The 143,110-nt window shown below is 45.5% G+C and overlaps 2 protein-coding genes across 2 annotated transcripts; both read right to left on the bottom strand.

Moving 5' to 3' along the window:
- Positions 1-31,163: 31,163 nt before the first annotated feature.
- Positions 31,164-83,214, bottom strand: LOC131815566 (myosin-13). Its single transcript, XM_059147305.1, has 38 exons — positions 83,011-83,214; positions 81,034-81,177; positions 80,792-80,948; positions 73,616-73,643; positions 73,417-73,528; positions 72,147-72,239; positions 70,094-70,157; positions 69,901-69,999; positions 69,692-69,795; positions 67,538-67,676; positions 64,948-65,066; positions 64,110-64,259; positions 63,827-63,997; positions 62,558-62,867; positions 60,615-60,688; positions 60,432-60,519; positions 56,729-56,846; positions 54,990-55,113; positions 53,879-54,015; positions 52,263-52,518; positions 50,226-50,468; positions 48,679-48,855; positions 47,333-47,478; positions 47,125-47,215; positions 45,733-46,122; positions 43,723-43,849; positions 43,522-43,640; positions 41,798-41,994; positions 41,246-41,429; positions 40,705-40,870; positions 39,949-40,073; positions 38,341-38,649; positions 38,055-38,258; positions 35,881-36,006; positions 35,412-35,582; positions 33,078-33,182; positions 32,894-32,989; positions 31,164-31,502 (listed from the first exon to the last, which is right to left on the bottom strand). The coding sequence occupies exons 1-38, from the start codon at positions 83,212-83,214 to the stop codon at positions 31,317-31,319; spliced, it is 5,853 nt and encodes a 1,950-aa protein (XP_059003288.1). The 3' UTR covers positions 31,164-31,316.
- Positions 83,215-104,291: 21,077 nt separating this feature from the next.
- Positions 104,292-131,266, bottom strand: LOC131815568 (myosin-8). The gene is made up of 38 exons (XM_059147308.1): positions 131,045-131,266; positions 130,309-130,452; positions 130,066-130,222; positions 127,868-127,895; positions 127,657-127,771; positions 127,480-127,572; positions 127,288-127,351; positions 126,312-126,410; positions 126,117-126,220; positions 125,794-125,932; positions 124,496-124,614; positions 124,256-124,405; positions 122,977-123,147; positions 121,457-121,766; positions 121,279-121,346; positions 119,592-119,679; positions 119,392-119,509; positions 118,916-119,039; positions 118,683-118,819; positions 116,977-117,232; positions 114,317-114,559; positions 114,047-114,223; positions 113,821-113,966; positions 113,652-113,742; positions 113,174-113,563; positions 112,625-112,751; positions 112,142-112,260; positions 111,821-112,017; positions 110,568-110,751; positions 110,319-110,484; positions 110,097-110,221; positions 108,853-109,161; positions 107,966-108,169; positions 106,845-106,970; positions 106,584-106,754; positions 106,291-106,395; positions 105,622-105,717; positions 104,292-104,559 (listed from the first exon to the last, which is right to left on the bottom strand). The coding sequence occupies exons 1-38, from the start codon at positions 131,252-131,254 to the stop codon at positions 104,410-104,412; spliced, it is 5,820 nt and encodes a 1,939-aa protein (XP_059003291.1). The 5' UTR covers positions 131,255-131,266; the 3' UTR covers positions 104,292-104,409.
- Between the last annotated feature and the right edge of the window lie 11,844 nt (positions 131,267-143,110).

The raw sequence follows: 143,110 nt of genomic DNA, 5'->3' as shown, positions 1-143,110 counted from the left end.
ATATTCCCACACTTGACTAAATCTCAAAACTCTTTGATCTCACACATGACTCTCAAGAGGTAAGACTGAATCTCTCATGTAATAATGATCTCAACAGGTGGGAGAGAGACACTAGAGTCAATTAAATACAATTAAAGGAGAATAAATACAAGTATTTCATTTAGCTTAAAATCAATTACGACTTATAGACACCCAGCTCAACAGGTGGGCTCTCATGTGAAAATTCCAGGAGTCTTTTATTTTTTTTGGAAGATTTTATTTGTTTGACAGATAGAGAGATCACAAGTAGGCAGAAAGGCAGGCGGGGGGGTGGGCGGTGCAGCAGGCTTCCCGCTGAGCAGAGAGCCGGATGCAGGGCTCAATCCCAGGACTGGGAGATCATGACCTGAGCCGAAGGCAGAGGCTTAACCCACTGAGCCACCCAGGTGCCCCAATTCCAGGAGTCTTAAAGCCTTTTATAATCTGTGGATGGGAGTATACATTGGTTTCCGGAGGGTAATTTGGTGATAGATAATTAAAAGCCTTGCAAGAAACACATATCTTTTCAATTAGCAATTTGACCTCTAGAAATTAAAAAAAAATATGTAATTTATTTATTTATTTGAGAGAGAGTGCACATGGGCAGGGGGAGGGGGAGAGGGAGAGAGAGAACCACAAGCAGACTCTAAACCAAATGCGGAACCTGATGTGGGACTCAGTTTGAGGATCTGGAGGTCATGACCTGAGCCAAAATCAAGAGTAGGATGCTTAACTGACTGAGCCACCCACGGTGTCCCCCAACCTCCTAGAATTTTTAAGAAATCCACTGTTATGCTAAGTCAGACAGAGAAACACAAATACTGTATGATTATCACTTATATGCAGAATCTAAAACAGCCAGGCTCAGAGTCGTGGTTCCCAGGTGCTGCGGGGTGGGGGAGGTGGGGAGATATGGGTCAAAAGGTACAGACTTCTGGTTGTAGGACTAACAAGTTCTGGAGCTGTAATGTACAGCCAAGTGATTATAGCTAAAAATATTCTATTGCGTACTTCAAAGTTGCTAAGAGTAGATTTTAAATGTTCCCACTACAAAAAAGACATGGTAATTCTGTGATGGGTTGGCGGTGTTGGCGCATGCTATGGTGGCAATCATTTTGCAATATAGAAACGTATCAAATCAACACCTTGAACTTAGACAATATTAAATGTCAATTATAGCTCAATAACGCTGGGGAAAATAGAGAAGCATACAAAGTTGGAGGTATATGAATGTTAATCCAAGCATTGTTTGCAATTGCCAAATGAAACGCAACTGTCAAGAACCTATCCAGAGGGGACTAGCTAAATATGTAACATATAGTGGAACAGTGCTTGGCCAATAGAAAATACACCATAATAAGCCTAGGGAATAGTCTGGAAGATTTTGCAAGAATGTATTTATAGAGATTATCACGAGGTAGGGGGTTGTGAGAGCTTTTGAGATTTATCTTTTGTGTATTTGTGTTTTATAACTTCTGAAGGTTTTGTGTGGCAAAGGTTTTGTGAGTTTTAAAAAGTAGCTTTAGCTGACAGTACACCTAAGATAATCCAACAGTGTAATGTTGCTACTAAAAAAAAGTGGTCCTTTATGTAATTAGGGAAGAGACCGGGGGAAACAATGATCCTATTATAATTTTCATGTTCTTGTGTCAGGGGTCACGTTTTAAGGGCTCTGAGGAGTGGTACCAGGATGTGGACAACGTTGGAAATTATGTCCTAACTCATTGGTGAGAGATTGGGGCTACTTATCCCAGGAAATAAACAACTGAGGCCAAGTATCTTAGCCTCAAACAGTTGAATGTGCAGCATATAGAGAACATTGGCCCAAAGTTGCTCCAGAAAACAGGAAACAGTTGTTTCAGAAAACAGAAACAGGGTAGAAGTTACAAAGGGCAGAGAGCTGAGCTTGCTAAAGGGAGCAACTTTCTAATGATTAGGGATTGTTACTATTGCCATAATGAGTTGAATCCGCCAGGGTTCCTTGGTTGCAAACAGTAGAAACAGACTCTAGCTAACGATATGCAAGAAACAAATTATTGGAAGATTTGGAGTATCTCATTGCGAAGAGCCTGGGGAAACAGCCCTGGAAAAATGAAAGAATATTCGGAGTCAGATGTAGGGTGTTTTGCAGAAACCATTAGCAATTTTCATCCAAGAATATTAAGGATATACTTAAAACTCCCCAGTGTCCTCCTTGCCATCTGACTCGGTTCCACTACCATGAATTAAAGAAAACGTTTGTTTTCTTACAAAAGTAAGAAATACTTTTGTATTTTGTTACAGATATTTTGTAGATATTTTGTTACACTCTACCTCTTCTGGATTCTTATGAAGTCCATCCGTTTTTGACATCCCAAAGAGCCTTATCACGTAAATGGATATTTCTGTTTCTTAGTTCCCCAGATTTTGTTCCTAAGCATTCACAGATGTCCCCTAGAGTCATGTTTTAGGGGTTTGGTGAACAAGTTCAATTTCATGTTTGCCCTCAAAACTCCTTTCGTTTTAAAAACTGTGGGCAGCTCTCCACCCCAGGTCTGTTAGCCTGTGGAATGATCTCCGCTGGGATAAACGGTTAGGGAAAGGAGAGACTCCGTGTCTACTTCCCATGGGAATGGCTTTCCTGCCACCCGTCAGAGCATCATGGAGCTAGAAGAACACTTGAGTGGAAGGAAAGATGTGGAGAATAAGGAGCCAAAAGGAGAAAGGAATCAGTTCTAAATGCCTACTCCATGCCAGGAATCCTCCTGGGCACTTGTGTAGGCAGAGTCCTTAACATAAGCACAGAAATGGACTGAAGCAGATTAAAGCAGGAAAAAAAAACCCCACAACAACATCATTTTGAGGCTATTGGGTAGTGCACAGAATTCTCAGAAAGATTAGATAACCAGACAGAGCAAATGGGAATAAATGGGGCTTTGCAGTCAGAGAATAACAGAAAGCTTGCCACAGAATGGGTTCAGTTCTTAAAAAAAAGAAGAAGAAGAAGAAAAGAAAAAGGCTGTGCCAGCACCTTTATTTATGTGTTTTTTTAAATATTTTGTTTATTTATTAGGAAAGAGAGTGAGAGAAAGCAGGGGAGTTCCAATATATGTTATATATTTTGTTCTAATATATGTTCCAATGTATGTTATATATTTATATATAACATATAATATATATATAACATATATGTATAATACACATATATGCTATATATAATATATATATAACATATAATATATGTTCCAATATAGGTTATATATTTAGCTAGTCCCCTCTGGACAGGTTCTTGACAGTTGTGTTTCGTTTGGCAAATTCCACACTGAGTGCAGAGCCCAACGCGGGGCTCCATTCCAGGACCCTGAGATCATGACTTGAGCCAAAACCAACAGTCGGAGGCTTAACCGACCGAACCCCTGTGCCTGTACCTTTAAAGTCCAGAGCTTGCAATGCTGACCCCTCTGGGCGGGACACCCGACACTGAGGCTGCGACTATTGTCCCTTGCTCATGGCTGTCACGCCCAGCCCCACGTTGGTACTTTCTCCCAGCTTCAGCTCCTCTCTCTACCCTCGCTTAAAGCCTAGGAGCATGAGCATCTGATTAACTGAGTGTACGTCACCAACCCAAACCCACCAGAGTTCCACATCAGCTCTTGATATATGTTTCTAATCCAATTGTCTTAGCAACCCCATGAGAGGGTATTTCCACCATCTTTAAACAAATCTTTGGGCAAATGGAGGTTCTGAGAGAACAGTTATCGGACTGAGGTCAGGCAGTGAGTGAGCAACCTAACTAGGGTTAGAACCCTGGTCTCCCTCCTTATCTGTTATACCATGATATCTCTTATACACCAGGCATTGCACCGAGCCCCAGACACAACAATTATATGAGCTGGGCACTATTATACCCATTTCACAGATAAGGAGGTGGAGGGTCACTCAAGGTTCTCAATTCGTAAGTGACGGGAGGCTTGGCGTGACATCAGAGTCTGTCCTTGAACCACACTCCACGGTGCTGACTCTTGGAGAACGAGAGAAGCTGGATGCATCCTCTTTCTCAGGCTTTCAAGCCTTTGTCAGGCAGACCTGGGGGCACGCCATGTGAACTCCCCAGACACCCATCTCAGCCAATAGTGTACTAATCCCTCCATCACCTAAGGTTGGAAGCTTGGAGCATTCTCAGATCCTAGCTTCTCATTCCCCATAGGATGAGTTGGTAACTTCTTTTTCACATGCAAAACGTGTCTTCAATTTCTTCTCCTCCTTCCTGCCCACAGCCGCATCTCTGGTCCAGGTCTGATTACTTTATTCCAGTGATTTTTTAAAAAAATGTTTTTAAGAGAGAGTGAGAGTCTGAGCAAGTGTGAGAAGGAGGAGAGAGAGAGAGAGAAAGAGAGAGAGAGAGAGACTCTTAAGCAGGTTCCTTGCCCAATGCAGAGCCCAACATGGGGCTCCATCTTACAGCCCTGAGATCATGACATGAGCCAACATCAAGATTCAGATGCTTAGCCGAGGGACGCCACACAGGCACCCCGATACCAGTAATCTTGCACTGTCTTGTCCATTGGTCTCCCTGTTATCACACTTCCCTGGAGCCCATCTGCTTGCTGGCAGCCAGTGGTGGACATCTCCACTCAGATGCCAGATCCAAACCAGCCATGGCAAATGCTGCTATCTTCTGAAAGGGCTGTGTGACCCACAGCCTGGGGAGCGTATCTGCTGGGTGCTGGGGGGGTGTGCTTCAGGATTTGGCTGTTTCTGAATGTATTTCTGGTCATTTTGCCATTTTGCAAAGCACTTCAAGAATAAAGCAATAACTAGTGTTAGCTCAGTGGAAAGGCAGAAAGACCAGGGGTCTTTCGGGGATTGAGCACTCCATGCCTGCAGCCTGCCTTCCTCTGAATTTCCAGTTAAGTGAGATAATGAATCTCCTTGTTGCTTCCGCTGCTTTTAGTTGGGTCTTTGTTACTTGTAGCCGAAAGCATGCCGTTGACAGTACAATCTACTGATTCCCCTCCTCTGTGGCTTTGTACCTTTGCCATCAAGTCTGCACTCCTTACCTGGATTCCATGATGTGTGAAGCCTCTGCCCCTGGGTCTCAGACTCTCCCAACCTCTTTCCTAGGCCCTCAGCTTGCAATTATACAAACTCACCTCCTCTTTCCCCAAAACATGCTGCACGTCTATGCTGTTTCTTTTCTAGAATGTTCTTTTGTCTCTTTCTCCATCTTCTTTTCATCTTTCAGGATCAGCTCAGGCAGAATTACAGAGTCCATTAAGTGTCTCTGGGCACGTGGAGTCTGTGTTTCTGGTGCTTTCTGCCTCCCCACGCTCAATCACAGGCACTTACATTCCTGCCCCTCTGCTAAAACATGAGCTCCTTAAAGACAAAGGTTATAGTTCACCAAGGGTTATAGTGAACCTATAGTTCATCCACCTTTTTCCTCTGGTATCTTGTGCAGGCAATGATTCTATACGTAGTCATGAAATATTTTGTTTACAAAGTTAATTTATCTGAGAAAGAGAGAGAGGGAGCACACGTGCATGGGGGCGTTAGGAGCAGAGGTGGGGGTCGGTGGAGAGCACACGCAAATGAGGGGAGGGGCGAGGAGCATGGGGCCCAACTCCAGGCTTGATCTCACGACCCTGAGACCATGACCTGAGCCAAAATCAAGAGTCGGAGGCTTAAAAAACTGAGCCCCCCCCACCAGGCGCCCCTGTACTAGCGGAATTTTTACTGCAAAGTCTTTGTTCGTTCAGATTGTAGATAACTTGGCATATGGCTATTAAGGATTATTTATTTTCATTAAAAAGTAGAGCAACATTATCAATAATAATTTCTTCAGGATTTTGCAGTTTAAATGCTCTTAATGTGTGGTATCCCAGCTAATCCACACGTATTGCTAGGACACCGATACTACCTGCGCTTCAGAGATGAGGAAACTGCACGCCCCACTGAAGTGTATTTGTGGAGTGCCTACAATTTGCATAACGTTATATAAAAGTCAGGCTGTGGAGGGAGATTGCCAAGAGGTAAAAACCACAGTCTCTCTCTTCACAGAGCTTGCAATGTACTTGGGGAGGTAAGAAACAATGAAGCATATTTCTGTTGCAAGAGAGGAGAGCAGGGATGCCTGGGTGGCTCAGTGGGTTAAGTCTCTGTCTTTGGCTCAGATCACGGTCTCAGAGTCCTGGGATCGAGCCCCGCATCGGGCTCTCTGCTCGACGGGAAGCCTGCTTCCCCCTCTCTCTCTGCCTGCTTCTCTGCCTACTTGTGATCTCTCTCTCTGTCAAATAAATAAATAAAATCTTAAAAAAAGAGAGACAAGAGCAATGCAGCACAATAGTGAAGGGATGTTGATGGCAGTAATTTATGACATAGAAAAAGAGGAGTACGAAACAGAAGTGTTGTAAGATTAAGATGGAAGATAACACCGTGGGCTGGCAGTGGGTGTCCATGAGTGATCTTCCAAAGAAGAACTGAACCAGGGGCACTTGGCTGGCTCAGTTGGTAGAGCACACGACTCGTGATCTCGGGGTCATGGGTTTGAGCCCCAAATTGGAGGTAGAGATTACTTAAAAAAAAAAAAAAGAATTAAACCCGAATTTTAAGGAACAATGGGATTATTATCAAATGGAAAAAGGGGAAAGACATTCCCTTTGGAAAGTGAAGGCTTAGCACCGTGCAAAGAAGAGAGGATAGAGAAAGTCCCAAGGAAATGAATTAGTGTTTGGATGGATGGATGGATGGATGGAAGATAGATAGATAGACAGACAGATAGTTAAGACAGGTGGGTGAGTGGGTAGTTAAATGAATAGAGAATAGAGAGATAAATCCACGGATATTTGAGGCTGGACTCATTTAACTATCTTCCAACCCAGAAACATGATACGGAGTTAGTTGTATCCTTTTTGCCAAGCAACTTCGCTTTCCTCGTCCAGCTGAAAGAAAGGACTTGCGGATATCCAAAGTCACACCGAATGAAGACATTTGAATGTGGTCAGGACTGCAAGGAGGCATGCCTGCGGTTAGGATGTAATCAGGCCAGTGTGGGTGTGTTTTCTCACAAACACGTGTGCAGAGACACACATAAAACTTTGGGGTTTTCCTTTTCCTTTTCACTGTGTCACGCCAAGCTTTTGTTTTGACTGGATTGTCCCTTTCCGATTTCCCACGTATGGGAGCCCAAAGCCTCACGAATTGGCATAAATGAGATACTGGGACCCACAATGATGATGGTAGTAAGTGTTTACATAACTTGGGCAAAGGATACAATTTAGCTGGTTGGGGAAAAAGGATATTCCTCATGGGGAAGTGGTTTTGGCTCTTCAGTCCCATCCTTATTTTTGGACAGAATCCTGTCCTAGATTCATGGGCTTGAGTGATCGGCAAGAGGTGGGAGTTGTCCCCGCCTCTCGCTTTTTTTTTTTTTTTTTTAAAGATTTTATTTATTTATTTGACAGAGAGAAATTACAAGTACACTGAGAGGCAGGCAGAGAGGGAGAGAGAAGGAAGCAGGCTCCCTGCCGAGCAGAGAGCCCGATGCGGGACTCGATCCCAGGACCCTGAGATCATGACCTGAGCTGAAGGCAGCGGCTTAACCCACTGAGCCACCCAGGCGCCCCCCGCCTCTCGCTTTTAATCCCTAACAATGGATGAAGCCATATTATTGGCAGAAGAGTCTGATTTCTTCCTAGTCCACAATGGAATCCATCATCTAGGTTCCTGGGACTAACTTTCTGGTTGGGCCACAGAAGTGGGGGCCATGTGTCAAACACAGTGCTTTTCCCTCCAGCACAGGGACCTTTGCAGTCTAGGATTTTTCCTGTGGTGGACCTAGCTCTGTCTACCCCACTGTTTGAACTCAGCTTAAAATGTGACATTGCTCTGGGGCGCCTGGGTGGTGCAGTCGGTTGAACAGCTGACTCTTGATTTCGGTTCAGGTCATGATCTCAGGGTCCTGGCATTAAGCCTCATGCTGGGCTCTCTGCTCAGCAGGGAGTCTGCTTCTCCCTCTATCCCTCCCCCCTCCCCTGCTCATGCTCTCTCTCTCTCTCGCAAATAAATGAATAAGATCTTTTTTTTTTTGAGACTCTTTTTTTTTTTTTTTTAATCCGACAGACAGAGATCACAAGTAGGCAGAGAAGCAGGCAGAGAGAGAGAGAGGAGGAAGCAGGCTCCCTGCTCAGCACAGAGCCCGATGTGGGGCTCGATCCCAGGACCCTGAGATCATGACCTGAGCCGAAGGCAGCAGCTTAACCCACTGAGCCACCCAGGCACCCCGAAATAAATAAGATCTTTTAAAAATGTGTCATTTTTCTCTATTTTCAAATATTTCACAGCCTAAAATGCCTTGAGTAACCTTCCGTCCCATATCTTGTGGTTTCTTTGTGAAGGTTTTTCTGGAAGACACTGGAGTTTGCCTATGCAAGCCATTCCTGCCCCCGCCCCTTCCCCTGCTGCCTCCAACTTTGGAAGCTAGAAATCCAAATACCGAATTCCCCCATCTTCCTTCAGTTAGACATGGACGTGTGACCTGGTTTGGGCTGATGATAAGAGGAGGGTGTCCTCCTGGGGCTCCTGGGAGAATTTGTCTTCCTTATAGAAGGGATAAGTCGAGAGCTCACTGTCCTTGTCTTTCCCTCCTTTATCTACCATGGATGCAGAAATGAGGTCTAGAGCTAAGACAGCTATCCTGGGATCATGATGCTACAAGCATGTGGAAGAAAAGCCGACACACTAAGAATAGAATAATTAAAAGGGGCACCAGGTGGCTCAGTTGGTAAAGCTCCTGCCTTCGGCTCAGGTCATGATCCCAGAGTCCTGGGATGGAGTCCCGCATCGGGTTCCTTACTCAGTAGGGAGCCTGCTTCTCCCTCTGCCTGCCATTCCCCCTGCCTGTGCTCTCTCTCTGACAAATAAATAAATAAAATCTTTAATTTAAAAAAGAACAGGCGAATAAAAAGATACAGAGAGCTAGAGTGGCACAGTTGAGCTTTCAGACAGAATTAGACCACTTTCAATCAATGTCCACATCCTTTAGATCTTTGCTGAGTTGTCTGATACCTGCAGCCGGACACAGTCCCAATGAATGGTCTGCCCAAGCTTGGCGAGAGAATGGTGGCGAGGAACAAGAAGGTGGGATTGTGGATCCCAGAGACTGACCTTGGAAAACACTAGGGGGTGGGAAGCCAGAAACATGGGGAATGGTTGATGAATTTCTTTCTTTTTAAGAATATTTTATTTATTTGTTTGAGAGAGTGAGAGAAGAAAAGCAGAGGGAGGGGCAGAAGCAGAGGGAGAAGCAGACTTCCTGCTAAGCAGGGAGCCCAACGTGGGGCTTGATCCCCAGACCCCGGGATCATGACCTGAGCCACCTGAGCACCCTGGTAGAAGGATTCTTCTGACCGTCTTCCTATTTGAGTGTCCCTAATTTCTGCGACTTCAAGTACCTTTTCAATGAAGTTGTAATGCATTAAATCCCTTTATAGGAAATCTAAGATACTCTTGTGGTAAATGCCATCTGTGCCCTCCATCAGAAGCAAGTTAAAATTGATCCTCTCCCTGAATCAAGTTGCACAAGGGTATGGATTTCTGGCTGTTTTCCTCAGCGTTTCATTCTCAAGTTCCTGAGCAGTGCCTTGCACATAGTAGGTGCTCATTAAATAGTTGTCGAATGAACAGATTATTGAGACTTTGCCTTAAGAGGCTGTTGTTAGCTTGAAAGCAGAAGGTTTAGCAAATTAAAGATGATGAGGTTTAGGGGGGCCCCTGGGTGGCTCAGTCGGTTGTGTCTGACTCTTGATTTCAGCTCAGGTTGTTATCTCAGGGTTGTGAGATTGAGCCCTGCATCCCGCTCTATGCTAAGCACAGAGCCTGTTAAAAGTTTCTCTCTCCCAGGGGTGCCTGGGTGGCTCAGTGGGTTAAAACCTCTACTTTCGGCTCAGGTCATGATCCCGGGGTCCTGGGATCGAGCCCTGCATCGGGCTCTCTGCTCAGCAGGGAGTCTGCTTCCTCCTCTCTCTCTGCCTGCCTCTCTGCCTACTTGTGATCTCTGTCGGTGAAATAAACTAGAAAAAAAAAAAGTTTCTCTCTCCCTCCCCACCTCAAGCTCTCTCTCTCTCAAATAAATAAATAAATCTTTAAAAAAAAAAAAAAACCATGAAAGTATGGGGTTTGTGATCTGATCATATGGTTCAATTGTAGATCTCACGTTCCTTCCTTTAAGGCCTTTTAAATTATACTCTTGAAGTCCGTCCTGTCCACAGAGACCCCAAAACTAGTTGAAAAGGCACGGGTTATGGAGAATGGTATCAGAAGAAGTGACCACTCCCTGTGACCTTCCAGGAAAATTCTACTGGACTTTGAGATGAGTCCAAAACAAGGAAAGCCTAGCATAGGGATATTTTTTTAGGACGGAATTCTGCATAGTCGATGTGGGAAGCCTCTTTCATTTTGTTTAATTGTACACTAACTATAATGTGCTCAGTCTTCAACACGCTGGTCCAAAACTACCCTCCCTCCTCACACCTTACTCACATGCGCTGCCTTGTATCTGACCTTCTCCTAGTCAACCCTCAAGACCCAGAGTGGCCTTTCCCAATTCCCCGCCCTACCCCACCACACATAGGGATAGTTGCTCTCATCCCAGGCATCCTACAGCCCCTTGTTCCTGCCTCCCTGGCAGCATCTTGTCCAGCTGTCCCACATGCTGGAATTATGTCCTTCTCATCTTTTTGCCTCTAGTACATAATGACGGTTGTTGCCAACATTTCCCAAAACTCGTTTCATGCCAGATCCAGTTCTAGCTGTTTTATGCATATTGACTCATTTACTTTTCCCAATAACCCCGAGGTAGGTACTACTGATAATCCCATTTTATAGATGGGGAAATTAAGGCACAGGGAGCGTCATGTCTTGCCTGCAGGTCATTGGGCCGGTGGGTAGCAGAGCAGAATTCATAATGCTTCTCTCTTAGCCATTCCGTTATGCTTCCTCTCGTGAAGGCATGCATGTTGGGGTATGACTTGAGTCGTTAAGGATGACTTGGGTAGCTCATTTAGCGAACCGTCGCTACTGGGTGTTGGCTCTGTCCTAGGTACCAGGGATGGAGTCCAGAACATGGCGGGAAGCCTACTGTCCTCTTGGGGTTGACATTCTGGTCCCAGCGAGAGGAAAGCCAACAGAGAGGTGAAAAAAAAAATGGATGGACCCACAGTTACGGAAATTGGGCAGGCCTGCTGCAACTTTCCCGGGCCGAGGATGGGAAGGGGCCCTTCCCCACCACAGGGCGCTACTACCAAAATTCTACAGACAAGGCAGCCTGAAGATGAAGGAATCACTGCAGGAGACTTCACAAAACCCACTGGGCAGAGATCAGTCGGAACCATGAAAGGGAGGACGAAAGAGGGGAGAGCAAAGCGGAAAAGAGCGACGGGGGTCTGAGGAGCACGTGTCCGTGCCGCACGGAGAGAATAGATGGTTAAAGAGCAGCCTGGGAACACTGGCAGGGCGGGAAGCGGAGCCCACGGTAATGAAAGGGATTCTCACGAGTGCCTGGAAATAGGCTGGTGGTGATTGTACGGGGCGAGCTCAAAAAGGCTTTGTTCTTCTGTCGAATAAGGAAAGCCATTGTGGGGCCCGGGAAATAAGGAGCTTGTGTGTGTGTGTGTGTGTGTGTGTGTGTGCGTGTGTGTGTGTGAGAGAGAGAGAGAGAGAGGGAGGGAGAGAAAAGGGGGGGACGTTCCCTACCCCAAATGCAGAACGATCGTCACTAGCAATTCTGTACTGTGTACATAGCCAATGGGTAGGGCTGGAACTGCCCCCATGGGGTGTCCCCGATAAAGCCAGGCTTTGGGAGGTTGGGATGTGGTGTGTCTTACTCACGGAACATGAGTTTCTGTGAACCAGGATGACCCTCTCAGATCACCAGGAGGGCATCGCACCCTGCTTTGGGGTCCCAGCGCCCACCAGCCAGGGGGCCAGGGGACAGGGAGAAGCAGGGACTTAATGCCCCTAGGGACCTCCAGGTGAGGCAGAGAACCAGGGAACGGGGAGCACGGTGGCCCGGAGAGTGCCCTTTGTGACCCCAGATGCAGGGTCCTATTGTCTGGCTCAAGGGAAGACTAGAGAGTGACAGGGGCTGCACAGAACAGCAGCTGGAGTCTTCCACCTTCCTGGCCCTCTCCTGCTGCTGGGGGACAGTGTGAGGCAGCACTGTAGAGTGTGGGTTCGAGAGTCACCCCCATGGCCAAATCCAGGCTCTCTTGCTTTCTACAGGGTGGCTTTGGGCAAACTCTAACTTCTGTTTCTGCCAATACAAAGTGGACACAGGAAGAAGCCCCCTCGTGGTGGTCTAGGGGGAGGAAAAAGCTGAGAAGAACTTTATGGAGAACATAAAAAAGTATGTAGAGTATAGTCAGCTCTCAATAAACATAAGTAATAGTTCTTACTCATATCACCCTTGGGGTTGTCTGGCACCAGGAGGGCACACACTCCTTGGGATACACAATTTCCTTTCTTTCGGTAGTTTCAAGAACAACCAAAGTTTTTCAGGACAAAATGAAGTCTCAGGACAAACCTTACAGTGAAGTCCCAGACCCCTCAGTTGCTGTTTCCTCCCTCCTCAGTTTTGGGAAGTGCTAAGTGGGTCTCCAAGGTGGGGGGGTGTCACCCTGGGCTCATAATTCCCAGGACGGATGGCTGCAAACAAGCAAGCCCAATTTGTCACCTATTCTCCAAAAGTTCCAACCGCCCAGGTGGTAGGTTGTCATGGTGGAGGGGAACATTGGAACAGTCCCTGCCCCCCACACCCCACCCCCATGACTCAGTGCTGCCTAGACTCTGCCCAGCCAGGACATCTGTCCTCTGTCTGCTCACTGCTGAGTTTCTCCCTTGGCTCTAAGAGGAGGTGGGCATTGGGGAGCCGGAGGGGTGATTTGCATCACATTTGGAAACAGAATTTTGGCAGCTCTTGTTAGGTGCCAAGGGTTTTGTGAAGGGCACTCACGCCAAAGAGGAAAAAACAAAATGAAATATTCTGGGAATTCCCAGTTAGTTCTTGGCACTGGTGGGAATCTTAATGCTCTAGGAAGCCTCTCTGTGTATCCCCATCTCCTCTCCCAACAACCCGCCCCCTTCCTCCTCACACTTTCCAGCTTTTGTGAATGGCTGCAGCTAATTTGAGCCTGAAACATGCTCCCAGAGGTTCCAGTGGTTCCCTTGGGTCCCGTCCTCCCAGGAGACTATGTGTGTAGAGTAGGTGAGCTCCGAGGGGGAGCTCATGCCCTGTCTGAACCTCTCTGCAGTGTGCTGGCAGGTAGAGCCCTTGCGGACCAGGGAGCCCACTGTGGACCTTGTTCTTACTAGTATTCCTTGGCTTTGCTGCTGCTTCCTAACAATGCTAAATGGGGCTGGAAGGGCAGCTACCTCTCTGAAGTGTTGGGAGAATAGAATGACTATTATTTACCCCAAACGGCTCAGGGACCATGCCTGGTCCATATAAGCACTCAGTAAATGTCAACTATTTTCTGGAGCACATTATTTGCTCAAAGTAAACGACTTTTGGGCCGGCTGGGTGGCTCAGTGGGTTAAGCACCTGCCTTTGGCTCAGGTCATGATCTCAGGGTCCTGGGATCCATGCATGAGTCAGGCTCCCTGCTTGGTCGGGAGCCTGCTTCCCCTTCTCCCTGGCTCCGCTTGTGCTCTCTCACTATCTTTCTCTCTCTCTTTCAAAACAAATAAATAAAATCTTACGGAAAAAAAAAAAAAAGAGAATTCTTTAGTTATTCTAGATCTTACACATTTCCTTATAAAATTTAGAATCAACTTGTTAATTTCTACCAAGTAGGGCTGGGGTGGAGAGAGAGAGGGAGAGAAAGGAAAATGTATGGAGAGGATTCAGGAAGAAATGTAAAAGGCTGTAGTCATTTTTAGTTTGGATTGTGCCGAATCTTTAAATTAATTTGGGAGGAGCTGATACCTTTATGCTACTGCATCTCCTAAGTCATGAACGTGTTATGTCTCTGTTTTAGGTGTTTTTAATAGCTCCTAATAAAAAAAGTTCCTTATTTTCTCTGTAGAAGAAAACAACATGATTTGTCTTATATGCAGCCAGAACTTGATTTTTTAAAATTGTTCATTAACAAACATATAATTTTTTAAAAAAAGATTTTATTTATTTATTTGATAGACAGTGACCACAGGCAGGAAGAGAGGCAGGCAGAGAGAGAGGAGGAAGCAGGCTCCCCGCCAAGCAGAGAGCCCGACGTGGGGTTCGATCCCAGGACCCTGGGACCATGATTCAAGCTGAAGGCAGAGGCTCAACCCACTGAGCCACCCGGCACCCCCAAACATATAATTTTTTAAAAAATAATTTCGGGGCACCTGGGTGGCTCAGTGGGTAAAAGCCTCTGCCTTCGGCTCGGGTCGTGATCCCGGAGTCCTGGGATCGAGCCCCACATTGGGCTCTGCTCAGTAGGGAGCCTGCTTCCCCTTCTCTCTCTGTCTGCCTCTCTGCCTGCTTGTGATCTCTGTCTGTCAAATAAATAAATTAAAAAACAAGACGAAGCAAGAACAAAGGACAAGTCAGCCCACTGCAACACCACCGAAAAGCAACAAGATCAATACCCTGACTTTAGTCTTTCAGTCTGTCCTCACTCTCTCTTCAGTCTGTCTTCAAAAAAAAAAAAAAAAAAGAAGAAAAAAAAATAATAATTTTTCAACCTGTTGAAATCATTTTCAACCTGTTTCAACCTGGTACACAAAGATAATTTACTTTTGCATTTTGATTTAGAAAGGTTTTTTGGTGGGGGCGCCTGGGTGGCTCAGTGGGTTAAGCCTTTGCCTTCGGCTCAGGTCATGATCCCAGGGTCCTTGGATTGAGCCCCGCATCGGGCTCTCTGCTCAGCGGGGAGCCTGCTTCACCCTCTCTCTCTGCCTGCCTCTCTACCTACTTGTGATCTCTGTCTGTCAAATAAATAAATAAAATCTTTAAAAAGAAAAAAAAAAAGATTAGAAACACTGCCCAAACTCCCATCTGACAGCTCCCTTCTAAAAAAAAAAAAAAGAAAAGAAAAGAAAGGTTTTTTTGGTGAAGAAACTTGGTTTGGGATGAGTTTCGATTTACAGAAAAGTTGCAAAGGATACAGAATATTCCCCTCTCTCAATTTCCTCCACTGCTAACATCCTACATAATCATGGCACAGCTCACAAAGCTAAGAAATCGGGGCACCTGGGTGGCTCAGTTTGTTGAGCATCCAACTCTTGATTTCAGCTCAGGTCATGATCTCAGGGTTGTGAGATTGAGCCCCGCATCGGGCTTCCTGCTCAACGTGGAGTCTGCTTGGGATTCTCTCTCTGTCTCCCTCTGCCCCTCCTGCTCATGATTTTTCTCTCTCTCTCAAATAAACAAATAAATCTTAAAAAAAAAAAAAAGCCCTAAGAAATCAACACTGATACATTACCAAAATATAAACTTGAGATTTTATTTGGATCTCATCATTTTTTCCAGTAGTGTCCTTTTTTTTTTTTTTTTTTTTTTTTTTTTTTTTTTTTTTTTGTGGTTCCAAGATACAAATTTTGGCTATTTCATTGCAATTAGTGTATTTTGACTTTTGAAAACAGCTACCTGCTAAGTCCTCTTATTAATTCTAATACTTACATATGATTCCTTGGGAAATTTCATGTCTACAACCAGCGGAAAATGACAGTTTTGTTCCCCCCTTTCCCATTCTTGTCTCTTTGGCTCTTTTGTTTTCTTTTCCTGTTGTATTATATCACGTAGGACTCTGATCTATAGAAATAATGGTGGTGGGAATCCAGCCTCATTCCTGGTCGTAAAGGAAAAGCTTTCAACCTTTCACCATTAGGGTCTGATGTTTTTCTAAGCCTTTCTGCAAAGACTCCGTATCAGATCATGGAAGTTCCCTTTTATTCCTAGATTAAGGAGCATTTAAAAAAAATGGTGAATGGGTGCTAAGTTTTATCAAACATTTCTTTCTGCACCATTGAAATGACCATGATTCTTCTCCTTTAATCTGTGTATGTGGAGTATTTTTTTTTTTTTTAAAGTAGGCTTCACACCCAACATGGCCAAACATGGGGCTTGAACTCATGACCCTGAGATCAAGACCTGAGCTGAAATCAAGAGTCAGGTGCTTGGGGCACCTGGGTGGCTCAGTGGGTTAAAGCCTCTGCTTTCAGCTCAGGTCATGGTCCCAGGGTCCTGGGATCGAGCCCCACATGGGGCTCTCTGCTCAGCGGGGAGCCTGCTTCCTCCTCTCTCTCTGCCTGCCTCTCTGCCTACTTGTGATCTCTCTCTGTCAAATAAATAAATAAAATCTTAAAAAAAAAAAAAAAGAGCCAGGTGCTTAACCAACTGAGCCACCCAGGTACCCCTAGGTATGTAGAGTATTAACACTAATTGATATTTTTAAAAGATTTTATTTTATTCAAAGATTTTATCTATTGAGGGAGAGAGAGAAGGAGCATGAGCAAGGGGGCAGAGAGAGAGGGAGAAGCAGACTCCTCAGTGAGTGCAGAGCCTGATGCAGGACTCAGTCCCAGGATCCTGGAATCATGACCTGAGCCAGTCAGATACTTAACCAACTGAGCCACCCAGGCGCCCCCAACACTAATTGATTTTCTAATGTTCAATCAAATTTACAATCCTGGAGGATAGTCAGCCTTACCCCAAGATACATCCTTTTCTTTATATATTGCTGGATTCAATTTCCCAACATATTTTTAGAGGGTTTTTGTTTGTTGTTTGTTTTTCTTTTATGTTCATGTTGTCGGTTGAGATTGACCTACAATTTTAGTTTTGGTATCAGAGATCATACTGGATTCATAAAATGAGCTAGGGGCACGGGCTTTCTTTACTTCGCTCTCTGGAAGGGCTTGGGTACGTTTGGAATTCATTCTCCTCTGAACACTTCCCTCCCATCGGTATCTAGAGGCAAGAAACTTGAGGGGTCATGACTTGAGTGTCTCAGGACCATCCGTACTGTCCTGGTTTTTCCCAGAGCCTCAGGGGACTCTCGTGGATTACACTAACCATTTACAGTAACAAGTAGGGCACATACCTGTCTGTCTTGTCCTCTCAAGGGCTCCGTAACTCCAAGGGGCAGGTCATGCATACCAGTCTTCGCTTAAGCTGAGCAGGAAAATTTGTTTGTTTTTTGTGTGTTTTGTTTTTTAAGATTTTATTTATTTGACAGAGAGCTAGAGAAAGCCAGAGAGCACCAGCACGGTGGGGATGGAGAGAATGCTAGAAGGAGAAGCAGGCTTTGCACCAAGCAGGGAGCCCAATGCAGGGCTTGATGCCGGGACCCTGAGACCATGACCTGAGCCGAAGACAGACGCTTACCTGACTGAGCCACCCAGGTGTCCCACGGAAACTTGTTTTTGTAAGCTTGTGGGATATGTGATGGTTGGGGAAGGTGCCCCTGTGGGCTTGCTTTCTGGGCTGGGAAGTTGACAGGGAATTAACGAAAGCCAAGATGTAGAGCCCCAGGAGCCCGGTGTAGCAGCGATATTCACGTCCCCTCCCCAAGCCGTTCCTTGGAGTCCCAGCCAGAAGCTGCAGCATCAGTATCCAAGCGACTGATCCTTGCCCCACAGCCTCCCTGCACCCCTCTCCTCTCCCGCTTGGCCGTGACATTGCCAGCATCTTCTGCGATGGGGACGCCAGCACAGCCCTCTGGGAGGACAAGGGTGTGACACGCACGGGGAGGCTGGTCAGGGCACATTCCAGGAAAAGAAGTGAGAGAAGGTTTCCTTTTCCTTTTTCCTTGAGTGCGCCCTGGGGAGGGCTGCCTTACTGGGGGCAGGTTGAGGGGACGCCGGGGAGAGGAGTCGGTGGGAGGGGGTCTCTGTAATGGCTTTCCAAAGCTCGGGCCACAGAAGGTTCCTTTCAAGCCTTAGCTGAAGTCCTGTGTTAGTGGTTCTCAAAAGTTTTGTTCTCAGGACCCCTTTATCGTTTTAGAGGAACCCTGTGTGGATCGTATCTACTGATATTTACTGTACTAAAAAATAGAACTGGGAAATTTAAGCATATTTAATTTATTTAAAATAACGATAATTATGGGACACCTGGGTGGCTCAGCTGGTTAAGCATCAGACTTCGGTTCAGGTTAGGATTCCAGGGTCCTGAGATCAAGCCCTGCCTTGGGCTCCCTGCTCAGTGGGGAGCCTGCTTCTCCCTCTGCCTGCCATTGCCCCTGCTTGTGCTTCCTCCTGCTCTCTGACAACAAATAAATCTTTAAAAAAATGAAATAAAAATTAACCCATTAAAATGAACACAAAAAATAAACTTTCATAAAAAAAAAAAATCAGCGCAATATCCAAAATAGAGAAAAAAACGAATGAGAAGAGCAGCATTATTTTGTAATTTTCCTAATCTCCTTAATTTCTGGCTTAATAAAAGATAGCTGATTTTCATGTCTGCTTCTAGTATTAGATCTATTACAGTAAGTTTTGTTTTGTTTTGTTTTGCTAAAGTACGTGATGAAAATTTAAGCTCATGTAGATATGTATTGGAAAGGAGGAATTTTTTATTTTATTTATTTATTTTTAAGGTTCTATTCATTTATTTGAGAGAGAGACAGCACAAGCTGGGGGTAGTGGCACAGGAGGAGGGGAGAGCAGCCTCCCCACTGAGCAGAGAGCCTGCCCCAGGGCAAATTTGTGGGGGGGATACTCCATCCCAGGACCCTGGGATCACGACCTGAGCCAAAGGCAGACACTTAATCAACTCCGCCACCCAGGCGCCCCAAGGAGGAATATTTTAATAGCTTTTCAGATAATTAGGAATGTTCCTCTTTGACTGTTCACCAAAATTTGACGACTGGTAGTTTCTTAAAAGTGAGTTGCAGTGTGTCATCTAATACCCTTCAACTTTTATACTCAGTCCCGTTAAAATCCGTTGGCTTATTTTGCACATTGAGTAGATCTTGTACCCATGCATGATTTTGTAGTATCAGGCTCTGGTCCCTGGGAAAATACTGGCTCACTGAGTTCCACAGATATTCCCAATGTTAACACATTTCCTTGTCCAGTATCAAAGCATCACATTTATTTCCATCACCCCTAGTATCACCAGAAACGTCTTTAAGTGTTGGGAAAGTGTAGCACTCAGGGTGGCAGGTACAAGTTTTCAAGAATTCAAACCTTCGGGACGCCTGGGTGGCTTAGTTGGTTAAGTGTTCTCAGGTCATGATCCCAGGGTCCTTGGGTCGAGTCCCACATCAGGCTCCCTACTCAGCAGAGAGCCTGCTTCTTCCTCTCCATATGACCCTGCTCCCTGCTTGTGCTCTCTCTCGCTCTCAAATGCATAAAATACAATAAAAGAACATTTTAAGAATGTATTCAAGGGTTGTGGTTTAATAAAAGTAATACCATGTACTGCTAATTGAGGACATGCAGAAGGAAACCTGAATTTTGTGTTTCCTAAGAGCGCCAGGCAGAGAGAAGACAATGGTGCTAGGACAGTTTGGTGTCACTGCCTTGACTTGGTTTAAGGCACCAATAATTCACCACTGCTCTCGTGCCATCAGACTAACGTTGATACGTTGATAACGTTGATACGTTGAGAAATAGGGACAGGACATGAAATTGCAGTGAAATGCATGAATTGCAATGCATGCAGTCATGACCTAAGACGTAAAGACTTCCAGAGCTTCGTGGACCACACTCCAAGAATGGATGCACTATGACATCGACTCAAACGGATCTAGACGTTTTTATAACTCCCAAGAAGCAATAAGCCTTCAAGATAATGATGACGAAGATGATGGTGATTTCTATCACTTGCTGAGTGAGGAATGTGCGTGTGCTGGGTCTTGTTTATCATTTCTCATGAATTATCTCTTTTAATCCTCCCCCCCCCCTTTTTTTAATTTTGAGAGAGACATAGACAGAGAAAGAGAGAGAGCATGAGCAGGGCAGAGGGAGATGGAGGGAGAAACAGAAGCAGATTCCTCGCCCAACACAGGGCTCGATCTCATGACCTGAGATCATGACTTGAGCTAAAGTCAAGAGTTGGTCATTAACTGACTGGGCCGCCCACAGATGCCCCATCCCCCCATTTTTTAATGCACTGATGCTTTATTGGCTGGTTTCCCCTTGGGCAGCAAGAGTGAGGGGAACAGGGAAGAGAGGGAGGAAGAACAGACACTTGATGGTGCTACCAAGCTGCCCTCGCTGGTTATGGGGTCGTGCAAGATTTCTCTGGAGAGGCCATCTTGAGCCCGTCCAATGCAGGCCAGTGGCCATCCGAGCTACTCTCCTCTGTGCTGTGCTTCAGGGACCCAGGCCACCTCCATCCTGGAAGCCCCCATCTCTGCCATCCTGGCTCCAGTTCTGAGATGGACTCTGTCTTTATTTTCATTTCACTGATGGGACGACAGGTTTGCTATGCCCAAGACCGCCTGGCTAGTGAGTTGGGGAGCCATGAGCCGTCTCTTTGGCTCTCCTGAGCAACCTGGGTGGGGAGGGAATGAAGACAGTAGGACTGGGCATGGAAGATGCTGGATCGTGATGTATCCACAAGAGAGGTCTCAGCTGATCCCACACATGTGGGGTGATGGGGTGGGACTCCGGAGCTGGCTGTTACCTTGCTTTGAGCAAGGGGATCAGACTTTACCCCTTCTCTGCCTGGCCACTGGATTGTAGGCTGCCCTGGGGAAGGGGGCGTGATCCTGGGTGAGTTGTAATTCCTGGTGGTAGTGGGGGGACCTTAGCTGAGAGCTGTCAGCTACCAGCATTCCCAGTAGGGGTAGTGATGGGAGCCCGAGCAATTGAAGGGGGAAATGGGAGGACCATCACAATGCCCACTATAGGGTCTATGGCTCAAGATCGTTGAGTACTTTCCCCTAGAGCCTGACTCCCAATGCAGGGAGAGCTTCACCTCTGGGGGACGAAGACAGCTAGGATAATAGCTCTCTGTGAGCCCCACTGAGGCCAGTGGCTGGAATCATGAACCAGGTTCCAGCATCTTCAGGGTAGGAGGGGTCCTAAAACCATCAGACCTAAACTCACCTCCTCAGACTCCATCCGAACCACCCGGTGAACTGGATTTCTCTTCTGCCACTTAACCGTGGGCAAATCAGTCTCATCTCTGAAACAGAACTGGTAAGCTCACAACGCGCCTCGCGGGATTATGGTCTTAATTGTCTAGGCATTTTGTGAAGAAGAGCGAGCTCACCTGTTTCAGTGCTGGGCAGCGTTCATGCTGAGGACGTCCTTCTTTTTATTAAGCAAGCACTTGGGGTATCTCTCTTACCCGCTGCTCTGGACCCGACCTCTCCCAGTGTCCCAGCACTAGCAGCGTTGGCATCCTGTGGGAACATAGGAGAAATGCAGATTCTCAGCCCCGCCCAAGAATGAATGAACCAGAAGCCCTGGGGCATGGGGCTCGGTGGTCTTCAGTTTCACGAGCTCTTCTGGGGACTCTGAGACCAATGGGTCTCAGATAAGTCTGCAGGTCACACCCGTACACAGCACTCACCACGCGTGTCCTGTTCCGTGGTGGTCATGGGTCCGCCGACCACGAACCTGGATGCCATCCTGGTGTCAGATAAACCCACTACGTCTGGGAGGGACCCCGAATTCTGCACGGTGTACCCAGGCTGCTTCTCTGGGCTTCATAGGACCAGTTTCCTCAACTATTCTCCAGGATGTCACGTTTCTAACACCCCTACCTCTCCTACCCTGCGCCCCCCTGTTTAGGGTTCTAGAGACGTTATCCACTCCCTAGCCCTCAGCCTCCGTGGTCTCTGCTTTCCACCCTCTTTCCTCCCGTTCCTGGCTCTTGGCACAGCTTCTTCCAGCATTTTCTCTGCTGGCTCTGGCCCCAGGGGAATTTTCAGATTGCTCATGCTTCTGGGAAATTCTTTAGGCAAGAGGAAGGAAATTGCTCCCGAGCGGGACAGTGCAGTGAGAATCTGCCCATCCTGGCCTCAAGCCCTGGTGGGCCTCCTGCCCCCACCGCCCCCCCTTTGGGGACTCCCCACATGACCTTTGGAGTCACCCCAAATCTACACAAGTAACCTGGGGCTTTCCTCTCTGACGTCCCTTATAACATCCTGGGGCTGGAGGGTAGCGCAGAGCCAAAGACAGTTCCTTCCCTTGCTGGGAAGAGGGTGCTCCTAATTTGTGGCACTCCTCACAACCATCCCTCATCCCCACCACCTCTGGGTCTCCTCCCCAGTCTCCCAAGACTTCCCAGAACCAATGGAGCTTCCCCCCCAAAAGGCTTTGTTCCAGAAAATCCTATAAACTGTGTTTGCTGGGAAGGAGCAGCACGGGGCCAGTTTCACACCTTAGCATCTCAGCAAGGATCCATCCGTCAGATTAGTAAAGAGTCTGCGCAATCCCAGAGGCATAAAACTCACAGGTAGATAACTGTAAGACATTAGACCGCTCTTCACAGAGAAATGAAGACTCAGAGATTAGAAATTCCTTTTCATTACCCTGATCGGGGGCCTGCCTGACACATCATACGTTTTCACAGGGCTTTGATGGGTACTGATATAGTGGCTTAGGTTTTAATATCTTTTAGTAAATACGTTAATTTATAACCATCGATGTGGCCATGCGTTGTTTGTGCCTTTGCCTTTACGGTGTGCATAATCCTCCAAGTACCCCTAGACTCTCTGGCTGTGTGACATCAGGCCAATTCTTAACCTCTCTGAGCCATGCCTGTAAGGAATAAAGAGCCTGTGGCCGAGAGGAGTTTGGTGAGACCTGAGATGTCGCGTGTAAAACTTGTAAAAAAAAAAAAACACCTAGCAAAAAAAAAAAAAAAAAAAAAAAAAAAAAAAAAAAAAAAAAAACCAAAAAACCAAAACAAAACAAAAAAAAAACCACCTAGCACATAAAAAGATCTCAGTTAATGTTAGTCGCTCTTATAATTGTGCCTATAATACATCCTGACGGTCCTCTATTACTAAGCATTTTTGGTTCTTTGGAATGATTTTCTTATAAAAATGCTGTTAGGAAGAGTCATCCTTTCTGGCAACATCTAAGGAGTGCCTCATCCACACTAGAACATTCTAAGATGACAAAGAGCGGGCCAGCCCTTGACGGAGGTGGCCGTTCCATGGGGGAGAGAAAGCAGCCCTCCCCGGGCCCGATGGGAGATGCTGTGGGTTCACAGACGGCCCGGAGAGAGCATGGGAGGCAGGTAATGATCAGGAGCCGCTCAGGCGAGCCACTGACATTTTAGATAAATTTGGAATGCCTTTGAGAGGAAGGCACTTTTCCCACTTGTTATTTATTTCACAATTATGTTCCCAGTCCTTAGAATAGCTCCTGGCAGGTCTCCGTTCTCTATTGAAGACACGAGCGTCTCTCGTCCCTGTGCGGGCCAATGCCTGCCGTGGGCCGGCCCTGGGTTCGGATCCCAGCCACGTCCTGATTTGGGACCAGATGTTCTGTCTGGCCCCACCCGGACCTCTCCTTCCTGACTCATGGAACAGGAAGCTCCTGGGCTTCTGGGCAGCGCCTCTGAGCCATGGTCTTCCTCCTCTGTCAGCAGTGAGAGGCCCTGCATGGAATTCAAGTCGCTGGCGGGGGAAGGAAATGATGTTATGTTAGGAGAAGTTAGACTCTTACTTAGCAAGAGGGTGGAAGGCCAAGCGGGTGTCTGCTGGGTCTGGAGGGCCAGCTGGTTGGACAGCGAGTGAGAAGAGCTATCCCACACATACCCTAGAGCTCAGAGTCGTAGGTCAGCGGCAGGGGCCCTATCGTGGAGGGGATAAGGGAAGTAAGTCAAAGGCAGAAGGGTTGGGGAATCCCAACTGCCGTTTCTTGGTGGCCCACTTTATGCCAGGGGTTCAGAGCCATCGTGGGGACTGGCCTACACTGTTGGCCATGAGAAGGCACCATCAGGCCACCTCCAGAAGTGACAAGCAGACTCAGTGGTCACCTGCTGGTGAGTTCTCATCGTTGGTCCCTCTGGGAGCAGGAGCCTCCCCTGATAGGAGGAAGAAGGAACACCTCTCCTTACTCTCCATTCATGGGGCTTGGGTGGGGTTGACCCCCCTGATTCTCAGCCAACCAATCCTAAGCTCCCACCCTCTTACCACCTCCTGACTGGGGGCCTGACCATCTGGACAATCAGAGCCTGCGAGACCCAGCTCTGGGGCTCTTGCACAAGTGCCTGGGAAAGAGAATTTCTTTCCTCTCGGCTGCTGGGGTAAGATTTTAAGATAGAACATAGAAGCGTGGCTGTTTTGGAACTGCCAAGGGGCAGGCTTCTTGGGAATAAAATTAATTTAGAGGAAAGCGGAACTGAGGCATGAAAAGAAAGAAAAATCAGAAATCATTGGAAAACCTAGACCTACCCCCATATCGGTGCGGTCCAGGCAGCTGGAAGGTTGACTACCCTTGGGGTTTTCATTGGGGTGAACCCTTAAATCTTCACTTTTGGTTGGTGCTTGAGCTGACTTTCTGTCAAAGTGGAATGAATTCCTTTTTTTTTTTTTTTTTTTTAAGAATTTATTTATTTATTTGACAAACAGAGATCACAAGTAGGCAGAGAGGCAGGCAGAGAGAGAGGAGGAAGCAGGCTCCCTGTCGAGCAGAAAGCCCGACATGGGGCTCGATCCCAGGACCCTGAGACCACGACCTGAGCCGAAGGCAGAGGCTTTAACCCACTGAGCCACCCAGGCGCCCCCAAAGCGGAACGAATTCTTAAGACCAGGGCAGAGCAGGGGAATCGGGGCCGGGCCAGCGAGCGTCCACTTCCCTCTCTGTTTTTCTCTCTGCCCCCACACTCTGAAGGATGTAAATCCTTATCCCTGAGAAGACCTCTCAGTTTGCTTCCTTGAATAAGCGGACCTAGTGGGATCGGTGGGCGGCTGGTGAGGGCGGGGGTCTGGCCCTACATACCCCAGTATCTGTATGTACAGAATTGCAGATTGGTTTTAACTTGGATCCCACTGGTTCCACTTGATGCTGGTGAATGTTGAACAGGCTAACAAATAAAACAGCCCTGCATTGCAGGGTTCACCCATTTCTGCAGTGTTAATATTTCCACCACAGCCATAGCAAGCCATCAGCATGACGTCTCTGAATGCAGGCATTGGAGGAGATTCAGGGACCCCACCATTAAATAGGATTCCCACCACGCAGCCTTAACGTTGTCGATAACCTTGAGGCCATAAGCAATAATAAAATGTGGCAAATAATTAAGAAGTCAAAAGTTTTGATTTTTTTTAGGACCTTGGTTTTTAATATACTTCATCTCCTTGTAAGTTTCTGTAATTTAATTTTTAGTAATATCAGGGTAGAATGAGTGGCTCGGGAAATTTCCCAAAATGTTCACGGTCGACTCTTGTGAGCTGGTACCAGCTGGTTCCAGTACACCTAGGGGGCCAACGATCCCAGAAGAAAGGACAGGGTTCAAGAGTGAGGCGTGCCTGTCTGTTCCAGTTTAAATAAAAGCAAAAGGACCTGGGAGCAATCTTAAAAGCTTGAATTTGGTGAAGGTCTATATCCGGAGGCGTGCAATGAAACTGAAAGTGTAATTACCTAGCTGGATGGAATTTGGGACCTAGAGAGGTCCATACAGTGTGGCTAGGTAGGGCTCTGTTGAAAGGAGACTGCAAAGTTCAGTAAGCACCCTAAGAGAGCCATTCAGGATAGTGCTTGGGGCAGGGGCAGAACGCTGAGGAAGGAGCCTGCCTGCACCTCCTGTTTCAATTTTTGGAACACTGCGGACTTTTGACTTTTGTCAGTTTCAGCTTGTGAATTGCACCTCCCTACCTCCTGGAACACATCCTTCTACTTTCCAGGGGAACTGAGATAATGTAGCATCTGGTTGCTGAATAGCCCATTGGGCAGTAGATAGTTTAATTCTGTCAGTGCCAGTGACAATCCTTTTAAAATAACCCGTGTCTTCTTGTGGTTCTGCCTTTACAAGCCTGTACTCCCTGCCTGTAATTTGGTGCACGCTTTTGATTCTGGTAAACTGGGTGTCTCTCGGATTTCAATCCCGAAGACCCCAAATAAATGCTTTGGTTCCTTTGCCTCCTCTTCTTGGCCAGCACCTCTTAACTTGGCTGGTCCTGTTCCAGAGGAGGGTCATGGGGCCCTGAAATAGATGTGCAGGATGGGGGTGGGGAGGGTCCTGCATCCGGCAGAGATCCCTGCAGGAAATAGATGGCATGCCCAGATTAGCATAATGTGAGGAGTGTTTGTGGGAGACGTACCCCCCCAGAGGTGTGGCCAGGTACTGGGAAACTGCAGGGATGCCCTGGGACTCCAGGTCTGACATTTCAGGGCTCCATGACCCTGGGGCTGAATGTGCAAGCAATAGGCATGAGGACCAGTTACTGGAGATGGAAACCGGGAGGGCTTGGGGAGTTGCACGTCTGCTAGGAAATGGGACCTTTGCTTGGAGGTCTGCAAGGGGGGACCCAGGGAACAAACAGCCTTGGCCTCACTCTCTTCCTTCCTGCCTTTCTCTCTCAGCAACCCATTGGCTCGACCCACTTGCACCAGAGGGCAAGGAAGCTGGCCCTTTCAAACTCTTCCGAGACTTAAGAAAGTAGAGGGGTCTGAAGGGTTGGTCCAGTGGCATAGGTCTTGATCTTGGGTGTCTCGCTGAGGCATGGACACCCTGATCCTTTGTCTTGGGGCTAGGAAAAGGGTCAAGGCACCTACTTTTGGAACTGCCTTGGGCCACCTTCATCTCAGAGCCATGAAGGGTCTGGTCACCTCCCCTGTTAGGAGCAGAGGGCTGTTTCTGAAAGTGTACTTCTTTCTAACCTTGTCAACACTACTCTTCCAGCCTGGGAGAGGTTCCTGGGAGGAGGAGAGGGCGTCTGAGGAGCAGCCCCTTGGCAGTGGTCCCAGCTTCTGCTGCCAGGGCCATTCACTGTCTCTGCCTGGCCATTCACTCTCCTGCCCTCCATCTGGAGATTCTATGGGACCCTCTTCTATGGACACTCAGCTTGGGGAGCCCTGCCCCCCTGGGAGCCAGGAGACTCTGGGTGTCTGTCTCTGACACTGTACTTCTTAGGATTATAAAACCGTATCATGAATAGGAATTTTCTCATCTGCAAAACCAGGGGCCCAGACGGGATGATCATGATTCCCGAGGACACCTCCAATTCTCTGAATATCTGTTTTGGAGACTTTGGTGGAAGTGCACTCTCAAGGTCATTTGTATAATGAAAAGCGTGTCCTTCCACAACCAGGAGGTGGCAGCAAAACCCCTGTTTTGAAGGGGTCCGGGGTAAGTTCGGCGCTCCAAAGTCCAGAGCCCCCCTGTCCCAGTTTGGTGGCTGGGCTTCTCTACTGAACAATAATTTAATGATGGCCGCTGCCATGCCATTCTCTCTGCCATTACTGCTAACAAGACTATAACAATGTTACCTTCAGTTTGGGCCATACTGCACCATTGAGGAAACCTTTTGCACAGTATCACCTAGAAATTTTTCAACAACCCTATTCCACAGGTAGGTAGTGCCCTGACTTCCAGCCCCATGTTGAAGCTCAAAGACATCAACTGACCTTCCCAAGAACTTCTAAAAGGGCTGACGTGCCAAGACGGGAGTGCACGTGTTGGTCCCATGCGCACTCTACCTTGCCATGTGGGAGACCCAGGGCAAGGCTCTTTCTGCCACCCTCTTGGTTTTTCCACAGAGTTAGAGGAGTCAGAAGGGGTCAGCCAAAGAGCCTCAGGGTCCAGCTGTCGGCTGGAATTCAACATGCAGATGCTGGGAAAGAAAACTCAGCATGTTACTCTTTTCTCTTCTTCCGGTCCTCAGAAAAGAAAATTAGAAATGTCTCATCAGGGCGTACTTGGTGTCTAGGTATGGAAGGTTCTCGTTCATACATTCATCCCTTCATTCCACGATCGGGATTCTGATGTAGTAGAAACACTGTGAAGCACTGGGAAGGGTAGAGGAACATTCTTTCTTTCTAATGCAGACATTCTGGGATATAGGGAGCTGAGTAAATAGAAGAGATCTCTGGGTTCATTTTAGGGAGCCCCAGGTGAACCGGGCAGTATTTGAGGGGGAGGAGATCCTGAACTTTTGTTGGGACATCTGAGAGGAGTGGAATTCCATAGTAATTTCTTATTTTTATTTTATTTTATTTATTTGACAGAGAGAGCAATCACAAGTAGGCAGAGCAGCAGGCAGAGAGAGAGGGGGAAGCAGGCTCCCTGTTGAGCAGAGAGTCTGATGCAGGGCTCGATCCCAGGCCCTGAGATCATGACCTGAGCTGAAGGCAGAGGCTTAATGCACTGAGCCACCCAGGGGCCCTGAAATAGTAATTTCTTTTGATGACTGCCAACCCCGTGGCTTGTTATCTTCTCAAACCAGAAGAAGCCTTAAGGGGACAATGCTAAACCCAGCTGTTGTACATCTGGACCCATGTTACCTTCCACCTCTGTCCTGAGGCCGTGTCTCGTCCCTCTCCACCATGACAGGTTCCTGGAGTGCTACTGATGTTTGGGGCTCTAGAGCAAGGGTACTTCTTGAATCATCTTATTTACTTCTCAAAATAACCCTGTAAAGTACCTTGCTACACCCCCATTGTAAGGGAGGCAGCTGAGGCTTATAGTCATGAAGCCACTTGCCTCAAATCACAAAGCTATTTAGTGGTGGGGCAGGTCTGGGACCCAGGGCTCTTATCATTACATCACATGGCTGAGCAGGTGCAAAACCCGCCATTGGAGACTGTGTGCTATAGGGAGGGTCTGAAGAGCTGCTATCTCTTCTTCTGGACCCTGGATAAGCCATAGGCTGTCAGCAACACTGCTAGAAATAAGAGATTGATATCGGCCTGATCTCCTGATGGGCTTGTTGTGTGGCTTAAATGGAAGGGAGAAAAAGGAGCATGTGAACACTCAACACATTCACAATGTTCTTGTATTTGAAATTATTGGGCTGGACTGGGGAGGATATCTGGGGACCTTGAGAATGATCTCAGTTTCCTTGTCTGTAAAACTGAGGAAGTTGAAGAGATTTTTTTTTAAATAGACTCCTCCAGTCTTGTAGTTTAGCACTGATGATGATGGTGGTGGTGACGATGGTGATGGTGATGATGATGGTGATGATCCTGATAACAATGGTGACAATGATGGTAATGATGGTGGGGATGATGTTGATGATGGTGATGGTGATGACGATGATGATGATGGTGATGATGACAATGATGGTAGTGATGACAGTAATGATGGTGATGACAATGGTGATGATCCTGATGACAATGGTGACAATGATGGTGTTGATGGTGGTGATGATCCTGATGACAATGGTGACAACGATGGTGATGATGGTGGTGATGGTGGTGATGGTGATGATGATGGTGGTGATGGTGATGATGGTGATAATGATGGTGGTGATAGTGATGATGATGATGGTGATGGTGATGATGGTGGTGATGATGTTGTTGATGTTGGTGAGCCTGCTGCTGGTGGTGGTGATGTGGTGATGATGATGGTGGTGATGCTGATGATGATGTTGATGATCACGGTGATGATGGTGATAATGGTGATGTTGATGGGGATCATAATGTCAGACATATGAGTTCACCTGATCTCAGAATAATTTCCTGCCACCATCACTGCTGCCAACTGCCTCACCTTCGTACCCCACTGTGTTGAAAGCATGTGGGCTGGGCTGGTGATGAGATGGAAAGGAGGGTCGGATCTAGAAAGCTAGAGAGAAGAGATGACACAAGATGTTAGAGGATAGTGTACTTATCTTGTGCCTGATACAGAGTGAGTCAGTTTTGATTTTATTGAGATATAATCTACATACTATACAATTCAATGGCTTTCAGTATATTCACAGCTGCACATCCATCCCTGAAGAACATTTCATTGCCCCCCGAAGAAGCTCTACACCTCTTGTCACCATCCCAGCCCCTCACCCATTCTAGCAAAGCTATGACTTCTATTATTACAGAATAAGGAAGATGGGGCTCAGAGAGAAGACTGACTTGCCCAAGGCCATGCAGTTAGCATGTGAGAGTCCTGGGATTCCATCCATGTTTGCCAGAACCCAAGCCCATGTACCTGGTCAGTATGACCTTTGAGGAAAGTCAGGTTCAGAGAGTGTGTGGCCAACCCAAGGCCAAGGCCAATCCGAGGCCATGCATTTACAGCTATGAAGTGATTGGGCCTAATCCTGTCTTTATCCCATTCTGCTGCATCTTTACCCTTCCATGTAAGTGAATCAACACAATCTGATCAGGATCCAGGCGTGAGCCCCCAAATTGATAGAGGCTTCTCTCTTGACACTTGGGCCAGGCTTAGTCTGGACTCTGGAAGTTCACAGCCCACCTGCTGCCTTCACGTTTTGGCTCTGTGCACCGTGGGAAGGATCCGTGCAGGTGGGGCAGAGAGAAGACAGCTGGAAGGAGAAGGCAGGCAAGACCCTACCCAGTGTTTCCTAGGAATGAATGAGTTGGGGTGCACCTACTCCCTGCTCAGATGTCATGGGGAGCCGTGGATGTTCAACACAGCCCCTTAGAAGGACAGGATGGAAAAGCAGAATTTCTTAGCGGCAACACTGCCTGGGAGTCTGGGACCCAGGGCATCTCAACTCCACCCTGCCTCGGGTAACCACAGTCAGAGGACTTCATTTAATTGGGCCCAGTGTCCCTGTCTGGAAGTTGAGAGAGACACTGGGGAAGTGAATTGAAACAATTCTGTGTTCTGAGGAGCAAATGTGCTCTGGTTACCTGAAAGGGGCTTTATTTCAGTGCGAAGGAAGCCGGTGGCTTACTTGGCAGTGGTTTTTCTCTTGGCCTTTTCTGCTGGATCCAGGAGGACTTCCTCGTATTTACCACATCCCTTATTTCTGTGTCCGCACAGCAGGTCGGACACGCCTCTCAAAGCACCCCGAGCAAGTGGGATGGGCCGTGATTATGAACACGCAGAGCCAGAGAGACGAGGAACGAGCAGACTTTATTTCTCACAACACCACCCCTCCCCTCTCCCAGGGTGTCGCACGGCAGCGGGCATCGGGAAGGCCTCATTCCTCCAGCTTCTGTGGGAGGAGAACAAGCAGGAAATGAGTCAAACCCAAGGCAAGGCTGAGTACTGCCTTCACGCGGAGCAGCTGGAAAGGCAGGAACTTCCGGAAAAGTATCGAAGAACGGCATTGTTTCCTTTTGCACATCATAAAAACAAAACCATGGGTCCCTGGAGAGGGACGAGTCCCCTGAAAAGCAGGGGCTTCCCGGGCAGCACCTCTTAAGACAGGGAGACATGGGGGTGATAAGACGTCTGTCCCCTGCCCCATGATTCTGGAACCAGCAGGGGCCTGGCTGGAGGGGTGGCCTCTGTACTCTCACTGGGTGTTCTCCGGATCTCGGCATCTGGGGAAGACGTCTGCTCTCACCTGAGCCCCCACATCTCGGCTCTTGGCCCGCAGCTTGTTGACCTGGGACTCGGCAATGTCCGCTCTCTCCTCCGCCTCCTCCAGCTCGTGCTGGACCCTCCGGCACTTGGACAGCTGCGTGTTGGCCTGCTCCTCCTGAATGGGGAGATGGAGGGACAGGAGGCAGTTTCTCACTCTGGCTCTGAGGTTTCTTGTCCCTGCAGGCCTCTCTGGGGCGCTGGGGAACCGGGAGGGCTTGGGCCCTGGATTCCCTGAGGGCAGAGGGGGCTGAGCCCAGCTCTCTTGGTGCCAGGACACCACTCCTAGCCCCTGACCATGTATGCTCTCTGGCCTCCTTGAGGGTAGTGCTGCCACTCCTTGGACCCCTGCCTGTTCCCCTACATTCCTGCTCTGCCAGGACCTAAGCCCTGAGTCCTCCCAAGGCACCTGGAAGGTCAGAGTCTAATGCCCTAAGCCTCCTCGCCCTGGCCTTATCCCAGCACTGTCTGCCCTGTGGCCAGGCCATTGTCCCCACATCTACTGAGGACAATCCAAAGGTTCTCCAAGAAGGTGGTCTCCTGGTACCCTCCCTCCCAGACAGTTTCGCTGTGACCATCCTCATCCAATGGGCACAGACCCCTTCCCCTCCACTTAACTAGCTCAGATCTGCTTCCCTGTGGTCAAGGTGGAACCACGAGCCCCTGGGCAGGGAGGGAAAATGGACATTGAGAGAAGCCATCTGCTCAGTCATTTATCAGCAGCGGGGTCCCCCAAATTTTGTTCCTCAGAACCCTAGTGCTAAGGCTATGGGCTATGGGCTGCTCTGCATACAATAAAAAGGTTCCAAGTTCCACCTGGGTTTGTGGGTGGGGGACAAAGCTGCATTTCACAATGGTGTGTTCACTTTGAAGAGTGCATTACCCATCACAGACAAAATCTGAAAAATCCTTGAAAGCAACCGGTTCAACTTTGCTTAACCTAGGATTTCCCAAAGTATTTATTTTCTGTAACAGGAAAAAGTCCCCATGTCTTCCCTACCCCAAACCGCCCTCCTCCCCCCACCACCGCAGGCCAGCTTTTTGCTAGAATATCTCTGAGGTCTGTTTGATCAACAGGTCAGGAAGGGTGGGTGGGAGGGAGGCAGAGTAGGGAGGGAGGGAGGGAAGAGGAGAAGGTGTGATGTTGTGAACCGGGATCGGGGGCGGATCTAAGGTCAGGTTGCTCAGGGAGGGCTGGTGGGGTAGGCTGAGCTGGCTGGGGCCTCAGTGAGGTAGGGCTGGCAAGGGGAGCTAGAATGTTCTGGGCTGGGGGTGGGGGATAAAGTGAGGGGCAGGGCCACCTGAGATGAGATAGGAAGCATGGGGGAGGTGCAGCTGGGGGGCAGGCAGCCTTATTTAACACAAGCCAGGGGAGAGAAGTGGGCAGGCGTCCCTGACTTTGTAGCCTGCAAATGAAAACTTGGGCCTTAGGCTCCACGACAGGATAGACTCTTGATGAGGACTGGGCGTCCTTAGGTGGGCGTGGGCTTCCAGGACCCCCCTACTCACAGCCTCCTCAGCCTGCCTCTTGTAAGCCTTCACTTTGGCTTGCAGCTTGTTCACCAGATCCTGGAGCCTGAGGATGTTCTTGTGGTCCTCCTCGGCCTGCAAACATAGCATCGTGCCACCGCCACCGCAGCTTATGCCGGGGTCGGAGCAACCTGGAGCTCACGGAGGCTTTGGAGACACCTACCTGGTAGGTTAGCTCCTTGACCTTGCGTTCATATTTATGGGCCCCCTTCAGAGCCTCGGCCCCCCTCTTCTGCTCAGCATCCAGCTCGTTTTCCAACTCACGCACCTGGTTTTTGGGGGGGGGGTGGAGAGAGCCCAGCATTTGGGTCAGAGCAGCCAGACTTCTCCCATGGTCATTTTAGGGTGAACTTGGGATCCCCTAAATATAGTTTGTAAAAATGTCTCCTCCTAGAGCTCAGGAAACACCCTGGGCACAAGGGGCCACCACTGCTGGTGTGGTGGCCTTGTGCAAAGGAGAACGAGACGCAGCCCTTGGTGCCCCCAGCACGGCCACCAGGCTGGGCTTGGCCAAGGACGCCTCTTCCCCTGGGGGAGGCAGCTTGGCGAGGCCTGGGCCTCAGCCCCGACTCATCTCTGCAGGTGAAGCCTGTGTGAGCATTTTGGGGGGCCTGATTCCTGGCCAAGTGAGGCTGCAGGGGGTCAGGGAGAGAGCCTGGGCCAGGAACGGTCCAGGTGTGTTCAAGCCCTGGGGCCAGCTGACTGATTCCAAGAGCCAAAGCAGCTGCCCCTAAGAGTGAGTTTCTATGGGTTTAGGGTAGAGACTGTAATTCCCACTCCACCTGCATCAAAGGTGGGAGTCAAGTTAGACAAAGCACTTAAAAGCATGTTTTAAATGATAAAGCACTCTGCCAGTAGTGGTCACTTCATAACTGTTTCTGGCTTTCCTGAAGTCTTGAGGGAACAGGACAGCCACCGAGGACACAGGTCACTAACTGTGGTCCCAAAGCCACAGTCTAGAAAGAGTCAAGACGTGAGGGTAGTGGTCAGCCACAGGGAATCCCAGTGGCCACAGACACGGGCAGCCCTGGGCTTGTGGACTCACCAGATCAACCTTGGAATCCGCCAGTGGAACGGATTAACTCTGGGCACTGTTCCCAAAACGATCCATAGCCCCCTCTCTAGCCATGCGCCCTGGGAAGCTGTTTACTGTTAGGTTCTGCGAAACATATGGGTTCCTGGCAATGCTCTAGTAGCCTCTGGAAGGTTTGCAGAACTAAAGATAATGGGGCAGCTGGGGCTGGAGGCCAGCTGAGGGGCCATGCAATGAGGGGGATTGGCTGGCCCAGGAACCAAAGAATCAGAGAGGGAGGCATGGGCTCTAATCCCTCCCTCAGTGGAGGGATCCATGAGGACAGGCTAAGCTCATGCAATAGAGGATGACTGGTAAGAATTAGAAGTAAGAATTTAGAGAACTTGGGGGGGAAGAAATTCTGACTTCCGTGGTGTTGACTTTTGTTACTCATGTGCCTATTGCCTTATTGTTTTTTAACAAAAAAAAAAAAAATCATTCACATCCATGGTGTGCATGTGCTGGTAACCACATCCTTGGGAGGCTTGAAGCCCGAGTGCACTTGGGGTGCCTCCCTGCTGAGAGGTCACCTCCTTCTCTTGGCCTGCCCCTCACCCCCTTCTCCTCCCGTGCCACCATTTCCTCCCTCCCAGGACTACAGAGAAGTTAGAAAGAACAAGCTCCCCACCCCCCCAGCCCCACAGAACTGGTAATGGAGCCATGTGCAAAAAACAAATGAAATAAACCGTCCCCAGGTCTCAAGGGAAAAGCAAGGGGTCCCGGCAACAAAGGAAGCCTTTCGCGAAGGGACAAAAACAAATACAGATCAGCTCCCAGATTCAGAAAGAAGCAAGACTGCCTCTGTACTGGGGGTAGAGTTTTTTCTGCGGAAAAACGTGGGAGGAAGTGCCAGTCACCTGCCCTTTAGGACGGAGCGAGGGAGAAGCTTCCCAGCATTGCAGCCTGACTGGGTTCAGAGACTGAGAAGTCTGGGACAAACGGGAGCCGGCGGGTGGGAGGTGAAGAGAGACTCTAGACTTTACGTAGGATGAGCCATTGTTCACCAAAACAGAGGCTGGTCCAAAATGTAACTTACATAAACTACGTAATGTTATGAATGCAAAGTACATTTCCCCTCACTTATAGGGATCTGAATTCCTATAAAAACAGGATGTGACTATTTGCAAGTGTCTTCATTCTGCAGCTCCTGAGGCATGAGTGTTGTAGTGTGTGTGTGTGTTGGGATGGAGGAACCAGTGAAGGAGACCTAGGTGGGCATATCGGCATGTAGTCCTCAGACCAAACTTGCATGCCCTCCATCCACCCCCACTCTCCTGCAACCTAGTGGTCCCAAAGCCACAGTCTAGAAAGAGTCAAGACGTGAGGGTGGTGGTCAGCCAGTCTGACCACCTGGCTCTGTCCAGGATGGCTGAACCGGATATCACTTTGAGAACCAGAATCTTCTAGAACCTTCTAGAACCCTACCCGGTTCTCCAGTTTCTGGATCTGCTTCTTCCCGCCCTTCAGGGCCAGCTGCTCAGCCTCGTCCAGACGGTGCTGCAGGTCCTTCACCGTCTGCTCCAGGTTCTTCTTCATGCGCTCCAGGTGGGCGCTGGTGTCCTGCTCCTTCTTCAGCTCCTCGGCCATCATGGCTGCCTGATGAAGTTCATAGGACGTATGAGTGGGCCACCTGGCATCCCGACCAGGAGTCCACAGAGGATGCTGTCAAGGTCAATACTGTGCATGCTGTTCCTGGCTCCCTCATTCTACCATGACTATTCATGTATCTCCTCCCCAGCTGATTTTGGCTGAGGCTTCATCTAACTCCCTCTCTAGGAAGCCAGCATGACCAACTGTAGGTCATCAGGAGACAAAGCCTCCTTGCCTTGTCCCCACCTCGAAGCCCCTTCCCTGACTCCAAAAACAGGCACTGCAAAGAAGGAACAGAGCTCACATCTGTGATGGCTTTCTTGGCCTTCTCCTCTGCATTTCTGGACTCTTGGATGGAGTTCTCCACCTCTGCCTGGCACTGGGCTATGTCTGCTTCCAATTTTTTCTTGGTATTTATCAGGCTCGTGTTCTATAGGAAAAATTAGATGCCAGAGGTGTAGGTTATCTTTGGGAGCTTGGAACAATTGAGGGGGAGAAATTTGCATGGGGAAGGCAATCAATCATGGTCATATTTCTTATTTTTCCCTGGGGGATTTGCTAGGTACTGTTTCATTCTTGACCAAACAGAAGGTCCTGAAACAGACCCAAGAACTGTATATAAAATGAATGAGTAACTGATAAAGGTAGACTTTCACATGTTTGAGGAAGAAGTTAAAAGGTGTTGGAGCAAGAAAAGGATGGGTAGACCTAAATATATAAAATGAGAAATCTAATGATCAAGACACACGGTAAATAGAATTACAAGCGTGACAAAGGAGAAAATGCTCCCAATGTATATTGCTCAAAAAACACTCTCTTCCTCAATTCATAAAAAAGACAAATTGCACAAGTAAGAAACCAGGGCACAAAGTGTATATAGGTGGAACCTGCCAGAAGAAGCAGTTACTCATTAGTAATCAAAACTTTACTATATATGTATTTTTTTAAGTAGACTCCAGGCCCAACATGGGGCTTGAACTCATGACCCTGAGATCAAGAGTGAAGTTGGATGCTTTACCCAAAGAGCCAGCAAGGTGCCCCAAGAAAATAAAAATTATATAGGTGAGGTGTTTTTCAACCGTGAAGTTGGTCAGGATTAAAAGACGTGTAACTAGGGCCTTTGAGGATTTAGAGGCAAGAGATCTTACATATTCTCTCAATGAGAATAAAAATGGAGACCACCTTGTGAAGGCTGAGTTACAATAAGCTGCAAATGTCTTTATCCTTTGGACCATGAAATTCTGCTTCCAGCAACCTGTTTACATCTAGGAATATTAAGACAAGAAACAATAACGAGAAAACGTGAAAGCTTATTATAAGTTAAGTTCATCATAGAACTCTTTCTAGTGGTAAAGATTTTATTGGGAATAATTAAAAACATCCAGCCATGGAAGATAGATTAAATAAAACTGCCACATCACCCTACTGTAATAAACTACTTTTCTGCCATTAAAAATAGTCACGGCGGGGGCACCTGGGTGGCTCAGTCGGTGAAGCAACTGGCTCTTGGCTTTGGCTTGGGTCATGATCTCAGGGTCATGGGACTGAGTGGGGAGTGGTGGTGGAGGGAAGAGTAGTGTGTGTGGGGGAGGTCCACACTCAGCAGGGAATCTGCTCAAGATTTCTCCCTTTGCCCTTTCCCCTAACAATGCACACGTGCGTTCTCTCTCTCTCTTTCAAATCAATTAATCAATCAATCTTCAAAAAAAAAAAAAAGTCATAGAAGATGATTTAAAGGGATGGAAATGACACTTTGTTAAAATGAAAATAGGAAGCTGCAGAAATGCCGATCGCATTTTTACAAAAGTATAATAATGGCAGAGATTGATGAGAGCTTCCGAGAGCTTGGAAGAAAAGGTTTCCAAAGGGGACACGGTGGCTGGTATGCTTCTTCTACTTGTTTGTTTGTAGGCTCTCTATTTCGCAACAAAGAATTGTTTTTATAAGACTTTTATAAAGGTGGGGGACAGCTCCCTGCTCCCTTCTGGTGTATTCGATAAACTCCTATCTCCTTAAAAACCCAACAAGAACTTTCATAAAGGTAAAAAAAAAATATTTTGAAAGATAATTATTTTGAAAGATAATTCTAATTTTCCAAGATTGCCATTAGAGGTTGCTTCCTCTGTGAAGCCTTCTCCAGCCCCTTGATGCAATAACTCATCCTTCCTTTCTCTGAGATGGAGACGTGCATGACCTTTTATCTTCAGATTAAAGAAAGCTCAGAGCATAGTTAGTCCAAGAACTAAGCTTTTTTTTTTTTTTTGAAGATTTTACTTTTAATTCATCTCTCCACCCAAGTGGGGCTCGAACTCACAACCCCGATATCTACTGACTGCACCAGCCAGCCACCTCCAAAGAACTAAGCTTAAAGCCGCTTGGTCTTGACCACTTGTCTGAGAGGAAGGGCGGTGCTCCCTTCCACTGTGAGGGTCCTGCCTGCCCACCAAGTGGTCCTGGGTAGAGGGAGGAGGGATGCACCTGGGAGTGAAGGAGCTGCACGCGGTCACTGGCGTCCAGCAGCTCCTGCTCTGACAGCCTGCGGGTACGCTCCGTCTGCTCCAAGGCCACCTTCATCTCCTCCAGCTCCTCCAGCAAGAGGCCATTCCTGCGCTCCACGATGGCCAGCTGCTCCTTGAGGTCTTCATTGCTCCTCAGGGTCTCATCCAGGTGCAGCTGGGAGTCCTGCGGGGACAGCCGGACGTGAGTGAGGCTGGAGTCCGGGACAGGGCGAGCACCGGCCAGGTCCACGGGAGCCTGGGCTCACCTTGAGCTGACCCTGCACGGTGCGCAGGTGTTTCTGCGTCTCTGCCACTTGGCGGTTGGAATGGCCCAGCTGGATCTCCATCTCGTTGAGGTCTCCCTCCATCTTCTTCTTCAGCCTCATGGCGTCGTTCCGGCTCCGGATCTCGGCGTCCAGCATGCTCTGCATGGCTTCTGCCGCTCGCTGGCTGTTTCTTTTCAACTGCTCGATCTCTTCGTCCTTCTCAGTGACCCTGCGGTCAAGCTCGGATTTCACCTGGCTCAACTCCAGTTGGACACGCAAGATCTTGCTCTCTTCGTGTTCCAAGGAGCCCTGATCGAAGCAGAGGAGTGGTTGGGGGGAGCGGTGGGGGAGGTCATGGGCAGCCCCCCTTCTTGAATGGGTATTTTCCTAGCCAGTGTGATAGAACGAATATTATTCTACCCATTTTACAGATGAGTAGAGGTCAGACAATGTGGCCCCCAAATGTCCCTCCTAGTAATGAACCTGGGACTAAAGCTTTGTATCTGTTACTAAAAACTTTGTGTCTGGAGAGGGACAGAGCACCTTTCTGAATTAAGTAAAACCTTTATTGGGTGTGTCTTTTTTTTTTTTAAGATTTAAAAAAATTTATTTATTTTTTAATAAAGAGAGAGAGATCACAAGTAGGCAGGGAGAGAGAGAGAGAGAGAGAGGAAAGCAGGCTCCCCACTGAGCAGAGAGCCCGATGCGGGCGGGGCTCTATCCCAGGACCCTGAGATCATGACCTGAGGTCCTCATTGCTCCTCAGGGCCTCATCCAGGTGCAGCTGGGAGTCCTGAGGTGAAGGCAGAGGCTTAACCCACTGAGCCACCCAGGTGCCCGAGTGTTTTTTTTTGTTGTTGTTTTTTTTTTTTTTTTTTTTTAAAGATTTTATTTATTTATTTGACAGACAGAGATCACAAGTAGGCAGAGAGGCAGGCAGAGAGAGGGAAGGGGGAAGCAGGCTCCCTGCTGAGCAGAGAGCCCTATGCGGGGCTCGATCCCAGGACCCTGAGATCATGACCTGAGCCGAAGGCAGAGGCTTTAACCCACTGAGCCACCCAGGCGCCCCATGTTGTTGTTGTTTTTAACAGGGACTCTAACTCAGGAGCCACCCTATTGTCTAAAATGACAGAGTAATTGCTCACCTCTTATCCTGCATCATGCAAATTTCCCTAGAAACAGCTCCACCATCTGCCCCGCACTGGCGACACCGATTAGGGCCTCAGGACACTGGCCCTGTTTTGACTTTCCAGAAATCTCAGTGTCCATACACCACCTAGCGTGTGACCCTGTTAGAGCCGAGGAATTCTGAGCCCGTTCTCGAGATACCTGCTGACTGATTTCTTGCTTCCCGAGAGGAAGACATTGAGGACATCACAAACGTGTTTATTTATTTTCCAAAGGGGAGATGTGCTGAACTAGAGGACACCCAGGAAATGAAACACGGCACAGCTGTTTCCCCAGGGACGGCTGGTTGTTCTTCCCTGTGGAGCCTCGGCCCCTCCTGGCAGGAAGTAGCCCCAGAGGTCTGGTCTAGTCCCCACCCCACCCCCACCTCCTGGCATCCTGCCCTCCTGAGCACCCTCATGTCATGTCCCGGACACTTGCCTCCACCTCTTCTAGGGCGACCTGGAGGTCTGACTTTTCCTGCTCCACTTGCTTCTTGGTCTTTTCCACTTCTTGAAGGTTCCTGCCAATTTCTGCAATCTGCTCGGTTAAGTCGGAAATCTCTTCTACAAAGGACAGGCTCGATTTAGCGTGTTTGATGGGGCTCGCGTTGACAGCAGAGGCATTTTTGCCTGGCAACCTGGGGACTGGTGATTCATTCCCGCTTATGCAGGAGAGAACACGGTGGAACCCTTTGTGTGAGGTCTTGGCACGACCCAGGCGTATTGCCCCACCTGAACCATGCTGAGGGAGGAGTGGCCAGAACGCTAAGTCTTCACCAAGTACGTAAAATGGTCGCGGCAAGGGCCGGGGGAGAAAATGCTGGAGACAATGTATAGAATAGAGAATCATCGTCTTTTGGGACTGAAAGGGGCTTTCGGGGACATCGGGTCTGGTCTGATTTTGCAGACCAGGAGTCTGAAGTCCTAAGGGATTTCGTGGCACGCCCAAGGACACTAAGCCACGTCCAGACAGAATCCGTGCAGGATCTTGTTCTCTAAGAAGAGGTGAACTTAGCAACTCAGTTCGCCCTTCATGTTCCAGGACACTTAGTTATGACTATGTCTGTGGCATTAGCAGGGCTGAGCTCCAGGGTCGACAGAGCAGACGGAAGGGTTCTGCAGGGCAGTGGGAAGCAGGAGGCAAGGGGGGGAGGGTACCGGTGCTCCCCTGGGGTGGGTGGGGGAGGCAGCTCACCTTGCAGGTTTTTATTCTCTCGCCTAAGCGTCTCTAACTGCTCCACCACTTCCTCATAAGCGTTCTGGAGCTTGAAGACTTCAGTACTAAGCGACCTGGATCCTTTCTGAGCAGCTTCCAACTCGGCCTGACTCTCGTCCAGTTTTTGCTTCCACTCTGCAAGGACCTGGGAGATGGCACAGGGACACGTGAACAGCAGGAAGGACCAGGGCAATTGGGAGAGCCCAGGAAAACGAGGGCTGTCTGTGAGCAACATTGAGGTTTTACCCTTCCATCCTGGGGACTCGAGAAACAGGGCGGGGCTCTGTCCTAGATCACGGGCCCCAGACTAGGATGCTCTCATGGGTCTTCCGCGGCATCTCAGAGTAATCTGAATTAGCTTGAACTAAAAATCCACTTTGGAGGGACTGTCAGGAACGCAAAGAGACACTACAAAGCCCAGCCTCCCGCACGCCCTGACCTGATGCTCGGTAGACCTCCCGGGTGGGCGTGTCTCTCACACATGCAAGCATGAGAGGGTGTGGCTCTCTGGGGGCCAGACCTTATCGAAGTCCCTCTGCTTCCTGTCCAGGAGGACGCGGGCCGTGTTGGTGCGTTCCAAGTCAAGCATCAGTTCATCCACTTCCCCCTGGAGCCTCTGCTTGGTTTTCTCCAAGGAGGCACACTTGGAGCTCACTGCCTCTGTGTTTTCCTCTGCTTCCTGGAGCCTCTGGGCCAGTTTTTTCCTAAAAGAACCATTTTTTTTTTTTTTTTTTTTTTTTTGGCAAAGGTGAACTATTTCAGAATTTCAGAACTGTCTGTTGATTCGGGGCTAGAACTGGGGAAGACCAAGACATAGCATGGGACGCATAGACAGGTACCACCTGAAGAAGCCCAAAGAGCTTGGCGGCAAAGCAGGTCACCAAGAAGCCACCAAGGGAACCAAGTGGAAAGGACAGTCCCAGGGGAAGAACAGGGATGCCCTATCTGAATGCTTAACAAAAACTCAAAGTGCTGGGGAGGAAGAGACTGTCTCCCAAGGCAGGAAGCGTTCTCTGTCCCCTCACTCATGTCCTGGGGTCACCGCTTCTGCTGTCGCCGGGGAGCCCCGTACTTGGCCTCCTCCAGCTCCTCCGTGCGCTGGATGGCGTCCGTCTCGTATTTGGTCCTCCACTGGGCCACCTCGCTGTTGGCCTTGGACAGCGCCCTCTGCAGCTCGGCCTTGCCCTCCTGCTCCTCCTCATACTGTTCCCGCAGCAGGTCACAGTCGTGGCGGGAGGACTGCAGGGCGTGGGCCAGGGCGTTCTTGGCCTGCGGGAGGAGGGTGGTGACAGATTGCAAAGGCTTTCGGCCATACTCCAAGCTAAGGTATTTTCCTCTAAACCAGCATCTCCCAACGTGAGCTGTTCCTGAGCTGCCTTCACAAACTTAGCCATATCTGCATATGTCCTGTTTTATTTCATTTTTGTCATGTTGGCTCCCTGATTGTATTTAAATAAAAGTAAACTATTAAACTATAAACAGAAAAGCACTAACATGTGCCACACACAGAAGGGAGCTCTAAGAATAAATGCAACGCGGGTAAAGCAATGTTATTGATCACTTTCCAGCCAGGTACTTGCTGTGTGCCTCCGTACCTGAAGCCTGCTCTCTCTACGTCTTAATAAGGAAAATGAGCACATGCTAGAGAGATGTAACCACACTGAGTTCTTTTCCTTATGCAAGGAGAAGAATTGAAACAGACTTAGGAAGGGGTTCGTTTTCTTGTTACTTGATGCAATGCTATGGAAAGCTGTTGCCTTGAAGAAAACCCAAAAAAGTATTGTTTGGTGTCACCAGAGGCTGTGTCCCCATGCAGGGGGACTCTGATGTGAGCTGTTCTGTTTCTGTGCCTGTTACCTCTTCCGGGCAGGGGAGAACATGCCCAGAGAGGCCTCCTTTGCTCAATCCTGCCTGGTGAAGAGGACAATTTAGCTCTCATCTTGAGGTTCCAAAACAAAACTCTTTCTTTTCCTTTTATTTATTATTATTATTTTTTTAAGATTTTAAGTAATCTCTACACCCAAAGTGCTTGAACTCACAACCCTGAGATCAAGAGTCTCGACCGAGCCAGCCAGGCCCCCCACAAAACACTTTCTGAGGCCACCATCAAGGAATGCCATTTGGGTGGACTCCTGGATTCCCATTCTCATGCTTAAACACCATAGACAGCACTTATTAAGCACCTACTGTGTGCATTGTAGCTACTGTTTGGTGCTATGGAAAAAAATTATTCTTGCCTAGGAGGAGTTTACAGATCTGCGGGGAGAAGGGCGTTGATGAGCATGAAGACCTAGATATGGAAGTCAAGAAAACGAAGAGGAGGTTCATGTTCATGCATATGTCCCAAGTGTGTCCCCAGAGCCGTGCAGTCTTTTGGGAGGGGGGAGAACTTAAACTCAGGTGTTGCAGCAGGTGACGCATGAGTGATGAGGAAGAACTGAGAGGGCATCTCGGCGGGGCTGGGCTGAATGGCTGAGCAGAGTGAGAGAACAGAGGCAGAGATGGGTCGAGCAGGTGCTGTGGGGGAGGGGGGAGGGGAATGTCGGGAAGGGATGCCCTGGCTGGTGAGGGTGTTTATCAGACCACGCTATGAGGGGCAGAAGAGCCCAGAGGTTGGAGCACCTTGGCTCTGAAGGAGATCCAACACCAAAGTCCTGTGCCCTCAAAGAACAGGTTCCTACTCTCCCACACAGCAGAGAAGAGAAGTAGCAGACTTCATGCTGTAGGGCTGCCTCCAACCAGTTTTCATGGCTTCTCAGGTTCTGACTCTGCCATTCCAGAAAGAGGCATTCTTACCTTGGTTTCTTCTTCCACTTGTCTCTTCAGCTCCTCCAGCTGCTGGGTGAGGGCCTGCTTGCCTTTGGTTAGCTGTGAGATCAGAGACTCCTTCTCTTCCAGTTGGTGGCTCAGTTCCCCTACCAAACAGGAGCATGAGTGTTGCTGAACATTGTTGACCCATGGTCTGTAGTTTCTGGAACCCAGCCCCTCAATCCTTACCATTTTGGGTCTGCAGTCTTGCCTTCTGCATGTTCAGATCATGGATTAACTGTGTCTGTTGGTCATCTTTGGCTTTGATCTCATTAAATTGGTCTTCCACAGTCCGGCACATTCTTTCCACGTTACTCTAAAAAAAAAAAAAAGTCAACATGAATGGGAAATATTGGGTTTCTGGTGTCCAGGTCTGAACTGGGAAATTGGGTTAGTTTAGCTTCTTGTCAGGTAAAATAAAAATAAGAATGCAGAACACATACACGTCAGTTTAAAAAATTACCATCACTTCGGGTTTGGCAAGATTTATCTGTGATGACTGCTTAGTCACCAATTAGTTGGAGCAACAGCTTTAGGTAGATAAATATTGATTGGTTTGCAAAAAACAAAAAACAAACAAAAAAAAAACCCAAAGCCAAACAAAAAAACAACCTTTGAGAACATGCTACTCCAAGGAACCCCAGGATCCTCTTGTAACATAAGTAATTCTGTTGCCATGTGAGGGATATTACCTTCTGATTTATTTGTTTGCAAGCAGTATATTCAGGAGACACTGTTGCACATTTCATTTGATTATACAAAAGATTCCTTATGGGGGAGGTGGCACGGAGGGATTCACTCCCCCAGCCTCTAGTTTGGCCCTTGTTTTCGTGGAGTTTATTTCAAAACCTTGCATATATTGTAGACGTCCTCCTCCTACCTCATGTAACATAAAATAAATATGTTGAGCATGTATTTTTCTTCAGAGTAGGAAGTATAAGATGGTAGCAGAAGAGGCAAAGATATTAGATTCAAAGGAAGATCTCTAGGGGCTTTGGATATCTTTGAGAAAATGACATATGAACATACAATAATTTTATCTAGGGCAGTTGACAAAGAGACAGCAAATCACAAGGCAAAAATTCAAAGCATACAACAACTTAAAAAATAAAACAATGTAAGGTACTTCTTCCACTGCATTCTAAAATTGAGAACAGAGAGCATGAAGTGACAGAGGAAGGAGGTGGCAAGTAGATGCTGTCATCTCTTCTAACCCAGACAACCCTGAAACCTGGACTAGGGGTTACGGGGGTGGAGAGAGACAAAGACAGGGACAGAGAATACATATAGACCTAACTCCTTAGAGGGAAGAAAAAGCCAAGAAGGACAGAAAAACGGGGAAGCAGACGAGAGAGAAAAAGGAGTTGCAGTCAGGCACTGAGGAAGAAATCAAGAGGAAAGCGTGGGTGGGGGAGTCCAGATCCTAAACAAGGACAGCAAGAGGCCCCACAAATCTACAAGGATATCATCGCTGAGGAAGCCTTTACCTTGAAGTCATACACAGGGATGGGTTGACCGGTAAACTGGTGTGGTTGAGCATGACCTTTACTTGCATGGGCCCTAGACCATGCAAGTAGCTATAGAAGGTTCCAGGTGGGGAAGGAAAGCTACATGCAAGCAGAATATATTTCTAGGGAGAACTTTCTGGCAAACGGTCTGTGTCTCCAGGGTGCCAATAATTTGTGACTTCTTTCTCTCACTCTGAATGACTACTTTTGTGCCTAACTTTGTATGTATAATTTCGTATACATTTTCTTAAAGAGTTCCTCCCCTCCTGAATTTTACATGCTTCAAGTGTAACAAAACTTGGAGCTAACTCTGTTCTCACGCATAAGTTCTCATTAGTTATGCCTCCCAGGGATGGATACCGTGGGCCAAGGAGGTGGCATATCCAACCATACCCAGCAAGGCCCTTTGGTGCAATCCTTCCATAGGTTTAGTTCTAGAAAATGCCAGATGGTTTGGAAGATTCTGAAAGCTTTCTGAAATTCTGGAAGGATGATGAGACCTCAAGTCATAGTAGGTCACTGAGTCAAGCTCCAAAGACAGGAATGAATTTAGGGGCACTGGGAGCAGGCAGAAGGCAGGAGCGCCTTGCAGTTTGGAACAGACAGTGAGTTTGGGGGCATCAAATTATGTCTGCTTCCTGGGCAGGTGAACGTAGCTGCCTCGCATTTGCTAAGAGTAGGGGTCAGTTACCTTTGACTTGGAGACTGTCTCAATGTTGCCGGCCATGTCATCGATCTCCATCTTGAGCTCACTCTTCTCCTTCTCCAGCTTCTGCTTGACCCTCTGCAGGTTGTCTATCTGCTCCCCGAGCTCGGCCACACTGTCGGCGTGCTTCTTCCGAAGAGTGGCTGTGGTGGCTTCGTGCTGCAGGGTGGCCTCCTCCAGGTCCCGGCGAAGTTTCTGGAACTCGGCCTCACGCTTCTTGTTCATCTCGATCTGGGCGGATGTGGCCCCACTGGCTTCCTCCAGGCGCTCGCTGATCTCCTCCAGTTCCCGGGAGAGGTCAGAGCGCTGTTTCTCTGCTTTGGCTCGGGAGGCCCGCTCTGCCTCGATTTCCTCCTCCAGCTCTTCTGTGCGGGCCTGAAAGGGTCACTGCATCAGGAATGTTGGTGGGGAGAGGGAGCAGCCCACTTTGGGCAAGGCGGGTGGTGACGGACTGGGGGTAGGCACCACAAAAAAAAGACTACATGATAACATTAAGTTAATGAGGAATACGGTTGGAAACATTCTAAAGGTCCTTCAGTAGGGGATGGTCAAATCCACCATGATGGAAGCATGTTCCAGAAGTTCATAAAGTCTTTAGAATTGACCCATGTCTACCGTCTACCATGGACAGCTCTGTAGGATGCATTGCTACATGAAAGTGGCAAGTTGTAGAACCATAGTCTCTGTGTTATCATATTTAAGCTAAAAAAAATCAAGTATATAGAATATAAAATACACGTAGACTTAATGAACATATTTACATGCATAAATAAATATATATGTAGATATATAATACATATTTACACTTATGTTCTTGTTCCTTCATATTTTAATACATATGTGTATATATATAAGGATGTGTGTATCATGTATCTATCTCCCTTAGATAATTTCTTCAAGACTTTCTTTATAAAGATTTCACTTTTAAGTAATCTGTAAACTCAACACGGGGCTCGAACTCACAACCCTAAAACCAAGAGTTGCACGTTCCACCGCCTGAGCCAGCCAGCCACCCCTCTTTGGGTCCTTAATGCATACATAAACCCATAGCAAGGGAGCCAGTAGTATACACAATCCACCAGAAGGTGAGAGTGACTTCTGAGAAGGGAGAGTTATGGATGATGATCCATGCACCCTTGCCAGTCAAATTTGGCCTTATTGGTAACACCAAAATATTCCCCAAGAAATCTGTGTATGTGCTACTGGCAAGATTAAAATGTTAATTTCAGAAAAATCAAGGGAAGGACAAAACATTGCCTCCAGCTCTGAGGATAGGAAGAAAATAAGCAGCTAAAGCAACACAAGCAAGGGCAAAAACAAGGGCAGGAGGGACCCTTGGAAAGGGTTTTCTGGGTCGGGAAGGTTTAAAACTTCTACCTGCAGTTCTTTGATCTTTTTTTGTAATTGTAAGCTGTGGGCTTGCTCCTCTTCAATCTTGGTTTGTAACTGACTGATTTCAAACTCCTTCCTGCAAACAGATACATAGTTATACAGTTAAAAGAACAACAACGTGAAATACAAGGCTTTTAAAGGGGGTAAGTTGGCACTCGGGCTTAAACACAAAGATCAAACACGAGATAGCTACTTCTTCAATTTCTCTTCCACTTGCTGCTTGTCGTTTTCTAGATCCATAATGGATTCCTGGGACATTTTCAGGTCCCCTTCCAGCTTCCTCTTTACTCTTTCCAGGTCTGTCCGCAGTTTCTTCTCCTGTTCCAAGGAGCCTTCAAGCTGGGAGACACAGGCATAAAGGTTGGAGCTCACCCCTTGGCCACCGTGGCCGCACCGGCGCTGATGGCTTCCAAGAGCTCCCGTGGGGTATGACCGCTGGCGTCTGGCCCCAGGATGGAGCAAGATTCCCCATGTCTCAACTCTTCCCTCCTGCACCGAAGGCTACCCTGTATCTCTTGGAAGCATTCTGGTGCCTCTTTTGGCTGATTCTCACTTGGCCTGTTCCTTCCCTGTAGAATCATGGTGACTGTAAGTGCATGCTTGTGCCCAGAAGGGAAGAAGCGGGGCATCCATGGATGGGCTCTGCTGTAACTAAGCTGGGAAAGGTCTAGATTGCACAGCCATACTCCTCCCAGAGGTAGCACGGTGCTTGCCTGGTCTGGCCTCAGGAAAACATGCAATCTGTACAAGTTCTAGACATGGTTGTGAGTAAGCCTGCAAATGTAAGTCTTGGCTCTTGTACCAAGAGCCTATATGCAACTGATGAATCACTACAGTCAACCTCTGAAACTAAAAAAACCAAAAAAAAAAAAAAAAAAAAAAACCAAAAAACAACCATAGTAATATCATGGGGGGGAAATGGTAATTGTTATGGGGCAAAACAGGACTCCTATTTAACAATGTTAAAATCACTCAATTTTAACAATGTTAGAACAAGATTGGAACTTTGCGAACCCAAGGACCTGAGAGGGGATGTTAATTATGATGATGTTAATTACCATGAGGGTAATGAGGGGTATAGCAGTAGCTAATGTTTTACTGAACACACTCTGTGTTATTTCTTCCTTCTTCTTCTTCTTCTTCTTCTTTTTTTTTTAAGATTTATTTATTGAGAGAAAGCAGGAGTGGGGGGGGCGGGGAGAGGGAGAAGCAGGCTCCCTGCTGGTCAGGGAACCCGATGCAGAACTCGATGCCAGCACCCTGGGATCATGACCTGAGCTGAAGGCAGACGCTTAAGGACTGACTGAGCCCCCTGGTGCCCCCATGCTGAGCTTTCCATGAAAACCCTCCGAGGTGAAGAGGGTCATATCCCCATGTCACGAGGTAGACACAGGGACGGCAAGACTTGTGTGGAGGGGGCTGAGGTCCAGACTCAGGGAATCTGCTCCAGAATTAGAAGTCAGACCCTCCCCCCACCCCCATTTAACCCCAGCCTCTGCAAGCAACAGCTGCGGGGACCCGGGAGTAAAACATCCTTACGTCATCGGTTTGCTGCTCTAGCTTGGCATTTATTTTGATGAGACCGTTGACTTTATCTTCCTCCACCTGGAGATCGTCTAGTGTTTGTTGATGGGCTTCCTGCAGGGACTTCTTCTCCTTGGTCAGTTTGGAGATGTTTTCCTCAAGGGCTGTCATTTCTTCGGAAAGATTCTTTACCTGGGAGAACAGACACACCCATGGACTGCTCAGACAACTCAATCAGAAGCTACAGATTTTTATTTTCCCCTTTCCTTTTTTGGCTACCACATCCGTACCTCCCTGGGAGGTGGTCACTGTGTGGGTTACATTATCCTGAAACTGGCAGCCCCCCAGCCCTTTGCTTCTTGGCTGGCTGGCTGCAGAGCCAGATAGCATCATTCCTTCAGACACGAGTTTATGTCCCACAACGGAGGGCTCTGAAATGCACATAGGAGGCTTTGGAAGGTCACCCCATTAGTTTCTCTCTATCATTATATATCCACAGGACTCTGTTTCCCAGGTTGGGGGTTTAGAAAAAGGTGGGAAGAGTAAGGAAAGATACAACATGCTACGCAAGACTGGTCCAGAATGGGAACCTGTGCCCTCAGGAAGCCGGGGCGGGGGGTGCCACACAGAAAGCTTTAAGGCATTAAATTGAACTTTGCTCTACATACGCCTCTCTTCCAGATCAGAGGTTCTTAAACTCCCACCCCACAGGCTGAATCTGGCTGGGGACGTGTTTTCTGTGTAGCTTTTGCATAAATTATCAATATTGAAAAAGACAGTGTAATGTCACACAAAATCTGGACTCCCGGCTGCTCCTGGAAAATCTAAATGCGTTGGAGGTTCGCATTCTCACCCGGAGCCGCTGGTTCAGTGTTGCTGCCTTGGACGGAGCAGGGGCTCAATTCCTGGCAAGTCTCCACGCCTCTCTAATGTCCCTTTCCACACTTCCCGGGTGTGGATCCCACACTCACTCCGGGTCACCTCACACCAGGTCAACCCGATCCCTTGCTCTAACTCATTAGCAACCATTATTATGTGACTCAAGGGCTGTGATTTTCATGCATTTCTGCAAAGTGTGAGGCTCCTTCATGTGACCGAGTATTTCCAGTGCTTTCCCGAAGGCTGCGTCAGTCTATAAGCTGCCAGCAACACATGAGGGTCCCTGTTTGCCCATGTCCCTCGCAGGGCCGGGGGTGGCCCAGCTTCCTGCCCCCTTCACCACCTGCATCCCTCATCATCTGCCTGGCCCCTGGGGGCATTCTTTTGCTCTTCCTGAGCCAAGTGCAAACAAAAATGAATAGGACGCCACTCTCGTTGAGGATCCCTTGCTTTGTGCAGGATGGGCTGCGGGCTGGAAGTTTGGGGTCCAACCAGCCAGGCAGGAGGAGGGTTGAGAAGAGCCTGCGGGGTAGAGAGACCAAGGCGGAGAAGGACGGGACTTGGTGGGACCTCACTGCCCGCCTGCGGGCTCCTGCCTCCGACTTCAGGAAATGTCTGCTCCTAAGAGGAAGTAAGGATGGTTCCAGAAGCTGGGGGAGTGGGGGACTCCCTGGTTTGCCCACCTTGTTCTCAGTGGCGTGCTTCTCCTTTTCCACTTTTGTCAGGGTCAGCTCAAGGTCGTCGATGTCCCTTTTGAGAGACGAGCATTTATCCTCCAGGTTCCTCTTTTTCGCCACGAGGTCGGAGTTCACCTCCTCTTCCTCCTCCAGTCTCTCGTTCAGCTCCTTGACTTTGGCTTCCAGTTGGATCTTGCTTTTGATGAGCCCCTCACAGCGCTCCTCCGCATCGATCAGGTTTTCCGTTTCCTGGAAGAACCAGAGGGTTGTGTTTCGGTCAGACTCTCAGCAAACCCTACGCGGGATGTGCTCTGCCCTCCAGAAGCCCACTATCTGTACCTGAGGTGATGAATGGGTCACACGCACACTCATATACACACACACACACACATCCACACACGCATGTGCACATACACTCATGTACACACGCCCACACACTTGTGCACACACGTGTACAGGTACAGACATGTGTACACAAACACACACATGCACATATGTGCATATTCACACACGCACACACATCACTTGTATATTATCCGTATACCTTTTTTTTAACCACCAAGGACATCCACTTAATAGAAATTCACCTGAAATAATCCCAAACAATGGAGTCCATACAGTTCACGAAGCTTCTGCCCATTGGCCCCAATTCGGCCAGCCTGCTGTTTCACTTCCTCTCACCACCCGTCGAAAAATGACTCCTCTGCCCAATGTTACCACAAGCTAACTAGTATTTTCAAAACATTACCACCTTTTAACTTCCAATGGAAAACGTGGTGTCTCCCCCGGGAATCCTGCCTCCTCGAGCCACAGAACAGGAAGTTCAAAATAGGAAGAAAGGGATTAAGTTCGTAGATGTCCCGGAAGGCTCTGTAAGGAGTCTCTCTAGATGAGCTGATTCTACTCTTTTTTTTTTTTTTTTTTAAGATTTTATTTATTTATTTGACAGAGAGATAGGCAGAGAGGCAGGCAGAGAGGGGGAAGCAGGCTCCCCGCTGAGCAGAGAGCCTGATGGGGGCTCGATCCCAGGACCCTGGGATCATGACCTGAGCTGAAGGCAGAGGCTTTAACCCACTCAGCCACCCAGGCGCCCCGAGCTGATTCTACTCTTAAACCCAATCGGGCTACATCTTCTTGTACAGGAGTGCTGTAAAAACTGGACCCCCACTTTGAGATTATGGATAAGAATAAGCATCAGTGTTAATTGAATATGTACTACGTGCTCAGCATTTCACCCGCATGGGCCCATCTGATTCTCTCGACACTCTCTGTGTGCTGTTACTGGGCCCATTTTACAGATGAGAAAATGGAGGTGCAGAGAGGCTAAGTAACTTGCCGGGGGCCACACAGCTATCAAGTGGAGGGTCTAGGATAGAAACCCAGCTATCTGGTTCCAAACTTATCCCCTTGCCCACTCGCCTTGGAAAAGTGCTCCGAGTGACCGCACTGTCCTGACCGGGTAAGTGAAAAGGGGAGGAGAAAATGCTTTGTATGCATGGCCATTTGGGGGTTTATTAAAAAAAAGCAAATGATAAACACTTTAATTTGTGAATTGATACAATGATGCTGCCAGAGTGTGACATGCTGGAAGCAGCTGCCTTTCCCCTATTTCCTTGATTAAAAACTGCAAAGCATTTTTAGTATAATCATATTACCGATATTCCCGAAACTTTTATATACGTATGTATAAAATGGTCCCTCCTTTGAATTGTTTTAGTGATTTACTTTAATGCTTAATTACATGATTTTTTTTTAAAGACCCAGGGCATGCCTGACAGGTTTTAATCATGAGGACAGACCCAGTCCCCTCATACCCACAACAAAATAGGTCTCACTCCTCTGTGGAATTCAGAAATGAGGGTGCGCAGAAATTCGATTTGCAGACATGCTCCTAAGAACCTCCGCGACGGCGAGGCCGGGCCCTCGCCCTCCTGCAATGCTCCGCACGCCCACGAGGTGGCACCACTGGCCCTTACATCCACGCACCTGTTGGGGCGCCTCCGTGTTGCTCCTGGTTTCTATTCTCACCCGGCAGGTACTTACAGACTGGACCTGCAGCTGGAGGTCATTTTTTTCCTGCAGCAGGGACACCATCTTCTCCTCCAGTTCCTTCCGGCGAGCCTCCGACCTGGCCAGCTCCTCCTTGGCCCTCTCGAAGTCTTCCTTCATGGTGGCCATCTCTCGCTCGGCCTCCGCGCTCTTGAGGAGCGGCTTGATCTTGAAGAACAGGTTCATCCAGGGCCAGTGCTTGACGTTCATGAAGGCGCGGATGTTGTACTGGATGCAGAAGATGGAGTCCCTGCACGCCCCATCGGACCGTGTTAATGAACCCCAGCAAGGACTCCTGTCTGCCCCTCCTGCCCTGGGGCCCAGGCCCTTGGCCCTTCCCCGCTGCAGGGGCAGCCCAGCTCTGCGGCTCCATGGGCCCTAGGGCTCGCTCTGCAGATGAGGGACAGAGGCAGCAGGTTGGGAGGTGACAGAGGGCACGGGACCATTTATGGACCCTGCCCCCCATCAGACTCCCACCCCCAGCACAGTGCTGGAACGCAGTCCCTAAGATCCCGATCACCCATGCTGGGAGCCTCTTCCTCCCTACTTGCCTGAGTCTGTCTCCCGCATTTTATTTACGTATTTGACACAGAGGGAGAACGAGAGAGCACGAGCAGGCGGGGTGGCAGGGGGAGAGGCAGACTCCCCCTGAGCAGAAAGCCTACACGGGACTAAATCCCAGGACCCTGGGATCACGACCGGAGCTGAAGGCGGACGCCAACCGACTGAGCCTCCCAGGCACCCGTCTCCCACATTTGAACGGCTGACTCTCCCCGTTTTGAAAGAACCCCTGGCCTGGGTTTCATGATTCCTGTCTCATGGTGCGCTCTGCCTCGTGGGCTCCCTCTTCCTCCGTCTCCCCGACACTTGCTCTCCTAGAATTCGCCTTTTTTCCTGATTTCGACGGTCGCCAATGTCCTGGAGACAGCTGCCTTATCTCCTGCTCTGTATTCTCCAGAGCTCACGTGTGCCTCAGAACTTGCTTCCCTTTCCCATAAACCGGCTCCTGCCCAGGGCCCTTCTCCCCGTTTCTGTGCTGGCTTCCATTCACCTCAACCAGCTAGATGCCCACAAGCTGTTCTTGACTAATCCATGATGGTGGCCCATGTGGCAATGCCAATGTCAGAGCCATATAGGCATCGAGGAATTGGGGAGAAGGGGCCTCCCCCCCCCCCCCGCAATTCCCCTCTCCCTGAAATTCCTGCATGTTACCAGCCATGAGGGTTGCTGGTGAATTACTGAAGGAGTAAGACTCTTCAGTGTCCCTGGACTCCTATGTTCTAGTTCAGGCCCTTGTCATCTACAAACCCGGTCCTCTCACTGCTCCCCGTAGGCACCTGCCATGGCTTCCCAGCGGACTCCTGGCTCTGGCCTCATGAATGAGGAAGAAAGGAACTTGTGTTGGGTACCTCCCCTGAGCTCCTGGAGGGCAGGGTGTCTCTCTGTATGCCCAGCACCATGCAGGGTCCCCACGCACGGACAGGCTGCTCAGCAGGTGCTGGGGTAAATGAACGAGCAAGGACATCGATGCCCCAAGACTAAAACCAGGAAGCAACCAGCAGCGGTGAAGTAGGGAGGGCAGGGTAAGGCGGGGCGAGGGTCCACCTCACCTCCTCTCCATCATCTTCTTGAACTCCACCCGCATCAGGTATCCCCGGCAGACGGCCTGTGTGCGTGTCATCAGGGTCACAAGCTTCTCGTCCCTCATCTCCTCCAGGAGTCCGAGAAGCCCAGCTTTGAAAAACACCTGCGTCAGAGGAGAGACGAGCCCGGCCGTGTTCCCAGCTGCCCTGCAGCCCGGGGTCCTCCTGGGAGCCGGTTTCCGCCCAGCCCAGCCCTCAGCCTTCAGAGCCAGGGCCTGGAACGGGCCGTCCACTGGGCCCCACAGTCGCCTCTCCTGAGCTTGTTCCATAGGACATTCCCAGCCCCTCCAACCCCCATGGCCCGATTCAGACAGAGCTCCCACATAGGAGGCAGGACGAGCCCAGAAAGTACCCTCCGAGCTCCACTGCGCCCAGATTGGGAGAAACTCGCAGACGGCTCCTCAGGGCCACCTACCCATGGCCCACTCCAGCTGACATGCCAAGGAAGCAAGGACCCTTCGGAGGGCTGCGAGCCCCAGTCTGATCCTTTCTAGGAGGCAGAGCTCTGCGGTCAGGCCAGGATTTGAAGCTGGCCTTTGTCCCTCACTGTCCTGGTGACCTTGAGCACGTGAGCACCCTCACTGTCCTTGTGACCTTGAGCACTCCATGAGGTCAGGACTAGCCTTATGTCCCTCAGGTTAAGGGGAGGACTGAATGCCGGGTGCACAGAGGGCGAGTCACTGGGCCAGATCTCCGTGTGCTCAATAAATGGTGGGCATTTCTATCTGTTATTATCATTCCCTCCAAGTTCTCACTGTTCTGGAATCCTTGCTGTGTTCTCTCTCCTTGGCTTTCTCGTCCCACATAAAAGTGCCTTTGCTCTGCTCTCTTAGGACCCCAGAACTTTCTATTGCTTTCTTCCAGTGCTGGGGCAGGGGTGGGGTCTGGCTTCCAATTAAGCCTCTAGAAACTTAAAAACCAACACGGGGACAGGATTCTCGGTCCCCAGACTCAGGCTCCTTCTGCATGGGCTCCTGCGCAATGGGGCAGTCAGGTTGGCCACCAGCTGACAAGCAGCCCCGGGGCCACGGTGATGCAGGGTGGAGGGGGGAAGTGTCCCAGCTCCGCATGTTCTCACCTTGGTGTGCCCAAACCTATACTGTTCCCGGTCCACGTCGATGGAGCTCAGAAGCTTCTCAGAAGCATTTTTGCTGTCAATAAATTGTCCTTCGGGGATGGCACTGGCATTGAGGATCCGGTACCTGCAGGGCAGTGGGGGGTGGGGAGCGTGGTTGGTCAGTCACCTGCTAGCAGCTGGGTGTTGCAGAGCCGGGGGGGAGGGGTGTCTCAGGGGAGAAGGGGGTCTGGCCCACAGAGCTGGGAGGGTGATCCCTCCATGCAATTTCCTGAGGGCTGCACTCTGCTCCTTTCTGCCCCCGGGGCCTCACCCCTGCTGGGCCCAACCCATTCTGGGATGACCCATGGCCAGAAAGACCATAATCTCCTTGAGGACACGTGGACACTTGAATGCCACCAGGGTTTAAGGGGCAAGAGTCTGCTAGCAGTTGGCCGAGCACACAGGAAGCTGAGAAAACACCTTACCCTCCCTCCAATCTGGCTTCGGAAGCCAGGTCAGGCCTAACAGGCCTAACTTGGGCCCCTCTGCATTGGCTTGGCAGTGCTAGCTTGGAAGGTGGTTTCCATTGAGGACAACATTTTCTGAATGGATTCAATCCCCAAGAAAGGCCCCATAGCTAAGACAAGGCCTGCCTTATACCTAAGACCAGGCCTTCTAGAATCTTCTTCTGCTCTAGCCTTAGGAGGACATGGACTATTGTACAGCTAGTCTGGGAGAAGGGATACACAGCTGGAGTTTTGTTTTCAGAGGAAGCAGTTATCTGCATAAAAGAACCTTGAAATCATCTGTGACACGCAGACCTGTGGTCCCGCTACTCCTGGAGGGTCCTTGCCTCTCCTCTACTCCAGACAAGGCCTGGAGTTGTGGGGCACAGATGGCAGCTGGGAAGAGAAAGCTGGTCTAGAGCAGCGGGACTCAACTGGGGACAACTGAGCCCCCCCCCCCCCCACCTGCACTTTTCCCCCCTGCCCAGGGGACATCTGACAATGTCTGGTGACATTTAAAAAAAAATATTTAATTAATTTATTTGGCAGAGAGAGAGAGATCACAAGTAGGCAGAGAGAGAGAGAGGAGGAAGCAGGCTCCCTGCTTAGCAGAGAGCCCGATGTGAGGCTTGACCCTGGGATCATGACCTGAGCTGAAGGCAGAGGCTTTAACCCACTGAGCCACCCAGGTATCCCTGTCTGGTGACATTTTTGATTGTTCCAGTGTGGATGGGGTGTGGTTAGCTCCTGACACTATAGGTAGAGACTGGGGATCCTGCTAAAATCCTACAACACACATGACAATCTCCCTAAGGAAGGATTATCTAGTCTAGAAGGTGAGAATCTCTGCTTTGAAGGCCCAGTTGAGGTGGAGGGTTGGGGCTGAGGCTAGGACCAGTTTGGGCTGGCCTGGCCCTCACTTTGGGCATAGCTCATCTCCCCCAGCTCGAAAGAAAGCCCATGGAAACCCTGGGAAGCTGTGAACTCACCCACCACTCAGCCCAAGGAGCCCTCAGAAGGAAAGAAACATGGGGATGCCTGAGTGGCTCAGTGGGTTGAGCATCTGGCTTCAGCTCAGGTCATCATCTTGGGGTTCCAGGATCGAGCCCCGTGTGGGGCTCCCTGCTCAGCGGGAGAGTCTGCTTCTCCCTCTCCCTCTGCTACTCCCCCTTCTCATGCTCTCTTTCCCTCTCAAATAAATAAATAAAATCTTAAAAAGAGAGAGAGAGAGAGATGCAAAGCCAGGTGACCTACCTCTGTTTGAAGTCTGCATAGAGGATCCGGCTGGGGAACCCTTTCCTGCAAATCCGGATGCCCTCGAGGACCCCGTTGCAGCGTAGCTGGTGCATGACCAAGTAGTGGTCCATCACGCCTGGGGAGGGAAGTAGTTGCCCATCACTCCCCCACGTATGTCAGGGGCTTTTTCTTTGTCTTTGACAGTCTGGCCACCGTGAGACACGCCAACACACCCAGACTTGAGCGGAAAGGGTTAACGCCACCTCTAGGGTGGACATAGTCTCACAGTAGGAGATACTCTCAGTCCCTGAGGACATGCAAGCATCCCATTCCTATGGGTCAAAAACCAAAATATGGATCTTCACCCTGTTGATGACCCTTGAGTCCAGCTAGGCTAGAATGAGTATGGATTGCCCTCTGACTTCCCATTAGATAACATGCTGTGCCCTTCTCTACTCAAGGTCAAGGCTGTAGCGTCTGCAGGCAGTGCCTTTAGTGGGAGCAGAGAAACAGAGCCAAGGACAGCTGTGCTTCAGAGGATGCAAGGGTTGAATGCGGTGGTGGTGGTGGGGTTCCTCTGCTGAGCGCTGAGCATGAGATCTGGGAAGGAAGAGGGGACACCAACATTGGGAGGAAGAAGAGGACCCATAGAGACAAGCCCTTATTGGGGACGCTCTTGGGTCACACACAAACGAGGACTGAGAAAATCCTGTACTGAGGCTGTGTGCGTGGTTAGGAGCCTTCTTATGGCTGCATAATGGCTTTCCTGGTGCATTCCCTAGGTTGCTGGGGAGAGGGAGGCTGAAGCTGTCTCTGACAGCTTCTGGAAACTTCTAGAAGGCTCACAAGTTTCCTCGGTGTCTAGGAGGAGAGGTGACTACTCACACCATTTTCAAGGCTCTGCTGCTGGACTGTGCCGTCGGGTATAGTACTTTCTGGCCACATGTGGTTATTAAAATTTAAATTCGTTAAGATGAAAAGTTCATATTCTTAGCCGCACCAGGTGTACCATGTACCCAGCGACTGCTGTACTGGATGGCTCGGACGTGGAACATTTCCATCATTCCTGAAGGTTCTACAGGCCTGTGATTCAGTCTCAAGGGAGGAGTATTTAAGACAGGGGAGAGACATCAGACTCTCAGAGGATGTCTCGTGGGAGCGAACCTGATGGATTACCAAGTTCAGTTCCCGGGATTTCTCGGATGAGAATTTTGAGGGGGTTCCGATGCCAGCTGTGGTATTTGCTAGCTGTGTGCCCCCATTTCCTGGAGAGGTGAGGGCCCTGCCTGGTAGTCTCAGAGCTCAGACTGGGCTCCCTCCTTCCCCGGGGCCCCTGCTGTCACTGCAGGCTCAGAACTGAGTTGAATTCTCTCAGGGTGTCCCTCCCAACCCAGGCGGAGACAGTGTCTGGAAGGCCCATCAAGAACGGTCCTCTCTGCCCTCTGACTCACTTGCAAAACTTCTAAAAACTCCCCCGAGCTACTGCCTTGCCTTCCCTTTCTCAAGTTATCCCTCATTCAGCACCTCCAGCGAACTCTTTCCCCCTGCCAGCTCAGCTTTGCGGGCAGTTGTATGAATTGCGTGTCTTAAAATGCAAAAAACTGCAAAAATTGCAAATGCAAAAATTGCATTTTTATGATGTTTGGCACCTTGGGGACTTGCGGACCCTGAGAGACTTCCCCCGACCCCGGCCACCAAGAGCCAGTTCCTAGGATGGCAGACTGCTCCCCCGGGAGCACACATTTCACTTCCAACAAGCTAAGACCCAAAGCCACGGTCCCCCAACCATTGCCTCATCGGGCTGCCAGGCTCAGGCCGGGCACGAGACAACCACGGCAGCCCCCACAGCCTGGGGCCCGCTGAGATGATTCAAACTCGCCCCTCCTGACCTGCTCAGCCTGCTGGCCCATTCCTCCCCACGTTGTCCCCTCGCTCCCCTTGTGCGAGCGACCACCATCCACCATTGCCCAGAGCGTGCCGGCAGTTTGGTTCAGCCCCAGCTCCGGGCGCCCTGGGGCAGGCACTTCAATCTCCTCTGCCTGTACACTCTCTTCTAGAAAAGGAAGAAGCCCCACTACGCCCTTTCCAAAGCCTCGCCCATACTCCTATACTACCGTCAGTCTATTCTCGGAAAGGAGAAAGAAAACGGAGCGGGGCCAGGACGGAGGAGAAGCAAAATGGAGAGGAAGGGATGGTGATGTCACAGTTCTCCTTCCAAGAGAAAAAGGCAGGCGGTGCATTGCCCAAACCCCTGGGGGCCCCTAGAGGCACAGGGTTCCCCAGCGAGGGGCCGTCCATCCCTGTCACCTGACACCTGCAGGGAAGTGCTTCTTGGACCCCACCTTTGATTTGTGCTGACACGGGCTCAAAAACAGTAACGGAAATCCGCTTTTGTGACAAGACAGCTGCACACAAGCCAACAATTTCATCTGAGGCACAGCAACCAGAGAAACAGCTCCGTTCCAACCCTGGCGGAGAAGTGAGCTGTGCTGGGTGCACTGGGAGGGCTGCAGCCTGCAAAGGCAATGTGGGTCCTAACAGCGCGTTTTTGGCTGGTTTTTGCCTTCGACCTGGACTTCCACGGAAGAGTAGCCGTGTTTGGAGAATTAAAGTGCCTGGTTTTCAATAATAATAATAATAAATATAATAGGTATTAATGATGTACTTATACTGTAATGATATAAGCAATTATTAACATAGTAATAAATTAATATTTGTTATTAATAAATATGACAAATAAAAAAGAAATAAGACAAATAATTAAAATAAAATACTATAATAAAAATAAAATATAAATATAATAAAATAAATATGAATAAAAATGAAAGGAAATAAAAATTAATTTTATTTAATTAACAAGTAAACTCGTTTCCCACGATGTCATCATTTCTCATACGCGTTATCATATATAACATTATTATCATAATTCTTCTTCTTGTCATTATACTAATAACAACTGTTGGGATTATCACTGACAGCCAGACACACTGAGTGTCCACCAGGCACGCAGCCCTGCTCGAAGTGCTTGACACACACTCATTCAAGCGATCCTCACGACAACCCCATCTGGCAGGTTGAGTGAATCAATATTTACAGAGTTTACACACACTCATTAAATAAATAAATGAATAGCTAAGTAAGAGAATGCATGCACGAAATGTCACTTTAATCCTCGTTTTATAGCCCAGAAAGCTGAAGTATGCAGCTAAGGGTCCCGTAGACAGTAACAGGTGGAGAGTAATTGCATACCGACTACGCTCGGGAAACAGGTGTTTTAATTGCAGACGACTCAGATGCAGTGGTGTTCTTTGGGGGAAAGGAGTCACAGAGCTCTTGGAAAACCCCAGGAAAGTCACGGATCTGATATGCCTCTCTACATACTTGACTATGAGGGATATGGACTTCAGAGTAAGGGTGCCGGATAAAACACAGGATGCCAAGGTGAACTTGAATTTCAGATACAGGAAATCATTGTTCAGTGTAAGTATATCCCAGTCACTGCATGGGTCATACCTACACGAAGACATGTTTCACTGTTTATCTGAAATTCAAACTTAACGGAGCATCTGTATTCGTATTTGCTAAGTCTGGCCGTGTCACTTCACAGATGATGTTGAGAGGAGGTAAATCCCACAACCCTCGGCTCCGGGAAACCTGCACAAAAGCACGCAGAAGTTTGCACGCATTTTGGGGAGCCCCGTTCTGATGGATTCTCACTCACCGGGAGTCTTGGTCTCATTGGGAATCAGGCATCGCACAAAGTGAGGGTGAGTGCTTCTTAAGTTGGTCATCAGTTTGTTCAGATTTTCCTGGGATGCAAATCAGAACGAGCACATTAACGTCAGCAAATGCGGTTTCATGGAGCACAGGAACAACCAAATGCAGAAGTTGCCGAAACACAAACCCTGAACACCGCCGACACGGTCTGGAAAGAGGAGCCTTTCTTCTTCCCGCCCTTCTTGCTTCCCCCGGAGTCACCTGGAGACAGACACGGAGGGTGGGTCAGATTCAACCCTGAGCCCTTCCCCTGCTCCCCAGGGTTACTGAGATATCATTGACATAGAAATAACATTGCATGTCTTTCATGTTTGACACATGTCTATATTTTGAAATAGTCACATTGTTGTCCATACCTGGTTAGGATTACTTTCCTTGTGATGAGAACTTTTAAGATCTACTCTCTTGGCAACTTTTAAATATGCAACTGCCGTACATTACATCCCAGAACTTACTTATCTTATAATTGGAAGTTGGTATCTTTTGACACTTTCATCCAATTCCCCCACCCCTTGCTTCCGGCAACCACAAAGTCTGACCTCTGTTTCCATGAGAGATAGGGTTTTTTTAAGATTCCGCATATAAGTGAGATGGTACAGGATTTGTCTTTCTCTGTCTGGCTCATTTCCCATAGCATCATGTTTTCAAGGTCTATCCATGTTGTCACAAACCCAAGATTTTTTCTCTCTCTCTCTCTCTTTCTTTTTTTAATGGCTGAAAAGTACACCATGTTTTCTTTATCCATTCATCTGTTGATGGACACTTAGGTTGTTTCCATGTCTTGGCTATTGTAAATAATGCTCCAATGAACGTGGGGGTGTAAATAATCTCTTAAGGATAGTGATTTTGCTTCCTTCAGATATGGATTGCTAGATCATGTGGTAATTTTGTTTTTAATTGTTTGAGGACCCTCCATATTGTTTTCCACAGTTGGCTGCACCAACTTACATTCCCACCAATAGTGCACTAGGATTCTTTTTTTTTTTTAGGGGTGGCCACACCCTTCAAACCCCGAAATGGGATTTTTGGTTTTCTTTTGATGTCACGGAACTGAAGAGTTTTTGTTCTCTTTTGTTTTTTAAGATTTATTTATTTATTTGAGAGAGAGATCTGGGGAAGGGACAAAGGGAGAAGAAGAGAGAATCCCAAGGACACTCTGCACTGATCACAAAGTCTGACATGAGGCTCGACCCCAGGACCCCAAGGTCATGACCTGCGCACAAACCCACTGACGCTTAACCCACTGCTCCACCCAGGTCACCGCTTCTAGTTTGTTTTTAAAATAATCTAGTTATAGGACAAATGATACATTATCTATATTTTTACACTGAGAACATTAATTTTTTAAATTGATGCATTTAAGACAGTCCATCATCTTAAAACTGTTCTTTGGTGATTATTTTTAAAAAATACAATGTGAATAAACCTAGCAAGTGATACTGGCTTGTGCAACCATTTTGGAAAACAGTCTGGAGGTCCCTGGAGAAAGTGGATACAGAGTTACCGTAAGACTGAGCAGTTCTAGGCCTGTGGATATGTACAAGAGAATTGACCCATGGGTATATACAAGAGAATTGACACCATAAGCCAGCTCAGAAACTTGTATACAACTGTTCATAGCAGCACCATCATCAATAGCCAGATATCCATCAACTCCCCAGGAGATAGACAAAATGTGTGTTTCCCGTGCCCTGGAATATTACACATCTATAAAAGAAGTGTGTCCCAACAAATCCAGGGAACATTCTGCTACACAAAAGAAGCCAGGTGCACAGTGGTTCCATTTACCTGAAATGACCAGAATCGGCCAGCCAGCCACCCCATGTCAATCTTTAAAAGCTTTTTAAAAACGTGATACTGGCTCTTTTGTCCCCTGGGAGTCCAGGGACTTCTTCTTAAGGGAGAGGAAGCGTAAGAGAAAGAAAATTGGGTAATTGGAAACAGACAAATCCAGCTCTGTCTGACGATCACAACGGAATACTCGAATACTCGTTCTTCAAGGAGCAGCTCTGGGTCATAAGTAATGACACAGAGCTTTGCACACAGTGGGGGTGGGGTGGGGAATTTCACCTGTTTCTGCAGCAGCATAGTTGGAAAAAAGGAAGGACAGCAGCTTTAGGGAAGACTTCTGGTACAGCCCGACCACGGTCTCGTTCAGGGGGTCCTTGTTCTTGTCCAGCCAGCCGGCGATGTTGTAGTCCACGGTGCCGGCATAGTGGACCAGAGAGAAGTGGGCCTCAACCTTGCCTTTGGCAGGCTTGGGCTTCTGGAAGTTGTTGGACTTCCCCAGGTGCTGGTCATAGAGCTTGTTCTTGAAGGACGTATCTGTGGCCTTGGGGAACATGCACTCCTCTTCCAGGATGGAGAAGATGCCCATGGGCTGAAAGAAGGATCAGACCATGACTCAGCAGTTAATAGTGCGTCTCAATGACTGCATTGTCTGCAGGAGTCAAATACAACCTTTCTGGTGTTACCACTCGCTTAGGAGCACCGTGGGGCGCGGAGCTAGGCACGGAGTAAGCGCTTAATGGATGCTTGTTGACAAAAGAACATGGAAAGAACCTGTATGCATACAAATGTAGCTCATTTTTAGCAACAGGTTACCACCACTGCACCCTCCAAAAAAGGAAAGTTACATACATAGACATAAAATGATATGAGTGATATTGAAACAATCATGTATGGATTTCTCAGCAGCCACCTTAGGAAGACAAACTCATTCCAATATCACCAGTGCTCCAAACGGTATGGGAATTTCTTTCTTTCTTTTCTTTCTTTTTTTTTTTTTTTTTAAGATTTAATTAATTAATTTATTTGAGAGAGAGTGAGAAAGAGCAAGAGCACTAGCAGGGGGAGCAGCAGGCAGAGGGAGAAGCAGACTCCCTGCTGAGCAGGGAGCGCAACGTGGGGCTCGATCCCAGGACCCTGAGATCATGACCTGAGCCGAAGGCAGAGGCTTAACCAACTGAGCCACCCAGGCACCCCCTCCTTGGCTGTTTTTATAGTAACATTATGCCAGAACTCTACAGCTCCATTGTCTGAACTCCTAGGGTCTTTGGACAAGTTACAAAGGTATGAATGGCCACTGTTCCTCCCGGGCTCCTGTTCCCATTCCTGGGAGAACTGAGCCCTTGGATCTTAACCAACCATGTATCTGTTTAGGTGTCTGCATTATGCATGCATTCCAAACACTTGTCTGTGCAAGGAGACTCAGCTCTCCGGAGGCTGGAAGAGTAGTGCAAGGATCACCATTCTACCGGCAGGGTAGAGTGAGAGCAAAGGGATGACGGTCTCAGCCAAGGAGGGACAGTCCCTGGGGAGCAGACTCTATTCCTCTACCTTCTCGATGAGCTCGATGCAGGCAGCCAGGTCCATCCCGAAGTCGATGAACTCCCACTCGATGCCCTCCTTCTTGTACTCCTCCTGCTCCAGCACGAACATGTGGTGGTTGAAGAACTGTTGCAGCTTCTCGTTGGTGAAGTTGATGCACAGCTGCTCCAGGCTGTTGAACTGGGTGTTGCAAAGAGCAAGAGTTGGAGTGAGTCTGGAAAATCCAGTGGGGACTCTGCAAAAGACACAAAATGGAAGGGCCTTACAAAGGCCATTTATTCAAACAACTCACATCAAAGATCTCAAAGCCTGCGATGTCCAAGACCCCGATGAAGTACTGCCTGGGCTGCTTGGTGTCCAGCTGCTGGTTGATGCGGGTGACCATCCACAGGAACATTTTCTCGTAGACGGCCTTGGCCAGAGCGCCCACCGAGTTGGTCACCTTGAAGAAAGAGCACCCACTCAACCCTCAAGGTTGAAGCATGAAGCCAATGAGGTCTTCAAGGTCAAAAGCGGTTAGAGATTGGCAATTTCGTATCGTCCAGCATGATATTAAATATCCCTCAAAGCACTTGCCAGCTTAGGACGTTCCCCTCCCTCTGAGAACTATCCCATTTACAAAAATAGTCTTCTATCAGCCGTGGTATTAACACATGACTTTAGAACTTGGCTGCACGTAACTGAACCGGAGGTGGACTACTGATCCAAGTTGGGTTGCACAGAGGGTTTTTCCTGAGAATTTGGAATTGGGATCAAAGACACTGGTCTCAGTCTCCATGGGAGGCTGAACTATGGAGATGTGAACTTGGAAGCTATGTGGTGACCGTGGAGAGAGCTTGTCTGCCTAGTGAGGACACAGAAGAGAAGGAGAGCAATGACTGTCCATGGAGCCGCAGGGAAGGAGCTGCAGAGGGGCAGTCTGGCTCCAGAGGATCCTTCATTTTCTGGTGCCTAACAACACTCTTCCATGTGCATTCCTTAAGCTACCCCTGGGACCTAAGAACGAAATTCCTCTTAATGCTGAAGGCAGTTGTGCCTAGATTTTGGACACCTGCAGCTTAAGGAACGTTGGGATGGTGGTTAAAATAGCAGAATAACTGAGTCAGCTGAACTCACGGCAACTCCATTACCTGCTGGACGTTCTGCCCTTTGGTGACATACTCGTTGCCAACCTTCACCCTCGGACAACACAGGCCTTTCAGCATTTCTGCCGCGTTCAGACCCATCAGGTAGCCAGCTTTGTCAGCCACTGAAGGAAGAGGGCAATGTGAACACACGAAGACAGCAGGGGCTGATGTGGCCAATCAGACCCTGGGGCCTCCCAGAAATGTTTGCTATAATCCTTTTTGGTGTTCTTCCGTTCGCCTATGTGCACCAGGACTGGGGTTGTCTGAGAAAGTTTCAATCTCATAGTCTAGGGGCACAGGTTTTCTAGAGCTTTAGTTTGCCTTCTAGATGCAATCCTGAAGGTTGATCTTGACATATTGATATTTACATTTCTTTTTTTTTCTTTTTTTTTGGGGGGGAGAGAGAGAGAGAGAGAGAGAGAGAGCAGGGGAGGGGTGCATGGAGAGGGAGAGGGAGAATTCTAAGCAGGGTCCAAGGTCAGCACAGAGCCTGACGTGCAGCTCGATGTTCCAACCCTGAGATCACGACCTGAGCTGAAATTAAGAATTGGACGCTTAGCCGATGGAGCCACCCAGGTGCCCCTAAATTTCATTTTTAAGAAGATACAGTTACACAGTTATATTGGAGTCTGCTAATTAAAAAAAAATGGCGTAGGAGTAATGGAGGCACCATTTTAATGGTTCACAATATATGTTAAGCAGCTTCCTAAATTCCTGCAAGATGCCACGCTTACAGCTGAGAGAGAGCTACAGAACTTTGACCCAATCTTCAGATGTTGGGAGAAGGTCAAAAGCAGTTGATAATTGGCAATTTCATATAGTTCATTGGGAGTGTGGTTGACTTTGGGTCAGATCTGGCTGCCTGCACTGAGCTCATCAAGAAGGTAGAGAAATATTGCTCCTCTTGGTTGGGACCATTACTTTATTGCTGGCTGGGGAACTGAGCCAATAAAAATCCAGGACCGTATTAGTCAAGTGTTTAATAAGAGGCCATGTGTATGCTTTCCTCTTTGCTTAAACTATCCCTTTTCCCTGCTCTGCCCTTGTAGGTGGATGGGATTCTTCTAGTCATTTACACTTGAAGGCTTTGGGTGATTACATCCTTCCTCCTCATCCCTGACCTGCCTGTGCTCAGACAGGCAGGAAATTCTGCTCGCTTCCCCTTTAAAATAGCTGGCATCTCCCACAGGGTCCCACACTTTTGGGAAGCCTGACTGCTCACCGATTAATTCCCATGAACTTCCCCTGCTAAGCGGACAGTTCATGGCTTCTGGCTCCTACCACGTACATTCTAAACCATATGTCCTGGCATTCAAGGTCTTCTCCAACTGATACCAAAATAACTACTTTTTAATCCCCATCTCTTATACATCCTTTCTGTAGCCAAAGAGGACCCCACTGCTGTTCAGTCCCCTCACATTTCTTCCCCCTCCCCCTTGATCATCATGTGTCCTCTGTTTAGACTGCCTTCTCCCCCACAACACCTTTGAGAATCCTAGCCATCCTTCAAAGTCCATGTTGGTGCCTTCTTCCTCCAGGAAGCCTTCCCTGATTACCCCAGTCAGAAGGGTCTCTTGCTCTAAACAGAGTTTCTCCGCTGCCCCTTATCTTGCACCACTCCACAAGCAGAATTCCAAGATGGCCCTGAGGATTGCCCCCCCCCGCCCCGTATACATTCTTTGCATAATCCCCTCCCCTTGTGTCAAGGGTGGCACTGGTGAATATGGATGGGCTATTCATTACTCCTGTGATGAGGTCCCTAGTCAGTCCACTTGGAATTAATAAAAGGAGATTATCCCGGGGAAACATAGCCTAGTCAGGTGAGCCTTTATGGGCAGTGATAAAGTCCCATATGTTTTCCTGGTCTTTCTTTCAAGGCTATTGTTTCCACCTATCATGGGGGGTGGTGTTCAAGACACATTGTGGTGATGTTACAATTGGTAGAATTATTGGAGATGAACCAGCCTGTCCCTTATAGACCTTGGAACAGTGTGAGAGATGACGCGGATGAACAGGGCGCATGGTGGGTGTGTCCTGATGCCAGGAATCCCTCCCCCTGCCCCCTGCTCTGTTCCCAGGACCAGGCAAAGGGGGATGGGGAGACCATCCAGGTGAGGGTCATGGGGTAGGGCATGGGGAGATCCGTATACCAGTCCTGGGTTCAGGGTCAGGTTCAACGGATGTCAGAGTGGAACTGAAGGCCATGGGAAGAGGAAGCTCCTTCACCTGGCCCAGGTGCTTAGGACCGCATTCTGCTTATGTGCACAGAGAGAAAGGGAAGTTCACAGAACCATATCCTCTCCTCAATGTCTACCTTAAGGTAACAGGTGACTGTGATGGTGAGAGGTAATGAGATGATTATTCATTCACAAGAATGATAACTTTGGTTTGTCAAGGATCCACTACTATAGGAATCCTTGACAGAGGGAGTGGACTTCCCCAGGGCAAGTACAATGAGCTTTGGACACCCCACATCCCATTTGAGCGACTTCCAATGAGCACCTCTCGGGAGGAGCCCAGAGCTCACCTCACAGGACCCCAGCCATCCATGAACACAGTGTCAGACGCTAGTCTCTGGGTGAGACACAGTTACCTTCGGTGCCGTCTGGCTCGGCCTGCTCCTCCCGCTGCTTCTGCTTGAACTTCATGTTCCCGTAATGCATCACGGCCCCCGTGAGCTTGTAGATCCCCACTTTTTCCTCTGAGCTGAAACCCAGGATGTCAATGGCGTTCTAGGAGTTAGAAAAAGGACAGTCATCCCAGGGACTCTGTTGTCCTTGGGAAAGACCTCACCCTTTGTGTACAGCCCGTGAGACAGCATTTGCCCAAAGAAGTGGGTGACGGGGCAGTTTGTTAACTTAGGGGTTAAAAGCCATTTCTTTAACATGTTTGTGTGGGAGGGTGGAGATTATGGGAAGAAAACATGAATACTCCGTTTTCTTCCATCCAACCAGAACTGATTTAAATCCTTTACATAGATTTGGGGCTGTTTTCTGGATGAGGCCACCGGGAACCATCATGCGATACCAGGAGAAGGAATTCTCATGGAGCGTGTCTGAGAGATAGTGTCTAACACCTTGAGAGTCTGGCATTACAACCCAGGAATTCCGGTGTTGTTCAGAACTGAGACAATATGGCGCCCCAACCCATTAGAACTGGAAGAGAAGGTCATCGAAGAGAACGCCATCATTTTTCAAATAAGAAAGGGGCAAACTTCTGCAGGGGGGCTGTGCCAGGCGAGGGGTGAGGCACCATCCATAGGTCGTCTCACTGTGTCGCTGTGAGAACCTCAGAGGTATGCAGATCTTTCCAAAGTCCCAGGTGAGACCTGACGTTCTAACAGGCTAAGCGACCTGCCCAATTCGCCCAGGTAGCAGGTGATAAAGGTCTGTCTGGAGTAAGCGCTCGGTCACTTCAGAGTCTATAGGTGATTGCTGACTTGGTTTTATAGCCACTCGGCCCGTCTTCTACCGCAAAGATTTCAACTAGAAAATCCTTCTCTGGGGTACAGGTATTGATTATGTAACAGGACTTGCAGCTTAAGCAATGCTCACTCAAGGAGGGACTGACATGCATGGAACGTGTCTGGGGAGGTGACAGGTCGGGGTCAGCAGGACGGTATTAGACAATGAGGCACTGTTGGGGGTGGTGCCCCCTTTAGGAGAAGAGGGGTCCAGGCTGAGAGCCAACCTGGGTGAGGAGACATTCTGAGCCTCAGTGGCCTCCTTGACCCCATATCCCACCCCATCTGATGCATATTTGTGTCATAGGAAGAGGCCGCTGTAGGTTAAAAGGAAAGACCTTTCACTCCACTTTGAAAGGAACCAGGTGAAGATGTTACTTTCTGGGGAGCCTGCTGGGGCAGGCAGACCCTCGGAGGGAGCACTCCCCCTTGTACTTGGCCATAAACCATCACCCAGGAGAAGCTCCTCAGGAGATTAATGGCTCAGAGATGGTGTCTATTAGTTTAAAAAAAAAAAAAAGGTGGGTTCTGGAGTGGGCAGATCTGGCTTCAAATGTTCTGTCTTTGACAAAGTGTCTTGAAGCAAATTGTGGGTTTTCCTTCTAAGACTCAGCTTCCATCTTTGTATATGTGCTGCCGAAGTGAGCACATCAGCTTCCATCTTTGTAAAATGGGGGCATTTTACAAGAGGTTTTTTTTGGGGGGGGCGGGGCTTAAACGAGATAAAGCACTCATCTCAGGTGCACTTAGTTACTGTTATTATTCTAGTTATCAATGTTGGAAATACTTCCCAGAGCTAATGGTAGGAGGCCTGACAGGTGCGCCGAGGACGTGTGGGAGCTGAGCATGAGCCTGAGGGGGACAGGTAGCACGAGGCATGGAGCTTCTCCTCCTGCAGACTGGGTTGTTTTTTTCCTGTTTTACACTTTGCTATATTTTTAAAAATTTCTTAAAAGAACCGTGCAGATGGTTTTGTACCTTGAGAAGTTCCAACAAAACCTTTAAAAAAACCTTATACGTGCAAAACCCAACTCTAACACGCTACAGAATGGAACTGGAAGCCTATTTTGGAGAACTTCTTGTCCCCCCATGGCATCTCCTGGGGTGGAGGTGAGCGGAGAGGGGTCCCATCCGGACTAATTCCCTGGACATCTTGAACTCTGTGAGCTCAGGTCTGATCACTGAACATCCCTGAGTCCCAGTTTCTGACGAGACCGCCAGGGTGCCTCTCAGTTTACAAACTCAGTAATTTGTGCTGAAAGGAAGAAGGAAGTGTGTGCTTACATCAGTCGCTAGAAGCTCTTCACTGTCGTCGATGCTGGCCACGGTGACCTCTCCTTGGCTCACGAAGGGGAAGTCAAAGGGATTGGTTGAAATGAGGAGCAAGTCTGCGAAACATGAAGGTCCCCTTAGCGTCTCACGCATGCGCGATGCACTCCGTTTTTCCAATGTGACTGATGTGGAGGATGAAACCAATACCCCCAAGAACTTACCAATGAGTTCCGGCTTCTTGTTTGACAAGATCTGGTAGAAAATGTGGTAGCTTCTCTCGCTGGATAACTGAAATGTCACTCTGGATTTTTCTAAGAGATCTAAGGGTAATAAGAAAGAATGTGGTTTCAGGTTCCTGGGTGGTGTGTCTCTGTGGCCAAATACCGCTGTGCCCAACAGGGCGTTGAGACTCACAGGTTTCAATGTCCGCTGATGCCAGCTTTCCTGTGGCTCCAAAATGAATCCGAATGAATTTCCCCTGTCCAATGGCAGGTTGACAGACATCACAGTTATTTTATTTAGATGGTACCATGGCTGGTTTTCGCCAGGTGCTCCCAGTACAGGTGGGAAGAGTAGGGTCAGGGAGAGAGTGATGATAGAAGAAGGACTTCCCTCCTCTCTAGCTATCTGGCACCCAGAATCCCCATGCTGGCTTACCCAAGTCTTAGATAGTTCTACCCAAAACATCTGGTCCTGTTCCTCCAATTTTGGGAGGAAGGTGCCCTCTCCAATTTCTGCTTGGGATCACCTTACTCTAGACAGTCCCCTTGGTTTTTATCCTGCTGTCTGGTACCTGGATTCCCATTCCCAAATGGATACCTTTGATAGGGCTGGTTGGACCATCTTGCCAACTTACTTACCGTCTTTCCTTCCTTCCTCCGTCCATCCCTCCCCCTGTCTCCTTCCTTTTCTTTATTTCTTTCTTTTGCTTACTTTCTCTCTCTCTCCTTCCTTCCTTCCTTCCACGTCTGGGTGTTCCTTCTGAGATTTCTTGCTTTGGTTTTCCTTGTTGCTTACATTAGGCAAACCTAGCTCCCAGACTCAGGCCAAGCTCACTGGCTCCCAAAATACACATTCAGAGTCTGAGTTCTCCCCTTCTGAGGGGAGGCAAGAGGTGAAATTTTATGAGCGACTGGTTTCTACCACACCCTGAGCAAATCTGAAGGCAAAAATCTTGCCTTGTCCATCCACCCACAGAGTCTGGACTGTAGTCAGCACTCCATTATCTTCTTACTATTTTCCGAATGAAGCTTGGGGAGAGCTGGTGAGGGGTCAGTGAAGGTGTGAGTGAGGTGTAAGTGTTGGCTTTCAGTATTGCTAGCTACTCGGTGGAAAATGAAGTTTTAGCCTGCAAATGTTTGTTTGATGAGTGGAAGGTGGACAGGCTAACCGGGGTGATTGTGACTTCTGGGTCAGGGCCAGGAAGAGAGACTAAAGCACTTAATAAATGAGAGTAGCAATGGGGGTATCCAAAGATATTGTCTTCCATTTTAAGCTGGAGCCAGGTTAGCTCAATTCTTAACTTGGTGCAAATATGTGCACCATATGTTTGTTGGGTAACGCACACCCAGACCGCCTACAAGCAAGACATTTTAGTTGTGCACTAGGAAGACAGATGTGCAGACGGGCAGTGCACAGAGGACCAAGGGAAAGAAAGAAAGGTCGGGGCTCATAGCCCAGTCTCTGATGGCTGCATTCACTTTCTCCTCAGGGACCATTCCATCCTTGAGAAGCAACAACAAAGCATAAGCTTGAGATTATCTAGGTCCTGAGAAGTGTGGAGTCCTGACAGCCTCTTGCAACTACAGGCATAAGCGAGGGCTTTGTGTTGTGGTAGTCACTCATTCCGTGGTATAGTGAGGATAGGTAGAGGACTAGATGTTTATTTGCCCATGGGGGAAGTAAAGGCCTCTTTGGATGAGGGAAACTTAAGCCAAATGTCGAAGGATGGAACATATCCTTCAGTATCTACAACATCAACATATTCCCACGTTTTGAACTCTCCTGCTTTCCCCAGGTTTCTCCATCTCCCAATGCCTTCTGACCTGGAGGAGTTCAAACCTGCTCACTTAATTCAAACTCAGGTTTCTATGGCTGATAAGCCAATGGAGATTGCTCAATAGACTTCATCATTTTAAAATGCTTCCACTTAGTGAGGCCAAGTGCAGCATAAAGGAATTGCTCTCTACTTGCGGAATTTGAATCACCATGACTTCCGGATGTTCTGAGGTGATGAGCCCAGTTAGGAATGGACAGATAAATCCCTCCCACTCCCCACCCTGCATTGCCAACAACGAGCCAACATGTTTTTCAGTGTATCTTATTATCCCAGCACGGCTCAGTTGATCCGAACCACTTATTCTAGTTTATGTGGGATTTTTTTTTTTTTTAAATCCAGCATTTGAGGAGAGGGTTTGGTTCTTGGGGGGGTGGTGGTGGTGGTAGTTAAAATTGGACTGGGTCTTACAAATCTTGAGGAGTTGTCATTCCTCACAGTCTTGGCGTTTCCAAAGGCCTCAAGTAGGGGGTTGGCCTGGATGATTTGATCTTCCAGAGTCCCCTAATAATAAACAAGAAAAAGCAAAGGGAGGACTTTGGAGTGTCCTCTGAAGGAGCCCACGGTGACTCGAAAGTGTGGATGCTCTAGGCAGGGCCCAGGGAGAGACGCTAACCAGCCCAGCCTGGTGGCCAGTGTGGATGGGTGAAGGCACCCATGGGCTCGTGCCCACCATCCAAGGAGGCTTCGGAGTTCCATCCCATAGAGGGTCTCAGCATCAACGTGACTCTATCCATCCCAGATTCAAGGTTTCCTCTTGATTTTTCAGACTTCCTTTCCTCTCTGATAATGCTCTATTCTAAATCATGGATTTTTAGAATACATACCTCTATTAGAGTATGGATCATGACCCATCTAATATAGACATTTGGATTCAGAAGTATATATAGAATTGAACAAAGACAGTCACTCAAGGGATTGTACAATAGGAATTGTGGTTCTCAAAACAATTTTTTAAGTCGCAAGAAATATGTCATGAGAATTTTTGCTCAGAAGTTGGCTTACAGGGATGCCTGGGTGGCTGGGTCAGTGAAGCGTCTGCCTTCAGCTGGGGTCATGATCCCAGGGTCCTGGGATTGAGCCCTGTGTGGGCTCCCTGCTCAGCGAGGAAGTCTGCTTCTCCCTCTCCCTCTGCCCCCGGCTCATGCTTGCCCTTTCTCTCTCTCTAGTGCTCTCTCTCTCAAATAAAGAAATAAAATCTTTAAAAAAAAAGAAGTCTGCTTAGAGAAAGCAGAATTTTTACTCCCAGCCCCACCCTACCTCCCGCCCCTCAACTGCTTATCCTTCTGCCTCCAGAGCTGTTTTCAAATTTCTGTCCTGCTCAGTGGTTCCCAAAGTGAACAGTGGCAACATGATAGAAATACAAAGTAGCAGGACTGTGCATGGGAGTTAGGAATTTCAATCAGAAATCAACCACTCCCCAACCCCTGTGCACCTTGCCCAAAGCATCCCTTCTTCAGGGGAAGCGGCTCACAGTCCCTGGGCTGTTGTTGCAGATGGAGCCGGTGCTACCACCTATGTCCACCAGGTGGCACCACCTCCACCTTGCCCCTCAAGCCCTCTTGGGACAGACCCTGTCCCCAGCATTCTGCTGAGCACTGAGCCCTACATACACTTGGTGCTCACCCCATCTTTACCTGTCCTTACTCCAGCAAAACTCCAGATTCAGGGAGCTCCTCACCTGCATCTTGCCTGGCTGCTGTTCCTTCTTCTTGTCCCCAGTGACCGCAATTGTTGCAAAGTACTGGATGACACGCTTGGTGTTCACGGTCTTGCCCGCCCCGGATTCTCCGCTGTGGAGTTAAAAGCAAGTACGATAGAAGAGTGGAAGGGCCGGCTCTGGCTTCCAAGTCATCGTGGTGTGAACTCAGGTTACTCACGTGATGAGGATGGACTGATTGTCTCGATCTGGAAAGGCAGAGGGGAGAAAACGAAATAAAGAAACTGCAAACACATGAAACAAAAACATAGGGCAGCATTCGGGGTGAGTGGACTATATGGTGATGCTGTGACTAGCAGTGTAAGGATTTGGGTGTAGCAAGTCTTCCTCGAGACAGTTTGTGTAGATTTCCGAATGTGGGATGTGTAGCCTGGACCGCATGGCAAGTGAACAGAGAATCCCACAGCGGGAAAGTGATTCTGGTTCATAAATCTTCAACAGCTTGCCAGGAATTTCTCATCTCCTTTTTTAACGTGGAGAGCAAGTCTCAGACTTAGGGCTCGTGGGAAGGGGCAGCTTTTAATTAGAATCTAAGGGCACTGACTGGTTGTCACTGGGTTTTCCTTTTTATCTTGACTCTATACTTGTGGAAGGTGATCATGGTTTTCCACTTACAAGCACTTGTGAGTTGAGTTGTATGCCCTCTACCCAAATTCATTCGTTGAAGTCCTTACCCCTAGGACCTGAGAATACGACCTTATTTGGAAACTGTGTCACTGTAGTTGTTGTTGTTAGTGAAGATGAAGTCATATTGGGGGCACCTGGGTGGCTCAGTCGGTTAAGCCTCTGCCTTTGCTCAAGTCATGATCCCGGGAGCCTGGGATCGAGTCCTGCATCGAGCTCCCTGCTTAGTGGGGAGCCTGCTTCTTCTCCTTCCCCCTGCTTGGGTACTCTCTTTTGCTCACTCTCTCTCTCAAAAATAAATAAATAAAATCTTAAAAAAAAAAATCAGGGGGAGGAGTCAAGATGGCGGAGAAGTAGCAAGCTGAGACTGCTTCAGCTAGCCGGAGATCAGCTAGATAGCTTATCTAAAGATTGCAAACACCTGAAAATCCATCGGCAGATCGAAGAGAAGAAGAACAGCAATTCTGGAAACAGAAAAACAACCACTTTCTGAAAGGACAAAATGACAAGACGGAAAAATTCAACACAAAAAAAAGAACAAGAGGCAGTACCGAAGGCTAGGGACCTAATCAATACAGACATCGGTAATATGTCAGATCTAGAGTTCAGAATGACAATTCTCAAGGTTCTAGCCGGGCTCGAAAAAGGCATGGAAGACATGAGAGAAACCCTCTCGAGAGATATAAAAGCCCTTTCTGGAGAAATAAAAGAACTAAAATCTAACCAAGGTGAAATCAAAAAAGCTATTAATGAGGTGCAATCAAAAATGGAGGCTCTAACTGCTAGGATAAATGAGGCAGAAGAAAGAATTAGTGATATAGAAGACCAAATGACAGAGAATAAAGAAGCTGAGCAAAAGAGGGACAAATAGCTACTGGACCACGAGGGGAGAATTCGAGAGATAAGTGACACCATAAGACGAAACAACATTAGAATAATTGGGATTCCAGAAGAAGAAGAAAGTGAGAGGGGAGCAGAAGGTATACTGGAGAGAATTATTGGGGAGAATTTCCCCAATATGGCAAAGGGAACGAGCATCAAAATTCAGGAGGTTCAGAGAATGCCCCTCAAAATCAATAAGAATAGGCCCACACCCCGTCACCTAATAGTAAAATTTACAAGTCTCAATGACAAAGAGAAAATCCTGAAAGCAGCCCGGGAAAAGAAGTGTGTAACATACAATGGTAAAAATATTAGATTGGCAGCTGACTTATCCACAGAGACCTGGCAGGCCAGAAAGAGCTGGCATGATATTTTCAGAGCACTAAACGAGAAAAACATGCAGCCAAGAATACTATATCCAGCTAGGCTATCATTGAAAATAGAAGGAGAGATTAAAAGCTTCCAGGACAAACAACAACTGAAAGAATTTGCAAATACCAAACCAGCTCTACAGGAAATATTGAAAGGGGTCCTCTAAGCAAAGAGAGAGCCTACAAGTGGTAGATCAGAAAGGAACAGAGACCTATACAGTAACAGTCACCTTACAGGCAATACAATGGCACTAAATTCATATCTCTCAATAGTTACCCTGAATGTGAATGGGCTAAATGCCCCTGTCAAAAGACACAGCGTATCAGAATGGATAAAAAAACAAAACCCATCTATATGTTGCCTCCAAGAAACACATTTTAAGCCCGAAGACACCTCCAGATTTAAAGTGAGGGGGTGGAAAAGAATTTACCATGCTAATGGACATCAGAAGAAAGCAGGAGTGGCAATCCTTATATCAGATCAATTAGATTTTAAGCCAAAGACTATAATAAGAGATGAGGAAGGACACTATATCATACTCAAAGGGTCTGTCCAACAAGAAGATTTAACAATTTTAAATATCTATGCCCCCAATGTGGGAGCAGCCAACTATATAAACCAATTAATAACAAAATCAAAGAAACACATCAACAATAATACAATAATAGTAGGGGACTTTAACACTCCCCTCACTGAAATGGACAGGTCATCCAAGCAAAAGATCAGCAAGGAAATAAAGGCCTTAAACGACACACTGGACCAGATGGACATCACAGATATATTCAGAATATTTCATCCCAAAGCAACAGAATACACATTCTTCTCTAGTGCACATGGAACATTCTCCAGAATAGATCACATCCTCGGTCCTAAATCAGGACTCAACCGGTATCAAAAGATTGGGATCATTCCCTGCATATTTTCAGACCACAATGCTCTAAAGCTAGAACTCAACCACAAAAGGAAGTTTGGAAAGAACCCAAATACATGGAGACTAAACAGTATCCTTCTAAAGAATGAATGGGTCAACCGGGAAATTAAAGAAGAATTGAAAAAAATCATGGAAACAAATGATAATGAAAATACAACGGTTCAAAATCTGTGGGACACAACAAAGGCAATCCTGAGAGGAAAATATATAGCGGTACAAGCCTTTCTCAAGAAACAAGAAAGGTCTCAGGTACACAACCTAACCCTACACCTAAAGGAGCTGGAGAAAGAACAAGAAAGAAACCCTAAGCCCAGCAGGAGAAGAGAAATCATAAAGATCAGAGCAGAAATCAATGAAATAGAAACCAAAAAAACAATAGAACAAATCAACGAAACTAGGAGCTGGTTCTTTGAAAGAATTAATAAAATTGATAAACCCCTGGCCCGACTTATCAAAAAGAAAAGAGAAAGGACCCAAATAAATAAAATCATGAATGAAAGAGGAGAGATCACAACTAACACCAAAGAAATACAAACTATTATAAGAACATACTATGAGCAACTCTACGGCAATAAATTTGACAATCTGGAAGAAATGGATGCATTCCTAGAAACATATAAACTACCACAACTGAACCAGGAAGAAATAGAAAGCCTGAACAGACCCATAACCAGTAAGGAGATTGAAACAGTCATTAAAAATCTCCAAACAAACAAAAGCCCAGGGCCAGACGGCTTCCCGGGGGAATTCTACCAAACATTTAAAGAAGAACTAATTCCTATTCTCCTGAAACTGTTCCAAAAAATAGAAATGGAAGGAAAACTTCCAAACTCATTTTATGAGGCCAGCATCACCTTGATCCCAAAACCAGACAAGGATCCCACCAAAAAAGAGAGCTATAGACCGATATCCTTGATGAACACAGATGCGAAAATACTCAACAAAATACTAGCCAATAGGATTCAACAGTACATTAAAAAGATTATTCACCACGACCAAGTGGGATTTATTCCAGGGCTGCAAGGTTGGTTCAACATCCGCAAATCAGTCAATGTGATACAACACATCAATAAAAGAAAGAACAAGAACCATATGATACTCTCAATAGATGCTGAAAAAGCATTTGACAAAGTACAACATCCCTTCCTGATCAAAACTCTTCAACGTGTAGGGATAGAGGGCACATACCTCAATATCATCAAAGCCATCTATGAAAAACCCACCGCAAATATCATTCTCAATGGAGAAAAACTGAAAGCTTTTCCGCTAAGGTCAGGAACACGGCAGGGATGTCCATTATCACCACTGCTATTCAACATCGTACTAGAGGTCCTAGCCTCAGCAATCAGACAACAAAAGGAAATTAAAGGCATCCAAATCGGCAAAGAAGAAGTCAAATTATCACTCTTCGCAGATGATATGATACTATATGTGGAAAACCCAAAAGACTCCACTCCAAAACTGCTAGAACTTATACAGGAATTCAGTAAAATGTCAGGATATAAAATCAATGCACAGAAATCAGTTGCATTTCTCTACACCAACAGCAAGACAGAAGAAAGAGATATTAAGGAGTCAATCCCATTTACAATTGCATCCAAAACCATAAGATACCTAGGAATAAACCTAACCAAAGAGACACAGAATCTATACTCAGAAAACTATAAAGTACTCATGAAAGAAATTGAGGAAGACACAAAGAAATGGAAAAATGTTCCATGCTCCTGGATTGGAAGAATAAATATTGTGAAAATGTCTATGCTACCTAAAGCAATCTACACATTTAATGCAATTCCTATCAAAGTACCATCCATCTTTTTCAAAGAAATGGAACAAATAATGCTAAAATTTATATGGAACCAGAAAAGACCTCGAATAGCCAAAGGGATATTGAAAAAGAAAGCCAACGTTGGTGGCATCACAATTCCGGACTTCAAGCTCTATTACAAAGCTGTCATCATCAAGACAGCATGGTACTGGCACAAAAACAGACACATAGATCAATGGAACAGAATAGAGAGCCCAGAAATAGACCCTCAAATCTATGGTCAACTAATCTTCGACAAAGCAGGAAAGAATGTCCAATGGAAAAAAGACAGCCTTTTCAATAAATGGTGCTGGGAAAATTGGACAGCCACATGCAGAAAAATGAAATTGGACCATTTCCTTACACCACACACAATAATAGACTCAAAATGGATGAAGGATCTCAATGTACGAAAGGAATCCATCAAAATCCTTGAGGAGAACACGGGCAGCAACCTCTTCGACCTCTGCCGCAGCAACATCTTCCTAGGAACAACGCAAAAGGCAAGGGAAGCAAGGGAAAAAATGAACTACTGGGATTTCATCAAGATCAAAAGCTTTTGCACAGCAAAGGAAACAGTTAACAAAATCAAAAGACAACTGACAGAATGGGAGAAGATATTTGCAAACGACATATCAGATAAAGGACTAGTGTCCAGAATCTATAAAGAACTTAGCAAACTCAACACCCAAAGAACAAATAATCCAATCAAGAAATGGGCAGAAGACATGAACAGACATTTCTGCAAAGAAGACATCCAGATGGCGAACAGACACATGAAAAAGTGCTCCATATCACTCGGCATCAGGGAAATACAAATCAAAACCACAATGAGATATCACCTCACACCAGTCAGAATGGCTAAAATCAACAAATCAGGAAATGACAGATGCTGGCGAGGATGCGGAGAAAGAGGAACCCTCCTACACTGTTGGTGGGAATGCAAGCTGGTGCAGCCACTCTGGAAAACAGCATGGAGGTTCCTCAAAATGTTGAAAATAGAACTGCCCTATGACCCAGCAATTGCACTATTGGGTATTTACCCTAAAGATACAAATGTAGTGATCCAAAGGGGCACATGCACCCGAATGTTTATAGCAGCAATGTCCACAATAGCCAAACTATGGAAAGAACCTAGATGTCCATCAACAGATGAATGGATCAAGAAGATGTGGTATATATACACAATGGAATACTATGCAGCCATCAAAAGAAATGAAATCTTGCCATTTGCAACAACATGGATGGAACTAGAGCGTATCATGCTTAGCGAAATAAGTCAAGCAGAGAAAGACAACTATCATATGATCTCCCTGATATGAGGAAGTGGTGATAAAACATGGAGGCTTAAGTGGGTAGAAGAAGAATAAATGAAACAAGATGGGATTGGGAGGGAGACAAACCATAAGTGACTCTTAATCTCACGAAACAAACTGAGGGTTGCCGGGGGGAGGGGGTTTGGGAGAAGGGGGTGGGATTATGGACATTGGGGAGGGTATGTGATTTGGTGAGTGCTGTGAAGTGTGTAAACCTGGTGATTCACAGACCTGTACCCCTGGGGATAAAAATATATGTTTATTAAAAAAAAAAATCAATTCATACTAGAGTGGGGGTGGCGAATCTATAAGACCGTGTCCTTATCAAAAGGAGGAATTTGGAGAAAGGTGCACACAGGGAGAATACCACCTACAGGGGACCGTTTTGTGGTACTCTGTCAGGCCAGCCCTAGGAAACTCCTGCAAATAGTGCTGTCTATCCTCCTTTGAAAACTTGATGTAGCTTCAGCCGATTTGAAGACCTATTCTTAGGTGGGCAGGAATGGCTAGGCTTGAGTGTGAGAGAGGGAGGGCTGAGGTTTGGGCAACTGGAGGTTTAGTGGAGGACTCTAAGCGTCTACCGATCTCACAGGCTTGCTTCTGCTTCTTGAGTCTGCACCAGACCAAGTCAGGTGAAAGGGGGACAGATGAAAGTGACTCAAAACATAGTGACATGGCAGTATTACCACGTGTCTATTTTCTGTGCCATTCTGGGAATTTAGGGAAGAGAAAGAGGAGCCCGAGTCTGGGGAGGAAGACAGTGCGGGAACACTGCTATGCCCAGTTCTCCAGTTTTGCACCCTAGTGGCTAGTAATCTAGTCTCTCTTCTTCTAGGGATGCTCATGTAGGCAGGGGTGGGGCAGGGGGAGTTCTTTGGATGTGAAGGCAGGACATCTCCCTGCGTGCCGCATTCCCCTGAATAAGCAGGTGCACAGCATAGCTCCATTGGGGAATACTGGCCTATGCACTGTGGCTTTTTTTTTTTTTTAAGATTTTATTTATTTATTTGACACAGAGAGAGAGATCACAAGTAGGCAGAGAGGCAGGCAGAGGGGAAGGGGAAAGCAGGCTCCCCGCTGAGCAGAGAGCCCGATGCAGAGCTCAATTCCAGGACCCTGAGATCATGACCTGAGCCGAAGGCAGAGGCTTAACCCACTGAGCCACCCAGGCACCCCTGCACTGTGGCTTCTAATGGGAGACATGCATCTCTGGCTTCTTTTCATCATGAAATCATTGGAGTCTCCTAAGGTCACCTTGACCATAGCCCCATTCACAGGATCAAGGCCTCCGAAGGGTTTGCATAATTAGCTAAGAACCAGTCCAGTTAAAGGGCTTGCATAACTAACTAAAAAAACTGTTGTTGTTGTTGTTATTTTTAAATAGGTATTGAAGAAATCGCTCACCGGTCAGCATGAACTGGTAGGCGTTGTCGGAGATGGAGAAGATGTGGGGTGGGGCCTCCTGGCGCTTCTTGCCTCGGTAGGCGGCCACCACCTCGGGGTTGTACACCGGCAGCCACTTGTAGGGGTTCACGGTGACGCAGAAGAGGCCCGAGTAGGTCTGGGAAAACCAGAAAATGCAACATGTGGATCCTGTCTTTACCCAGAGGGATAGATGGAATAGGGAGAGGCTGAAGGGTGCTCACGTAGATCATCCAGGCTGCGTAACGCTCTTTGAGGTTGTACAGCACGGCGGGCTCGTGCAGGTGGGTCATCATGGCCATGTCCTCGATCTTGTCAAATTTGGGAGGGTTCATGGGGAAGACTTGGTCACTGTTGAGAGTGAGTGTCTGGGGATTGAGAGGAAAAGCACAGGATGGAGAGGAAAGCCAACGCTCTCAGCCCCGCTCTACTTGGTGTGGTGGAAGGAGGGAGAGACAGCGGAGTAATCACCCCCCATCCCCCATCCCCCGCCCCCCATCCCCCGCCCCCCGACGCCCATGACCATGAATAGCTTCATGGGTCATTTCCATTCCCAGAGATGATCCACAAATAACTGTCCTTGATTAACCCAATTCTGGTCAAAGTGTATAGCCAGTTCAGGTCTGATGTCCCAACCTTCCTCCACCCCCCCCCCCCCACCCCCAGTCAGCATGTCATTGTGTGTGCCAAGAACGAGTTACAAGTGTGCACAGCAGCAGAGCCCTTCAGCCCTCAGGGTCCAGGTTGGACTCAAGATGGCCCAGACCGAAGCAGATTGCCTCTCTTTACCCCGATTCGCTTTGAAAGTTTCAACAAGACAAAGGTTGGAAACTTGGAAAGGAATACTCCAATGTATTCTGTGCATTTCCACTTAAATACTTCTGCTCACGTAGGTTCCTTTATCTGCACTATCTGCACCGAAGTTATGTTTAGAAACCCTCAAAGTTCAGCTCAAGTCACGTCACTTCCATGACCTGTTGTCTGTCTCCCCGTCTTTTCAACAGTTCCATAATTCCTCGCATCTCTGCTCTAGGACTTACAACATTTGAACTTGCAGCACGGCCCGTGGCTGAACAATATTTCTGAGACTATTACTTAATTTCCCTCCTCTGGGTTCACCCCCTCCTGACTCCCCATTCAAGCATACAGCTGGGTCTGCATTCCATGACTCAGGAGAGGTAGAAAAATAGGGTAGCAATGAGAAAGAGCCTATAAGGCTTTCTGGCTACAGTTTTCCCAAAGCCCAAGATCTTAGAAAAGCTTTGAGGGTTTTAGCGAAAAGACAAAAGGAGAGGGATTTGTTTAGGACATGCCAAATCCCTTGAGGAAAGGAGATTTTTTTGCTCCACTGTCCTCACTAGAGACACCCAAAGTAGCACAGGGAAGATGGAAAAATCTGTGCATCCGGAAGCTTCAAAGACAGGGACTTGTTTCTTAGCAGATCATTCAGAGTCGGGGTGGGGGGTGGTGGTGGCAGTGGTTTGATCCTCAGTGTGTACTGTGTGAGGTCCTGAAAATGAGACACAACCATGGGGCGGGATCCCGAGAAGGACTGAAGAAAATTTATTTCCCTCCCAGTGAAAAGAGGCTGACATTAGAGGTTAAGTTCTTTAAACAAAGAAGCAGTAAAAGAAATATCTGCTTCATATGCCTGAGTTTGTGAACCGAGAGTCATACCTTCCAGGCATATCTTGATTCCTACACTAGACAGTAAACTGTGGGAGGGCAGGGGCTGAGATTTGCTTGCACTGCAAAGGGATGGACGCTAGACATGGTGGGTGTCCAGCAAATGTTGAATTGAACGATGCATGGTGATTCTTGACATTAAGCTAGCCATCACTTTCAGTGCTTGATCTGGAAGTCACTTTGCAGCCTAAAGAGGGATATTTGCAGGGCCCACCCAGCAGCGATCAGCACCAACCTCTCCCTTAAAGGGTCCAAACTCTGCTGCCCTCAACTTGCCCTTTCTCCAAAGCAGACATCACAAAAACTGTCAAAGCCCATGTCCTGGAAAAGTGAAAAAAGTGGAGTGAAAGTGTTTGGGATATGAGCTTTCACTGGTGACTTTGCTACGGAATAGGTACGTGTATGTAATGTTCTATCTTCAGATTCCTATGGACCTGCACGCGATTTCTAATATCCCAGTCCAAAGGCAAAGGAGGATACCCAGTTGATCGAGGACATCTGAGATGTATACTTACCCTGTCATCCAGGGTCTTGACCGTGACTTTGTCATTCTCCCTGCTCTGGATCATACCTTTCACGTACATTTCCTTATCATCCACGGCAAAGCAGGCTTTTTTAGAATCAAACGGGCGGTTTTGTGCCTCGATTCTCTCCTTCTCTGGCTTCCGCAGGTAGGGAGCTGCTTCTCCAAAAATGGCCATTTCTGCATCAGAGCTCATGACTGCAGGGGGTTCTGGGAAGACCACAGAGATGGCTGAGTCTGGAGCTTGCAAAGATTCCTGAATGGGAAGGGCACCACCCTGTTATTTCCATGCAGACAGGGGGCCCAATCAAAAGTTCCTGGGATTCATTTAGCTCCTGGGGAACCTAGAACAAGGTCTGGGGACTTAGGACAAGTGGGAGTGAGCTAACGGAGAGACCGTACTCTCAGAAAAATATTTGAGGGGTTATTTTTACTCCTGATTGCTGATTTGGGGGGGCTCTCTGTTAGTTCAGTCCCGCACATGGAAGAAAGTCTGAACCAACAAGAATGAGCCTAATAAAGGTGAGTCCAGTGAAGATTGATTTGGGAAATACTTCCTTAATTATACATCATGTTTAAGACTCATGATTTCAGTGTCATCCCCAAATCTTAAGGGCATCTGAAAAGAATTATTGGAATGTTGATAATTCCTAGTAGAAATCTCAGATGGCCCAATGTCACTCTCTCTCCAAGTCACCCCCCTTTTCTTGGGTCCTTCTCTGGTTTCCCCTGCTTAGAAGCCAGAAAGAGCTGGCTTTAAAGCTCCAGCGCTGAACTAGATCAAACCCCTTAGTTTCTCTGGGTCCCTGTGTATTTCCACTCAAAGTGACGTAGCAAGTCAAGCACATTTCTAAGGCCCCTGTATATGGTGTGGTTCTCAGATTCCTTTTCTGCTTCTGCATTGGATTGTCCAGCGCGCTCTGGATTCTGACCCCTGGACCCCTCCAGTTCTTCTCCCCACGTTGCTTCTCTTCCCTTGTCCTCCGCTTCCTCTTCCCCGTCCCACTCGCTCTCCTGTAACTGATTCTAGAGTGAAGTCACACACGTATCCCCATAGCTCTCTTAAGAAAAGTGCCTACTTTTTTAACAAGTCTTTTTACGTTTCCCATTAAAAGTCAGAGAATTGAACATTTTATGGCTCTCCCCTGGAAGCCAGACTCCTCTCATCCCCCATTATGAAATTGCCCTCCATTTGGTAACTTGTTTTGTTATTCCTTCCCGCTGCTGTGGGGTTTTACTCTTACAGAAAGAGAAGTATCTGCTTCCCTCTGGAATTATTCGGCTCAGTTACATCTTACTTGTACTTTGGCCACTGGTTCTGCTGAACCGTGATGGTTAGAGTTTTATAGGAGATTGAAAGTCAGTAGGGCTCCCAGAAAGAGGGCCCCTGGCCTGCAGGCATTATGCTGGTTCAGACTTTTATTTGTTCCTGACTAGTGAATCAGGACAAATTTGTGCAGGGACGCCTGGGTGGCTCAGTTGGTTAAGCGTCTGCCTTTGGCTCAGGTCGTGATACCGGGGCCTCACGGGAGGAGACCCTGGTGCGTAGCCTGCTTCTCCCTCTCACTTGTGCTCTCTCTCAAATAAATAAATAAAATATATATAAAAAAAAAGAATTTATGCACATAGCTTTGTCATTTCCTTACAGTGGTCCCCAAGAGATGGGAAGAGAGCTTTTTTTTTTTTTTTTTTAAAGATTTTATTTATTTATTTGACAGACAGAGATCACAAGTAGGCAGAGAGGCAGGCAGAGAGAGAGAGGGAAGCAGGCTCCCTGCTGAGCAGAGAGCCCGATATGGGACTCGATCCCAGGACCCTGAGATCATGACCCGAGCCGAAGGCAGCGGCTTAACCCACTGAGCCGCCCAGGTGCCCCGAGGTGGTTGTGGCTTAAGGGAGCTTTTCAATAGCGGTGTTTCCCAATCTTGTGTTCTCAGAACCTCTTCACACTCTCAAAAATAGCCGAGAACCCAGTAAGCTTTGGTTTATGTTGGTCACACCTACTGATATTTATCATATTACAAATTACATTACATGTTATAATACCTAACTTTTTATGAAAATGACTATATTTTGCAAAATGAAAATAAATTAGTAGGAAGAATGCATTGTTTCTCATTTTTATGACTTTCTTCTTTATTTTTTTATTTATTTTTAAAAAGATTTTATTTATTTATTTTACAGAGAGAGATCACAAGTAGGCAGAGAGGCAAGCAGAGAGAGAGAGGGAGGGAAGCAGGGTCCCCGCTGAGCAGAGAGCCCGATGCGGGACTCGATCCCAGGACCCTGGGACCATGACCCGAACCGAAGGCAGCGGCTCAACCCACTGAGCCACCCAGGCGGCCTCTTCTTTATTTTTAAAAATAGATTTTATCTATTTATTTGAGAGAGAGAGAGAGAGAGTGAGAGAGAGCATGAGTGGGGGGTGGGGTGGGGGCAGGGAGAAGCGGGCTCTCTGTGGAGCAGGGAGCCCGATGTGGGGCTCAATACCAAGACCCCAGTATCATGACCTGATCTGAAGGTGGACACTTAAATGACTGAACCACCCAGGTGTCCCTTTAGAACTTTCTTTAATACCTACTGAATAAATGACAGCTGGATGTTCATGTCCGCTTCTGCATTCAGTCTGTTACCAAAAGGCTTTTTAAATTTTTTTTTGGTTAAAGTAAATACAGACAATTCACCCTTATGTAATTATATAATTTGGAAGTAAGTTATATATAGTTATATAATAAGGAAGTAATTTGGAGGAGGAAAAAGTATTTTTAAGTCTTTTCCTTTTCTTAAAGATTTATGTATATGTGTGTGTATTTACTTATTTAAGATATTATTTATTTATTTGCCAGATAGCACAAGCTGGGGGAGCAGCAGGCAGAGAGAGCGGGAGAAGCAGGCTCCCTACTGAGCAGGGAGCCCAGATTTGGGGCTCCATCCCAGGACCCCGAGATCATGACCTGAGCTGAAGGCAGATGGTTAACCAACGGACCCACCCAGGCGCCCCTCAGTAAAAATTTTTAAATACAATGAAACTCTTTTCAGGGCCAGTGGATAGCCATGACAAGGACTCCAAGAGTGGTTTGGTGCCACGCCTTCATTTGTCATAAGGCACCGTAGTTTTATCTGCCGTTGCTTTTGCATCCTCAGGTTAACACAGTGAGAAAAGGCAAATGGCGTGTAGGTCTTATTATGAACATTGTTTGCTTCTCATGCTCCTCCTGCAAAGTTCTTAGGGATCTCCAAAGATCCATGGGCCCCTCTTGAGAATGGTTAGGTTATGAGGGAAACTTGTCGGGTTGCCGGTTTCTGACCGTACATGAGTCAGCCTAACTTAGCATGAAGCATGGTACCCAACACGCTGGAAAATGGTCCGCATTCAAATCATCTGCAACAGAATCTCTGGGGCTGGGATTGGGGAACCCAAATTTTTCCCAAGGGCCTCAAAACCAGTGAGGTGTGGGAATCACTAGCTTAAGGCATTATTTTGCTTCCCCAAAGCCATGGCTCATGGTCCCGTTGCGCATACACAACATGACTTCGGGCAACTAGTTCTTAATTTTAATAACGATGTGCTCATTAAATCTATGATTTCGTCAAAATCTAATTGTCGTCAATTGTAAGAGATATTATTTTGAGTTTCAGAAACAAAGGAAAAAATGCATCTGATGACAGTTCTCCTTTCATTGATTACAAGATGCTCTTCAAGTTCAGAGATAAGATTTTGTGAAAAATGCCAAGAAAATGAAAATTGATCAGGTAGGGTAATGTGTGTTGTATCCGTTCAGGCTGGTGGTATAAGGCAGTGTTTCTCACATTTCAGTGGGCCTCCGAGTCCCACTGGGCGTCTTGCTGAAATGCGTGTTGTGATTCAGCAGGTCTGGGATGGGGCTGAAATTCTGAATACCTAACACATTTCTCAGTGGATGGTCCACATTTTCATAGCAAGCCTACAGATGGGGTGACTTTCCAAAACAAATCTAAGAAGGGGCTCCTGGGTGGCTCAGTCGGTTAAGTGGCGGACTCCTGATCTCAGCTCCGGTCTTGATCTCAGGGTCCTAAGTTCAAGCCCTGCGTCAGGCTCCACGCTGGGCAGGGAGCCTACTCCGAAAAGAAAAAAAAAACAAACATAAAAACGAATCTAAGGGGAAAAAGGAATCAGTGTAAATGAAAATATTAATTGAGGGGACTGGTATTAAATGGGTGCCACAAAACGTGTGATGTAGCATAAGAACAAAGCCTGAAGTCGAGGGGAATCCATAATGGCTCATGGTCATCTCCGAGAAATAAGACCTTTGTCTTGTGGGTTTCAAGTCACGACCAGTTTGGGGGTGCAGACTTCTCCTTTTGGCCACTACTCTCACCAGGACTCAGAACCCAGTGTTTCCTAATGTGACGACCTAGATGAGGCACGAGTCGTGTCTGCAATATTCCCGTAGAGGCGTTATCCCGCCTACTTGAAGACCTTCAAGGACAGACAGCTCTTTTCTTTTAGGGCAGTTTTCACAGGCTGAAGATTCTTCTTGCATTAACCTAAAATCTGGCTTCCTGTAACCTCAGGACAATCAATCCTCATTCTGGCTCACCGTAACTGCAGAAGGAGTTCAAACCTACTTTCTGTGAGTCCGCCCTACACCCACGTGTTGGCTACTCCGTGTTTTCCTTCACTCTATCTTCTCCATGGGATGCAACTTTATCCTCTCCATGCGACAGAGCCCCAGCTGTATCTTCATCTGCTTCTTCCGTGACATGCTTCTGAATCTCCTTTACTTTCATGGTGACCCCACTCCTGTTAATCTCCGAAAGTGTGACATCCAAACCACATGTCGCCCTCCGGCAGCCTGTGCCCTCACCTCTCTTGACCCAGGTGTAATGCCTGAGGTGGTGACTGCCTTTTGGCAATGCCATCACTCTGCTGACTCACCGCTCACTGTCAAGCCAAACCCCTCAATCATCTGTCTCCGTGCGGTTGCTAAATCCAATCTTCTCACCATATTTTCGCACCTGTGCTCTGGGACCCAACGATGAAACCATCCATTCCTGGCTGGTAAGCTTAGCCTTGTTAGGTCTGATCCAACTCTCCAGGCGTGATACATGGTGCCCCGGGACTTTGCCCTCCCAAAGTCCCCTAATTAGGTCCTTCTCTGTTCCCAAAGCTCGACCTGCTTATATCCCTGCAGAGCTGTGTCCCTTCAACCACCAACTCTGTTTGTTTCTTTTGGGGGCTCCTCATTGAGACAGCTGTCCCAGCCCACTTAATCTCCGTTTGCCATCTGAGTGCTCCCCCTTCCTCTGTCTGCTGCCCTGGATTTTCATCCCTCCCCTGGGAATTTCCCAGCCACTGTATCTTGTCAGCAATCATCGAGTCATGACTCAATCATACTTTGCTTTCCTGGGTCCTGATGCGTCTAGAAAGATCTCTAATAAACAGGACAAAAGGCGAGGAATGGGTTTTTTATTATGACCCTGAGTATAGGTTTGAATTGATCTCTCTTGATTCTCCCAGTGTTATTTGTGAGTAAAGGCACAGGTGGGTGGATTTAGGGGTGTAGACTCGGCTCAAGGAGTAGCAAAGTTAGCCCGTGGATGAAAACTAAGTCACGACAGTATAAACATTAGGTTCTGAGCCAACTAACTATAGTGACCTGGAGCCTGCATGTCAAAAATCTACATTGTATTTTACTCCTCTTGGTATAATAAGCAAATTTGGGGAACGATTCTTTTTTTGGTAGAACCTCCATATTTTGAAATTTGCCTTTAGGAATACTTAACTGGCTTCAATTTCCTCCATTTTCAGCTTCTTATGAGTGCAGGAAGAATGAACATTCATAAAACAGTGTTCGCTAATTTTAATTATTGCATTCTCTGTCTGGTTGAAATTTACTCTTACCTTCTTGGTTTCCGAAGTGACGTCCTTCAGGGACAAGGTATCTTCCCGGGGGTTAGTTCAGAAACCAAAAGGAAACAAAAACAAAGACCAGATGAATGACAAGGAATTTAAATAAATATAGAAATTGTGTTTGCTCCAAGTTCTGCTTTTAAATAGGTACACAGTTGACGTGGCGTGGAATTGTATTTGCCATCTCCCCACTTTGCTTAAATGATGACTCCTTAAGTAATTGGTTCATTATAACATATGATTAACACTTTTTTTTTTTTTAAGTATGTTCTGTGTGTGCAAAGTGCCACATCAGCTCCCTAAGGAGGTACAGAGAGGGAAAAAGACAGTTTTTACATGAATGCAAAATTTAGTAAGGGCTAAGAGAAATGCTCAAATTAATCTTCGAAAGATGAAGAGTAACACCAATTCTCTAAGATCCTAAATGAAATGGTATGGGGACTTAGAGGATGCTTCCGGCTGAGAGTAGGGGACTGTGAGTGGTCAGGAAAAAAAGAAAGGAAGGAGGGGGAATGATTCAAATTGTAACTCGGATGCTCGGAGCCAGTAGCCGAATTCTTTTGGCAGTAAGAGAAAGTGGTGAATTATAGGAAAGGCTCCTTTAAAGGATCTAGGAAGGGCATCCTTTAAATATTCTAAATTCTCCTAGAGAAGATGAAGGTACGTAGGGCAGCTGAAAATTCATCTAGGACTAAAATATCTCTGATTGCCAGAGTTTATAATCTACGTGATGATCTCCAGGAGCTGTGAGAGTCAGAAACATTTCAACATCAAATTTAATTTAAAGAGACTCCCTGCTTATTACCCAGTACTTTGGTAATAGAAGCAGGGGAGCATATCATGAAATGCCATTTGGGCAGGAAGAGACATTTCAACATTTGGCTTACTATTTTGGTTGCCCCTTCCTTCTTTCTCTTATGAGTCTCTGCTCATCTCCAGCTAGCTAAAAGTCTTCCCAAAATTTTCAAGAAAGAATGAATTGGTTACATATTATATTCTGAATCCTTAGTCCCAAAGAAGTAAGTAAGTTTCTTAACACTGGCTCTCCTAAGAAGTTCTTGTAATTTCTTTGTACTTTGGTTTCTTTTGTAAAATGGGACAGACGGACCAGAAAAAACCTCCAAGATTCCTTTCAGCCGTGAATGTATGACGGAAAGCACTCTGGTAGAGATGGGGGCAGGGAGTGAAAATGTCACAAGCCTCCCAATCCTGGAGCCCCTCTGGGACCCCTGCTGGGTGAGACATGATCCAGCCCACAGTCCGCAAAGGATGCCATAGAAGACCAGTCTGGAAACCAGCCAATCATGACCAGGCTATGGTGCATCCTAGGACGGATCAAATCCTTGGGAGAAATTCTTCTGTAGTCAGGAAGAAATCCTGACATGGGAACAAAATTTTAAGTACCCATAAAAATTTCAAATAATAGTTCAAAGCAATCATAGAAGAGAATATCACAAATTAACAGGGGTTTAGGGACGCCTGGGTGGCTCAGTTGGTTAAATGTCTGCCTTCAGCTCAGGTCACGATCCCAGGGTCCTGGGTTGGAGCCCCACGTTGGGCTCCCTGCTCTGCAGGGAACCTGCTTCTCCCTCTGCCTTTTGCTTTCCCTACTTGGGCTCTCTCCCTCTCTCTGACCAATAAATAAATAAAATCTTTAAAAACAAAACCAAATTAACGTGTTTATTTGCCAACTCCAAGGTAGAACCCTAACCTAAAAAATCGGGGGTGGGGGGAGCTAGCATCATATTCCATTTTATTCTGCAAGTCATTATTATTATTATTATTTGGTCTCTTAATGGCTTATATACTTGTCTTTTTACTCCTTGGAAAAGCTTCTTGAAAGGCAATAACCTGCCTTGCCATTTTGTCACCCATCTTGCCCTTAACACCAGACCTTACACCTAGTAGGTCTTCAATAAAGGCTACTGTATGGCCGGTCCTCCTTGACCAGTAACCTGATCAGATTTAATCACAGCGGCATGGAGCAAACAAGTGGGCATTTGTGGGTACTTACCTTGAGATGCTGAGGCGAAGCAGTTTCAAGAGTGTGGGCCCCCAGGTCTCTTTATACTCCCAAATCTGCCAGCTCAGCACTCTAACTTGGCTATGTTTGGGGGATCACCATTTACTTGTGAGATGTAAATGCGTCGTAGCCCTGATCTCTCACTCTTGTTAAATTACTTGGATAAATGACCAGCGGAGGCTGCATAATGCCAAGTCAGCTGCGTAGGGATTTTGACTCTGGACACAGATCTTTGAGACTTAGAGAGTCCTAGGGGCTGAGTGCACTGGGGCAGAGTGTGCTGAGAAGGTCAGCGAAGGGCAGGACCACAGGATGAATTGTCAAACAATGGGCGATCGATAGCACGGACCGTAAATCCATCTCAACCATCTAGCATAGATGTGAGAAGGTGTGTGCCTCTTCTCAGAAGTTTCTGGAAAATCTAAGATGGACCACTGAACCCATCCAGTGTTCATTATTTATTTATTAGTTTAAAAAAGTGCACTGATGAAGGAAAGCTTTCTAAAACGTATTACATACCATCTTGTGTTTTTAAATATGTATCTGCAATAGAATTTAACTTTTTTCTGGCTCACTCAGGTGTCTGGGAGATGATGGAATGCGGTCATCTGGGATATTGTTTTTTTGGGGGGGGTATTTTTTTTCCCTGTGCTGATTTTTTCTAGATTGTTATGGATTGTGTTTATCTTTTAGTTTTTTATTTCTTCACCTCCATGACCAGGCTCTCAGGTGTGGTTAGAATGCTTGCCTCTAGCAGCCTGAGTCTGCTTTTTCCAATCTAACGGGGAAACAGATTACAAAGGTCATTCCAAGACGGCTAAAAAGCGTCAGGGAGCTCCAAATGGAGTTCTGGAGTTCTAATGAAAATATATGGTCTTTGTGACAAATTTTGTGCTTGCTGGGTTTTGTTTGTTTGTTTGTTTCATTTTGGTTTTTTGCTAAAACATAAGCGATGGTCGAATATGTAGGAACCTTCCAGCCATGGACAGCGATACAGAGTGATCTGCTTCCATTGTCTGTGAGCAACGTTTGCTGAATCGAGATTCTCATTCAGTCCTCCCGTGGGTTGTCTCATGCAGGTGGGGAACTGCCTAAGGACAGTCCCCGAGAGTTGGGATAAAATGGAGGGTAAAAGGGTGCCTGGGTGGGTTTGAGCCTCTGCTTTCAGCTCAGGTCATGATCCCAGGGTCCTGGGATGGAGCCCCACATCGGGCTCTCTGCTCCGCGGGTAGCCTGCTTCCTCCTGCCTCTCTGCCTACTTGTGATCTCTGTCTGTTAAGTAAATAAATAAAATCTTAAAAAAAAAAATGGAGGGTAGAGGAGGAACAGACAGGAATAGGACCTCCGCGTGGTGTTTTCCGAAGCGGGCTTGACAGAGTGCTGGTTCTGAGGGAAGCTGTGTGGTAAACAGTCCCCGAGTAACTGAGTTTAGGAAACATGGTAAACCCTGTTCCCTGCCTCAGAGCTTTGCCACAAATATGCACATATTCAGGGATCAGAGGCTTCTCTCGGTGAAGAAACAGGAGTAACTTTGGTACCTGGGATCTGGTGGGGGGTCGCCATCCTGGTCTGGGTTTTCAGAAACAAAGGCGGGGGTAGGGGGTGCGGGGTGGTGGGGGCTGAAGGCTGTAATCCACACGGAGGGTGTCTCTGTTCCTTAGCACCATTTGTCTCAGAAGAAAATAGCAGAACCATCAGGCATAAACACAGCTGCCTTTATTCGAGGGACAGCCTTTTGTCTGTAGCAGATGCTCAGTCAATGTTCTAGTGAATAAATAAATCAAGAGGATTCATGGGGAATCTGTGAGGCGAGAAGAAGGGAAATGGAGTCAGGCTCAATCTGACTTCATCGTCGTGGCTTATGCTCATTAAGAACTCACCACATGCCAGGCTTGAACCATGTTGGCTCACTGAACTTCTTCACCGTTCCTTTTGGGAGGTAAGTGGTAATGTTTTTCTACCGACCTTTTTCCAGGGAAGGAAATTGGGCTACTGACAATGGAAGTGGCCTCCCTAAGGCTACACAGCTAGGAAAGTGGCAGGAATGGAATTCAAACCTTCTCTGGCTTGAGAGCCACAAGGTCATTGCCCCAGAGGAGCTGATAAGGACGTGGGGACGGAGCATGTGGACAGGAAAGTCTAAGCCACTTTTCCAAGGTCAAGCTAAGTGCCCCAATGAGTGGAATGTGCTGTGGATTAGAGGTAGGTACAGGGCACTTGAACCCCCTCAAGCATGTTGTATAGGCGAAGTGGGATCAGAATGGTTCTTGATGCAGGGATACTGCTTTGGAGGAGGAAGAGATCTGGAGGGGAGTGGGAACGGCGGAGATATTCATGAACTTCTTGTAGTACTTCACACAGCACTTGTGTATATTTCATTAAGTTTAATTTTCTCTGTAAGCCTTAGGGGTTCATAGTGAATACTGAATATATCATATTCAGATTATTATTATTTCCATTTTCCAAAAGGGGAAACTGAGGCCCAATAGGGGTCAAGTAACTGGTCAAAAAGTCGCCCAACTGGTGGGCAATAGAATCAGAATTGAAATCCAGGGTTTCTGATTCCAAAGACTTGCTTTCTCCTTTATTCTGTGCGCTCGCTCTCTCTCTCTCTCTCTCTCTCTCTGTTTTTTCTAAGCTTTACTTATTTATTTGAGAGAGAGTGAGAGAGCAAGAGAGCATGAGCACAAGTAGGGGAGGGAGGGAGAGAATCTCAAGCAGTGGAGCCTGACTTGGGGCTCGATCCTACAACCCTGAGATCATGACCTGAGCCGAAATCAAGAGTTGGATGCTTAATCGACAGAGCCACCCAGGGGCCCCTATTCTGTATCCTATCTTAAAGAAGAGGGACTATTCCATGGGTGAGAAGAATAGGGAGGAGGTTCTAGGCTTTGGGATCATGGCTTTGAAACAAGACTGCCCTGGGTGTGTTTCAGGAGGGCCGGTCAGGCAAGCCTGGAACAGAGGGTTGGGGTGGCCTCATGGGTAGTGCGGAGGTAGAGACCAGATAAGTGAGCAGGGCTCATCTGTGAAGAGCTTCCAAGGGTCTGTGAAGGAGTCAGGACATTGTTCTGAGATCCCTGGGAAACTTCTGAGGTTCTAAGTAGAAAAATGAACGTATATATATTTGAAGATGATTCTAGAACTGACGGTAGGGTTTAATGGACAGGGGAGAATGTGGGGAAGCCTAGAGCCATTTAGCAACTATTTAAAAAACTTTCTTGTCAAACTTGCTGATTACACAGGCTAATCAGAGCCTGCGGGACAGGTGGGCAGTTAGAGAATTAGAATTATCCCCTAGGTGCCCCTATGGACTCAAATCTGTGTGAAAACTCCCAGCAGCCCTGGAGGGCTGGCTGTCACAGGGGTCGTGCCTTGTCTCTGAGTCCATCAGATTCAAGGAGAAAGTCCATTTTCCTTCCCACAGATGCTGGATCAAATGTGGATCAAAGTGTTTCTGTCTCACTGGTACACGTAGGCATAGCAAGAAGAGAAAACTTTTAAACCCCAGAGGGGGAAAGACCGCTATGAGTTGTAGACTTATTTTTTGAGGTTCTAACCCCACATTATATCAATATATTATAGTCTACTTGCATTGAATACAAAAAATAATCATTCTGTCAAATGAAGAGGGTCTTGATTCTTTAAGAGAACTGAGATATAAAAGGAAAGAGTAGGGGAACCTGGGTGGCTCAGTCAGTTAAGCGTCTGACTGTTGATTTCAGCTCAGGTCTTGATCTCAGGGTTGTGAGTTCAAGCTCCATATTGGGCTCCATATTGGTTGTGGTGCTTAAAAAAAAGTTAATGAGAGGAAAGAGAAAATGCAAGGAAGACCCTGGAGGCACGATCCATGGGACTTTGATGACTGGCGGGTTTGAGGAGGGCAGAGGGACCTTTCCTAGCTTTCTTCTGCCTCTCATTTCAGCCTAGGAATCTAGGGTCATGACCCCAGTCCAGAGGTAATGCAGAAAAGAGAAAAGATGAGTTTAGACTTTTGTCACTTTGAGGTTGAGATGACAGGAGGGAGAGACAAGTGTTCAAAGTTTAAAGAAGTCAAGGTTAAAGATGTAGGTCTATGGGGAAGAGGGCAGTGGCGGGGGCCTGTCACCTGCATGGGGTGACTCTTGAACTCATTAAGGAAGTTGAGCTCCCAGAGGAAGGCTGCATGTTTAGAAGGTACGAGGAATGAATGGAGACAGAAAGAGTAGGGAGAAAAGGGTATTCTGTAGATAAGCAAATACCTGAGTGAGGTCTTGTTGGAACTGAAAGAGCCAATGGGTCCATATTTTACTTCTGCCATTTATTGACTATGGCAAATCACTTTACCCCTTTTAGCAATGACGTAGATGCAAAAGCTTGCAGATAATTCTGTTTCTGCCCAAGCAATGAGGATGGTGTGGAGAATCAAATGAAATGTTGTCATCTCTATCTAGACATGGCTGTCTCTGCATGCAGTCTGTTTCCAGCCCATGCCAAACCTTATGTCTCCCTCTGTGTCCTCCTTGGCATAGACCAAAGCATATAATCCAATACCACCAAAAACCCAAGTGAGCAATGTGGACTTTACTGAAGATATTGTAGTGGAGGCATGGGAGGGTTATATAGCCACCCTAGAGTTAAGTGTTCAAAGTGTGCATCAGAAATGTCACTCTAGGGATGCCTGGGTGGCTCAGTCAAGCATCGATGCCTTGGGCTCCCTGCTTGGTGGAGTGCCTGCTTCTCCCTCTCCCTGGGCTATCCCCCTGCTTGAGCTCTCTCTTTTTCTCTCTCTCAAAGAAATAACCAAAATATTAAGGAAAAAAAAAAAAGAAGAGAAATGTCACTCTACAAAGTCCATTTTCCTTCCCACAGATGCTGGAGGTTTATTTGTTTTCTTCCCCTGGGGTGTCTCTGCCTCTGCTGGTACTCAGCTGTTCCTCTGTTCTGAGAGCCTTTTAGCTCTGCCATAGACGTGCTTTCCCATCTTCTTTATCTGGTTACTCAACAACATAAATGTCCTTAAATAAAGAAGACCACTTTTGGCTTTCCCAAGTTTGGTGACCACCTACATTGATACTCATATGCCCTTTGGGGGAATCTTATCTTTATCCCACTGCTATCCCCCATAGACCATAGCTCAAACACCACATCATCCTCCTATCTCTCCCACATCAGAGATGGGTTCCGTGAAGGACAGCTTTCTCCATTCTTGTTACAAAATCAGTGTGTCAACTTGAAAGCCAAGGAAGACTTCTTTTTCGTGTCCAAAGAAGGCAAGGGAGGTGATATTTTCAAGAGAGAGGAACTCACGGAGAGCACTGCCGAGAAGCCAGAGAAAAACAAGACCCAAAAAAGGGCACTGGGTTGGTCAGGGAGGTGATCTTGACATTCATAGCGGCAGGATGGTGGGGGTGGAAACTTTGAAGGCCAGGGATTAAGGAGTCAGCAGGTGTTAAGGAGGAGGAAAAAGTTTTCCTGGTTTTCCTGGGAGCAAATCTCTCCACCAATCATACACGAGGTGCCGTCAGAGGAACCGTAAATTTGGATGGTGCAAGAAGGAGAAAGAGGGCAGTAGCAGGGCCAAAGAGAGGGGACGAGGAAACAAGTGTGACGAAGGTCATTCCTTAGAGGGCTACTTGAGAAGAAAGGGCAATTAATTGTGCTGATGGTGGGATCATACCTTAGCCCTCACAGCTATGGAAGAGCTTATGTAACAGATGAAATTTCAAAAAGCAGCAGGAAGTTCCTTGGCCAGGAACAGAAATTTCTGGGTGAATGTCATAAGACAGGTACATTCATGAATGACATTACTGCCTATCTGAATTGCCTGATTAAAGATTTGGGTGAGAAAATTAGATTCCGGAACCAGAGGGGACCTGGAATATTATCTAATCCAACTCTGACCTTACGGAATCAGAAATTGAGACTCTGGGCAAAGTACCTAGTTAATGGTAAAGGCAGAAACAGACCCCCCACCCCATCCCTCTCCCCTTGCCGTTCTACTCCCAAACCCAAGAGAACTAGGTCAAAACGTTTGTCTATGTAACATATACCCTTCTTCATTGCTGGCGTTTATACATGGAAATTTTGCAAAGCACTGTTGATAGGGGATTAACAAGAGACTATTTAAATAGATTCTCTTTAAATCTCAATGAAGAAAATAAATAAAATCTTTAAAAAGGCGGGGGGCACCTGTGTGGCTCAGTCATTAAGCATCTGCTTTCCGCTCAGGTCATGATCTCCGGGACCTTGGGTCAAGTCCTGCATTGGACCCCCTGCTCAGGGGGAGGCTTGCTTCTCCCTCTCCCACTCACCCTGCTTGTGTTCCTTTTCTCGCTGTCTCTGTCTCTCTGTTAAATAATAAAATCTTAAAAAAAACTCAATGAGGGGATAGATTGATCAGCTTTACAAGTGGGAAAACTGAAGCTTGGCAAGGTTAAGGGACTAGTCAAACAGCTAGTCTGTGGCAGAGTGGGAACTAGGACAAATATCTCTGTCTCCAAGTCCAGTTTGTCTTTTCAGTACAAGACAGCTGCTTCTGGCTTCGGAAGAGCCTGTAAGACACTAACGCTCTCAGAATTATACACGCTTCTCAGAATTACACACAAGCCGGGCACCCTTCTCTAAAACAACACAGAGGGATTGCGGGGATGGTCTGGGAACACTGTGTTCGAGAAAGAAATCCTACCAGCGAGGTTTGTTCAGTAAACTGGAGACTTCCCTGCCTGGCCTCAAAACCTGGATCGGTGCCTGCGAGCGTTAGGGTCTCCTGTCATTTGCCTGTCATTTTTGTCCATTAGTTGTGTTTTGGTTAGTCTGGTTGCTCAAAACCTCATTGAGCGAGGAACAGCATGACAACTTACTTTCAATTATTACTGTCAGGGTCTTAAATGATGTATCCTAAAATGTATACTCTTTTTTTTTTTTTTTTTTCGGTGGACATAGCCAAAATGTGTATTGATATGTTTAAAATCTGCATGTAATGTAAGAACTAAGAGTGGACTTTGAGAGTCAGGATAGAGGTTCAAATCCTGACTTCATTTAAACTCTCTGAATTTTGGCAAGCTAGTTAACTTTTCTGAGTATGTTCCTTGGGAGTGATAAGAACGCATAACTCATGGGGTTCTTGTGGCAGTCAAGTTAATGGGTATTTGGTAGGGTATGCCGTCATGGAAGTGAGGTGATGGTTTGGGAAGGGGAAATGTATGTAGGGCCATGTCACCGGGACAGCCTGAGATTTAGAAACTCAGAGCTTTCTCTGGAGCTTTCTATCAGTGCCAGAGGGCCCTGGAAGCCAGGACAAGGTCTTTGTTGTTAATTCATGTCTTTTATGTTGCTATTTGGTAAAGCTCGTCAGCTGACCACAGGCTGACCATTGTCCACCCAGTCCTCCCATTCTACCCACTGCGTTTGGCCAAATTCCTGTTCAGATGGCTCAGAACACTCTCAGGTCAACAGCACCCCTCCTCACCAACACATACTCACACACACACCACAGTAAAACAAAACAAGCAAGATGGAGCCTCGACACTGGAAAGTAGGGTGAGCCACCATCCTAGTTGGCGTGGGATCAAAGAGGTTCCTGAGACTTTAAGTTTTAAAATCAGTTAAGTCCTGGGTAAACCCAGATAAGTTCATCACCCTATCTGGAAGGTTGTTGGGGCATGAGGGCAAAGCCCTCAAACCTGGCTCAGAAGGGGCTATATGGCACCAGCTTGAGATCTCCCACCAAGCCAGGATGGTGACAAAATTCATACCTGGAACTGTTAATTTTGAGGCTATGATGCACAGAACCAGCAACACAGGGGGCATGCCCTCATTCAACCGTTTATTCATAGAACGTTCACAGAGCATCTACTATGCGCTAGATTTTAGGTGCTGGGGCAACAAAACAGGCAAAGCCTCTCACTTTCTATTCGAGTGTGTGAAAAAGCAGGTGAAGGATATAGTGGCTGTGTGGGGTCTAAACGTTGATCCAGGAAGGTTTCTCTGAAGGGGTAATATCTGAGCAGACACCTGTTGCAGGGAAGGAGGAAACCATGAGAACATCAAAGGGAGGCTCTATTCCAGGCGGAGGAAACAGAAATAGAGGCTCTGGGAGGTGAGCTGCCTGCACAGGAAGGGAAGAAAGGCCAATAGGGCAGGGGCGAAGGGAGCCAGCCATTGAGGGAATGAAGCGGAAGAGGTGGCCAGGGGCCAGAAGGCTTAGAGCCCTGCAAGCAAAGGTAAGGACTTTGGGTTTTAAATGTCAGCTGTTATCATAAGGGCGGTTTATTCCTCTTGATTGTGTTCCGAGTGTTGGGCCTATGAGCATCTCTGCTTCATCCTGCCCAACAGAAAAGAATTCGGCTCATGAAAACGCTGTGGCAGGTATTGGGGATAAAAAGCTGGTTTTCAGTTTATAATGGGGATGGATGCACCACCGCTCTGAAAACCTGGGAAAACACCCCTCCCCTGGGCTCTGAGGGCCACGCTGATCTATTAGAAAGAAACAGTGTTTCCATGCCCAGAGAGGGGAGGGGTCACTTCCGGTGTGCCCCCAGAGCATCATGGGAGGAGTTGTGGTGGGGGGGGAAGGCCGGAAGTGACGCGTCGCCACCGGTTGGGACCCAGTGGGAGGCGCTGACGAGAGCTGGAGGGTAAGTGTGCGTGTGTCGGGGTTTGTGAGGCGGGTGGCGTTTGCGCCTCCGCGACCCCAGGACCTATTCGACCTGTTCGCGCTGGAGGTGACAGAGAATAGCCCCCGGAGGCAGTGGGGCAGTGTGGGGAGCGAATTTGAAGGCGGGGCCAGAGGAATGATTCTGGAAACTTCTCGAGCCGCCAGATTGCACATGGCGTGTGGTGAAATCTAGCAGAGTCGCGCGCTGCGGCGTGCCTCATCCTGTTTGGGTTCCGCTCTGTGGGCGTCCACGGCGTTGTTCTCCGAGTCCTGAGAAACAGTAAGATTCTGTAGCTCGAAGGCACCTCCCTTCCCCCGTTCCCATCTGCGCTCTTCCCGCCGCCTCTCCTGGCTCGAGACCTTGGGCCTCGAACCTTGGAACCTAGGACCTCCGTCTCCCTGAGAGCGCGCCTCGAACCCTAGTTTCTGGGAGAGGGGGTGGGAACACAGCCTACCCTCCTAGGAAGGTCGGGCTGCTGTAAGCCAAGAGAAGCCCTTTCCAGGGGGCTTTCCCCAAGGAGGGACTGGTTTTCCTAATTTCTCACCTTCCCCACGGGACAGGCTTGGTTTCTCCTTGTGGGCTCCGGAAGCAGCGTCTTGGTGGCGGCCCTGGGAGCCGCGAGGGAGGGATCGGGCTGCCAGATTCCAGCCTTAAGTAATTTTCTTGCCATCTGCCCACGGATGATTCTTGGGCTTCCCACTTAGGAAAATGTGACCCGTGAAGGCCGCCCTGAAGGTGGCCGGGGACACTGGTATGTGTAACATGGGCCCAAACCCCAGCCAGGGCCAGGAGGCAGAGTTTGGGTTTGCTCCCTGACAGCTGCTGTGTTGGCTCTGAAATGTTAATCCCCGCCCGCTGAAAGCTTGCAGAGGCTTTTAGCAGCTGTGCTGATGGGCTCCTCCATCAAATGACCCTCTCCTGCTTCACCTTTCTGCAGTCGGTTATATCCACATCTTTGATGAGAAGAGGGTGTGAAATGTCCCCGAGGAACGGGTCATTTTTATTTTTTCTTTAAAAAAAAAAAATATATATATATATACATATATATATATACACACATATATATATATGTATATATATATATATACACATATATATATATATGTGTATATATATATATATACATATATATATATATATATACACCTTTAAAACAATTCCAAAGCGGGGGCTCCTGGCTGGCTCAGTCGTTAGAGCGTGGGGCTCCTGGTGCTCAGGGTGGTGAATTCGACCCTCACCTTGGGTGTAGAGATTGCTTAAATCAATACACTTAAAAAAATTTCTCCTAAGAAAATTTCCCACAACGAGTGCTTACGTTATAGACTGAAATGTAGGATCAAACCACAAAGGAAAATTTTAGATCTCTCCTGAAATTTTAGCATAGAGTTTATCTAAATTTGGGGGTAAGTTCTTTTGCATTTCTCCCACCGTGTTTGTAAACATAGACACAACTTTTTATTTTTATTTTTTTTTTAAGATTTTATTTATTTATTTGACAAACAGATCACAAGCAGGCAGAGAGAGAGAGTGGGGGAAGCAGGCTGAGCAGAGAGCCAGATGAAGGTCTTGACCCCGGGACTCTGGGGTCATGACCCGAGTGGAAGGCAGAGGCTTTAACCCACTGAGCTTCCCAGGCACCCCTAGACACAACTTTTTAAACCAAGTTGTTAAATCCATACACAGCTGGGATATCAGCCAATAGACAGGATTTTGTGGCCTGCCTTTAAAATTTAAGAGATAATGAAAAGTTTCTTGTGGTATTAACCCTTCTTCCACATGATGATTTTTCTAAAAAGAATTTATTTACTTGGCGGGGGAGGGAGGGAATGGGAGAGAGGAAGGAAGGGGCAGAGGGAGAGCAAGTCTCAAGCAGATGAGTGAGGAACTGGAAATGATGATGACCCAGTAATGCTCCACAAGAATGAGTTCAGTGTTAAAGGATTAGGAAAGCCCTTAAAAATACTGATGAAGCCATCATACATTTCTGCAAAAAAGGACATTTTTGGGGCGCCTGGGTGGCTCAGTGGGTTAAGCATCTGCCTTCAGCTCAGGTCATGATCTCAGGGTCCTGGGATGGAGCCCCTGCCTGTCTCTGCTCAGCAGGGGGTCGGCTTCCTCCTCCTCCTCTGCCTGCATCTCTGCCTGCTTGTGATCTCTCTTTCTGTCAAATAAATAAATAAACCCTTAAAAAAAGGGGCATTCTTTGTGACTGCATTGTAAAAATTGAAGATAAGGGATGTCATAGCATGTAAGACTGCTTATTACACTTTGGCTACTGTAAATAATGGTGCAGTGAACACGGGCTGGGAGGGAGTGCATGTATCTTTTCAACTTAGTGTTTTCAGTTTTTTTCAGGTAAATACTCAGAAGTGGAATTGCTGGATTGTAGGGTAGTCCTATTTACAAATACTTGAGAAAACTCTGTACTGTTTTCCATGGTGGCTGCACCAGTTTGGATTCCCGCTTACCAGTGCACGAGGGCTCCCTTTTTTCCCCACATCCTCGCCAACGCTCGTTTCTTGCTTGTCCTTCTGTCAGGTATGAGGTGGTGAAATGTTTATTTAAATCTTTTGCCTCTTTAGAAATTGGGCTATCTGTTTTCTTCTTACTGAATTTTTAGACTTTTTCCAGTCTTCTGGTTACTAGTCCTTTATCAAGAATGTAATTTGCAAATACTTTCAGTCTGTGGCTTGTCTTTTCATCCTCTTCAACAGTGTTTTCAAAGAGCAACAACTAGGGGCACCTGGGTGGCTTAGTGTGTTAAAGCCTCTGCCTTTCGCTCAGGTCATGATCCCAGGGTCCTGGGATCAAGCCCCCTCGCCTCTCTGCCTACCAGTGATTTCTATCAAATAAATAAAATATTTAAAAAAATAGCAGAGGCTTAAGTGGGTAGAAGAAGAAGAAATGAAACAAGATGGGATTGGGAGGGAGACAAACCATAAGTGACTCTTAATCTCACAAAACAAACTGAGGGTTGCCGGGGGGAGGGGGTTTGGGAGAAGGGGTTGGGATTATGGACATTGGGGAGGGCATGTGATTTGGTGAGTGCTGTGAAGTGTGTAAACCTGGTGATTCACAGACCTGTACCCCTGGGGATAAAAATATATGTTTATAAAAAATAAAAAAATTAAAAAAAAAAATAGCATCAACTATATTATGATGAAATCCAGTTTATCAATTTTTTCTTTCCTGGCTTGTGCTTTTGGTGTTGTAGCTGAGAAATATTTGCCAAAACCAGAGTCACAAATATTTACTCTCATGTTTACTCCTAGACGTTTTTGTAATTGGGGTAGTTTTGGTTTTCTCATTGATCTAAAATTTTCCTTAACAAAATTTATTTTACTTATTTTGAATTTTTTTTCATTTTAAATTTTGTTAGTAATCTTAGATTTGAGATCATGGGCTATACAGTTTATACTGTAAAAGACTGAAGCTAACAGCATTGAGAACGGGGGGCATAGATGCTGGAAGAGGGACATAAAATACGGTCTTTGCCTAGGTCACCGTTTTTGCTCTACTGACTCCCCTCTTTCTGGAGACCAAACTCCCTAATGTTTGCACTGTACCGTTTCTTTCTTGTTTTATCCTTTGTCCCACATTTCTCAAGTTGTTTTTTTTCCCTCGTCTTTCTCTTTGACTTCCTCATTCACTTGGTCAGAAAGTCCTTGTGTGCTGCCTTCATAATTCACCTAGTATCCTGCACTCTCATCATTTCCCAGCGCTGTTTTTCCAGTCTGAGCCACTGTCATTTGTTATCTTTTATTTTACTGTAGGCTCCCAGCTAGTCTCCCAGTTTCCATCTTTGCCGCCTGCAGTCCTTTTCTCAACATAGCAGCCAGAGTAATTTTTAAAAAATGTGTGTTAATATGTCTTCTCTACTTTAAACCCTCCAAAGCTTTGGCATCTCACTGTAAAGACTCAAGGCTGTGGAAAGGCCCTCAGACCTTACATGATTAGGCCCCTGGTTCCTCTCTTATAACTCTATCTTGCTCATTCTCCTCCAGCCCCTGAGACATGTCAACTTGCCCCTACCTCAGGGCCTGTGCATTTTCTGTTTTTCCCTCAGCCTGCAAGTATTCTGACCTCACATACTCACTTGGCTTATTCTCTTGGTTCCTGCAGGTCTCTGCTCAAATGTCTTTTTTTTTTTTTTCTTTTAAGATTTTAATTAGAGAGATAGTGTGCCTGCATGTGCCTGAGTGGGACAGAGGGAGAGGGAGATGCAGACTCCTCACAGGGAGTCCAGCCCTGCTTCTTTATTTTCCACTAGCAATTATCATTTGACATATTACATGCTTTCTTATTCATTGGTTGCCTTTTTGCCCTCATAGAATTTAAGTTTCTTAGGGCAGGAACTCTCTTTGCTCACTGCTATACCCACAGATCATAGAATAGTGCCTGGCATGGAGTAGATGCTCAGTAACTACTTGTGGAGTGGATCAATGAAGAGGTCCTGTCTGGAGAAGGAGACTTAGGGAGTGTTTTCCTTAGTGATTTATAACAATCTAGAGAGATTTAATAAAATCAAGTCCAGTAAAAGATACTTATATGTGTGTTTGTGTGTGTGTTGCGGGCATGTGGTAGGGGTGGGAAAGGTGATGCTGGGTGGTGATGGAAGCACAAAATACTGAATGCTCTGTAAGACCATATATAGTATTAAAAAGTAGGCGATAACTGTATTTGAGAGTAAATAAGTTTGTAAATGAAAAAAATGAGTATGAGCTTGCTCCAGTTTTTATTTACTCAACATTAAGAGAAAAGTGAACATCATCAGTGGCCCAGAATAACACATTTTGTGCATTTCTTCAGCCTCTTGACAGCATCAGGCAGATGTGTTCACTCTGCACTGATTTTCGTGTGGACCTCCCGGCTCTTCACCCGCAGCTTGTTGACCTGGGACTCGGCAATGTCAGCCCGCTCCTCAGCCTCCTCCAGCTCGTGTTGGAGCTTGCGGAATTTAGCAAGATTAGTGTTGGATTGTTCCTCCTGAGAGGAAAGATAAAATTGTGAGAATTAGACTTAGTGATTCTCACTGCACTTGTCACCAAATAAGATTATTTCCTCAACTCAGATATGTCCTTCTTATGGTTTGTTTCGCATGTCTGACTTCAAATCTGAACAGAACTTGTCACTTCAGGTGTGTATTTTTTTCACTCTAAAGAATGAAAGAAGAAACACTTTTGAAGTGGAAGGACTGCCTTAGTGTGTCAAAGCCATGTGTACGTGAAATCTGTTTCTGCTGCATGGACTGGGTAGAAAGAAGGAAGAGAGCCATGTGCCCTGACAGAGTTTAGTAAGTAAATGCAAGGTCAAGTTTCAGCCTTGAGACAACCTCACCTAGCAATTTTTTTGTCCTATATTTTGACTCTGGCATACAGAGAAAGGGAAAAAGTGGGAAAAATGGGTCTGAGAAGATGCATGCATCTGTTGGTTTTACTTATTACCACTTGAGCTCCTCCCTTCCTTCTTCCCTCTCCTAACTTCCTGTCTACTTCCAACCTACCACATTGTGTCTGGAAGAATGGGGAACATCAGGAAAAGTGAGGCTGGAGAATCTTCCAGCATGTTCTTATCTGCTACAGTACATGTGGAGAGATGAGCCCCTGATGATACTGGTAGTGTCAGGAACGAATCAGCTGGGGTAAAGATTTATGTTTGGCTCTTAAGAACACTTGGTCTTGTACATTTCTAGAGGGAGAGGAGTATTTATCATGGACTATAGTTGTGATGATGTAGTCTTTGCCGCTATCAAGGTGGGTTATTTGGAACTTTGCTTTATTCCCCCAACTCTTAACAAAATGCCCAATAATAAAAATATCTCCTCTTAAGTCCTATTCTGTAATCAAGATTTGGGGGTAAGTTCATGTTTATAATATCATACAATATGAGTGGTATATTAATTGAATTTAAATTCAAAACAAAACAAAACAATAAAAAATATGTGTGGTATATTCTTATTTTGCTTGTTTTCTCATTGACACATTCTCTTAATATATTTCTACCCCAAAAGAAGTTTTCATCCTCCCTCAAGGGCTTAAAGGTACTCACAGCCTCCTCAGCTTGTCTCTTGTATGATTTCACCTTCGCTTGTAATTTATCTACCAAGTCCTGCAGCCTGAGAACATTCTTGCGGTCTTCCTCAGTCTGAGGGTGTGGAAAAACAGTCTGCATTCAGTACAATGGAATGAGTCTCTCTCAGGAGATAAAGTAAACCACTTTGGTATGATGGTAGGTGGACCTCGGGTAAACTTGGTCAACCTTGAGCCTTCCTCCGTAGTATTAACTAGCCATTCTTGCTGAATGTCCACACTGTGCAGGCACTGTGTTAGGGAATTCTGCACATGTTCTCTGATCCTCGCCTCCCTACTCTGAAGAGTACATGCTGTTACTCTCTTTTATAGGGAATGAAACTAAGGTTTAGAGTGTTCAGTAACCTACCCAAGTTCAAAAATTAAGAGGGGCCAAATTAGGATTAATACCCTGTTTATCTGGCTTTAAAACTTGTATTGTGTTCTCTGATACACAATTTTCTAAAGTCTTCCATGCCCCTCCTAACTTAGAAAAGGGTCTGAGACAAGCATTTTTATCATTTGCCCCTTATATTTATATACTGAGTTCAGGCGGATTTGTTTGTGAGCACCACATAAATAGTTAAACAGATTGTCAGTTTCCCTTTGGGCAGGAAGTCTGGATGTTCTAGAAAATGTTTCCCTTTACCTGGTAGGTGAGTTCCTTTACTCTTCTCTCGTGTTTCCGCAAACCTTTAACAGCCTCAGCATTACGTTTCTGCTCATTTTCAACCTCTCCTTCAAGCTCACGTACCTACAACCAAGAAAGATACGTATATAGCTAGTCTTAGGGGATATTAATTAGCTCACGACCTGCTGAAGATATTTTGGCTGAATGCCTTCAGCCTCAGGACAAAGCTGGGCTTTAATATATAGGGAGAGAGAAAAAGAGAGGGAGTGTCCTTTTCCCCTTCCCAGATTCAGAGAGATTGTGAGACCCACCCTGGCCTCCAGTTTCTGGATCTGCTTCTTCCCGCCCCTCAGGGCCAGCTGCTCAGCCTCATCCAGACGGTGCTGCAGGTCCTTCACCGTCTGCTCCATGTTCTTCTTCATGCGCTCCAGGTGGGCGCTGGTGTCCTGCTCCTTCTTCAGCTCCTCGGCCATCATGGCCGCCTATTTAGTAAATGCATCAAGACAATAAGGAAGCCTGGTAATGGCAGGTAACACACCTGTGTCAGTAAAACCAATGCTTAGCTTGCTCACATCAGTGATGGCCTTCTTGGCCTTCTCTTCTGCATTGCGTGATTCTTGAATGACTTCTTCCACTTCACTCTGGAGTTGTGAAACGTCATTTTCCAATTTCTTCTTGGTATTGATCAGGCTGGTGTTCTGTTAAAAGTAGTCAATGGAAAGTGATAAGATTTGTTTGCCAATGTGGGATTTTACAGATGTCTTACTTGTTGGCTTGTGCAGGGGACCTGACAGCAACAGTTTACTCAACTTTAAATTTTGTTCACTGCAAAATATTATTTGAAAGATTGGAACAGCCCCCTCCCACTACCCCAGTGTCTGTCTAATTTATGCATGAGGACTTTTGAGATTTAAGAATGCTTATATTAATTAATTGTTCTTTCAATTATATTTCAATCAGACATTACTAGTGTTATATCCTCAAAAGGTTGGAAATAGCAGAAAGTAATTGATTTTTTTTTTTTTTTTTTGTGAGTGCCTGGCATTGGGAGTTTTTCAGTTGAGAAAGGATCTATTCTCTGATAACTTTCATGGTTTGCTCCCCAGGGGAATACTGAATTAGTCTTAGGAAAACATTTTATTAAAATTTTAACCCAGTGCTTCTCAAAGGGAATCAGCACTGCCTCAGTGTGTATTTGGAAACATTTGGAGGTAGGTGTTTTTGCTTGTTAAAATGACCACCTGATGCTACTGCATTTAATGTCCAGGCAAATCAGCAATATCCTGCAGGACTCCCATACAATAAACACAACAGTGCTAAATGCAGAAGGACTCCTGACGAGAAACACTGTGTGGCATATTTTTGGATTCCGGAGGTAACAAATCATCTTTATTCAAGTTTATTCTAAGTCATGGTTTTCAGGATCTAAGAGTCAAAACTCTATAAAGATTTTTTTAAAATAAAACTCTCCTTTTAGATATTAGAAAATCTTAAAAAAAAAGAGACATGTAGGAACACACACCAAAAAATTGCCTATTGTCTCACCATTCCAAGATAACTGCAGTTAATATTTTAGAGCATACCCCCATCCTTTTTTATATACATATATTTATAAAAATGGAACATTTTTCTGCTATAATTCTGATCCATCACTCAGCATACATCAGCATTTGTCTGATGTGGAGATCTTAACCTGGGTGTGCAGGAGCTGGACGCGCTCACTGGCATCCAGGAGCTCCTGTTCTGCGATTTTCCTGCTCCTCTCTGTCTGCTCCAGAGTGGCCCGAAGCTCCTCGATCTCGGCCTGCAGCAGGTTGGTTCTGCGCTCCACCATGGCCAGCTGCTCCTTCAGGTCCTCCTGGCCCCGCAGGGCGTCATCTAGGTGCAGCTGGGTATCCTGTTAAGTTAAAAAAAAAAAAAAAAAAAAAAAAAAAAGCCTTAGACACTCTGAAGAGGATGAGAACATCCCAGGAGGTGAACTGGCAGAATGGTGCCAAGAGCAGGAAGTGACAGGCCTGTCATTTGAGTGTGAAAATGGTGATGTCACCAGCTTAGGTGAGTAAGAATGATCAGGAGACAGAGTCTCATTCTATTTATGCCATTAACTGGTTATTTTTTCATGTGTGAATAACTAATGTCTGTCACTTAGAGAGTATTTTCCATATGCTCTCCCTAGTACTTGACATCTGTTATCTTATTTGATTCTCACAGGAACCCTATGAAGAGGGTAGTTTCATTCTTAATTTGTAGAAACAGCAGAGAGGTTCTGAGAGGTTAAATCAATGGCTTAAAATCAGGCAACCAGTAAGTAACACAACCAAGGCTCAGGCTCAGGCTTATTGGTACCAAAGTCTTGTACTCTCTCCCATCTCAAAGCTTATCTCTGGGCTTCTGTTTGTTCTTTTATATAGCATTTCTGTAAAAATATATTCTGTGCATATTTAATTTAGCTATCTCCATACTGTGAGCTGTATAATTTGTTAAAAGAAAAAAAAAACTGGGTTTTTTAGCACAGAGATGTTTTGCTGAATGGAGGACAGGTCACTTCCCTGACTTAGCTGTTGATGTGGACCCGTTTACCTTCAGGATGCCTTGGGTGTTCCTGTAGTTCCTCAAACTCTCTGCAGCCACGCGGTTGGCATGGTTCAGCTGGATTTCCATCTCATTGAGGTCTCCCTCCATCTTCTTCTTGAGCCTGATGGCATCATTCCTGATCCTGATCTCCGCATCCAGGGTGCTCTGCATCGACTCCACAACCCTGATGTGGTTTCTCTTCAGCTGGTCAATTTCCTCATCCTTCTCAGCAATTTTCCTGTCGACCTCAGACTTGACTTGGTTCAACTCCAGCTGGATGCGCAGGATCTTTCCCTCTTCATGTTCAAGAGATGCCTTAGCAAAAATAGTGATCAATTAATAATGATCAATTATTATGATCAATTAATTATAATGATCAATTAATAATTAAAATAACTTAAATATTGGGAGTGTATTGCCTTGTGAGCTAAACTCTTATTAACATTAGTTTGTCTGGTTTTACAAAGTACAACGTAATAGTTCCAGGAACCTGCTAGGTAAATCATTTTTTTTGTTGTTGTTTATTCAGTCAGATTATATAGGGCAGCTCTGTAATAATGGTGCTTTGTAAAGTATTAAGTGCTGTGTAAGTATTACTCATGCGAGTACTAACAGAACTTACTTTTAAATTCATGTAGGAAAAATGAACCCTCAGTCTGTTTTATACATTAAGATGTTTGTAGAAATTCTCAATTCAAAAACATTTTTCTGATTACAGAATATATATATTCACTGTAGAACATGGGGCAATATATAAAAAAAGGGGGAAATTCCTATTGTGCGCCCTACCCAAAGATGACCATTTTAATATGGTACATATTTTTTAGTCTTTCTTTCTACTTATGCATATATTTTTACATGATGAAAATTATAGTGTATATCCACATGTGTCCTTGCTTTAAAATTATTGTCCACCATAAATAATTCCCCACATTAATTATATTTAGTGATTGGATACAATTGCATCATATGAATGTTCCATAGTTAGCTCCATCTTGTTCTGGGATTGGAAATCTTTGTGCTTAAAGATTTACTTCCATTTAAGAGAATTTTCCTGAGGTAGATTCTTAATAGAATTTATGGGTCAGAGTATTATATTTTTAAGGCTTTTGCTGACTATTGCCAAATCATCCTTCATAAAGGCTGTACAAGTTCATATTCTCCCAAGTGCTGTAATAATGGGTCCATCGCCCACTTCGAGTGTTTTCACCCATGTCTTTGATTTTCCCCCTTAGCAGAATAATATGTACCTCTGCTTCCTCTAAGGCAGCCTGAATGTCACATTTCTCTTGTTCCACTTGCTTCTTTATTTTCTCCAATTCATGGATTTGCTTCCCTCCTTCAGCAATCTGCTCAGTGAGGTCAGAAATCTCCTCTGTGGGTGAACAGACAGGGGAGGAGCAGTCAGACTCATGCAACATTGCAAGGGTCTTGCCAGGCTGTTGGAAGTACAGAAGTTCAAGAGCACTCACGCTGCAAGTTCTTGTTCTCTCGCTTTAGGGTTTCCACATGATCCAGGGATTCCTCGTAGGCATTCTTGACCTTGAACAGCTCAGTGCTGAGCGCTCGGGCTTCCTTCTGGGAGGCCTCAAGTTCAGCCTGAGTTTCCTCGTATTTCTGTTTCCACTCCGCCAGGACCTGAAAAGCACCAAATTGTCAGCTTCTGCAAGGAGTAAGGGAGACCAAGTAAACATCGATGAAGTTTAAGCAGGGCGGGCCACCTTGTCGAAGTTCCTCTGCTTCTTGTCCAGGGCGGCGCAGGCCGCGTTTGTTCTCTCCACGTCCAGCATGAGGTCCTCTACCTCGTTCTGGAGCCGCTGCTTCGTCTTTTCTAGAGAAGCACATTTTGCGTTCACGGCTTCTACGTGCTCCTCGGCTTCTTGCAGACGCTGGGCCAGCTTCTTCCTGAAACGTTAGCCAGGCAGTTAAGGAGAGTGGTCTGGAACCTGGGCAAGCGATAACATTATAGAAGCAGGCCTGCTTTTATAATGGCAGAGAACATATGGTTATCCAAGCTGTGGCAGCCAGAGCTGCTTTTTTGATCGGTCCTTCATGAAGAGGTCCGAAGTGGTGAGCCCCTGGGTTCAGCCCTTAGAAGCTGCTGCTGGTGCTCCATTGTACGTGTCTTTCCACAGAAGTAATTCAGGATTTTCAGGACTTGTGATTGAGTCTGGTCGCAGAAAATGATTATTCAGGACAATTTTATTGATTGATGTATATATCTCATCTCATTCCAAAAAGGATTTGAGGCTAACTATATATTTTACTGGGCAGAAATGTACTGAGCATACTCATTTGCTTTCTGATTTTCCATTTCATTTTATGTACTTTTTCCTTAGAGAAAAATAGATAGTTTCTGTTAATATGTATTTGAAGTTCTCACCAGAGAGAGAAATTGATGGATAAATCAGGACAGTTTAAGCAAGGCAAGTTTTCTTTTTTCCTTTTGAATTGCCCACATTCTTCATTCCCCATTGAGTGCTAACTCTACATCCTAGTGGTACAGAAAAGCCTTTCACCCAGAAGCCCAAGAAGATCTACTTGAGGGTCTTCTGTGGTCTATACACAGACTAAGGGTTTATTTTATTTAGACCAACCCTGGACATTATGTACAGTTTGGTAGCCTCCAGCATGGGTTTGAAGAGCTGTGTCTTCCTACTGCAATACTAAAGAAGGTGGGCTCTGGAATCAGGATATCTGGATTTAATCATGTGCCCTTGGGTTAGTGGGTAACCTCTCACAGCTTGTTTCCTAGTCTGTAACATAGGGGTAAAACATGATGTTGCTATTAAAACTAAATGAGGTAATGTGTATATATAGTACTTGACACATAGTATGCGCTCCATAAATTTAGCGTCTGCTATTACTGTTATGTTACCATCATCGACATCATCATCATCATGTTTCTGGGAGTTGCTGGGTTGTGCAGCTAGAAACCATGTCATTTTCCTCCCCCAGTGATCACAGCACGTACTTGGCCTCCTCCAACTCCTCCGTGCGCTGGATGGCGTCCGTCTCGTATTTGGTCCTCCACTGGGCCACCTCACTGTTGGCCTTGGACAGCGCCCTCTGCAGCTCGGCCTTGCCCTCCTGCTCCTCCTCGTACTGTTCCCGCAGCAGGTCACAGTCGTGGCGGGAGGACTGCAGGGCATGGGCCAGGGCGTTCTTGGCCTGTGGGAGGACTAGTTCAGTGACTTGAATGCATTTCTTCAGTGATACATAATTTGTATACCCACACTAGAACCTAACGGGATGTACTTCTATTTGCTCAGCCAAGATCGTTGGTAAAACTCACTTTAGTTTCTTCTTCCAGCTGACGTTTCAGCTCCTCTATCTGCTGCGTAGATGCTTGTTTGCTTCTTGAAAGCTGAGAGACTAAAGCATCTTTCTCATCTAATTGTCGGGAATATTCTCCTAAGAATAACAGACGTAAATGAATTGGTTAATGGCATAAAACTAAGCTACTAAGCTTAAGCGTTCATATATGTGTATACCTGTACATTTATATATGTATATACATCAAATATATATTTTATCTGCTTCTACATATGCATATAGAGCTGGTTATAACTGGAGGCAAAAAGCAGAAATGCCACAGAAGCGTCACAGGTAAACTATTCTGCCGGTTCTCGCTTTGTATTCTTTCTTACTTGCTCAGCACATTGCACCAGATTGTTTATTTCCCTCTAAGGTGGGAGGGAGTATTGCTGTTTCTCCAGAACCACTGGAATCACTTTTATCTAGTATATAGTTCCAGGGCCCAGGGGAAGGTCCGCACCTGCTTCAGTCTGCAGACGCGCTCTCTGAGCCGTCAGGTCGTTGATCAGCCGCTGCTGCTCCTCTTCCTTGGTCTTAAGTTCACTCACCTGGTCTTCTAGAGTGCGACACATCTTTTCAAGGTTCCCCTATGGGATGTGGCAGTGAAAGATGAGTCACTGAATGCAGTAAAAAAAAGTTAAAACTTGAGTAAAAATACTTTCAAGTATTTTTAGAGTGAATAAATTCAAGCATGAGTAGAAAGTTATGGTGCCAACTTGGATGGGACAAGCTAATATTTCAGCATGGTGAGGGTGGAATGTCCCTGAAGTAGCCCTTGTTGGAACCTGTTCATTTTTTCCAGCAGTACTGACACTTGCTTAAAGTGGATTTTGAAATCATCTTAACAGGTCATAAGGAAATGCTAACAGAAATGAAGTAGAATGGAATATATTAGAATAGGAAATGTTAGATTAGTGCTATAAACTGCCAGCAAACAATGTTTAGTGACAGAACAATGAGTATTCTGCCAGGTTATTAATTACTATTAGTTGGAGATGGTTTGGGGTACCTTGGCTTTGGAAATGGCCTCTGTGTTACTGGCGAGGTCATCGATCTCCATCTTCATCTCGCTCTTCTCCTTCTCCAGCTTCTGCTTGACCCTCTGCAGGTTGTCTATCTGCTCCCCGAGCTCGGCCACGCTGTCCGCGTGCTTCTTCCTCAGGGTGGCCGCCGTGGCTTCGTGCTGCAGGGTGGCCTCCTCCAGGTCCCTGCGCATTTTCTGGAACTCAGCCTCACGCTTCTTGTTCATCTCGACCTGGGCAGAAGTGGCCCCACCGGCTTCCTCCAGGCGCTCACTGATCTCCTCCAGTTCCCGGGAGAGGTCAGAGCGCTGCTTCTCTGCTTTGGCTCGGGAGGCCCGCTCTGCCTCGATTTCCTCCTCCAGCTCCTCGATGCGGGCCTGAGAGTGACACATCAACATTAACATAAACTCATCTCAGTCTCAGGGTTTTGGGGGTACAGAAAAAAGTGAAAGTGAGATGGTTTACCTGCAGCTCTTTGATCTTCTTCTGTAGCTGAACTTCTACTGCCTGCTCATCTTCAATTTTGCTTAGCAGATTGCTGATTTCAAATTCTTTCCTGTAGACAGAAGACCAAGACATATTACTACTCATGAATTGAAAGATATCACATGGAATTTTTTTCTGGAGTTCCTACTTTTTGAGTTTCTCATCAAGTTGCTGCTTGTCATTTTCTATATCCATTGTGGATTCTTGGGCCAATTTTAGGTCTCCCTCCAGTTTCCTCTTTGCTCTTTCTAGATCCATTCGAAGTTTCTTTTCTTGCTCTAGAGACCCTTCAAGCTAATGAGAAAGGAAAATATGTTAAACATTGAAAATGTTTTTTAAAAAATCCTTTATATGGATATAAAAAACACACTTACATCATCCACTTGCTGCTCTAGCTTGGCTTTAGCCTTGGTCAGGGTGTTGACTTTGTCCTCTTCTGCCTGCAGGTCATCCAGGGTCTGCTGGTGGGCCTCTTGGAGGGCTTTCTTCTCCTTGGTCAGCTTTGCGATGGTTTCGTCCAGACCTGCCATCTCTTCCGTGAGGTTTTTCACCTTAAAAAATTAAAAAAAGAAATGCTAGCTGTGCTAAAGCATGTTAATAGGGTGGTAGAACGTCTGCATGGTAGAACAGAATATGATGCATACCTTGTTCTCTGTGGCGTGCTTCTCCTTTTCAACCTTGGCCAGGGTCAGCTCAAGGTCGTCAATGTCTTTCTTGAGCTCTGAACACTCATCCTCCAGTTTCCTCTTCTTGGCCGTCAGCTCGGCGTTGATCTCCTCCTCATCCTCTGCTCTCTCAGTCACCTCCTTGATCTTGGCCTCCAGCTGGATTTTGTTTTTGATCAGTTGCTCACACCTTTCCTCTGCATCAGCCAAGGCATCAGCTTCCTGTGGAGAGATTCATTAAGGTCATTAGAGAGCTTGTTACGGTTTTGAACTTGTTCTTTGCACAAAATAGTAGTGTTTGCTGACTTGTCGTGCCTTTTTCGGTATGAATATATATTAAACTTAATTGAACATTATTACATGGCCTGGAGACATGGAGCTAATTAAAAGCAAGACTATATAGACTTAGAATCAAATTAATTTGAAAAATGACTGGATTGAAGTGTCTAGGAGAATGATAGGCCTTGGAAAGCCTGAGGTCTTGTCTCCGTATTGTCTCCATATGGATGAACATGGGCAAATTACTTTATTCCTTTATCTTTAGTTTTCTGATACGTAGTTGAGAGGGCGGGAATAAATGATCATTGGGAACATTTCAGGTGTGATATCAAAAGATTTTTTAAAAAGAATTTATTTATTTATTTGTCAGAGTGCACAAGCATGGGGAGTGGCAGGCAGAAGGAGAAGCAAGCTCCCCACTGAGCAGGGAGCCCGACGTGGGATTTGATCCCAGGACCCTGGGATCATGACTTGAGCCAAAGGCAGACGCTTAACTGACAAAGCCACCCAGGTGCCCACAAAGATTTTGACTTAGGTTGGTTAGATTTGGTTTTGCTCATTCCCTGTTCACCTCAAGAAACTAGTTGTTTGCCTGAATTTAAAAAGGAAAAGAAAAAGAACTTAAATAATTTTATGCCTGTGAATACATTTCCATGAATCGTTTGTTAATACACTCACAACCTTCATGATAATCCACAGTAGTGCTGTAAATGTCCACAGTTTTCATTTGTACTTTAAGGATCACCTGTTAGTCTCAACATGAAGTTTAGAATATACAAGAATGTGTAATTTTGAGGCATTACATAGCCCCGAACAGTTTTTATGAGAGACTGAGGAATTCAAATACAAATCAGCTCAGCCTTATTAGATTACTCTTGCCTGGTGAATTTCTTTGACTTCTCACTCAGTGTTTGTTTTGTTCATAGCTTATGTTTTTTAAATGCCTAAATGAATGACAATGGGAACTTCCCAGGGGTCCTTTGCTCTTATTTTTAATAGTGATGTATTTGGTAAGTGTTTATTCACTGACTGATGACAAGAGCTGTGAAGAGACGCAAGGCTGAAGCAGCTGTTGGTTGTGTGTTTTGGAAAAATGTAACCTTCATGTAAGTGAAGGTATCAGAAGGGAAGTTGAAAATAGCTTTAAGATTTTAGGGAAACTATCCTTTTCACAGGTTTTTTCATGGCAGAGGTGGCTTTTGGACCATGCAAATGGGAGGTTGTCCTTGGTCAGAGTACTGGTCCAGTCTGTCCCCCACCCTGATGACAACTTCTTCCTGAGCTAGTAAACAGAAGCTTTAAGAGCTTGGGATGTCTGTCAGAGGAGGGCTCACAGAGGGAACTTGGCTCTACCTTATACATTGGTGGCTCAGTTCATGTAACTGCAGGCAGATTTATTGAGCTAAATCTCAGGGGTTAGGGATGGAGAGAAGTAAGAATAAGGGGCACCTGCACCCCAGTGTTTGTAGCAACAATGTTCACAGTAGCCAAACAGGCAAGAGCTGAGATGTCCATTTGACAGATGAATGGATAAAGAAGATGTGGTTCATATATACAATGGTATATTACTCAGCCATTAGAAAGGATGACATCTTACCATTGACACTAATGTGGTTGGAACTGAAGGGTATTATGCTGAGTGAAATAAGTTAGTCAGAGAAAGACCGTTACCATATGGTTTCACTCATATGTGGAGTATAAAAAACAGCAAAGAGTATCATAGGCGAACGGAGGGAAAACTGAATGGGAAGAAATCAGAGAGGGAGACAAACCATGAGACACTCTTATGTATAAGAAAACAAACTGATGGTTGTTGGAGGGGAGAGGAGTGGAGGAATGGGGTAATGGGTGACAGGCCTTAAGGAGGGCACATAATGTGATGATGGGCTCTGGTGTAGTATGCAACTGATGAACCAGAAGTTTCTGCTTCTGAAACTAATGAGGTACTGTATGTTGGCTACTTGAATTTAAAAAAAGAATAATGGCCTTTCTTTAATTTCAGTACAGTTTCAGATTTGCATCTGGAGAATAGGACAATCCTCATAAGGCTGGGATGAAGCACGCCAGGCAAATGGGTAAGCTGTCTGACTGCAAGCTGGGTCCTTGCCTTTAAAAGGCTTCCTTCATGGCTGCTAGATTTGTTATATTATTGAATGGTCTTTAGTTCTCCCTTTCCCATTTGTAATTTGGAAGTCATTGTGCATATCTTCCTCATAGGTCTACTGAGAGGTAAGTGAAACACCTAAAAAAGTAACTTGAGATTTTTCTTTTCCAGGACAAGGCTGTTTGTAAATCTGAAGTAGGTATGCCTTCCAGAAATGCTGCGGTAACATGTTGCATTCAGAATACAGAATACTCACGGACTGAACCTGGAGCTGCAGGTCATTTTTCTCTTTTAAGAGAGTGACCATTTTTTCCTCCAGTTCCTTCCTTTTGGCCTCTGACTTGGCGAGCTCGTCTTTGGTTTTCTGAAACTCTTCCTTCATGGTGGCCATCTCCTTCTCGGTCTCTGCGCTCTTGAGGAGCGGCTTGATCCTGAAGAAGAGCTTCATCCAGGGCCAGTGCTTGACGTTCATGAAGGCGCGGATGTTGTACTGGATGCAGAAAAGGGCTTCTCTGAAATGATGTAAAAATATCAGCGTCGATCAAGTCATCGGGACCAGTGTTACTGTTGTTAGTTTTTATTTTACTCACAGGTTCCCCTTGTGGTGAACCCCCAGGTGTAAATGATACAGCAGATTTTGTGTATGTTCCATGCAGGCTTTATACAGACACAGACACATTCATCGTAGTGCCCAGTGTAATCAGTTTGCTGAAGTGTATGGCTCATATTGAACAGTTCTGTGTTCTCAAGACCCATACCACGCTAGCAAAGGAGCATACCGTAGAGCGGGAATACTTCGCACATATGAGAAACACATACCAGTTTAAGACCATTTGAGATATTGCAGTATTGGTGATTTGGGAGTGGATGTGGCATTTGTGAGTTGGTTGTGCTGCCAGGCTGTTGGCCTGCAGAGTGAGCTGTGAGATGACACCGGATGCTGAGATGCCCCGCCTGAGTAGTTTAGGATTTAGCACATCTTTCTTGAAGCCTTTCCTCTTATTTTGATTACCACTGAATTATCCACTCATAACTTTTGTTAGCTTTTTCAGATAATGTACTGGCTTTCCTCAGATTCTTTCAGATGCCTCATTCTTATTTGCTTAATTAGATTGTTAATATCTATGGGTGATTTAGCATGCATGGAGCACCCAAATTTGTTTTATCTAAGTACAATTTTTAAATAGTAATAAAAGATGTCCCTTTTGCAAACTGTAGCACTAGACTAGCAAGCTTTACTGTATACCTCTTCAAGCTTATTAAAATGAAAATTCACTTTCTGTATAGGTCCAAATTATAAGAACCATGACTCTGAGAAGGCAAATACCATGACACAAACCACAATGTAGATGCGTGGGAAGGACTTGGGAACACTTACAATACCAGTCCAAGTAAGCAGGGGAGGAGCAAAATGAACGCAAAGTTTTTGTGGTGGGGGTAGGAGGGGGCAGGGAGTGCATCAGTGCTGGACAGATAGAGCTGGATGAGGCTCACTGGAGAAGGGACAAAGGCAAGTTCTGGATTGGTAAATAAGTAAATTAGGACGAAGGGGAAGGGCTGGGGCAAACAGGAAAACAGGAGATCAGCAAATTACTCAGCCTGGCTGGAAGAGGCTGTGTGGTTGGGAATGACGGATGTCCTGGGGAATACAGAGGACCTTGACAGCCACGCAAGGCAACTGGATTTGTCATGGGGGACCAGGGGGCCACAGACTGAGATACGCATGTTGGAAACTGTGCTTATTACACGTTATTCTGGCAGCTCTGTGTGAGGTGGATAGACAGGGAGAAGCTGGAGGGAGTCCAAGTGTGAGGGCTCAAGAGAAGGCGGATATGTCTTAGCAGTATGTCCTAATCGTGTGAAAAGCATGTATTTGCCACAAAATAAAAGTTAATAAATGAGAAAGGCTGGGTGAAAGTCCCATAGGGACTTTCCAGTGCAGATAATCTGCACTGTTGTTACCTCCTTTGCAACATCTTCTGATACTCGACCCTCATTAGGAATCCCCTGCAGACGGCCTGAGTTCTTGTTATAATCTGGGCCAACTTTTCATCTCTCATTTCTTCCAGAAGACCCAGAAGTCCAGCTTTGAAGAAAACCTGGAAAAAACGAGAATCCCGAGTCTTCCCCATGGTACAGGAGACACAGAAATAGAAGAAGGGCATGGAGCAGGTAGGAATAAATGACAGATATACCTTGGTATGACCGAATTTATACTGGGTGTGGTCAATATCAATAGAGGCAAGAAGTTTCTCTGAAGCCTTCTTGCTGTCGATGAACTGTCCTTCTGGAATAGCACTTGCATTTAAAACTTTGTATCTGTTCAGTCAAACAAAGGAAAGGATGATTAGCGAGGTATGATTATATGGGGCAACCAAATGACCACAAAAATCTGAGAGAAAAAGTAAAAGAAAATCCAGCGGTCCTTCAGGTGCAGATAGTAACACAGTGTGATTTTTCTGTAGTTTAATGCATGCGTCCTTCCTGTTTATAAGAAATACCACCTCTTCGAACTCTCATCCTGTCCTACTGCCAGAAGACTATATTACCTGACTTCTTAATTTTATAGCATTTATTAAGCAGGGCACATGAAATACGATGAACAGAGGACAACAATTAAGATGATAGAATGTTCACAGCATTCAGTGAAATACAACAAAGAGACACTGGCCTTTGTTTAAAATCCCCATAAAGGATCCTGCTCGGGAACCCCTTCCTGCAGATGCGGATCCCTTCCAGCACCCCATTACACCGCAGCTGGTGCAGGACAAGTTCATGCTCCATGGCCCCTGAGAGGAAGAACACACATGCCTCATTTCATGGTCTAAAGCAAGCACCCTGGAGCTTGTTCGGGCATCAGATGGGTCTTACCTGGAGTCTTGGTTTCGTTGGGGATGATGCAGCGTACAAAGTGGGGGTGAGTGCTTCTCAGGTTGGTCATCAGCTTATTTAGGTTTTCCTAGAAAGCCAGACAGAAGAGACTTGATGAGAAAGTTTGCTTTCAGATTGCTTTTTTGTAATTATTCAGAGTGAACCTAGGCACTTCCTTAACTGTGAGGTATAAGCCTCTGAGGCTTCAACTGCTCTATGTTTTTAAGGTCTTCAGAGTTCTAGACTGCCAGTTAGTCACAAGGCCAAGTGTTGGGAAGAAATGCAGGTCTCCAGGGTATTCATTTATAACAGTTAGGATCTATTCTCTAAACAAACTGCAAATCCCATAGCCTTGATGCATAGGAATTGCTCTCGCCTGGGAATCAGAAGACAGAATCTGTGGTCTCATTCTGATGAGCTGCTTGACTGTAAAATCCCACTTGTCTTTCTGGACCTTAATCTGAAAAGAATTGAGATTACCTCTTAAATTCTCTTTCATCTCTCTCAGTGTTAGTAATTTTCACAGTTGTAGTTGACACTGGGAACCTAAGCTAGCCCTTGTCCCACCTTTGCTGTTCCTTCCTTGAGGTTATTATTCTCCATGGAACCTGTGACATCTTGTTTGTAATTTTTTTTTTTTTTTTTTGATGAGCCTAAAATCACGAGACTGTATAATCTTGCATGGGTGGATCTTGGGTGCCTGGAAATGATCCACAGCCTGAAGCATCTAGGGGATGTTATTTCAAAAATAAAGTAATTGCTTATGACTGATGATGTTGTCTTACTCAACTATAGAAAACTCACATGTAACTATTTCTCAATATTTCTTAGGTGTAGTCTTTGAGAAGGCACAGTTGCTTTTTTCTTCTTTCATATCTCAGTTAACTATTAGGAAACAAAGTAAGTACTGTGGGCTTCTCTTCTTGAAGACATGTGCAAGGATAAGTTTATGAAGCAAGAGCCTACTTGGTGAGATAAGGCAGATTGGTAGTGAAAAAGAAAAAGAACTGGCCAGTCTTCCTCTAGTGACAGGTTATAGTCTTCAGTTTTAAAAGGAATGAGATTTAACCATGCAGATTCTGACAAAGCAGCTGTGGTCCAGACATTTCACACATTTCCCTTCGGAAGAGTTAGTTGTTAAGCTATGTAACAAAATCACATTACTTGTAGTAAAATTATTTGTTATTTTAATCTTAAGAGATATTTTGTACCTTAATCATCCAAATAAATCATTAGTCTTGGTTTTAGAGGATTTTCTGCCATTATAAAAAATTAAATCCACGTCAGAGGACAAAGATGTATATTGAGGGAAGGATGTGCTAAAGAGCGTGTCTCTGGTTCATTGTCAAAGAACTCAGGAGCGTTCTTAAAGGGCAACATTAGTAGAATAAAGATAACAGCTTTCCTTGGGTACAGCTTTGAAGTTCAGCTATGCTTCTTTAAAAATCAGCCTGATTACATAATATGAAAGCTGCTAAGGCTGTTTCGGCATTACTGAACACATTAGATGATCGTAATAAAGAATAATGGGTAGAGCATCTGGCCCTGTAAGAGAAGTATTGCTTGGTTCTATCATGATAAGAGTGAGTATTTGAAGATTCCACTCTCTCCTGATTTATTCTGAACCCTGTAATTATGATAATTTATAGAAACCGAATAGAGTTTTTGGGTGAAATTGGTACTTTACCCTGAAAAGGGCTGACACTGTCTGGAATGAAGAACCCTTCTTCTTAGCACCTTTCTTTGCGCCACTATCTGAGGTAGAAAGAACAATCTGTCAATTAGAGCAGAATCCTAGAGGCTGGAATGTTATATTGACATTTGGTGGGAATGGGCTTGATTTAGTCTAAGGGCACAGAAAGTACCTGCTTCAGCACTTGCGTAGGTGGAAAAGAGACTGGCCAGAGTCTTCATTGCGGACTTCTGGTACAGCCCAACCACAGTGTCATTCAGAGGGTCCTTGTTCTTGTCAAGCCAGCCACCAATGTTGTAGTCCACAGTGCCGGCATAGTGGATCAGAGAGAAGTGGGCCTCGGCCTTGCCTTTAACAACCTTGGGCTTCTGGAAGTTGGCCGACTTGCCCAGATGCTGGTCATACAGCTTGTTCTTGAAGGAGGTGTCTGTGGCCTTGGGGAACATGCACTCCTCTTCCAGGATGGAGAAGATGCCCAGTGGCTGAATTTAGAAAGGTGGACATTAGTGTCAATGTCTCTTTCCCAAAAGATGCAGACGTGGTGGTTGTATCTGATTGAATTATCAGAACTGCCAGATAAATATATATATATATATATATAAAATGAACCAAGTCATAGCCCACAAAGAAATCCTTTCGTTATCATTGGAGTGGCTTTCCCACCATTCCTTGTCATATTCAATCCATAGCACACTTTCAGGTAAAAGAATAGCAGAATACAAACAGTCAGTATAGCATGTGCGGGCATTTTGTTAAAATATTCTGTGTTATCACACATTTTACCTATTTAATGAATTAATCCACTATCACTTTTATTTTGTTATGAAAGTGATTTACTGACTTAGAGTGATGTTTACTTTATATGCAGTAGTTCAATAATATAAATAATCCAAACCTTATTTAAGACATTTTCTGTATTTAATCCCCTTTGGGTCATAGAGGTTCTCGCTGAGTTACATGTGTACTAATTTTTATCTAGAAAAAAGGATTTATTTATGTTGCTGATGTCTTCGATTGCGATGGAGATAGATTCAGAGCTAGTGAGGTAGTTCTGCTGGTGGAGATGATCATCTCAATTGAGTTTTCAGAGCTGCTTTAAAACCAGGTTTGAGTTGCTGTTAGGACAAAACTGGTTAGAACAGAATGAAACTAAACACGCTAATTCTTCTTCTTCTTCTTTTTTAAAGATTTTATCTATTTATTTGTCAGAGAGAGAGAGAGAGAGCAAGCACACGGGCAGGCACAGGTAGAGGAAGAAACAGGCTTTCAGCTGAGCAAGGAGCCAGATGTGGGGCTTGATCCCAGGACCCTGGGATCATAACCTGAGCTGAAGGCAGATGCTTAACTGCTGAGCCACCCAGGTGTCTGCTACCACTCTGATCCTTGATACGCAGAAGTTGAGAAGAGGAAGTTAGTTCTAAACAAAAATTCTGTTTGTTCTGATATCCTTCTATGTAAGATCACCGTGATACTTTCTAGAATTGCTTCAGACACTTGGGAAAGTTATCCTTGCACTCTGTCTTTCCTTTAGAAGTCAAACAGAGCAAGGTGCTGGGGTGGCTCAGTCAGTTAAGTGTCCAACTCTTGATTTCAGCTCAGGTTTTGATATCAGGATTGTAAGTTCAAGCCCCGAGTTGGGCTGCCCATTGGCATGGAGCCTACTTAACAAAACATGAAGAAAGTCAAACAGACCTTCTCGATGAGCTCGATGCAGGCAGCCAGGTCCATCCCGAAGTCGATGAAGGTCCACTCTATGCCCTCCTTCTTGTACTCCTCCTGCTCCAGCACGAACATGTGGTGGTTGAAGAACTGTTGCAGCTTCTCGTTGGTGAAGTTGATGCACAGCTGCTCCAGGCTGTTGAACTAAATAAAACAAAATTTTCAACATTAAGTGGTTATTTTTAGCAATAAAATTCTGAAAAATTCTTTTATTGAAAAACTGAAAAATTCTTTTAGTGAAAAAATATGGAATCCAGTAAAGAAATAAAATTAAACTAATTGTTGGTCTTTCAGAGGTCCCAAGGGAAAAAAATGATAATTTTTTTGACATGAGCCTTTATTGTGAATTCTGGGCATTATTTAAAGGCACAGGTGTCAATTATACAGCAAGACTTCTGGTAGAATCGACCTCTTTAGAGCTGTAAGCTTGCATAGCAAAAGCATACCTTGAAAGTACAACCATGGTCCCATGAGATATGGTTTGGTTTTTAAGGGTGAAGGCAATTTATTGGAAAGACTTCTTTTACCATCCCACTCTCCAATTCAGGATAAAGTTCTCATTTTCACTCTTGTCTGTCACAGAATAAGGAAAGCTTATGCTGCAACCTTTTAGTGGATGTACAAAGTGGAATAATAGGCGAGTTTTTCTCCTCTCCATCTCAAACATCTAGATGCTGTTCTTCTTGCCGGGTCTGTCAAAGTAGGGACCTGATGACCTGAAGGAATCTTTGTACTAATTTACACCTGCCTTTTACCCATGCTACAGCAGATGCCCTGGAGGTGAAATAGTGCATGTCCCATGAGCCTGGGACAGGAGAGACTATGACCAGTGTGCTTCCTCCTCCACTGGAGATGCCCTGTCTACATGTCTGGGCTCTTGTCCTGGCTTTGCCTTAAAGGGCTGTGGGATCTGTAGCAAGGGTTTTCATTTCCCTGTGGCTCTTGTTTTTCCACATGTAATTAGTAGTAATATTCATTATCCTTTCATGGGTTGTTTGGAAGATTAAATGAGGCATCATTAAATGAGCATATTAAAGTGCTTAGTGGAGTCCAGAAATACCCTCACTCCTCCACAAATGCCAGTGATGGTTGTCATTACGTTTCCGTTACTGCCTAGTTGTGTGGGAGGTCACTGCTGTCCTGGGTGCTGATGGAGGAAGCAGTGTGGACACCATAAATATACAGGAATGCCTAGTGTATCAGAGCTCATGGTATTTTTCTCTCACTTTTTGTTAATATGAAGACAACTCACATCAAAGATCTCAAAGCCGGCGATGTCCAAGACCCCAATGAAGTACTGCCTGGGCTGCTTGGTGTCCAGCTGCTGGTTGATGCGGGTGACCATCCACAGGAACATTTTCTCGTAGACAGCCTTGGCCAGAGCGCCCACGGCGTTGTACACCTTTGTGGACAGGGTAGTGATTGTTGGTGCTACTGAAGACATGTTGTGAAGGCCTGGGACAGGTATCATTCACTGAGGTCACACACTCACCTGCTGCACAGTCTGGCCTTTGGTGACGTACTCATTGCCGACCTTGACCCTGGGGTAGCAGAGGGCTTTGAGCAGGTCAGCAGAGTTCAGGCTCTGGAGATAGGCTGCCTTGTCAGCCACTGCAGAGACAAAATTCAAGAAACATTTAGTGGTGGATATCCCCTTTAACCCAATTTTCTATGTTTCTCCAACCCATTTTCTTTATTATTTAAATAAAAAGTTTTGAGTAATTCTGTAGAAGGTCAGATGAGGTTCCCTGTACATCAGAGCACATGCTTGCTAGTAAATAGTCAGGTACATTGGTCTTTGGGGATTTATTGCAAGCAGCTTTTGAGAAATTCATCAACAGTTAACATATGTCCAGTGTATATGGCAACACTTTATGTAAGGCAAGAGCCATAGGACCTGCTCTTAAGGCAGGCACATTAGGTGTGGTAGGAGGCAAGAGATAAATACATCTTAATATTTGCTGTTAAGGAGAGATAAAAGTGACAATATTTGGGTCCTGATTCCAGTTTTGTTCCTCCCAGTTTAAATCTACTTTTTCAGTTTCATTATCTGAAGATGTGGATATTAAATTTCACTATGCGCCCCCTTCAGAGTCTCTTTCTGAAATTCTGCCAAGGACTGTAACATAAATGCCACAGGTCCAATACCACAGAAACTGCTGACAAGTTTAGAGGAGGGAGAGATTATATCAAGCTGGGGGAGGAGGGTTTCAGAAAGGCTTCAAAGAGCAGGTAACTTTAGTTTCCTTGGTAGGTCCTTTATGTTCCACACATGGAACAGAGGATTTTTCTTTCTCAGTTCTTTGTTTATCTGACGGCCTAGAGTGCCTGCGGGTTTATATATAGACAGCACAGAGGTGCACAGATGTCTAGGGATGTCCTTTGTCCCCTGCTCTGTCAGGCAGATCCTGTCTGCCCAGGCACTAGTGGGCCAGCCAGTGCTGAAGTAGGCTAATATGCCAACTTGTCTCACGTATGCGGCCACCGTTGCCTTAGCAGAGCAGGAGCACTGTGTTCTCTCTTCCTTTCTCTCATGATCTGGCCCCAGCTGTGCTTTTTAGATATGTCTTTCTAAGCACCTGTTAGGGTTCATTTTAACTTATTTGGGCTACTTAGAAATGATAAAGCTAGGACACACGAGAGAGGAAAGATGGGGAGGAAAGTGTGTGGTGTGTGTAAATATGTACATGCCCTCCAGAATTTTAGCTGTGACAGAGATGTGAGTTTAGAATAGACTTTTTTTCCTGCCATAATCTTTAATTCAGACCCAGAAGAAGGTTCATCTGGGACCTTCGGTGCCATCCGGCTCGGCCTGCTCCTCACGCTGCTTCTGCTTGAACTTCATGTTCCCATAATGCATCACGGCACCCGTGAGCTTGTAGATGGAGACTTTCTCTTCAGGAGTGAAGCCCAGGATGTCAATGGCACTCTGCCAGGAAAAGTGACAGGATAAATGTTAGGACAGAAGACACTGAGAATTTATACAGTATTGTAGAATAACCATACCTACAGTGGGCTATTTTTGCACTTAATGAAATTTTTTTCAGAGAGAGAGAGTGAGAGAGAGAGAGAGAGTGTGTGTGTGTGTGTGTGTGTGTGTGTGTGAGACTTACATCTGTGGCCATCAGCTCTTCTTGGTCATCAATGCTGGGGACTGTGATCTCCCCTTGACTGATGAAGGCATAGTCATATGGGTTGGTGGTGATCAGGAGCATTTCTGGGTACATACGGTTGAGGGTATACATTTTACATTAGAAATTTTTAATAGAACTAATAATGTTTATCTGTGAATTTAAGTTCTTCCTTACCAATCAGATCTGGCTTCTTATTGGAAGTGATCTGATAAAAAATATGATAGCTTCTTTCTGCCTTCAGCTGGAAAGTAACCCTAGACTTTTCTAGAAGATCTGGAAATAGAAATATATATTAAATTAGAAAAAAAATCAATACAACTTAAATATATATTTTTTAAAGGGGGGAGAAGGAGAGAGGGAGGGAAGGGAGAGAGGGAGGGGGAGGGGCAGAGGGAGAAGGGAGTGAGAGAATCTTAAGTAGGCTCCTCACTCAGTGCAGAGCCTGGTGCAGGGCTTCTTGATCTTACTACGACCCTGAGATCATGACATGAGCCAAAATCAAGAGTTAGATGCTCAACTGACTGAGAGACCCCCGTGCCCCAGTGCTGCTGAAATACCAAATGAACCTCAGTGTCTTTGCTAAAACTGGGGGAATTATGTTAGACTTTGTTGACATTTCTGCCTGATGATTGATCCTCTTGGTGCTGCATATAAGAATTCCAAATACATATGGCAACTGTGCAAGTTTCTCACCATGTAAGAGTAGAGACAGAAACCTGTCTGCTCCAGTAAAAATAAATTTTTAATATGGGCGACCTGTGACCTCTGGATTATAATTGATCTGTAATATTTCCTCCTTCCTCATGTCACCTGAGACTTTGTGGTGAGCAATTACTTAGAAGTATCTGCCAAAGCTCAGATGAAGAGAAGTACTATAAGCCTATAGGTGACTTGCAGGAATCCAGATGTAGCCCTAGTGTTTGTCCTGGAAAGAATATCAGAGTTCCTTCTGTGGCAGGAATTTCAGAATGTGCTCCAGAACTATCAGTCTGCACTGAGGTTGACAGAGCACACAGCGGGTTTATGGATAAGTCTGGTATTAGCTCATGGGCAACACTGGCAACAGGCTTGGCACATGCCAAGTGTTCTGAATATCCTGCACATGAAATCACTCATTTCTTTTTGGATTTTTAGTCGTCCTGTTACTCACATGTTTCAATATCTGCAGAAGCCAGCTTCCCTGTAGTACCAAAGTGGATTCGAATGAATTTACCCTTGAAAAGAGAAAGATTCGTATAGAAAAGTTGAAACACACAGAAGGATACAATTGAAATGATAATCCGGATATGTATTCTCTGGCATGGAAGGGCCGAGAAGATCCCTCTGTGACCAGGAGACTTACAAAGCGAGAGGAGTTGTCATTCCTCACGGTCTTGGCATTGCCAAAGGCCTCCAGTAGGGGGTTGGCACTGATGATTTGATCTTCAAGGGTCCCCTGCAAAGGCAAGAGCAGTCCTTACTTCTGGGGCTCCAGACTTTCCAAGAGCCCTGAGAGTCTAGAGTCTGGCCGCAGACCCACCTGCATTTTGCCAGAGGTAGGTTCCTCCTTCTTCTTCTCCCCAGTGACTGCAATTGTTGCAAAGTACTGGATGACACGCTTGGTGTTCACAGTCTTCCCTGCACCAGATTCTCCGCTGTCAAACAGAGACCAGAGAAGAGATCAGAAATATTACAGCTCACATTGTCTATATCTAAGACAATCAAAACCAGAGAAGGGAAGAATCACGTACGTGATCAGGATGGACTGGTTCTCACGATCTGTGAAAGAGAAATCCAGACCATCAGTTAAAAAAGAAAAAAAAAACATTCAATATAAAGATTAATGAGTCAGTTTAGATCAAACACAGCTTGTTCTTTTAACATTTTGAAGATGTCACCTATGATTTTGGTTTTATGGTTAGTCCCCAAAGAGCCCTTGGTTCTTGGAGTAAAATTTGTGACAATGACAGACAGGCTATCATCGGTTTCCTTTTGTATCTTATTAATTTTTAAAGACTTCGTGATGATCAATTTCAAACAGATACTAAGTAGAGACAGTAACATAGGGAGCACCCCATGTTCCTATCATACAGCTATGACAATTATTACCATTTGGCCAATTTTATATCCTCTATACTCCCATTCCATTGTCTCTGGATTATTTTAAAGAAAATCTCAGGCATCCTATAATTTCCTCTATCAGTACTTCAGTAAGAATTATAGAATTTTGAACTCATGAGGGATCTTAGAAATTACCAATGCCAACTCTTTTATTTAACAAACAGATAAAGAAGAGGAGACCTACAGAGGAATCAGTGACTTTTTGAATAATAATTATGTAGCTCACTAAGGTCAAAGATATTCAGGTCTTTTGACTTCAACTTTATATATTTTTCTGCTACTTGCCCTCCTCCCAGCTCTTAACATGACTAATTTGAGTGCTGGTAACACTAAATAGGGAAGGGGTCTGGAATTGTAAATGTGTTCATTTAGTCTTACGTTCCTTTTAATTTCATGTACATTCCTAAATCACAAAAACAGACATTTTTACTAGTTATATGACTGATGTTTTGGATTTATACCAATTATCTGATATGTTACATCTCTAATTCTGTTTGAATGAATTCTCAAACCTAAAAATCTGTCATTGAAATAGATACAAATCTGGATGTTATTTCGATGTGGATGTAGACTTCAGAGAATTTATTCAGGGCAGTAAATGGAGACCTTAGAACAAACTCAAGTGGATTTTTTCCAATAGCAGAAAAATTATGAAAGATCCTATCATATCTCACGGGAGCACTGATAAGAAAACAAAATTCTAGTCTCTTTTGGCAAAGCTAAAATAAGATGAACCAGGTCAGAGGCCACAGTTTAGCATGGTTTTATATGCAGATCACATTTGCAAGCCGTAAGTGATCTTGAACTTGGAGCAGTCCCAACGTTGGGGAGTGGAGACCTTGGTGTAGGGGTGGTGGTGTACAGAGCCGAGTGAGTGCAGCTGCTGAGTATTACAGCCTCTGAAACGAGCCAGCCCATGGATCATTTCTGGAAGGTAGCTAGCTTCTGCTGACAACGAAAGAACAGTTTCCTGGCATGAAATCCTTATGGAATTGCTGGCCAATTTATAATGGAAGATTCCTATTTTATTCCTTTCTCTTCTCTCTTCTCCTTTAACACACAGCTTAAAAACAAGTACAGCAAAACAAACCAAACCCAGAAAAGAACCAAACCCTCTCAGTTTCCAAAACCCTATGGAACAACAGGAAATTCCGGAATTTGGAGTATTTCCAAAGGCAGTACATTTGGTATGTGAAGATAAAAGGTTTTGATGCTATACTTGGGCCTGTAATGTCTATCAGATCTGTTTGTTTATGCTTTGAAAAGACAGGAATAACAGATTTTGAAACAATTTCAAAAATATTTTCAGAGGAAGAGGTATTTTTGTTTTCTTCTGTTGTAATAGGAAAATGCTTCAGAATCATTGAGAGGAAAGTGGTAGCTCTTTCTACGCCAAAGGCTCACACTATTTGCTGTGTCGTTTAACCATGGAGGTAAGAATTCACAAAACTTTCCAGCTGTAGCTGGTAACCATTTTCATTGATTGCTGTGGATGTGCCTATTTTAAAATAATGGGTTTGAACTTTTCTCCTGTTGAAATCAGAAATTAAAACCTATGGGAGAGTGGCAGATGCGTTTACAGAGGTCTGCTGATTGTTTCTGCCTGGCTCCCCCTTACTGGATTGGTTAGCTGGGCAGGTCAGTGAGCTCGGCCAGTGCCCTTTCCTCTCTGAAATGTGGATGACACTATATCTCTGGGAGTTCCGTGAACATGGTGAAGCCCCGTGTGGCTGCGATGTATTATTATAATCAAGGGCTAGACAGAGTCTGTTTGTTAAAGGTTCTCTTTCCAGGTATCTGGACATAAATAGCTGCGTCACCCACTCACCGGTCAGCATGAACTGGTAGGCATTGTCGGAGATGGAGAAGATGTGGGGCGGGGCCTCCTGGCGCTTCTTGCCTCTGTAGGCGGCCACCACCTCAGGGTTGTACACCGGCAGCCACTTGTAAGGGTTCACGGTGACACAGAAGAGGCCCGAGTAGGTCTGAGAAAACCAGAAAATGTGACTTGTGGATCTTGTCTTTACCCAGAGAGATAGACAGAATAGAGATATGCTGAAGGGACACTCACGTAGATCATCCAGGCTGCGTAACGCTCTTTGAGGTTGTACAGCACTCCAGGCTCGTGCAGGTGGGTCATCATGGCCATGTCCTCGATCTTGTCGTATTTCGGAGGGTTCATGGGGAAGACTTGGTCCTCCCTGACGGTTAGAGTCTGGCAAGTAAAGTGAAAGACCACTTTGTATTAATGGTGTGACAGAGTTGGTTTGTCTGTTTGCTTTGCTTATAAAACTGTAATTACTGACATATTTCATTTATTTAGTATTCGTTAAATAAAGGGATGAAAGTATATTTGTTAGAGAGTCTGATGCAAAGAAAATCTGTCTCCTATGATGAACTAGGATACTACATTTTTTAAAAGATGGTTTTTCTTCCCCCATCCAATCTGGGGGGAAGGAATGGGGAAACTAATACATTATTTAGCTCAGTGAATAACAGTACTTCGCCAACAGAAGCCAACTTCTGTTTCTAAACCCCCAAACTTGGGGTTTAGAGTGGGAAGTGGGGAGTTCAGGGATATGGTGGCGGCTGACTCCAGTGTGTCAAAGTCCTGTGGATAGGTGGAAAGGGGGGACCCGAGGTGACAGCTGGGACCCTTCTTCACCATCTAAATCAGGCATCCATAACAGACAAGGAGGGTGTCTGTGGTGGCAGGAGGCTGAGGTTCCCAGCAAGGAGAGCTTCGCCGTGAATGAGGAGACGCAGGAAGACAGTTGGGAGTGTTTTCTCCTGGTGTGTTTACTTACTGCCCCACCTTCTGTCTTCACAGTTACTTTCCCTCCTTCCTTGCTCTGTATGGTGCTCTTCACGTAGGAGGCCTTGGGCTCTGCGACAAACACCGATGTTTTAGCATCGAAGGGTTTGTTTTGGGCCTCGATGCGCTCCTTTTCCGATTTTCGGAGGAAGGGAGCAGCTTCGCCAAAAACCGCCATCTCAGCATCCGAGCTCGCGCTCATGGCTGTGGTTTATTTAGCAGACGATTCTGTCTTGGGAAGGAAATGGGGCAGAGAGAGAAACAGCAGTCGGAAGTTATACCTGTGAGCTAGGATGTGTCATGAAAGAGGTGTTGCACCCTCATTGCTTGGGCTGTCAGTGTTCCCCCAGGCTGCCCTTGACCCGTGTCCTCACACAGGCCAATGGACTGGGCAGGCATGAGGTTGTGACTGGAGGGCTTCATTCTTAGTAATTTGCAGATTTCCTTCTGGGATCACATACCTTGATCCTCTGGGGCCATGTGCCTACAGTGGAATTCTTGCATGTTTAAATGTCTGCACTGTCACAGTCTCTGCAGCTGGTGGATTGTTCTCTAGCAGCTGTCTTTCTTTAATCCCTAGTTTTTATTCAGCATGGTGTTTGCACCTGCCATATACTGGGACTGTCATATAGTCAGGAGAGAAGTTTTGTCTTGTGCAGAGCAAGTTTGATATTTTCAAAGCTTCAAAAACTTGCTTTACCATTTTAATTGGCCATTTTTTTTCCTCTTAAGGCTCGTGTTATTATTATTATTTTTAAAGATTTATTTATTTGGGGGTGGGGAGCAGAGGAAGAGAGAGAATCTCAAGCAGACTCCCTGCTGAGCATAGAGCCCAATGTGGGGCTCGATCTCATCACCTTGAGATCATGACCTGAGCTGAAATCAGGAGTTGGCCGCTTAACCCACTGAGCCACTCAGGTGCCCCAAGGCTTGGGTTATTTTTAGTATTTAGTATATATTAGTATTTAGTATTAAATCTCTCAGTGCATTGTTAAAAGAACCATATAATAAATTCCTAATACCGTGTGGTTTTGTCATTTGGCCTGTTACCAAGAGACCTAGCGTTGCCTAATTCCACAATCTCTTTTGACACTTTATTTTTTTGCGTGAGAGATGTCAACTGTCAGTTAACAGATCTAACCGCAGAGAAATGAGAGCTTCAGCCTGAAGAGGGCCCTTCTTCCCACATACATTCCCCAGGCTTCGGTTCTTTCCATCAGTAAAAAGAAGAGAGAAATGTAAGGGTTCATCACATGTAAACCATTGTCCTCTGATGGATAGATAGGCTTCTGCAGAATTGGCGTGTTAGATTGGTTGAGTCTGTCCTTTCCTTTCAGGTGTAAATTACTTGGGGAAGGGCCAGGACCTCTCCTAAATAAGGCACGGTATTCAGCACTCTGTGGGTGTATCACCGGGGTCCTTTTAGATGAGCAATAATCAAACTTTCTAAAGAAACAAATAACAATGAATCATCAAAAGTAACTAAAACATTATGGTTGTCACAAGATGTTTGTCTTTTCATTTTTTAGAAGGATTTTTCCAGGGTGTTTAAAAAGATACCCATAAGATGTCTAAGGGTTAGTGCTTTGCAGGAGCACTGTCAGAATTCATTCTGTCCCAAATGGTCCTTCAACCCTGGAACTCAGGCCAGGGGAGAGTGGAAGAGAAGGCGTCCTGGAGCCGCATTTTCCTAGCATGCACAAGCAGTCATTTGGAAGCCCTGGCTACTCAGGTGAGAGCAGGAACATGGAAATGGTATACAATTAAGAGTTCTTCATTAGCCTGAATGCCCTGTGTCATCAACACGCCCAGAAAGCAGAGGCTTACCTTGGGAGTTCCAGATGAATCGCAGGTTCAGAAGTGGCTGACACTGTAAAACGACAGGTCTCTTATTAGCGAAGCTCTGACATTCTGGTAAAACAGTGACAGAATTATATTGCCCTGCTCTAAAGCTCAGCTCTGTGGAGATAAAAATCAGACTGGGGAGGGACAGTTTCATGCCCAGAGGTGGGCCACCGGGTCAGCTCTTCCTGTCCCTGGGGGTCCTTTCAGCCCCAAGGTTCCTATCACTCACCTCTGGTTCTTGGTGGAGATGCGGCAGGCGGGGCCCCCGTGCTTATGTAGGCATGAGTGTGCTGACGCCGCGGCCTCTCGCTTTTGTCAGGGAGGGCATTTGGCAACATGACCCTCGGCATAATTCGTACTGACATTTGGCATGTTTGGATATAATTAGAAGTATTCATATCATTTTGAGTATGTGAACCAATCTCCTATAAATAATTTGACAGGGACCAATCTGCCGGCAGAGAATGCTTTCTAGTATGCTGGGAAGGTGATCTTTGACCGTGCCTGGTGGGGCCTCAGAGTCTGTTCCCATGAGCTATATTCGAGCTGGCAAACTCTTCTACACATACCTGTGGTAACCCAGGGATCTGATTCTCAGCGACACATTGCTGTCGGACCGTATCCTCTTCTCTGTATTTGTTTCCACAGGAGGCCTGCACTTCATCCCCCTGGGGCACTTCCAAGGCTCACCGTTGGAGTCTGGCCTTGGGCAGCAGCGCCAGGAGGGAGGAGAGTCTCCTCTGCGTCCCCACCATCGGCCCAGTGCCCACCCCCTCAACAGTGAAGAACATTAGTTCAATACAGAATCGTATGCCTTCATTGCAGGAAAAAAACCCCCACAGTTAAGCAGAGAGAAAAATTGTCTATAATCCCAGTATGCACAGATAAAATAAGATAAAGATGTTTAAGTGGCATCATGCTATATACGTGATTATAGTACCTATTTGTCCTGTAATCTACTTAAAAATTATATTGAAGGTAATTTTCATATCAGTGATATAATTTGCACCCTTTTTAAATAGAGTATTGTATGATTGTTTTTTAAAAATTAAGATCTTTCCTTTTCAGTACTTTGGGGTTTAATTTATATGCAGCAAAAATTCACTCTTTAGTCGGCAATTGTATGAGATTTTTTGGTGCTATTTAAAACACTTTTGACCTTGACGGTAAAATTCCCTTTCTCTGTTGCATGGTTCTAGTTTTTACACATGAATGGATTCTTGTAGCCACTGTCACAGACAGGACACAGAACGGTTCCGTTTCTATGAATTTTGATAAATATGTGTAGTCCTATAATCTCTTGCACTTGAATTACATGAAAAATTAAAGCCTTGGACGTGAGGCTAGAATTCCCCTTTGATGAACTCACAATGGACGTAGCTCCCTTCTCTCCAGAGGTGACCAGTTACACCAGGTTGGTGTGTAATATTCCAGACCTTTTCTGTGCCCTTAACTAAGTTATATTTGGGAAAACATAAATTAATGAAATTGGCCTAAGGAGATTAGCCCATAGAAAATACATAACGAGATGTTTAAAATATGTTAGAGATAGTATCATAGTTTACATATTTACCAACTTGTTTTTTTTTTCCTTCTGTACTCTTAAGATAATTTTCCATCTTAGTACATAAACCAAAATAAGCAACAATTTAGAACATACACGAAAATAGAGAAAATTGTGTATGAACCCATTGTAGTTGTCATCCAGTATTACTAATTATCAGCTCATAGTCAGTCTTGTTTTGTATATACTCCAACCCACTATTCTATTTCCTGGATTATTTTGATATCACTCATTTAAAAATTTCTATGTAGAATTCTCTTTGTTCTAGATTATAATCATTTCTTTTTTGTACAAATTCCAGAAGGTTTCTCCTGGTCTAATAGTGATCTTAACTTTGTTTTGGCATCTCAGTCTTAGGGAAGTTTTAAAATTTTAATGTAGTCAAAGTTACAAATACTTTTCATTTGTATTTTTGGTGGTTTTTTTTTTTTTTTTTGCATATTTTAAAAGAAGGCCTTCTCTAATTGAAGGATTCAGGGTCATAAATATGTTCTGCATTTCCAGTGTAATGCTTTAAAAATAGATATTGACATTTGTAAACTAGCTGTATTTGTGTAATCTAGCTGTATGTATGTGTGTGTGAATGTAATGTTTCTGAATTCTGTACTTTGTACCATTGTTTCTGAGCCAAAAGCACATTTGCTTTGATATGTGGTAGGGCACATTATCCCTAATTATTCACTTATTTTAAACTTGTCTTTGACAATTCTAACATTCTTTTGTATACATTTTTAGTGTTTTGTTGCTATGGCAAATGGAATTATTTTCTTGATTATCCATCCTGCTTGGTTATTAGTGGCATGTGGCACCGAACCTCAGGTCTGTCTGTGGTAGTCGTATGCCACCTTCCTTCATTTCCCAGATGCCTTGCAGCGTAGGGCAGCCGTGTGACACTGTTTTGGCTAATGAGGAAGTGTGAGCAGGGGTTGCTGGGTGGGACTTCCAGAAAAGGGAGCAGAGTCCACTGGTAACTATCTGTCCCTTTCCCTTCTCACCCCATTTCGGTGGAGAACACATGTAATGGTGGAGCTGTAGCCTTGAAAGAAAGATCAAGAGAATTTCAGAGACAGTGTTGATATCTGTGAGTTGACTTTTAATATGTGAAGAAGAAAATGGTTTATGTATTATTAAAATGATATTAATAAGGCACCATTTATTCAGATTTTCTGTTACATACAGACTCAGTCCTTAACAGATGTGTGGTTTTTCAGAAAGTTGTTTTTACTGGTATCTTTCATTTGACCCCCTTGCAGAGCTTCCTTATCACTTCTGACGGTTTATGTGATTCTCTTGGGGTTTTGATGTAGTATGTACAAATAATCACAATTTTGTGTCTCCTTTCTTTTATAACTTTTATGTTATTCATTTTCTTTTTCTAATTGCATTTTCTGAGACACTTAGGGCAATGCTGAATAATAACACTAGGTTACTTATACCCTAGACAAGGTAAATTATCCTTATTTTGTTCCTGGCGTTAATTGGGTTGTCTCTGACATTTCAAGTGTGATATTTACTGTATACTTTATATCTAGTTTGCCAGTTATTTTAATCATATACATGAATTAAACTGCTTCATTCCTGGATACTTGACGAAGAGAATTGAAAACATACGCTTACACAAAATTTCATACACAGGTATTCATAGCACCATCATCCATAATAGCCAAAAAAGTGGAAACAATCCAGATGTTTACCAACAGGCAAACAGATAAATGAAATGTGGTCTATCTACATGAGGGAGTAATCTTCAGCCGGAACCGGAGTCAAGTACTGATACATGTTACAGCACGGATGAACCTTGAACCTCAAAAAGATTGTGCTGAAGTGACAGACATAGTGCACTTATATTTGATGATCCCTTACCTATCAAGTGTCAACAACAGGCAAATCCATGGAGACAGAAAGTAGAGGAGAATGGTCTGGAGAGGGGAGACTGGGGAGTGGCTGTAATGGGATTTCTTTTTGAGGTGACCAAATGTTCTGAAATTAGATAGTGGTTATGATTGTGTAACTTTGTGAATCTACGAAAACCACTGAACTTCTATTTAAATGGTGAATTGTGTCTTTAAAAATGCATTGGATATAACAAAAAAATTTTAAAAATGCATTGGATTTTTCTTCTGCATTTATTGAGATTATTTTTTTCTCCTCAAATTTATAAAGGTAGAGAATTTTGTAGGAGATTTCCTCACTTGTACTGCTAAAATTCATGAAATGAAACCTATAGAAATAACATTGTTTAATTTTCTGCTGATCAAGTGTACTAATTTTTTTTTTTTTAATGTGGGATTTCTGCATCTGAGTTCATTATGGGACTATGACATGGTTTTCTTTTCTTATGTTGTCCTCTTCTGGTTTTGATATCAGCATCATGCTAGGTCTTGTAAAATAAGTAGCTTCCTCTTTCTATTTTCTGCAGAATTGTGTTTAGAATATGAGTACTCTGTTCTGCAAACATTTGGTACAGTTCCTTCATAGCCTCTTTGGAGAAGGAATCTTTTACTTACTTTTGTAATAGTTTTTTAAAAAGATTTTATTTATTTATTTGAGAGGGAGACCACAAGTAGGCAGAGAGGCAGGTGGGGCTGGGGGGAAGCAGGCTCCTCTCAACCAGAGAGCCCGATGTGGGGCTCGATGCCAGGACCCTGAGATCATGACCTGAGCGGAAGGCAGAGGCTTTACCTACTGAGCCACCCAGGCATCCCAATATTTTGACTTTTGTTGTGCCTATCTTTTTATAATTGAAAACCACCTAAATGATTCCACTGTATTCTTTATTCCTCTTCTACATAGTTTAATTTTGTTCTTTTTATTCCAAATCGTATTTGCTAAAGTTTTGTCTTTTGTTTTGGTCTTTTAAATTTAGTTTTGCCAAATAACTTTTTTCCCTCCTGTTTCTCCTACTTTGTTTTTGCTTTTAATCTCATCCATTCCTTTCTTTTATTTCTTTAGGCTTATTTTACTGGTCTGTATTCAACATCTTAAATTGAAAGTTTCATTTATTTTCATTCTTTCATATGATCTTACAAGTTTATTTGTGATTATAAATTTTTCTTTGGTAACTACTTTGGCTGAATTCATCCCACAGGTTGATAGGTGGTACTCTGCTTGTCCTTCAGTTATAATTTAAAATTTCCATTTCCATTTCAAACCCCAAATTATCTAAGGTACATTTGGTTTTTAGATTTTCAGATGAATAAATTTAGGCATCGGGGGAAGGGTTCTCTTTCAGCTGTTAATTCTTTTCATTGTATGTGTGTGTGTGTATGTGTGCTCAGCTTATTTCCTGGTAGACCCAGTAGGAATGAGGGATGTTTTTTGTACGTGTATGTTTCTGTTTCTCATTGTGTGTGTAAGTAATAAGAAAATTCAGATAGCATGTACAAAATGTACAAAATTTAATATTTATCTCGACAATTGAGGTTGTTATTTGTGTTATTCAGTCATCTATGTTTTTAGCTTTGTTTACTTGGTCTGTAAATTCTCTAGTAGGCCAAAGTTAAACTCCACTACTGTTGTTCAGATCTTTAAGATTTTCTTTGTATAATTCAAAGATAGCCTCTAATAATTCCATAGGAATTTGTGATCATTTAACTTTCTGGTAAATTGTGTCTTTTAAAAATTAAATATAAATCACCCCTGCTGCATTTAATATATTTTGTCTTAAATTCTATTTTTTCTAATATTTTGCTATATTTTATTTTTGGTAGCATCTAGATGGGTGATCTTTTCCTATACCTTTATTTTTAACTTCTCTGAGTTATTTTATTTTATATTTAGCTTTTAAAAAACAAGTGGTAGGTACTGTAAAAATCCAATATGAAAGCCTTTTTTTAATAGGTAGGTTTTAGAGACAACAAACTGGCTAGCATACTTTTTATGATGTGTACAGTGTTTTAAATATCAGTTTAATCAGATGTTATTTTGTTTGATTTTAGGGAAGTCACCTAATCCCTTTAAGCCTCAGTTTGTTTATCTGTCAAAGGAAAATAATGACTTTCTACCATCTCACAGTACTAGTGTGAGTATTCAGTGAAAATATATGTAGAGCATCTGGAAACACAGAAAATATTTAAAAAATATTGGCTATGCTCACTCAAATAGTGTAAAAAATAGGGCTCTATTGCTGTGAGTCGTGGGATATCACTGGAGTCTTAACCAAGGAAATGACATTATAAGATTTGCATTTTAAACACAGTATGGTAGCAGCATGGAAGGTGAATTGGAGGAATGAAGCAGAGATAAAGAAACCACTTAAACAGCTGTACTATTTTGGGAGAGCTGAGAACCTGCTCTAAGCCAGCAGCTCTTGGAAAAGAAGAGAAGGAGATATAATCAAGAAGTATTAGGGTTGAAGATTGACTGCTTGCTGCTGGTGAAATAGAAATAATTTTAGGTGTTCAGGAATCATCTCAAGACAACTAAAATTACACTGAATTTCCTGACACTGGGCGGTAATATTTCTCATGGAAAGGGAACAGATTTGGAAGTACTAGACAAAAGAAAACTCGATGGAGCCTTACAATTTCAGAGTTCATGGTAAAAGAACAGAAATTTCTGGGAATAATGAGTGAGCTTTCACGAGACAATGAAGCGATAAGCCACCCTATCTGACATTAAACAAGTTTTAGGAATATGGTGATCAAAACAGTGTAGTATTAGTGTAGGTGAAGACGAGTAGATCAGTAGAACATAATATATATAGTCCAAAGATAGGTTCTTGCATGTATGGCAATTTAAAATATGATAAATGTGGTGTTTTAATCACAGGGGGAAAAGAAGGACTAAGGTGGGTTTGAGATTTATCGTTAGCAATGTAATTATGGTAGGTCCTTCCCTGACACCATTTATAAAAATAAGTTGAGGTGAATTGAAGCCTTAAGCATTAAAACAAAGCCCAATAATGAATGTAGTAGAAGTTGTGTACATATCCTTCAAATCAAGAAGAAAGGGAGTATAAGCAAATAGAAAAAGATAGCCAAAAAGATATAAGTGGACAGTTCACGGAGATGGCAGTACAAATGGCCAATAAAGTTGATAACACACTCAACCTCAGGAGTTGCAAGATCAGATAACAGCTGGTATATCTCACCCATCAGCTTGACAAATAGAACAGTTTCTTCGTAGCAAATGGTGGTGTTGGAGAGTGGATGCCCTCATACGGCTTGGGTAAGGGTGTAGAATTCCTGGGCAATATGTTGCTTCTTTTGAAATGTGAAATTGCAGCAAATTCCCCTCTTATTCTTTTTTTTTTTTTACAGAAGCACAGTGAACTAGGAAGATATGTCAAGGGTTGTATATTTAGCACTTCTTCTAATAACAAAACTTTGGAAACAACTTAAATGTCCATTCAGTTACTTTGTCTGTAATTTAGCTGAGTGGCCACCTGTTAAATGGTGGTGCTCTGATTATGTGGTCAGTGGTTGATACCTGACACTCACTTGAATTTGAGAATAGGATTAGCATAATACATTTTCCACTTGTTTTCTTTGAGCTGTAACCCTGGAAATGGAAAACCTTATTTAAAATAACAATGAAGAGTTTTAATGGGCAATACAAATAAGAAAACTGAACGTCTAGATAGATTTTTGCTAAAGCCCATTTATTTGTATATTCCAAACTTCTCCAGTGTGTAGCTGTCTCTTAACACAATTGTTGTGTGACAACTCATTTAACTTAGAGTAAAAGCCCTTCCAAAGTCTGGCTCTTATTCCTTGTCCTTGCTTTTCTTGCTAGTATCTGCTTACAATTAAGCCCGGGTCAGCATTAAATTACTCTTATCTAATGATCCTTCTGCTCTAAGAGCTCATGTCAGAAGTTAGCTTATAATTCCTAAGATTCCCTTTGCCCTAAGGATTTATGTGTTCTCTCCCTCCAGTGAGGAAAAGCAGCGGAATTACAGTCACTAAAGGAATCTCTGCCTCTCTATACAAAACTGTAATTATCTCATCTTTGAACAAAGGAAATCATTTGCCTTTCATAGCACTTATGCCAAAGAGGAATGTTATAGATTAATCTGTGGGGTTTTTAAAAAAGATTTTATTTATTTATTTGAGAGAGCAAGAGAGAGAGAGAGAGAGAAAGAAAGCAAGTGTGTGCACAAGCACGGGAGGGGCAGAGGAAGAGGAAAGAAGCAGGCTGAGCAGGGAGCCCTGCTTAGGACTCGACCCTCAGACTTGAGCCACAGACAAATGCTTAACCGACTGAGCCATTCAGGTGCCCCTCATCTCTTTTTTTGCATGTAGTTAATTTCGTTTATTGGTGATCGTATTTCATTAAGAGGATATAGTGTATTTTGTTCATCTGTTCTTTTGCTGATGGATATTCTTACTTTTTTGTGAATGCATCTTTCATTTCTTCTGGTTAAATTCCAAAGAGTAGAATTGACAGATAAAAAGGTGTCTGGAAGTGTATTTAACGTATAACAAATGACCAAACAATTTTTCAAAAATAGTTGTACCATTTTACATTCTCACTAGTAATACACGAGAGATGTGTTGTCTAGCATCCTTGCCAGCATTTGTCATTGTCCATCTTTATAATTTTAGCCATTCTTATGGATGTCTAGTGGAATTTCTTTATGGTTTTTAAACTGTATCCTCCTGACCAGTGATACTGAACATCTTTTAATGTGGTTATTAGACCTTCACATACCTTCTTGTTGAAAGTATCTGTCAAATTCCTTTGCCCATTTTTACTGGATTGTTTTGTATGTGTTCTCATAGATACAATAAAGTTCTTTGTTGGATTTATATATTGCATATATTTTCTCCCAGCTTGTGATTTGTCTTTTGGATCTTGGTGAGCAGTAGTTTTAATTTTACTTTTGAAGAGGAGATTTTATCATTTTTTCCTCTTTATTTAGTACTTGTGTTCTGTTTAAGAGTTTTTGCACACATCACAAAAATATTTTCCACATTTTTTTTAGAGGATTTATAATTTTAGGATTTGCCTCTAGGTTTGTTTTCTGAATTGAGTTAATTGCATTTTGTATGAGTTATTATTTGTTCATACAGATGTCTAATTGATTATCATTTTTTACAGATTTCCCTTTCTACATTGAATTGCATTTGCACCTTAGTAAAAAGTCATTTGGTAGTATATATAGTGGATTTATTTTTAAGATCTCTATTCCTCTCTATTCTATTCCAGCAATCTATATTTTTTCTACCTTTATGCGAGTACCACACTGTCTTAATTAGAGTAGCTTTATTTTAAGTTTTTAAAATGATTGAGTAACTCCTTCAACTTTTTACTTCTCTCTAATGCATTTAATATCAGCTTGCCAATTTCTCAAAAAAAAAATGCCTGATGGGATTTTTATTTGTGTTACATTAAATATTTGGATCAATTTGGAGAGAATTGACACACTTAAGATGTTGGGTCTTCTAATCCAAAACAATTGTGTCTCTTTCCCCTTCTTTCCATGTGTATGTATATATATACATACACATACACCCATATATATATATATATACACACACGTATGTATAATTTTAGATATCCTATACTTTCTCTCAGCAGTGATTTATAGTTTACAATGTAGAGGTTTAAAAAAATGTTTTTATTAAGTTTATTCCTAGAATATTTTGTGATTTCTTTGATGCTATTGTAAATATTATTGATTTTTAGAATTTCACTTTCCAGTTTTTTGTTGTCAATATAAATATAAAAATAAAACTTATTTTTATATACTGACCTTACAATTTGACACATGCTCAGTTTACTTCTTGAATTAAGTAGTTTTTTGTAGAGTTATTGAAATATTTTATGCAATTTTGTCATCTACATATAAAGACAGTTTTACCTCTTTTATTTTTTTTTCCCAATCTCTATGTCTTTTTTTCCCTCTTATTGCATTAGCTAGGGCCTCCAATGTAGTTGGCTAGACATGGTGAAAGTGATTATCATTTCCTTAGTCCCAGTCTTAGGTAGAAAAGTCTTCACTGTTTCATTGTTAAGCATGATATTTTAGTTGTGCTGTTTTCTGTAAAGATTTTATTTATTTGAGAGAGAAAGAGAGAGCACACATAAGCAGGGGGAGGGACAGAGGGAGAGGGAGAAGCAGACTCCTTGTTGAGCAGGGAGCCCAGGGCTCCCAGGTTGCTGGGGCCCTGAGATGATGATCTGAGCTGAAGGCAGCTACTTAACCTACTGAGCCACCCAGATGCCCCTGTGCTGTTTTTTTAATAGGTGCCTGTTACACAGATTGAGAAAGTCCTCTTTTATTGGTAGTCTGCTGAGATTTTTAAAAATTTATTTTATTTTAGAGAGAGCACACATGAGCGGGGGTGGGGGTGTGGGGACAGGGGGAGGGAGAAGGAGAATCCTCTAGCAGACTCTCCACTGAGCACAGAGCCAGATGCAGGGCTCAATCCCAGGACCCTGAGATCACGACCTGAGGTGAAATTGAGACTCAGCCACTCAACCGACTGAGATACCCATTCGCCCTGAGAGTTTTTCTTTTTTAAATAGTGAATGGGTGCTGGATATTGTCAAATCATTTTACTGCATCTAGTGAGATGATCATATAATATTCACTTTTATTCTGTGACTATAATGAATTACATTGAGTTTTGATTGTTAAACCAACCTAGTTAGGCTGTCCATTTTATTCTTTGGCTAGGGAGAGTAGGTGTTTTATGGGGC

The sequence above is a fragment of the Mustela lutreola genome, chromosome 15, assembly GCF_030435805.1.
Source record: "Mustela lutreola isolate mMusLut2 chromosome 15, mMusLut2.pri, whole genome shotgun sequence".
NCBI classification, from domain to species: domain Eukaryota; kingdom Metazoa; phylum Chordata; class Mammalia; order Carnivora; family Mustelidae; genus Mustela; species Mustela lutreola.
This window is presented reverse-complemented; position numbering and strand designations above follow the sequence as displayed.

Coding starts and splice junctions, on each gene's coding strand:
- LOC131815566 (XM_059147305.1), bottom strand. CDS start 83,214: ATGAGCTCTGATGCAGAAATGGCCATTTTTGGAGAAGCAGCTCCCTAC. Junction 80,949..81,033: donor ACGCAGCCTGGATGATCTAC/GTGAGCACCCTT, acceptor TGGTTTTCCCAG/ACCTACTCGGGCCTCTTCTG. Junction 47,479..48,678: donor TAGAGCAGCAAACCGATGAC/GTAAGGATGTTT, acceptor TGTGTCTCCCAG/CTTGAAGGCTCCTTGGAACA.
- LOC131815568 (XM_059147308.1), bottom strand. CDS start 131,254: ATGAGCGCGAGCTCGGATGCTGAGATGGCGGTTTTTGGCGAAGCTGCT. Junction 119,510..119,591: donor CAACGAAACCAAGACTCCAG/GTAAGACCCATC, acceptor TCTTCCTCTCAG/GGGCCATGGAGCATGAACTT. Junction 113,967..114,046: donor TAGAGCAGCAAGTGGATGAT/GTAAGTGTGTTT, acceptor CTTTCTCATTAG/CTTGAAGGGTCTCTAGAGCA.